Raw genomic sequence first — 144,179 nt, 5'->3', positions numbered from 1 at the left:
ACAATTGTCTTCCTTTTGAGATACAAATTTAGTAAACATGTTTAATACATCATTCTCTTCATCACAATACTCTTTGTCAGATTTAATCAATATATCTGTATACGATAGGGCTTTCATCACAAGTTCTAAGTCAATGGTACATATTTCATCCATTTGTGGTCTCATGCTATAAACCCTGGGCTCAACTGTAAGGTGTAGTATTTCATTTTTTTTATAATCCATAACCATTAATTTAATCCTGGGTTTAGATTTGATTCTTATCTAATTTGGAACTCCTTTCCATGGTAACCACATGTGAGAAAAGTTTGTGTGCATATATCAATTTAACATTCTCAACCAATCTCTACTCAACAATATACCATATTGATCTAGTATGTCTACTACTTGAATGTTCATAAAACCTTGTATCCTAGGATATGATGCCAATTGCATATGTATATTTGTCAACTCTCTCGTTACATTTACTTCCATTTGATCTAACTAGGTTACCTTATGATTTGACCTAGATAGGGTCAGTCCTAACTCTCTACAAACAGCTAGGGGCATGACATTTGTAGATGCTCATGAATCAATTAGACAATTATGTAAAAAAAATTCAAACACTCTCAAGGTCAATAAGAAAGGAAAAACTTCTTATTTCTCTTTATATATAGCTAGATGTGCTTCGATGGCTGGCAAGGTTTCCTTTACTTTTACCTTATGTCTTTTCTCTTTCAGCTCACCCATTTCTTTTTTAATTTGATCTTCCAATCCTTTGAGAAAATCATTTCTTATAGAAGGCATCCTCAATAACTCTATTAATGACAAACTAACTTTTACTTTCTTAATTTCCTCTACAAGGTAGCCCATGAGTTGTTCAACATTAGGGTCATTAACCTTAGTTTCTACTTTAACAATCTTCACTACCCCAAGGGTTTTGTAAACTTGGTTATCTTTAGATGTGTAGGCACATTCCTTGGATGTGTTAGGAGGCGTGTTCCTTGGATTCACTATAGGTTTCACTCCACAAACTACTCCCACTGAAATGGGATCACATAAGACTCCACTACCAATGCGGGAAAAACTCTGCTATTTGGAACACTTTCAACCAGTGTGCCTTTCTGAACAAACACTTCTTTTGGTGTTTTGTAACTTTGTAAGAAAAGTGAAACATTATAATTGGTGGGGAAAATGTCCCTACATGCATTTTTCTCACTAAACTCCTCGATATGGGACAACACCGTTACTTTAGACTAGAAAATATATATTGAAATCTTAAATTGTGGACAATCTTTCTCTACATGATTTCTAGTATTATGAATTCTACACCAATTATTCAGTGCATATTCAACTAAATTGATCCTTGTAGGTTGTTTGTTCTCTCCAGCTAGAGGATTATCTAAAGGTGAGACTACCCCTCCATTATTTGCTCAGGTAGTCCATGGTCTAGGGGGTCAGTTTGAGTTGAAGGTTTGTTGCAAAGTGAAGTTTGTTCATTACTTCTATTATTGTAGTTTTGACTCCTCAAGTAAGAAACTTCAGTAGTTAACTTCCTTAACATATCAGTGATTTCTTTTATTTCTTCCTTATTATTACCAGTGTCTTGACTAGTAGGTTTGGGAGCTTGTGAGAATAATGATGCTCCATTTGCGAGGGACTTCAGTAATAGATGGTCCTCAATATAAAACTATAACTTTATTGTTATCCAGAATTATTTGATTCAGGAATGTGTTTGGGGGAAAGGTATCAGGCATCAATCCTTGTTTTGGCATGGTTGAGGTTGCATTACTACCCATAGGCATCATCATATTGTTATTATTGAGTCTATAAACCAGGTTGTACCTGACTTGTCTCATTTCTTTATTCACATTTATAGCTTCAACATAAGCTCTGGATAAATTTACTATTGCTGGAAGTTTTATTTTCACAAAGATTGAAGTCAATGGATCTATAGCTGCATAATACACTAATAAGACAATTGGTTCAGCCAACGTGTAGGGGACTTTGATCTTTTAGTAAGCTCTATGAAAGCTATCATTAAAACTACTAATAGGTTCATGTTGCTCTAGACAAATCATGGCAAACTAATGGTATAGAGTGGCAAGATCTATTGGAGTTTTAATCTACAAAGAAATGCACTTTCTAAGAAATCCTAAGTCATTATTGATCTAGTAGGTAGGTTAACGTACCACGCGTGAGCATCTTCACTCAATGTATATGGAAACAATCTATAAACTACATATTCATGTTGGATTCGGGCCCTCCCACACATATCTTTAAAGACCTTAAGATGTACTTCCGCGTCACCATGAATTTGAAACTTTAGACACAACATATCCTGATTTTTAGGTAAGTCATGATAAATAGAAAATATTGTAGGTGAATTAACATTAAAGAAAGCCATCAGAGGAGGTAGAGGGGTTGCTTGAAATTGATTTTAAATATTTATGATTTTGTAATGAAGCTCTATTATTAGCTACTGGATTTGGTCCAGCTGAACTAGCCCTAGGCCTCTTGTAATTACTCATATTAGGTAGTTCATCGAATTGAAACCTAGGATCACAAGACGTAGACCTTGTTACTCTCCTATACTCCAACATAAGCTAATTGTGTTATCTAGAGATACTAAATTTTAGGCCCTCCATCTAGCGCCAGAATATGTTAATGTGGATTTTGAGTTCACTCAACACTTATAAACTCTTGCCTTCAAACGTGAATTTATTTTCTTGAAAGGTGTGCGAAATCTAAACGTCAAGGCTCAAAAATCTTTTTTAGACCCCGTGGTTTCACTTAGTAGTATGCATCATCTATTTTTATGAGGGGATTCCAACTAGTTCCTCTAGGGTTCATATATCTTTATAACTCAGGAGTACTTATCATAGTTCACATTGTTAGACACAATGCACCACTGAGAGGGGGGTGAATCAGTGGTTCTCAAACTTTTCCCTTTAACTATCCCTATGAAAGTATATCGATTAATGGATCTAGCTGAATGTAGACTTACCAGTTAGTGAGGAGACAAAACACAAATGCATTCACACAAAGGAACATCACATAACACCTGTATGTACGAGGAAAACCCAAGATGGGAAAAACCTCAATGAGCAATGTTGTTGGAGTCTACTGCTCCAATCCTGCCTCACAATCAATCTCTTACAATGTTTAGGGCACCAACCCAAGGAGCACCAACCCCTGGCTGATTTATGGGCTACAACCCAAAGGAGCTACAACCCTAATTTAGGGCACCAACCCAAGGAGCATGAACCCCTAACTGATTTATTGGCTAAAACCTAAAGGAGCTGCAACCCCCACATCGAGATACAACTCAGTGATCTCAATCATATTTTCAAATACAAAATTAATAATGCTGTTACAAGTGAATCTTGGAACCATTTCATATACCTCACTCTATCGATGAGACACCTTCTCCACTGCACCGACTCACACTTTTGCTGCTCATATTGTATTTTCGGTAAACTCTACTAGTTCACATCTACTCCTCTTCTTCTCTGTTGGATCTCCTCCTTACTATTGTGTTCTTCAGTCCTCTCAATTGTCTTCTTGCTGGTACAAGCTCATACCATTTATCTCTTCAAATGCACTCTAGCTATTATACCAGTTGCTCAAACCATACCAGTTAACCCTTTGTTAAACCCTATCACTGGTTTAACCTTCACTCACTCAGTCACTGCTTTCCTGAGCTATTTTCTCTCTAACTAATCTAGCTCTCTTGTGGAGCACTCAAACACTTTGCAACAACTCTATCCTCTTCCATTCAATAGCAACCTTTACTAATTTTGGCTTCCCTATTTATAACCTAGTTTTCCCACCAAAAAACAATTCAAATCTCAGGCGGTTAAGGTTTCCTCGTCAACCTCGAGGCAAACTAAATCCAATTAGATCTTGTCTGATCTGATCACCCAGATAGTTTTTTCCTCATAACCATCATTGTTGTGCCTTCTTGATCACACCTTCTAATCTTAACAACCACAACCTTGCATCTCGGCCTGCCTCTATCAAAACACCATTAATTTTTTTGTTGTTTCCTTCTCGAGGTCATCTCACAATCCAATTTCCTTTCTTTGATCCATCCACCAACAACTCCCTAATTTTTCTCTGTCGTTCATTCTTCCTCGAGCCACACTCCTCTGATCCATTCCATAAATCATAGGATCCATATTAAATGCACACCAGTAGAAACACCTATCTCTACATGACACTCCACCGACCTCTACATCCACATCGACCTCCACCTCTGCTAGATCATCTGTGTCGGGATGAACAAGATCAATGACCAACTACTCAACTATTTCTTCTTTCCTGTCAGTTCACTAACCTTTCCAGTATCTCACATTCTACCAGTTAACTCCTCATGTCTGCTCTTTGCTAAACTATCGGTGGAACTTCTTAACCAGTCACTAGACATGTCTATCCATAGCATTCTCATTCTCATCGGGTAGAGTCACATCTCTTAGCCTCTTTTCTTCCTTACCGGTTCTCATGCTTATCGGTAGCCATCTTGATGACAACATGTCATCACCCTTCAGTGGTTTCCAACTGAGGTATCTGCATGCTGATTTCATTCTCTATTTTTAGCTGCTCCACTTTGCCTCCTTCTTCATCAGCCTGAAAAACATGTTTGCCGGTTTTTCAAGGTGAAAAACCCATCACTCTTCATCTACACCGACATCCCAACATACCTTTTCTTTCGATCCAATACTTAACCCCGATTTCAAGTACTTGAGGCATCCCTTTTGTTTCACCGGTAGATCTAGTATGAGCCTTTAACCACTTGCCTTTACCTCTTCTTCCTTATCTCAGAGAACTATAATGCACATTATGCCTAATAGGAGATAAGCTCCACATACCGGTGGAGTGACACCTTGCCATCTGTATATTGCAATGTACTCATGTGTCTTCCCTTCTTGTGTAGCATGTCTTTAACCAGGCACATGTGATCCATTGAGGGCACATTCATTGTCATTCATCTCTTCTCATGGTGACTGCATCTTCATCCGGTGGGAGTCCTATTGTTCTGCAAACTCACAGCATAACAATGACCTATACATCCTTCTCCTCTAGTGTTGATGTGATTTTAGGTAACATTCTAACTCTTCATCACAAACAACATCCAAGCATCCTAGTCAATGTCAACACTTCACTTAATAGTAGACATACTCTCCTTACTGGTGATACATTGTACCAGTATTGGTAATCTTACCATTCCATCCACACAAGTTAGACACTAACTTGTGTACCGGTGGCACCAATGGTCACTTCTCTTAATGTCATTCTCTTCCTTACCTTATCAGTGCTCTGCAACACAAGTTGATATCAAGGATATCTTATTCTATATTCCTTTATGGCAATGTTGCACAAACATCTCTTCTACAGGTAGCCATCCCATACTATTTGACATCAATGATAACACAATGCCAACACACACTTCTCTGAACAATCAAAATACAAGAATAGAAACAAAAAAACTGCAAACAGAAATAGATTCGTATGTCTAATTAGCTTTTCAAAAAGTTCTCCTCTGAAATGATTAGCAATGGTAAAGAACAATTTTATAAGTAACCAGAAATATTTTCTCAATCAACTATAAAATTATGCAAGCTACAAAAGGAATATCTCATTGAATAAAGAAATTGATATAACACACTTGAAATTCGTGCAGAGTCATATATTTCCTTATCAAAACAATGAATTACAGCCAGATTTCACCAAATATTGGCTCTCAAAACTTTATCATAAAAATCATTTGCAAAGAAAAAACACTATTGGAATATCTACTGTGTAAGAGAATCAAGGATAAAGCTTAGAGATGTCAAAGCTCTCCCAAGTCTACAACTCTCAACTTGAAAACAAATGAGAACCCTTACTGCTTTTATAATAGAATTACAAGAAAAAGATAAAATATTGTCAGCTCAGCATTAACCCTTCTATTGGTCAACGTCGGACTTTTGAACATTCACTACCGAGGTTTCCTGTTGTTGCGCTAAATAATGTTGAAGATTTACTAAAAACCAAGCCATTTATTCATTTTTTGATTCTCTCACTGCGAACAAATTGTGCTCTTATACTCGACATTCCATCTGCAAGGGCTCAATAATTTTCTCTTCTTTTGAGATTTTATCATTATACCGCCTTACCAAACTTTGAACTTTCCTAAAAGTAGCAAAGTATCATACTGGCTTGGCTCCAACATCCTTTTATCCCACATATCTTCGAATTCCAACATCCTTTTGTCCCATATATCTTCAAATTCTTCTAGCATTTTTTCCTCACCCAGATTGACCACACCTGCAATTAACCTTTCCATCAATACTTGGATAAGCATTGTATTATCAACCTTATTCTATTTTTCTTTGCACTTTAGTTTTTGTAATTTATCTTTACCTTCCCGCAATCTCCTAATTTTCCAAGTATTCACCGCTATCCATGTTCTTACCTCCAACAACTACTATGTAGTCATTATTTTCCACTCTAGTAACTCCTCCATAGTCATATCTCCTATGGCCTCAAAATAAGTCTCCTCCACTTCAATATTCTCTAATAGATCCTCATTTGATCAGTTTATCTCAGGTGATATAATTGGTCATTGCCACTCCTAATGAAGATTTGGAATGCGCCAACATTTCTCTAAATCCATTAATCCACCATCTATGCTTTGCATTTCAAAATATCCACTACTTGTGCTTCTTCCTATGAAACTAATACTAGATGAACCGGGACTTTCCATTGAGTATCTCACTTTTGAGAGATCCCTTATATAAATTACAATAACTTTGTACTTGCATATTCAATTGTTTCACCTTCTTTTGATCCTTCTGGATTATATCCTCCATAATTGTGATGCCCTCCTTGGTAATCCTCGCACCTTAAAATCTATATGGTTTTCCCAATTGTATCATAGTTATTTGGTACTTTTGAGCAGTTGTTCCTTCTTCATCTCTCTTTGTTATGGGTTCTGCTATATGAAATTATTTCTCTCCCTCAACAATAAATTGTGTGGTGTATCTAAGTTTAGTAGTCTTCCACTTCTTGGTGTTGGGTGCACCAGTAAACAAGTTGTTAAAGTCCACCGGGATCACCTCTATCTGTTTGTTGGGAATATTTTGTTGCTTTAACGAGTCGGGAATATTTTTGATTTCAACACTTGTGGTGAACTTTCTCTTGTAAGAATTCTCACTCCTTTCATCTTCTTGCAGGCTTACCTCGAGCTCCTTTTGGGCTATTTGGGTTACTTTGGGACAAATCCCTTTCTGGATTTTCTCTTCCACTTTCTTGCTTCATGTCACCACTCATGGAACTTGATGAATCCCTTACCATCATAACCTCATCTTTATTTCCCTTCACTATATTTTCATCTTGCAGCAATTGTTGGGTTTCCTTCTACGTGACTTTCTATACTTTTGGTTGTGACAACCCTAGAATCTCCTATCGCAGACTTTCCTTGCTCATTTGAATTTTATCTTCACTCTATTTCCCTTTTTCCTTTGCAACCCATGTTTCCTCATTACTGCTAGTTTTCTCTCCTTAGTTATTTTGGCTAAGTGTCACGTTTTCACTCTCCCCTTCTTGTTCCTTTGTGGGAGGATCATTACTTATGGATTGTGTATTTTTCTATTAAGGTTTGCATCCGGTGTCGCTACTTTGACCCCTTCTTGATTCATATCTTCTATCCTTAGAGTTTGAAGCTCTATTATCTTAGTCATATCTATGTTCCTCTTATGCACCAGGAAATCTGCATTCTCCTCTGTATCCTTTCTCTTTCTCTTTATTTTCACTATAGGTTCAGTTCCCTGTTGAGTAATCTTTACCTTATATGCTTCTAACCATCTCTTGGTTGAATCTAGGATTGGTTGATTTACCTGATCTAGTAATACCAACTCAGGCTCATGGGGTGCAGGTTCATTTACAGGATTTTGTCCTATGTTCTCTATTATATAATCCGACCATAAAATTTCCTCATCATCTTCATCTGTTAAATCATCAGGCACTTCTATCCCTATTTTATCTGGACTCAACTACCTTACTTGACTCAACAGTAGCCTCTGATAATACTTCCTTTTCATCTTTGTAGTCAATCCAGTAGTCCTCCATATCAGAAATGTGCTTAACCCTTCTGGCAATATAATATTCTATCTTATTTAGGGGATCATAGTATTTTCTTGTATACTAAAAATACTGCAAGTGTCTATCTAACAAATCTTCCTTCACTTTCTTAGCATCTTTCAATGATCCACATCCAAAGTCCCCCATTTTCATAGGGAACTTAAACCCTAACTTTCTATGAGAGCTCAAATAACTATCATGAAACTCTACCATTTGCCTACAAAATTCTGTTAATCATGCCCAAGTAGAGGGGTATCTTGGAAATTTGAAAGGTTTTCTTGAGAATCCCTATGAACTTAGGTATGACCAAGTGGGAAAATAGATGTACCATCCACCATAGTACTAGATCACTCTTTGTAACTCTTCTGGTACTCTTTCTCCAAGTCTACCTTCCAATTCGTGGGTGATATTCATGATAAATTATTCATTAACTTCTTTGTAATGAAACATGGACACGTTCCTTTCTTATTGAGGGTAATAAACATATATAGGGTTTTTGCTTACTTCTGTCCCTAGAATACCTATAGTATTGAAACCCTATATCCCAACCTTAACAAAAAATGCATATACCAAGTAAGAGGACACATAAAATTTTCCTGAGGTTTCTTGTATGTAATGATATATAGAATCACTAATAAACTTGGCCCAATCATAAGTCCCTTGATTCTTCCTCAAGGTTTGTAAGTACGTGAACATCCATTCATTGAATTGGCCACTAATTTCCAAACCTACCATTCTATTGAGAAATATAATGGCCACATACACCTTGGGGTGAATTTCTCTTCTTAGTTCCAGAGTGCGTAGCTTGGGTAATATTTTCCCCTATTTCTTAACATACCACTCTTCTCTCATCATCCTTTTGCATGCTTGCTTTGATTCTTGGAAATCCTTTTCTGCTTGATCTCTACTTCTGTCTACCCAAGCCACAGGTGTAGGAATCCCTAATTGCTCTTTCAACTCCTCAGGCATCAAATCGGAATAAAGCATGTGATTGTAGATGACCTGCCTCTAATTGGTGTCATAATGTTGAATACACTATCTAACTAGGTCATGGACATGGTAGCAATTAGGAAATTGCAAGCTGTATTAAGCCACTCTTTTCCATATTCTTCATTTCATCTATGATGATTGGCTCTCCCATTCTATCAATGATGTCTATGAGATAGCATTCGCCTAAGTGGGTATCTATGTAGAGTCTCGTATTAGGTACTATTTGTGGAAATTCGTATCCAAAAATCCCTAAATTATTGCTATGCATGCAATAACCTAAGAATTCTAGTTGCTTAATTTCTACTTTTAAAAATTATACTTTTCAAGCCTATTCAATTTTGTTGCCATTCATATAAATTCACTAAGACAAGTTGAGGTACTTATTAGTTTCTCTATAAGAATCACTTGCGGAATTTGAATACAATACCAGTTGGGGTGCCTTCTATTCACTCATGTAGTCGTTCCAGTTTTTCTATTACTTTTAGCATTTCAAATCCTATCATTGCACAATCTTTGTTACAAGATTTACCCATTAATTACACTTTTACAATATTATGTTTAACTCAGAGGGAAAGTTGAAATAAAAATTGAAAAGGAGGGGGAAAATTTCAAAAAAACCGATATCCAATGGCTAACAATTCTTGTGGAAAGATACAATAGAGGAATTGCAAACCTGAAGCTAACTTTAATAGTGCAAGATACAAAAATGATATGAAAAGAAGGATCTCCTGATCACGAAGATGTCCTTGAACTCTACATCAAGCGACCAATATCAACACACACAACTCAAAACTCAACTGCCAACACTCTATCTCCTATCTCTATCACAATCTCAACACAACTTGAATATCATTCAAACACAACTCTTATTCTCTACTCTTCACTGAACCTCATTGACTATCTTGACATCACATATTTACACTCCACACCTCATCTCTCACTAAACTCAATCACATTAATCCTTATATACAAGATATATCATCAAAGCTTGAACCTGTTGATATGTGGTGACTAATTAGCAAAGTACTCTACACTCAGCACGTATCCTCGCTGGGGTCCGGGGCTAGGCCAGGCTAGGCCTCGGGAAAGCGGGCGAAGCCTGCTACAGGGGTGGGAGTTCCCAAGAAAAAAAAAATTTGCCATTTTTTTGTTGATGAAAACCGACATTGTAATAAAACCCTAAAAAGGCCGACTTTGTTTGTTGCCCTAAAATGCATGTTATAAGCGGCTTGGGATGCTTAAGGCATTGTAAGGTTGATGTACTATTTTTGCTGGATAATAAGAAAGATTGGACGACTGTGTATGGTGGACGTAACCCATTACGGGTGAACCACATTAAATCTCTATGTTATCTGTGTCCTATTTTGTTTCTTTATCTTTTGCATTTAAATTGGCATATAATTGTTAGTTCATATTTGCTTCGGATCTGCTTGAAACCCTAAAAATTGGTATCAGAGCGAGGTTTTCTATAAATTGGCAGGAATTTCATATTTGAGTGGGAGCAATGGAGGATTCCAAATTCAAGGTCGAAAATTTTAATGGCCAGAATTATCAGTTATGGAAAATGTAGATGGAGTATTACCTATATCAAAAGGATTTGTGGCAGTCGTTGGAAGGAAAGGCAAAGAAAGCAACCACAATGTTAGATAAAGAGTGGGACATTTTAGATTGAAAGGCACTGGGATCCATTTGATTGTGCCTTGCACCCTTTGTAGCATTCAATTTAATAGAAGCAAAAATGACTGTAGATTTGATGGCGATATTGGCTAAGTTGTATGAGAAACCCTTGGCTTCGAATAAGGTATTTCTTATGAAGCATTTGTTTAATTTGAAAATGAGTGAGGGAGGATCTATAGCAGAGCACTTAAATTAATTTAATACAATTACCAATCAATTGTCTTTGGAAAAAATTACCTTTGCAGAAGAGGTTAGGGCTCTCTTGATTTTATGTTCTTTGCCAGAAAGCTGGAATACCTTGGTTATGGATGTAAGTAACTTTGTCTCTGGTAAAAATACTTTGGTATTTGATGATATTGTTGGTGTTATCCTAAGCGAGGAAATGCAAAGGAAAAGCACAGGTGAGACTCCAACATCATCAAGTAGTGTTTTGAACATGGAGAACAGAGGAAGATCAAAGGAAAGAGGAAAAGGCCCTTGGAATGAGAAGTCACGAGGGAAGCCAAAGAAAGGACGCTCTCAATCTAGAGGAAAGAAAGATTACTAGTACTCTGGAAAGCCTGGTCATCTAAAGAAAGACTATTGGTCCCGAAAAAACAAAGAAGGAGACAAAAATGAAAATTGATAGTAAGGAATCTAATATTGCAAGTAATACTTTACAAGATGCTTTAATCTTATGTTTGGATAATGTTAATGATTCCTGGGTTATAGATTCAGGGGCTTCATTTCATGCTACACCCCATAGAAAATATTTTCTAGATTATGCTCAAGGTGATTTTGGATAGGTATATTTGGGTGATGATGAGCCCTATCAAATTGTTAGAAAAGGAAAGATAAAGATCAAGTTGCAGAATGGAAATGACTAGTTTCTGCAGGAGGTAAGACATGTTCCTAATTTAAGAAGAAATTTAATTTCTACAAGGCAACTAGGTAGTGAAGGTTGCATAGTTACCTTCTCAAACAGTATGTGGAAGGTCAGTAAAGGATCATTAGTACTAGCTAAAGGTGCGAAGGTAGGCACATTATATCTGTATACTGGTAACACTTACTCTACCCTAGCTACTACAGATAAAGTTACTGCAAGGACATCAACAATAGATGTTGCAAGAATAGATTCGATAATGTGGCACCATAGGCTTGGGCACATGAATGAGAAAGGGATGAAAATCCTTCACTCCAAAAATCTATTGCCAAGACTAAAGAAGATTGATTTAGAGTTATGTGAAAATTGTGTTTATGGTAAACAGAAAAGAGTCAGATTTCTCAAGGTTGGGAAAGAGAAGAAGAGTGAGAAGTTAGAGCTTGTGCATTCAGATGTATGGGGACCGGCTTAGGTATCATCTCTTGGTGGCTCTTGTTATTATGTTATTTTTATTAATGAATCAACCAGAAAAACATGGGTATATTTCCTCAAACAAAAATTAGATGTTTTTGAAACTTTTAAGAAATGGAAAGCTTTGGTTGAGAATGAGACAAAAAAAGTTGAAGTGTCTCAGATCGGATAATGGAGGTGAGTATTTCAACAAAGCATTTGAATATTACTTCTCCTTAAATGGGATTCGAAATCAGAAGATAGTTCCAGGAACTCCACGGGAAAATGGTGTGTCAGAGAGAATGAATAGGACTATCATGGAACGCACAAGGAGCATGAGATTGCATGTTGGATTGCCCTTACATTTTTGGGCAGATGTTGTACATACTACTATCTATTTGATAAATAGAGGACCTTCAACCCCTTTGGATGGTGGTATTCCAGAGGAGGCATGGACTGGTAAAAAGGTAAATTATTCTTTTCTGAAAACCTTTGGTTGTGAAGCTTTTGTCCATATTGATAAAGAAAATAGAACCAAGCTTGATGCTAAATCTTAGAAATGTACCTTCATTGGATATGGGATAGATGAATATGGCTATCGGTTATGAAATTTTGAAAATAAGAAAATAATTAGAAGTAGAGATGTTATATTTAATGAGAAGGTTATGTATAAAAAAAAGATGCAAAAAAAGAAGCATGAACAGGACAAACAAGAATATGTGGTGTTGGATGAGATTCCTAAAAATAAAATGCCATAGGTACCTGATGCTCAGCAACAATAGATTGTCCCACAAACTCCTGCAAGTGTTAGACGTTCTAAAAGGTCAAGTAGACCCCCTAAAATATTTTCTCCTTCTTTTTATTCTATTTTATTAATTGATTCTGGTGAACCAGAAGAATATGAAGAAGCAATGCAGGTGGATGCCAAACTATGGTGGGAGCTAGGCATGAAAGAGGAGATGGACTCCTTGATGAAAAATAAGACTTGGGACTTAGTCCCTTTACCTGCAGAAAAAAGAGCCTGCCTAACTAATAGGTTTATCGGCTAAAGGAGGAAGAAGGAGGTCAGAAAAGATATAAGGCTAGACTTGTGGTAAAAGGTTTTGCACAGAAAAAGGGTATATATTATGATGAAATATTTTCTCCTGTCATAAAAATGACTTCAATTAGAATTGTACTTAGTCTTGTGGTTGCAGATGATTTACATCTTAAACAATTAGATGTCAAAACAAATTTTCTCCATGGAGATTTGGAGGAGGAAATTTGCATGCTACAATCATAGGGATATGAGGTCAAAGGTAAGGAGAACTTGGTGTGCAGGTTGAAGAAAAGTTTGTATGGCCTAAAGCAAGAACCCTGACAATGGTATTTAAAATTTGATAGTTTCATGGTTGAACACAGTTATCATGGATGTCATTCTGATCATTGTGTATATTTTAAGAGATTGGATAATGGTAGTTATATTATCTTGTTGTTTTATGTTGATGACATGCTTGTTGTTGGGTCTAACATGCAACATATAAATGATCTTAAACAAAAATTAGCTAGGTCATTTGCTATGAAGGATTTGGGTGTAGCTAAGCAAATTCTCGGTATGAGGATTACACAGGACAGGAAAAATAGAACCTTGAATTTGTCCCAAAGCGAGTACATAAAGAAGGTGTTGAAAAGATTTAACATGCAGGACGCAAAAGTAGTTAGTACACCTTTGGCTAGTCATTTCAAATTGACTAAGGAGATGTGCCCAAAGGCATAGGAAGAGGTAAACAAAATGTCTAACATCTCGTATTCATCAGTTGTTGGCAGTTTGATGTATGCAATGGTTTGCACAAGGCCAGATATTGCACATGCAGTGGGAGTTGTGAGCAGGTTTATGAGTAATCCGGGTATGGAACATTGGAATGCTGTGAAATGGATTCTTTGGTATTTGAAAGGAACTACTATGAAGGCCTTATGTTTCAAAGGATCTAATGGTGCTCTAAGTGGATTCGTTGACTCTGATCTGGCAAGTGATATTGATTCATGGAGGAGTACTACAGGGTATGTTTTTACTATAGGGGGAACTGCACTTAGTTGGATTTCTAGGCTGCAAAAGGTTGTTGCACTTTCAACCACTGAAGCTTAGTATGTTGCTGCTACATAAGTCAGCAAGGAGATGATTTGGTTACAATGTTTTCTGGAGGAATTGGGTCAGACATAGGAGGATCACCCATTGTATACTGATAGCCAGAGTGCCATTCATCTTGCGAAGAACTCTACTTTTCATTCATGTACAAAGCACATTCAGCTTAGGTACTACTTCATCCGGACTGTTTTGGAGGAGGGTCAGTTATAGCTTGAGAAGATTCACACAATTGAAAATCCTGTCGATATGTTCATGAAGGTAGTTCCACAAGAGAAGCTGATTTCTTCATTAGTTTATGTTGGTCTTCTTGATTGGTAATTGTGGAATTTATACCAGTCAAGTCCAAGTGTTTTATCTAGCGGATGCAGCAAGTATAGTGGTGTCGTCTAGTATCAGTCTCCAAGTGGGAGATTGTTTGGTGTGGAGCCTGATCAGTCTCCAAGTGGGAGATTGTTGATATGTGGCGACTAATTAGAAAATTATTGTACATAGCATGTATTCTCATTAGGGTTCGGGGCCAAGTCGGGCCCTGGGAAAGCGGGCAAAGCTCGTTGTGGGGGTTCAAGGGCGGCAGCCCCCAAGAAAAAAAAAATGGTCATTTTTGTTGTTGATAAAAACCGACATTGTAATGAAACCCTAAAAAGGCTGACTTTGTTTGTTGCCCTAAAAATGCATGTTATAAGCGGCTTGGGATGCTTAAGACATTGTAAGGTTGATGTACTATTTTTGCTAGATAATAAGAAAGATTGAACGGTTGTGTATGGTGGACGTAACCCATTCTGGGTGAACCACATTAAATCTTTGTGTTATTGGTGTCATGTTTTATTTCTTTTTCTTTTGTATTTAAATTTGCATATAATTGTTAGTTCATATTTGCTTCGGATCTGCTTGAAACCCTAACAGAACCAAGTTGACATAAACCAAAATAAACATTCTAGACTAAAAAAACACATGCTGATCCACTCTAGGAGAAAGATGGGATCAAAACACATCTTCCAAAGATCAATTAATCGATCCACAATTACTGAAACATAACAAATGACATATCAACATTATACACATCCATATAAGCAATTAACGGTCAAAACGTATCCTCCAATTTAAATAACTCTAATTCGGGTGTCCACACTCTACGATGAGACCCATAACACATCAAACAATATTCCACAACTCATATCTAGACCTTAGGATAGGTCTAAAATAGAATATCAAAACAAACTATGAATAATGCCACAAAAACCTAGAGAACACAATGATGTTTTCGGACCACAGAACTATCATATCCAGGATACCAAAACTATATCCAAAGAAGATAACAATAACAAACAACAATAGCAACACTTTTCGGTCCCAAACACTTTTGGAATAACCAATAGAGCAACTGCATCACAACACAATAAGATATATCTCTCCACCATAGACATTCTAAACCAACACCAATCCAAAATAACAAGTTTGATATCAATGACAACCACAACAACACATACTTCCAGTAGAGTGTTGGGTCCCTATAGTATATAGATGATAGTATAGAGAACATTTAGAGCTGCACACCACAAATATTAAAAATATCATCTTTATTACATCCCATTGTAACCATCTAGGATTATCCTTAAGCCAACTAAGGACTCCCACTACTTTGGTAGTGGGAATGTCTAGTCTTGTACAAAATATAGAATATATTAAACTATTGGCATATGATGTGATGAATACTAAGAGGGGGGTGAATTAGTATACCAAAAAATACTAAAATTAAACTCTTAAACAATTTAGCAGTTAACCGATATAACAGATTTACTAACAAACTAGTTAAGACAAATGCAAACCAAACATCATATTCAACATTCACCCACAAGAGAAAAATCACCATAACACAAGATGTTTTGATGTGGAAACCCAAATGGGAAAAACCAAGATGAGCAAAAACTCACAAGTAACTATCTGTAGAATAGAAACCAGACCGGTTAAGGTCATACAATGTTCTTCACCAGAATAGATCCTATTAGGAATCTAGATCTCTGTTAGGAGATAAGTCCTATTAAAGACTACCTTGTGAGAGGATTTTAGATTCACAGTTGTGAACCACCTTGTTAGAGGATTTACAAAGGCTTTGTTGGGCCTACCTAGTTAAGGGTTTTGGACTTGTCGAAGATATGAGTAATCAACAAGTAGATGATCTAGATACTAGCACAGTATGTTTGGTTAGATCCATGATAGCTCATTGTTAATGCATTTCAGCATCACTTCAGTCTTCAATATTTCTACACTCTGTTTCTTCACACACACCTAATCTTCTCTTCTATGATCCCACATGTAAAACCCTCATCTTATCCTAAAACCCTAGGTATGATGTCCTTATAAGGAGTCTGATTTCATGTCGGTCCAATAGGATTACATTACAAGTTCCTAGGTTCAGTGCACCTAGACACATTTGGTAACATGACACAAAATCACCACCAAAGTGTCGGTGGATGATAACTCATCACAGAAATACCAGTTGGTAACTCATCACAGAGTAATATCGGTTCATTACCAATTACCGGTTCATACATTTTACCAATTACCGGTTGTCACAATGAAGACTATTAACTACCACTTTGTTCCTTCGTACCGCTTTGGGATCCTCGAATCACTTGAGGTCTTCATACCGCTTTGGGTCTTCAGTCAGTTTGTGACCAGTAAACACCTTCTGCAAAACACTGATAGTCTAAAGACTATAATACATAATACTGGTTGGAACATTTACCAGTTGAGCATAACTCATACATAAGGAAGTGATCATAAAACAAGTGTGTGTCCATCAATGAAAATCACAACATCGTCAAAATTTCAACAATCTCCCCCTTTGGCATTGATGGCAACACTTAGGAAATTTTTGACATCTAAGTGTTTTACAACAAAAATATGCCATAATAAAAATTACTCCCCCTAAGCATATACACTATCCCTTTTGCAGAAAATACAATGTATACTACTCCCTTAAAGAAATAACATAAAAGTATACATAGCATTCACTAAATTTTTAGATACTACTCCCCCTTTGCCAACAATGAGAAAGTACTACAGAATAACCATTGTTTCTCATTATCATTAAAATAAATAAGTGTTTATGACAATAATGAGTGAAACTTATCAAAAACTGATTTAAAATCCTGCATAAAAGTCTTCATGGATAATGACCATGACTCAAGTAATGAGGTAGCCACCTCACTTTCTGTCTGCATCTATGATACATGTTCTTCCATGGCATCAATTGTACTCATCTCTTTAGTTAGCGTTAAAGCATCTAGATTGAGAAAGCAATTTTGAAGAATTTGCAGTCTAGGTAATAAAACCAGTTGCAGTTCCTGCAAATCTCTTGTCCAGTTGCTAATCTCCAATTCTATCCTGGCAGACTGAAGTTGATACCTGTGAATATTTTTTCCATATGTAGTGAAAGAATCATACGAGGTCTTAAAGTTGCTTATGTATGCCTACAAATCAAATTGCAGTTTATCCTTTTGTGCAAGCACATCATCATAAAATAGATGGGGTTGGCTTATTTTTCTCAGCAGTAGTTTTCCCTCATCCATAGCATCTCTTATATCCTTCTGCTCTTTCTGAAGTTGAGACTGGAGCTCATTCAGTTTCTTTACTAAGACAGTGTTAAGTGCCTTTTGATGCTTCTTCTGTGCATTAGCTTCAACAACTTCTTCCAGACATTGTACCTAGTCCTCTACAACTGTACATAGAAGTTTTAATTTGGCCAGAGAGGAATCGGTACCGGGAAGATTGGTACCTGGAATCAAACTAGTAAGGGTGTCAATCACAGTGTGAATGACATCCTGCTCCTTTTTCCTTCTCAATGTGTCCAGTCTTTCCTATGCTAGCTTTATGCCTTGCAGCAGCTTTGATTCATCTGCAGATTAGAGGTCAAGAGGATTGGTGATGTCGGCCAATTTGTCTTGACCACCGGTTTCCTTTGGAGTCTCCAGTTGTTTTCTCTTTTCTGCTTCCTTCTTCTCTTCCACTCTTTTCTTTTCCTCTTCTTTCTCCCTTTGTTCTGCTTCATGCTTTTTCTTCTCTTCCTCCTTCTTTCTTTCTTCTTCTTTTCGCTTCTCCTCTTCTTGTTTCTTCTTTTCCTCATCTTTCCACTTCTCCTCTTCTTTCTTTTCCTCATCTTCTTTCCTCTTGTCCTCTTCTTTCCTCTTCTCTTCCTCTTGTTTCTTCTTCTCCTCCTCTTTCCTTTTCTCTTCCTCTTTCTCATCTTTCTCTTTGTCAGCCTTTGCCTTGTCTAGATTCTCCTTGTCTACTTTTTCTTTGTCTTGTTTCGCCTTGTCTGCTTTTTTCTTCTCAGCCTTTTCCTTTTCTGTGTCTGGAGTGACATCTTCAACATCCAAGGCATCAACATCAATAATGTCCACCTATTCTGCAACTGGTTCTCCTTTGCCATCAAATACCTCATCTGGTTTGGCTGAAGATAGGTCAAGGTCTTGTTTGGCCTTCTTGTTGGCCTCAGACACTTGATGCAACTAGACAACAACTTTGGCATGCAGATGAGTGTCCTTCTCTACTTCAGAGGTTTTGCCTTCTAGCAACCAGAGTCTTCTTCTTCTCATGAAGAAGAGACCTTTATGCATGTCCATAATCTCAAATAATTCAAAATTAGAGGCTTCAGGAAAGTACTGAGCAAATACTTTCTTCCTTATTTCCTGTTCTTTTTCTATGGAAATGTGCCATTTGTTGTCCAAAGAATTGTATAAAGAATCAAGTGCCTCAGATCTAATTTTTGATGGCGACCGGTCATTCATACATAAATAATTAATGACTTCCTGCTCTATTTCCTCTTTCTCACTATCGATAAAATCATCAAAACACTCCTTCAGATCACTAAGCAATTTTCTTCTTATATTCTTGATAGTCCTTTGACAATGTGTCATTGGTTTATAAGAAGAGACGTCAATATTTACTCGTGCTAATGATGTAGGTGTATTGCCGATAGATTTTTTCTTCTTCCTTGTTTGCCTGGTCTTTTTAGGCAGCACATTTGATTCTGTATCTTCAGATTTTGGTGAGTTTCTCTTGGTCTTCCACTTCCTTTCAAATACTTTAGTGGGTGCAACTTTCGGTTTCTTCTTGGTAGGTGACCACTTGGTCACTTTTGGTCTAGCTGAGGTAACCAATGCCAATGCCACTGGCACTGCCTTTCCCTTTTTCACAGAAGGCTCTTCAACCAGTGTTACCCTTTCCAAATAGGTTCCCGTTCCCTTTTTCTTTGCATTTAAAGGAGAGGCAATCAGGGTAGAGGCATACCCATCTAATATGTCATACATTACCTCATATCCCATAGGTTCTACTTCTTCCTGTCTAGGCTCTACCACTTCCATTACACACTCATCTACTCTAATGGTAAAGCATATGTCCTCTTCATATTTCTTAACAATGTCTCCAGATATCCTCATCCTTTGACTCATCTTCTGCTTGAATTCATCAAAGTATTTATTCAAGACTTGAAGATCTCTAGTTCCCATTGCTTGGAGACTTTCCCTAATTTGTTTGGTGACCGGTTGGTTAGTAGACCATTGAATATCACCAACTCCCAGGAAATAGCCTTGAAAGTAGAAAAATAGACCCACCAAAAGTTGTCCAAATTTGAATCTTAGGGCACTGTCCTGTTTGATGGACTTTAAGTTTAATAGAAGTTGCTTCTGCAAATAGGTGCATAGATCAAATGAGGCATCCTCCATGATCATTCTGTAGGTGGCATTAACCGCAACAGCAAAGACAGAGTTTAATCTATTGGCATAAAACGTCCGATATCCAATCACCATGCAAGCATACTTGACCAACTCATCTTTGATGGTGTTGATGGTCATTCCATATTGATCGCTCAGAGAACCAGTGAGCTTAGTCATTTCTATCTTGATGACCTTTCTTAGGGTTGGCACCTCACCAATGTTGCAGAAACTAGTGACGACATGAATTGCTTCAGGCATAATGTCATGCGTCCTCTCGAGATACATCTTGTCGCCATGCACTCTACTCAGGATGATGCAGATGTGGTCTTTTGTGAACTTTTTAAGAAAGTAAACCGCATTGTGAAGTTTCTTCCTCTCCAGAATGCTATATTCCGGTTTGATCTTCTTGTCATCCCCAAAAAATAGACTTAGCTAGGAATGAATTGCTAAGGATCCCAGGTCTTCTAATTTGCAGTTGATGTACCCTGAAATATCTCCTTCGACAATGACTCCGGCAAGTATTTGGGATAGGGCATTGTATTTCATTTTTCTTTGAATGAATTCAGCTGAGTCCATGGGTACAATAGAGCTGGAGTGTGATGCAGAAGCCATGATTTAACTGATAAACAATTTTTTTGATAAATACCTTCACAATTTAAAAATTTAGGGTTTGACAAATGCAGCTCACACCACACCACTTCGGTTTCTTGATTACCGCTTGGTGTTCTTCACTTGATTGATTTTAAATATCTTTGAATACTTATGCAAGATTGGAAATCTCTCTAAATCGCAAGTCGAATTGCCTTTTGTTGCTCTACACTTGGAAAAATTCTTCACTCAAAAACTGATAAGTGAAAATGACTTTGAAAATTTCTTTTAAACGAATTCCTCACCTACCATAATAAATGCTCCAACGCTAGGGCATAAACCCTAATTTTGCCTTTTACCACTTCACAATCTTCTACCAATTGACAGGTAACGTATACTGGTTAAGGTCCTTTATTGGTATAAACTGGGGGTTTGAAACATTTCACCAATTTGTTCCCCCTAAGCTTTTCTAAAGCTCAGTTTGTTGGTTCAGAGACTTCCACACTAGGTGCAGAAACCAGTTCATCTTGTGATACTTCTTTGGGTTTCTTTTTCCATATTTTATTCATTCCTGCTTGAATGGTTTCAACATCAATCTTATCTTCTGGAGTGAGCGGTATATCATCTGATAGGTTCTTTCTCATTCTGCAGGTTCTGGCAGGGTTTCCTGGTTTGTTGCAATGATAGCATACCCTTCTAGGTGTTCTCCATGGTCCATTATTCATTCTACCATTCTTCCTCTTGAATGTTGCAATAGTGTGACTGCTACCATGGCAGATCAAATAGGTTTCTCTCCAACTGGTTTTTGCTTGATAGCCACCACCACCTGACTGATTGTCATAGGCATTATACCGGTTTGGATTCTCGTTCATAGATGATTCAGGAAAAATGCCTTGAGTCCTTTGAGGATATCTCCCAGTGTTGTGCATAATAGACCTACATTCAAATGCTCTATGCCCAAACTTGTTGCATGCATAACAGTTTCCATTGAATCTGTTGGATCTAGGCTTATTGGTTAGAAAATAAGGAAAAGTATTTTAGGCCTTATTTCTACACACATTAGTAGTATGTCCTTCCTTGAGACAATTAAAGAAAACAGGTTTAAACTTTTTCTTACCTTTATCCTTTGATGTCGGTTGCTTCTTTGATGCTCCATCTTTTGTTCCAGAGGTCTCACCTTCCTCATAACTAGAAAGACCAAGTTTAGTGGTATTCTTTACTGGTTTTTCTGATTCAATCTTTTGTTCTAGCTTAACAGTACTCTTATTGAATTTCGCAATTATTTCCTTTGACTCAGTGAGTTCCTTGGAAATAGCAGCATTGGATTCCTTCAAGGTTGCATTCTCAAAATAGCCATGTTTAGTTCACCTTACACTTCTTTTTTTTCCACTTTACTCTCTTGGAGATGAGCGGTAAGGACATTGATTTCTTGCTTCAGCTTGGAGATCTCATTATCTTTGTCTTTTACCAGGTCTTCAGCTTTCTTCCAATTCCCAAGCTCTTGACACATTCTGATAGTCAGTCCTTCCAATTCCCTTCTCAGGTTGGCATTAGATTCATTCATTTTTTCAACTTCTTCAACTAGGGCTTCCATGTCTGATTCATCAGAAGAACTATTTTCAATAAGCTCCATCAGTTTTTCAGTATGCTCTCTTCTTTTTACCAAACAGGCCTTATATTTGACTTTGAGTTCATCAAAGGCAATTCCCTCAAAATGTATTCCCCCATATCTCCTTCCAAGTGGTTAAACTTATAGAAAGGTTGGCTCTGATACCAATTGATGAATACTAAGAGGGGGGGTGAATTATTATACCAAAAAATATTGAACTTAAACTCTTAAACAGTTTAGTAGTTAATCGATATAATAGATTTACTAACAAACCGGTTAAGACAAATGCAAACCAAACAACAAATACAACATTCACCCACAAGAGAACAATCACCATAACACAAGAGATTTTGACATGGAACCCCAAATGGGAAAAACCACGGTGAGCAAAAACTCACAAGTAACTATTTGCAGAATAGAAACCAAATCGGTTAAGGTCAAACCGGTTAAGGTCATACAATGTTCTTCACCAGAACAGATCCTGTTAGGAATCTACATCTCTATTAGGAGATAAGTCATGTTAAAGACTACCTTGTGAGAGGATTTTAGATTCACAGTTGTGAACCACCTTGTTAGAGGATTTACAAAGGTTTTGTTGGGCCTACTCGGTTAAGGGTTTCAGACTTGTCGAAGATATGAGTAATGAACAAGTAGATGATCTAGATACTAGCACAGCATGCTTGGTTAGATCCATGATAGCTCATTGTTAATTCATTTCAGCATCACTTCAATCTTTAATATTTCCACACTTTGTTTCTTCACACAGACCTAATCTTCTCTTCTATGATCAACATGCAAAACCCTCATCTTATCCTAAAACCCTAGACATGATGTCCTTATAAGGAGTCTGATTTCATGTCGGTCCAATAGGATTACATTACAAGTTCCTAGGTTCAGTTCATCTAGACACATTTGGTAACACGACACAAAATCACCGCCAAAGTGTCGATGGATGATAACTCATCATAGAAATATCGGTTGGTAACTCATCACAGAGTAATACCAGTTCATTACCGATTACCGGTTCATACATTTTACCAATTACCAGTTGTCACAATGAAGACTAGAAAAATGTTAACTACCACTGTGTTCCTTTGTACCGCTTTGGGATCCTCAAGCCACTTGAGGTCTTGATACCACTTTGGGCCTTTAGTCAGTTTGTGACCGGTAAACACCTTCTACAAAACACTGATAGTCTAAAGACTATAATACATAATACCGGTTGGAACAATTACCGATTGAGCATAATTCATACATAAGGAAGTGATCATAAAACAAGTGTGTGTCCATCAATGACAATCACAACATCATCAAAATGCCAACATGATGAAGCGGTGATAATGTATGTTGTCATTGATGTCAATAAGTGAACCGGTATGCACTGGTATGAAGATAGAAAGTGGTTATGGTCAACCGGATGAGTGGACAAGTATCGGGGTTCACTAAGTGTGACTACCGGTTGGTAGTCTCAGTTCAGCTCTAGGGTTTCCTGTTTGGCTTGTGCGGTGCAACCGATGATGTTTTGTGATGAGTTATTTAAGAACAAGGATAAGGATCAAGATGCCACATCAGCTCTATGCATGTGAAGAATTTCTTTGAGGATGTTGCGTGTGAAGATTGAATGCATTGAATGTCTACCTTGAGAATGTGCGTTTTTCTTAGCGGTATGTGAAAAGTGTGTGATGGGTTACTATTTTCCAGATGTGGTGAAGATTGGATGATGCAGAATGACTTGAGATCTATTTTAGATAATTTCATTCTATGTAATGTATTTGATGGTCAGGATTGGACCTCTTGTAATTGTAAACCTAAAATATTTAGGGTTTATGCTACCGACCTAGTTGTTGTCTATAAGGTCGATGAGTTTAGTTATTGTAGTGCTTGGCAAAAGTTGTGTTTGTGTCCACATGTTGGAGATTTGATACTTTCCAAACTAGAGTGAGGAATCTATAGAGTGTGATTGTAGAAGAGAGGAACTGAAAAGGATTTTCCTTAGCAAGAAGTGTTGTTATTAGATCAGAGTGTTTTACCTGTTGTCTTCTAACCATTTCAACAGAAGGTAAATCCCTTGACCGGGTAGCTTTAACAGGATTTGTTGTAAATCCTCTAACTGGGTGGCTCAATTTCATTGAGTTATTTAAATCCTCTTGCGAGATAACCTTTAATAGGGTTTCAACCTTTAACAGGGCATATAATGATCCCTTAACTAGGTGATCCCTAACAGGATCGGTTCCTAATGGAACCTTTATTGTAAAGCCTTTAACCGGACTAAGCTCCTAACAGAGTGGACTTTAAAAGAGTTCACAAAAAATCTTGTGGGTATTCATCCCCACCGTGGTTTTTCCAATTTGGGTTTCCACGTGAAAAATCTAATTGTTATGGGTTGTGATTTTTTCATGTAATGATTGTGTGATTCGGATTAAGTTAGATATGCATGCAGTGTTAAATGGTTGTGGTATTATTGATACAACTCAAGCATTATTATATCAGTGAAGTAGTCATCAAGACTTGAGATCCATTGAATGATGTCTGAAGTATTTTTGTTTAACCATTTTAGCTATCTGAAGTATTTATATTTAATCAGTATTGCTATGGTTAAGTACAATGGTGAAGACAATCGGCTATCTATGTTTTGATTTGTCATAGTGTCCGAGCAAGTTTTTGTGTGTACTGATTCACCCCCCCCTCTCTCAGTATCAGTTAAGACCTTAGTAGCTCATCATTATTCATCAATTGGTACCAGAGCTCATCCAGGTCCACGGTGATATAAGCTTAACCACTTGAAGCAAAAGATCCTGTTGTAATGATAAAGAGGGAAGGTCCTAAGTTCAACAAGAACAACTTTAAAATATGGAAGGATAGGATGAAGATGTATATCAAGAGTTTGGGTGCACAACACTGGAACTATGTTGATAATGCCTATGTAATCCACTTTGGCATTCTAACCGATGATCAGAAAAGAGAGATACAAGAAAATGGGAAATTCATGGAAGCCCTTATTAGCAGCTTGTCCGATGTAGAGTTCATTGATGTACAAGATAAGGACAATCCGAAAGAATTATGGGACAAACTAGAATCCATTTATGGCGGTGATGAACATGTCAAGAAGGCTAAGGAAGAAAGCCTTAGAGGAAAGTTTGAAGATATGAGGATGGTTGAAGGAGAGACCATTCAGCAATATGGCATAAGAATCAAGATAGTGGTTGGAGAGATCAAGAGCACTAGTGGAATAATTGATGATGCAATTTTTGTTGGTAAAGTTTTGAGATCACTTTTACTGGTCTATGCAATCAAGGTTGCCACAATTCAGGAGCTAAGGTCTATCGACAAAACCAAGGTATCTTTAGACTCTATTATTGCAAAGTTAACTCCATATGAATTGAATGGCTATGATGGTAGTGTTCAGAAGACCGAGTCATCCTTTAGAGAATCTGCTTCCTCCGCATCGGTCAGGAAAGGAAATGAGGTTAGTACCAGTTATGAATCCAAGCCAAGAAGAGATATGGACGATGAGGAGATTTTGATGGAGTTTGAAGCTCTTCTTGCCAAGAGACTTCTAAAAGGCACTGGAAAATATAGAGGTAAGCTTCCTCTGAAGTATTTTTCTTGCAATAAGATAGGACATATAGTTGTTAACTGTCCTAACAATGACAATAAGGATAAACCAGAGAGGTTTAGGAAGTATAAAGGAGTAGGTAGGAGAAATTGTCTTGTTGTAGTGGATGAAGGTGTTACCGATGAGGAATCTGAGGATAGAGAGAATGAGGAAATAGTGTTTGTGGTTGTCAAGGAAGAGTTGTCTGACTAGAAAGCCCTTGTCTCACATATTGACAACTCTAACAAGTGGATCATTGATAGCGAGTGTTCTCACCACATGACCGGTGATCGGAGAAATTTTCTATCTCTTGAAGAATATGATGGTGGTGCTATCCGGTTTGGCAACGATGCACCTTGCATGGTGAAAGGAAAAGGATCCATCTCACTACATGGAAAGAGAAGTGCAGATGATGTCTACTAGGTGGAAGGCCTTAAGCATAATCTTTTGAGTTTTGCTCAACTGAACGACAAAGGACTCATACTAGAGTTCAAAGGTGGAGTCTGCAGAATAATTGGAAATAGTAGTGAACTTATTACCACTGGTAAGCAGACCAGAGGAAACCTGTTTCAGCTGAATGCCAAGATTAGTCAGTGCCTAATGGAAAAATTTGATGATAGTTGGATATGGCATATGATACTTTGTCATATAAATTTTGATAATATTGTAACGGCTAGTAAGATCAAGGCAGTAAGAGGATTGCCTTTGCTGAAAACTGGAGAATGCCTTGTGCAGAGAATGCCAACTTGGGAAGATGTCTTCCTCAACATTAGAAGGTAAGTCCTTTCCAATAGAGAACTTACTTGATCTAGTGTACATCGATCTATGTGGTCTGATGAAAACTAGAAGTATTCAGGGAGATCAATACTTCATGATTCTTATCAATCATTGTTCAAGAATGATGGTCACATTATTAAAAGACAAATATAAGGCATTTGGAAATTTTAAAGCCTTTAGGGTATTGGTGGAGAAGGAGAGTGGTATAAGGATAAAATTCCTAAGGAGCAATCAGGGAGGTGAATTCACTTTTGATGAATTCAATAAGTACTGCAAGGAGAATGGGATTAAGAGGCAATTGTTTGCCTCAAGGACACCACAGTAGAATGGCATAGCAAAAAGAAACAACAGGACTGTGGTTGAAGCGGCCAGAACTATGTTGATCCAAGGAAATGTTGCTCACACATTTTGGAGAGAAGTGGCGAGCACTGCAGTCTATACCATGAACTGAGTACTCATTAAGAAAGGTAAAATCAAAACCCCCTATGAGTAATAGAATGGAAGAACTCCCAATGTGAGTTATTTCAAAGTGTTTGGGAGTAAATGCTATATCAGGAGAGGTGAGCACCTGAGTAAGTTTGATGCTAAGTGTGATGAAGGAATATTTCTGGGATATCCCACTAAAAGTGAAGCTCTCAAGTGCTACAACAACAGGACTCAGAATATTATTGAGAGTATCAATCTCAAGGTTGATGAATCCCCTAAGAAGCCTGGGGAAACTGACAGCAAGCAAACAGAAGATGAACTGGGTTTAGCCTTCTGGGAACAAGTTAAGAAAGAAACTTGTGACAAACACTGCAAAGACCTTAGTGTTTCTATATTGGTAGAAGCTTCAGTGGGTGATGAAGAAGAAGCAAAAAAAGAAGAGGAAAAGCAAGTTGAACCAGCTACGGTCATTCCTAAGTATGTAAGACTACATCATGATCCAAAGAAATCATAGGAGACAAAGATGTAGGAATGCTTACAAGGAGAAAGGTGAAATAAAATTCTTGCATGATTTTTGAATTTGAGCCTAAGACCACTAGAGAGGCACTTACCAATGAAGACTCAATAAAGGCAATGGAAGAGGAGTTGGACCAGATAGAGAAGAATGCAACATGGTCCTTGGTACCGAGACCGGAACACAAGAATGTCATTGGTACCAAATGGGTCTTCAAGAATAAGCTAAATGAAGAAGGCACAGTGGTAAGGAACAAGGCAAGACTTGTATGCAAGGGATATGCTCAGGAAGAAGGAGAAGACTATGGAGAAACCATTTCCCCAGTGGCTAGACTAAAAGGTGTCCAAATGCTACTTGCATTTGCAGCATCAAGGGAATTAAGGTATACCAGATGGATGTGAAGTCGACCTTCTTGAATGGAATCCTAGAGGAAGAACTGTATATTGAGCAACCAGATGGGTTGGCTTTGTTGGAAAATAGTGACATGGTGTGAAGATTACACAAGGCCCTGTATTGATTGAAACAGGCACCAAGGGCATGGTACGAATGGTTACACTCTCATCTTATGAAGATAGGATTTATGAGATCAAGTGAGGACAACAACATCTACCTAAAATTTGAAGGTGGCTAGATTCTGATATGTGAAGTATTTGTAGATGATATAATCTTCGGTGGAGATGATGATATGAGTCATGCATTTACAGATGATATGAAAAAGGAGTTTGATATGTCTCTAATTGGAGAGATAAATTTTTTCATTGGTCTACAGATTCAGCAAATGAAAGAGGGTATCTTGATTACTGAATCCAAGTATATCAAAGAGGTATTGAAGACCTTTGGCATAGAGGAGAGAAAACCAGTTGGAATGCCAATGGTGACCATCTGCAAACTAACAAAGGAGGATGATACAACATTGGTGGATGAGCAGGAGTATCGGTTAATGATTGGTAAGTTGCACTATGTGGTGCACAGCAGACCGGATATTGCTCATGCAGTGGGCATAGTGGCCCATTTTTAGAAGAGTGCAAGAGAATCCCACTTGGTAGTGATAAACAAGATTCTTAGATACCTGAAAAGGACAATTGATTATGGATTGTGGTATCCAGTAACTAAGCATAGAGCTTTGGGTTAGGGGGAGTTTGTTCTGAAAGTAAAATCTTCTATCCTCCCCATTTGAGTATATCATGTCATTGATCTGGCATGACAGAATTTTAAGTGGTGTTCAACATTCAAAGGGATTTTACTAACATCATCAACAAGACAACTCTTGGCAGCAAAACCCTAGGAAGTATTTTTGGTAAGATAAGTATCAGATTTTTGAATTCATTCATAGTAGTTATTTGTGTTTGATATTATTGTGAGTAGTAGAGGAGTAGCAAGTGAGCAGTGCAAGAAATCATGGAAGGAAAATTGATCATTGGAGAATCTAGTAGTGAGGAATTTCAGATTTGGATAAGGTACTCTTGGATTAATTTAATCCGGATAAAATCAGAGATGTTGAAGCTTGTCTAAACGATGATGAGTTACAAAGGGTCAAAGAATTGGAAATAAGAGGTTTGAATCTATGGATAGATTTCCCTTGGTTTTATAATATGGAGGTTATCAAGATGATCCTTAGCCATGTGCAGGATGATAGCATCATGTTGGATAAATCCTATCCAATCACGAAGGAAGTTATTTATGTTATCACTAGCTTGTGTGACAGTGGTGTTATGACAAAGAAGTAGAAGCCCTAACTGATGTAAAAGATGATCAATAAGCTTTAATCACTAACACAATCAACAATCCTATTGTGAGGCATGTTGCCTATGACATGTCTTATAAAATCTATTTTAGGTATAGGGAAGGTGCCACCTCGACAATCGCATTATGTATGGAACATATACTTGTGATGGAGAACAAATCATTTGACTTGTGTTAACTATTGAAAGAATTGTTGTGAGAGAATATTAAGATGACAAAAGAGAATAATTATGCTTTCCAGTTTGGGTCATTTCTTGTGTGTTTGGTTATGTACTATTTAGGATCCCTTCTGACAAAAGATAATGTCATATGGGAATCTAGTGTTCTGATTGCAAGACATAAATTTAGATATTTGAATAGTTTGGTTAACAAAGAGGAAGCTTGTGATGCCTAGTTTAAATCGTTGCTAGAAATGTGGAGTGTTGGCTCAGTATCTATATCTTTCATTTTTGGTTATGGAGGCTCTTCCTTTGGAAAGATGAAAAGGAGACAATTTGTTCAAGTTATTGTTTCAAAGCCCAAGAGAAGCAAGGTAGAAGATGTTTGTTGTTATTGATGATTCAGAATCCATGTAGCTAAAGGAGATTCGGTTGTTGCAGAGCAAGAAGCTGGAGAATTGGATGATGAATCTAATTTGTTGAAACTGGTTGACAGTATGGATGGAATCAAGAAGATTGGTATAATAAAGTTGACTTCAACTTCGAGTCAGACATAATTGAAATCATTCTATTGAAGCATTTGATCTGGAATGACATAAGTCTTGAGGATATTAGAAATATTCTTTTGGAATCTCTGAATGAAGCTATAAAAGAGAGGATCTCTGAGTAGTTAGTAAAAGAAAAAGTCTTGGATATGCAAAATCTGTTGAATAAATGTGTTAATATGCAAAAGCTCTTATCAACATGTATTGAGGAATTGAAGAATTGGATCTGCAATGCTAGAAGAGTCTATATGTATTGTATCTCTTGGATGGTGGCTTCTCTGAAGCACAAAAGAAATATTGATGCTATTGAATATGAGCTGACAACTCTAGGAAAATATTTTGATTTGTTGAATGATAAGGATGGTGAGCAGAGGAAAAGAATTAACTCTCTTCAAGTTGAGCTCTTATTCCTACAGAAGTAGAAAGAAGACTTTGTAAACATGTTTTGGAAGCCAAAAGAGATTTTTGAGGCTAAATTGGAGCATTTTTTAGCGTTGCTTGGGAGTGCAGTGGAGTATGAGCAGAATCCATCTGCTCTAGATAGTCTATCCCATGCAGTTGATCTATGAGCAAAATCCATTTGCTCTGGATAGCCATACATTCTTGGGAAGTTCTTCTTTCGGATCTGAAGGAGAAATACAAGTTCATCTTTCTGAAGAAGAGCAACTAAAGGTTCTTGTACAGTGTTTAAGTTTGGAATTTTTGTAGTTGTATATATATTATGTTTTTCTTCCTTTTAATTTTCATTCTTTTTTCATCAAAGGCGTCCTTTATCCTTGATGTCAAAAGGGGGAGAAAGGAATGAGGGGTCAAAGGAATGTGGTTTCTTGGATTTGAAGAGTTGCATGAGTAAGGGGGAGTTGTACGCAATTACATTTTGGATATGTTTTGCCATCAATGATAAAGGAGGAGATTCTTAGACTTGTGTGAATATTGTTGATATTATTGTCACTGGTGTCAAATCAAATATCTAGTTTAGACTGGACAATATATGAAGCCCAGATTGGTTTGGATATCCGTCTGGATGTTGTATGTAGTCAGTATGTGTCTTTTATTATGAATAGATGTTTTAGTTTTTTGGACAGTTGTTATGATGCAGTGTGATGGAGGGAATACAATGTGGTGATCTTTGGAAGATCCTTGTTTCATAATTTTGAGATCTCATTGATCCCGATATCAATAATGTGTCTCGGTATTATATGTTTTCAGTAGTATCTCTTTGAGTTTTGTGTTGCAGTATTCTTGGTATGTGTGGGATCTATGGTTTAGAGATGTTGCACTTAATTTTGTTATAATGGGTCACTATTCTTGGGTCTGGATGATCTTGCCCCATTCTAGTAATCTCGGCAAATGCATTGGCAAATGAAGTATGTGAAGGAAGCACGCAAAAGTATTACAGAGGCCAACATAAGCATATTCATTATGTGTTGGGCTTGATCGACACACTATTTTGTATTTGTGCTCTCCGATATATATACATATACATATGTAGTAGTATGATATGGAAGATGGAATTATATGAAGATGTGTTATATGCAAAAGAAATTTAGCAGTGAAAATAGAAGTGTGTGAAGTGGGAGTTGTGAACAACTAAGACAGTAAGTATTGTAGTGGTGTAGTAGTCCTTCACCAGAGCCTGCTGCAGGAGAGTTATACAGAGATCTCTAACTGAATCTAGTATAGAGTTTGTGAATTGTAATTTGAGCTTAATCAAAGAAGTGATCCCATACATTTGCAGATGCAATCCCTTTCAATTCAACCTTTTCTGTTGTAGTGAGCATTCTAATAGTAATTTTTCCCTTGTATCTTTGTAGTGAGCAGTCTGGTAGTGGGTTGGTTTTGTAATCTGGCAGTGAGCCACCCCTTTCGTAAACACCATATAACTAGTTATATTCTCTTGAGAGTTAACACTCTCTGTGGTTTTTCCCATTTTGGTTTTCCACGTATAAAATCTAGTGTTTATCTTGTGGTTGTGTTCTTAATGTTTATTCTACATTTGTTGTTTCATATTTGTTAAGTTTGTTGGTGTTAGAATCAAGGAACACTGAGAGGGAGGTGAATCAGTATTCTACTAGAAATCAAATTCACAAACTTATTCTTTATCCACCAATTAGCAATGTATAACAGTAAAGAACATAAGCAAGCAGTAAATAAACCACATATCCACAACACCGGAATTTTTACAGGGAAACCCGAAAAGATAAAAACCACGGTGGGGCTGAAACCCATAATATTCATATACTATTGTCAAGAGTATGTAAATATTACATAGATGGGGAATTCACTTGCATTCAAGCTCACTTCCTAGAGCTCACTACTCAATTATAACAAGGGGAACAACCCGGATGAAGGCTCACTGCCTTACAAAGATTTACAATGAGAAAATACAATAAAAGAATTCTAGAATAGCATCTAATAATGCAAGAATGAGTTCCAATTAAGTGCAAATTCTCTTACTGTAATCTCTCTACAACATGCTCTATTTTTGTCTCAATCAGCTACTGGATCAAATGTGCACGTGAAACTATGCTAAATCACATCAAAACAAATCACTACACCTATTTGTATTAAAAACCAATCACCAATTCAATCTTATTTATCCGATCATATTAAAAAGAATCTCTTACAAGTCGACTTCCAGAAACAATATCCCAAAAAGCTTCAACAATGTCGACCTTCATCATTTCCACCTTTAACTTAGTCACCACAAATCACTGCAATCACCAGAAATCTTCTGGACCAAAACTCTACAGAAATAACCCTGAGTTACCAGTTAATTGGCTACCAGTTAACACTTGCTTCTGGATAAGAAGAATTATGACCACCAGATCAAATCTCCAAGAAGAGTTTCCATCAATGACAACCCTAAATCATAAATCAAGCATCGAAAATCATCAAATCATTGTCAATTGGCAACAGTTGGATGAATTTTGATATCTCTATGGAAGATTAAAGTTAAGGAAAAAAAATTTGTATATCTATGGGAATACTGATTCACCCCCCTCAGTGTTTCAATGCTTTCAACCTAATCAACATAAAGCCTCTTTTTAAATTTACTATCTGCATATTTCGCTATCACTATAGTCTATGAGTATTTATTTTAGGTAACCCTATTTTGGTGCTCCCACTTTGGTGTTGGCCGAGAGGGTGTTGGCAAGGATTGTAGAATATAGCTTCACACTTGCCCACTTAGGCATCGAGAAAATACATCCACCCAAGCACAAAATCTTCTCTTCCATATTATCATAGGTTGGGATAATGCTGGCAAATATTGTGGAATTTAGCTTTACTGGTTAATTGTACTAGCTTGAAAGTTTCTCAAGCTTTCTCAACATATTCATTTATTTCTTTGAGGAACTTTTTCAATTGTTCAAACATCATGTCTATGCTTTGAGATATTTTGCCAAAACAATTTATGCATTATACCCATTTTCCATGTTCCTCGTGCCTATCTTCCAAAGTGTTTCCAACTATAATCTCTAGAAAAACACCTGACATTCCTTTTGCTTTAATGGATATCTAATCACCCCTACAATTCTCCAATTTTGGCACAAGCAAGGAGGATACTGGGAAAGATTGTGAAATTTGGCATTTACACCTACTATGTGAATTTACTTGAGAGTTTCCATCAAATATTTTTTATGCAAATCCTACCATCATTGCAATCCAGGCAACGCAATCTCCTTGAAGTGCTATCAAATAGTATGTGTTCTTTGTTCAAATGTTCCCATATACAACGTACAAGAAGAAGATTGATAAAGGTTGAATTCACCATCATTTGTTTGGAAAATCATGAATCCTATCCATCAAATCCATTTTGTTCATATCAAGCAATTCCATGAAATATTGTTTCTAGTCTTCCTAGCTTCCATTATGGCCAAGCTAGAAGTGCTAGTAAGAATTGTGGTGTTTGGTTTTACATCTATCACTAGTATTTATGAGAAATTCTTTGAATCCTTCTTTGAACAACTCCATGCCTACAAATCTTAAACTCATTCTATTCAATGAAACCACATCTCATTGTAGGCTTACTGCACACCTGCAATATTTCTAGGGTTTCCTCAATATCCCTTTGTGGGATGGCAATATATTTCTCACGTTATCACAACACTCTTATAACAATCACCAAATGTTCTTGTGAGATGGTGATGAAAACTATTTATGATGTATAATTTATTGGAGGACCCACCAATTTTAACCATTTGTTCCTTTACTACTGCAATATTGCAATATGGCCAAATGGGCAACACTTCCCTTGTGTGGGTTTTCTAAAAATTATAACATTTTCTATTGTTTCCACTTCCTATTGCAAATTCACAAGCAGCCTTTCCAAAAACCTCTAGCCTCCTGTGAGATGGTGATGAGCTTCCCGCTCTATCACAACCATCCTTATGATCAAACCCTAATCCTTTGCAGGGGAGCGATTAATATCATGTGCTCTCGCATTATTACTGTGAATGGCCCCACCGTTTTTTTATTTTTTCACTTCTAATACTAGAAACTATATATATTTTAAATCATTCCAAAGTGATTTAAAAATAACTTTGGTTTATTGTATGTATATATACATTCAAATCATTTCAAGATGATTAAATAATTTTCATCTCTTGCCCTTTTAGCAAAAAATTAACTTGAACTATGTTGGGATGCATATTAAGAGTTCTGGCATTGCACTTAATTAGATTAAATAATACCAATCTTAACATTAAATCTTGAAATAATTTCAGATGTCATAATGAACGTCAGTCCCCTTGTAGGCCCGACTTTAAAAAAAAATCATTTTCCAATAACTGAACTTGAAATGTTCTAAAATTGTAACCATGCTTTTTCTGAATGTGTCTAGGGCCAAAATGATGAAGTGGATTACCAAAAACCACTTACTGTTATTTTTTCAAACTCTCCATAACTAAATAAGTTGCATCTGAAATCACTTTGGAAAATTGATCAAACGCCTAACCAAAGAATGCACAACAACAAATGGGTCTAAAAAAATCATCCTTGGGTGCAAGATATTATCTATCAAAGTTGACCACCAAAGCTATTTTGACAAAACATTGTTTTGCAAACAACTTAAAACATGAAAAGTTGAGGGTCTTAAGAAGTATCAGATGAAGTCCAATGCCCATGAAAACTTGCAGGAGTGTACATGAAGGTGGTATGAGTATATTTGCAGAATGGTTTCTCATGTCAATAAACTAGTGCCAAGAAATAAATTCTCAAAGATGGCATTCTGAAAAAATCTTACAAACTACAATGTGTGAAACTAAACAAATTGCATTTAGTTTTGGTTTTGAAAAAATATCAAATGGATAGTTGGGGCTCTTAAAACTTGCATAGGAGTTCGTTGTGATACAGAAAATTGCATTTATCAATTAGTTTGGCATCAAAGTTATCTGGATATGAAATATTAATCTATGCAGGAGGCCACTTTAACAAACTTTGCAATGTGTAAGAAACAAACTGAGTAAATCGCAAATGGATTGGATTTTGGAAAATACTAAACTAGGTCCTAGGACTTTGTGGATGGACATGGTGGATCATTATTATATGGAAAATTTCAAGGAGTAATTAGTTCAAGAGAAAACACAATAGGTACATAAATTTTGACCTCCAAAGTTGGCTACCTAAAAGAGATGATATTCAAACTGCACACCTGTTTGGAGACCCTAAAATTTTATATTTGTCGTACTTGACTTTGGCTGGCAGAATATAAACACACGTACATATTTCTGAGAGGTGAAAATGATGGAAGGGTGAATTTTCATGTTTATCATCATATTTAAGGAGGTATTTTTTAGGGTTATGACTGATTTTCTTAGTATATGGAACTCTAAATTTTGCAAAAAATCAGGGTTCCAGCAAGATCAAGATTCATCAAATATTATTAATTTGATAACCCCTAATCTTATAATTTTACCATACAATTTTTTAAGAAACTCTCATACCCTCTTAGGTGTTTTACATGATTCAATATGAAAGTACAAAATAAATGATACTAATGAACATATGCATCCAAGTGTCTTCTCCCTTTCAATCTCCCATCTTGTTAATGCCCTAGGATTAGTTGGTTGAGAAATTATTTCCTTTTGATAGTCAAGATAACCCTTTCCCATGAGATAAGTCCATATTGATTTCTTCCATGATGCATAATTATGTAATGTTAGGAGTTCAATTTGATTATTTCCCACCATTTGAACACAAGAACATGCAAAAAATGCAATCAACCACTACAAGATTATCCACCAAATTCACTTACTCAAAGAACCCCCTAAAAACAATGATTGGGAACTTAGTGTGATTACAATGGCTACTAGAAAAATAAAGGCAAAGTGGACTTTTGATTTTAGTGATTACAGTTGTCACAATCGGGCTATATTAAACTCAAATCAATATGCAAAAGACCAAATTGTGATCTATGCATTGTTTTTGCAAAAATAAGCCAACTAAGGCCATGTTTTTGAAAGTGAAAATTTTTATCATAACGAATACAAACTAATAGAAACCCTCTGAAATTTAGGAAAAATTATGCAATTTCAAAAATAATTGCACCTAATAAGGAGCTCATATGAACACAAACGAGGCCCTCAAAGTTGCAAAAATGGGTATTACGCAAGTTTTTGAAAAATCCAAATACGAAAAAAATCAAAAAACACCTACACCACTACAAAGAGCCTGAAATTCAATCAAAAATAATAAAAAATTGCTCATAAAAAAGAGTTTGAATAACAAATATATCATTGTTTGAAAATTGTCAATGCAATTATGATGCTTGCATTGTTGCGACACCTCCAAACTTCAAATGCTTGTATATTTGTTCTATGGTGTTCTATTTGGATGAAACAAAAGACAAAACTAAATTTCTCAAATCTTTTCGATTCAATGATGACCTTAGATTTGACCTGTAAATCTCTAACTTTTACCTGCAATACAAAGACACAAAAATAAAAATCCTAAAATACACAAAATTTATTTCAAAATGACTAACCAAAGACACTCTAAAGCTTTGATATTATATAAGATTTGGCTATGAAGGTAGCCACCCAATATCAAGAGGCCTAATGTAAATCACAATGACAAGAGAGAATCAATATGACAAGAATAAATTGTATTCCTATCGATAATTCAATAAAATGTGATGAATGTAGATAGGAGACCCCTTTGTTAAATAATTTGTTGGGACTCATTAAATTTGAGTCAAGTTCTGAGCCCCATTTCAAAATTTTGATATTGAATTTTCAGAAAGGCACCTAATCTCATTCAGGTGGCCTAGTTAGAGAGAGGGTAAAATGGAGCTAGTTGATTTTCAAAGGGTAAGGCTTTGGAAACTTGTTCTACACCTTTCATTTGGCCTATGTAGTGATGTGAAACTTTTAGATTTCAGTTTGGATAAGTTTACCAGGTACCCATTTCGAGGGGTGAGCTGAAAGTGCATTTTAGGCACAAATACAAATTTTATTGAGTAGCCTAATTTGAGTGCTTATATCTTTTTCCCTATTGATCCTCATGAATAATTTTTAAATGGACTGAATTTTATGCATAAATTTGAGTCAGAATGTCAAATTTCAAGTCTTCATGAATCCATTTGCTCAGTTTTCAAAGCTCGATCTGTTTGTAGTTTGTATGGTTTGACAAGTCCCTGTTTCAGCACCTAGTCGGAGCCCTATTTTTACATAGGTATAAAAGTTGCCTCAATGAGTGTCATGTTAGAATGTTTGTTCTAGGATATTTTTGGTATAAATGAAAAGTTATGTTTCCAGTTTCAAGCTCCTGCCAATCCGTTTGATCGGTTTTCAAAACAGTTTTTTGAGCCATCTATTTCAGTGATCCATACTTTCATTGTCGTATCAGTTAAAGTAGCTATTTTCATTAGCACACCATTTGCACCCAGTCAGACTTTTGGTCAAACTAAGTACTCTAAGTTTTAATATTTACTTCAATGTACCTATGTCTCAGATTTGAGGGTCTACGGAGATCGTCTGATATTTTTAAGAAAGGCATCATGAGTTGCCTACGCATTGACTTCATCAGGTCCGCAATGCTGACAAAGCTAGTTGGTCATTTTTGACAATTAATATCTCTTCACTTGGGATTCATCTTGAAAAATAGTTTGGTAGAGTTCATTCCTGTATATCAGAGTACATGCCTATCAAATGGTGAGGTCCAAAAAGGTGTTTTGACTGGTTTGAAAATTACGTCTTCGCGATTAAATAGAGAAAATGTGGCATAAGTGCCTAAAAGTTGCAAAACTCAGTTTGATGATCCGAAAATGGTGCCAATCGATTCCAAAAGTTTTTTTAAGTTTCATGAGGCATTTCGAAGGTTAGTTGCATGAAAATGAAATTTTTTTTAGTCGGACCCATTTTGGGGCCCAACCTAGCTCATGCCCGTGCATTAATTTTTTATGGTGAAAATGTTCTTAGTGCACGACTTCATGATGCATAAAGATACGGAAGTGCATAGTAATGTTATTATAAATTCTTGTTGAATATTCTAGTCCTGGTATGGAAGAGGAAGATTGACATGGTCAATCAGACAATTCCCAATAAGGAAAAGAGTATAATTTTAGAGAATAGAGAAGTCCTTTTATACTCTGGCAATAGACAATTTACAAAAGTTTTCAAGCAATGCAATTGGCAGGCATTAAACCAAATTTAGCAGCCAATAAATGAAGTGGAGTGTGGGAAGTGATTAAAGTTTTCAGCAAATACAAATATTCAATCTTCCTCTCACATGCCTCCCCATCTCTCTACTGGTGGTGGCATTTTAACAGCAACAATGAAGCCCAGCTCCAAGTGACTTTGCCAGCAATCATAGAAACTCTTAGGCTCAATGCAATAACAAATCTTTGAAACTTGGAGTAGTGTTTGGAGGGTAGCGTTGAAGTCTCAGACCAAATCTAGAACAACAGTATCAGCCCCCCTGTATTTGGAAGGTGATTGAAGAAGCTTAGAAACAACCAAGCAAATCTTTTGGCATGGTGAGTAGATCACATGAAATGCCTTGATCTGTGACTTCCTCCTTTCTACGTGGAGTGGTGTAGGTTGCATAATTTTTTAAAACAAGTGCAAATTAGCATCAGCAAATCCCAAATATCTCCCCTGCGTGATGGCTGAAAGGTTATTAAATTCCAAGCAAGTGCCAAATCCTCACGTGGAAGCCACATTGAAAAGGTTGCAGAAAGCTTTCAGCAAGTGCATTGGTAGCATAAGGTTCACGTGGATACCAATGAAGGCAGTGTGGCATGGTTTTATGTCAATGAAACTTTCAAATTTATGCAATGTGGCATGTGCAGAGCCTAGCCTCCACCCCTGTGCATGAAATCTGGTAGTGTAGAGCATGTTGAAAAGGTTATTAAATGTCAAGTTCAATGCAAGTACCAGCATCCTCTCCTCCTTTCTTCTGCGTGGTATGGTGGAGGAGTGTCAAATTCTGGTGTTTGGAGAAGGCAATCAGCCCCTACGTGGAGTGGTGATCATAGAGGCAACAAAAAACCTTTCAGCAAATGGAAATTGGCAGTGTGGGGGGTTTTCAAACTCAATCCAATGTAGACAGTAGTCCTTTAAGGTGAAAGACATATAATAGGCATTGAAGTTGAAGAAAGCATTTGAAAATTTCAAACAAATCCATTGGCGCCATTAAAACTCAGAAAAACTTGCAGTTCCAGGCATGAGGCATTATCCCACATTGGCTAGGCATTGTAATTTTCTTGTATTTATAAGTAAAACTCCACACAAATAATATGTCAAAGCCTCAAGAGGCTTTTGACAAATGGTGTCGGTTGGGCGACCAAGCGGACCCCACGCGTGCGGGCACAGATCCTAAGGCGATCGAGGAGGCTGACAAGTGGCGACCAGGTGGACCCACGCAGGCACGGATCTTGAGATAGGCAAGTTTTGCAAAGAAATGGTGAGTTAAAGATCGAACATGTTCCAAGGAGATTGACGGTGCATGTGGATTCACAAGCCAAAGATGCTTGCCAGTTAAGCTCTGTGAAACAGCGAAAAGCTCAAGAAAATCGAAGGTTAAAGAGTGAGCAAGTTTGAAAGATCCTACGGCTTGCGTGACTTCATGACCCGAAGATGCAAGCTTGTTAGCCATTGCAAAATGGCGAAAGACAGGTGGCAGGTCCAGGTGGAGGTCTCGTCTAGTGGCACTGAGGTGGTGATGATGTGGTGTTCAGATGGCAATCCAGTGGTGCATAGATGGTGGTGACGAGGCAGACCAGGTGGCAAATCAGTGAGGTGTCATCCCAGTGGATCCACAAGCGAATCAGAGGCCACCATGTGGCAGGGCGTCAGGGCAAAATCAGGCCAAAAATCAAAGTTAAAATCAAATTTAATATATAGTTGAAACTATATAAAAAATTCAAAAATTTAAATGATGGGGGCATATGAAGGATTTAATTCGCCCAGAGGTCCATTTTTGCCCAAAATACCAAGTATTATATATCGCCGGAAAGCTCTCAAAATGAGGAATGTAGTAATGAAGTTTTTTTCAACAGATGTGGGATATTTCAAGAGTAGTTTCCATGGGAAGGAGGAAGGGAATGAAATTCAGTTAGAAGAAAAGACACTTGGCAATTTCGGTTGCAGACCTAATATTTTTCCCTCTCCTTCTTATTCTCATTTTCTTCTCATTGTAAGGGTTTCAGAATTTTGGAGGAACTGCTCCAGTTTTCATGGCTTCCAACTCTGAACTTCTTGACCCAAATTTGTAAAATTCTTTGGTTTGTTTCAAGGTACAGAGATTACATTGCAGTCTTGGAGATGTTTTCTAGTTGCAGATCTTACTTGTATCAAGCATGAGTAAATTTCCCACAGTATTATCTATATGTATATATTTCAATTATTATGAATTGAATCCTTGAGGATATAATTTGTCAATTTCAAGGAGATTGTGTGATTGTCTATAGGTATCCTTCAATGAAGGTTTTAAACTCTATAATCAGTCATGAATAATGGAATGTGTCCCAGATTTGATAATTCTATGAATGGAATTGAGTAATGCATTAATATAAGGTGTTAATGCAGGAATATTGTTTAAGGAAAACTAATTTGTGACTAGGATACAATTTTGCAATTCTTTGTGTGACTTTGTTGCCCAATGAACAAGGCACTGGTCTTGCAGATTTGGGGATAGTTTTAGATTTATACAAATCAAAGAGTCTATTTCCCTTCATGTTCAGGGGTTTGTGTTCTATCCTTCCCAAGCTCTGTTTCACCCATTATTTGTACAAGATCTAGCCAATCTGTATGTGTTATCTAATTTGTTGAGTTTGTGGAATGGTTTATCTGCTTCATTGATGTTATCATGGTGAGTAAACGAGTTTGATTCAGTGCATCAAAAGGGTGTCCCCCCTAGGTCTAGCAGAACCTGAAGTGTAGGAGGATCATTTAGGATCCTATGTTATGTTGTCCAAGCTCTGAAGTGTTTCATTGATTGAGATTGGCTTTCTCATAGATTTATTTGCAGGTGATCTTGGGTTAATCACTTTTGGTGAACAACAAAAGCCAAGGTGAAATTTACAAAGGGATAAGAGGACAAGTATAATATTATTAAATGAGACATAAAGTGATTACTTATCACCTACCTAAGGTGGAAAAGTGATATATGATACGTCCACTAAAGGTGGATCACCCACCTAAGGTAAAAAAGAGATAATTGTTGGCATTGCATGAAGATTGCATTAATGAAGTATAAGTGTTGTCATTGATGTCAATTGTAACTGGTAATAGAGTTGTATTGCAACTAGTAGTTGAGCAATGAAGGAAACCGGTATTACTATTGAAGCAGTGTGATCAATCGGTAACCCTGCCTGCTGATATGCCAAACTCTAACTGATGGAGCTTGGTGAATCGGTTGTGTTGATATATGATCGAATGGTGATTGGAGATGATTATACCACATATGCATGATGCACATGATGAGTTTCAAGTGGTTTTTGGTCCATAGAGATAATTGTTTTATCTTGGGAATGAGAGAATTGCATGAAGTGGAAACTGCATGATGAGATACATGATTCAATGAGCGGTGATCAAGGAGCGGTCGAGGTTGCCTTCAATAATGTGTTGATGATTGCTATGTAATCATACAGTCATGTTTGAAATGATTTGTGTGTAATCTCTATGAGATCTTAGGTTTTGTGATGTGTTACTGACCTATTGTTTTGCTTATAAGGTCGATGAGTTATTTTGTAGTATTGTTGGCAATTTTGGTTAAGTGTCAGTGTGATTGATTGTAGAACTAGAAGGAGTATCTGCAAAATGTTTGAAGGCAAATAGGAGTATAAAAAGGATCTAATCAAGCAGATTAGTGCTATTTGATAACTCAATGATGAAAGAATAGTACCAAACTGGTACTGAGAGGGGGGGGTGAATCAGTACAAACAAAAACACACTCTTAAACCAGTTTGTCAGCAGACACTGTGCATTGACAGACAAACAATAACATCGGTCTTAAAATAGAGTACAACTGGCAAAACCTAGAATAACTGAGACAAGCATAAATTGGTTGATACCTATCTTCTCATATACTCTAACACTTCATTTCCATTTCACCCCAATACATGAAAAAGTAATCTACCATCAATGATATACATATGAGCAACCAGATCAATAAGATTTACCGCTTGACAGAAAACAACAAAGCTTCACATGAGGAAGACATCACACATAACACACATATTTTTCACATGGAAACCCAACTGGGAAAAACCACGGTGGGGATGAATACCCACAAGCTTGTTTTTGAACTCTTTAGAAGTTCGCTCTGTTAGGATCCTTCTCCGGTTAACGACAAATACAATACATTCTATTAGGAACTGATCCTGTTAGGGATCATTCGATTAAGGGATGGCAAGAATACCCGGTTAAGGGTTAAACCTTGTTAAAGGTTACCTTGTTAGAGGATTTCAATAACTCAATTGTTTTGAGTCACCCTGTTAAAGGATTTATAGCAAGCCGGTTAAAGCTACCTTGTTAAGGGATTTTCCAACTGTTGAGGTGGTTAGAGATCAACAGGGATTACAATGATCTAGTAACATCACTCAATGCCAATGCACATCCGCTTAAGCTCCTCTTCACCTTCTACACTTACACTCTGCAGGTATCACTTATCTCCTTTGGTCTGGCAAGAATCATGTATCCCTTCTCTTGGATACACACACACAACTTTTGCCAACAACCTCAAAAAGAGTCACAACATCGACCTTATAGGAAAAGAGATAGGTCGGTAGCATAAACCCTAAACCCTAAAACCTGTTAGGTTAAGGAATTCAAACGGTTCAATCCTAACCGTTGAGCACACTACATTAAATGCAACAGTCTTGATCCAATCCCCATCATCCATTTTCCATCGATTTCATAGCGGCTGATAACCCATCACACGTTATCATTGTTTACAAACTTCGCATATTCCTAAGGTAGATAGGAACAATCTCCTTCATGTAAGATCCTTCATGCACACAAGGCTTATGTGGCAACATGATCTATTCTTCATTACCATGCTAACTCATCACACAAAGTCACCGGTTGAGCCACACAGGATTGAAGCACTTCAACTAGAAACCCTGAAGTTGAGACTACCAATCGATAGTCATACAATGCTTCCATGTGCCGGTTCCCATAACCATATGCCAGTTCACCTTGAACAAACACACTGTTTCACTTTGGCACAAATGTCAGTTCACAGTGTTACACTAGTTCTCACATATGTCAGTTCTCACCTCTTCAGCATATTGACATCAATGACAGCATACAATGTCATTATGTCCTCATACCGGTTCACATAATGCCAACAATCTCCCCCTTTGGAATTGATGGTAATATACAAAGATATCTCTCTGCTTCACATCTTCTCCCCCAATTTCTGCAGATATCTTCTCCACTTCACATCTTCTCCCCCTTTGACAACAATGTCAAAGTGGGGGCACAAGCTTCCCTATTCCATTTTACTGCTCCCCCTGAGGAGTAGCATCCTTCAACACATCAATCCTGAACAAAAATTTGACTATGCAATACCTGACTGATGTGGAGCATATAGCTTTAGTTTACCTCCTGAAGGGGCAACACCCCTAATTCACCTCTTAAGTACATAAATGTATCCTTTGGGAGAGGCTTGGTGAATATGTTTGCTAATTGCTCCTGACTGGAAACATGTTCTAGTGCAATCTCTGTGTTCTGAACCTTTTCCCTCAAGAAATGATACTTAAGCTCAAAGTGCTTGGTTCTAGAATGTAAAACCAGATTCTTGGAGATATTAATTGCACTATTATTGTCACAAAATATACTTACCGATTCAAATACAGGAACTTTGAATCCATTTAATACATGCTTCATCCAAATTGTCTGAGTGCAGTTCATGAAAGCTACAACATACTCTGCTTCCACTGTAGACTGAGAGATACAACACTACTTCTTACTCATCCATGAGACCAATCTACCACCGAGAAAGAATGCACCATCGGTTGTGCTTTTCCGGTCATCTATATTGCCTGCCCAATCAGCATCTATGTATACTTTCAAGTTGAAATCCTTGCTATATGGATACCACAATCCATAGTCAATAGTTCCCTTCAGATACCTAAGAATCCGCTTGACTACAACCAAGTGGGATTCTCTTGGGCTTTTCTGGAATCTTGCAATAATGCCAACTACATGTGCAATATCCAATCTTCTATGCACTACATAATGCAACTTACGAATCATTGATCGGTATTCCTTCTCATCAACCAATGCCGAGTCATCTTCTTTGGATAGTTTACAACCGGTCACCATCGGAGTACCAACCAGTTTGCTATCTTCCATGCCAAAGGTCTTCAACACCTCTTTGACATACTTAGACTAAGTGATAAAGATTCCATCTTTCATCTGCTAGATCTGTAGTCCAATGAATAATTTAGTCTCCCCTATGAGTGACATTTCAAACTCTTTCTTCATCTCATCTGCAAACTCATGACTCATCTTGTCATCTCCACCAAAGATAATGTCATCAACAAATATCTCACAGATCAAGATCTGATCTCCTTCAGACTTTAGGTAGATATTGCTATCTTCACTTGTTCTCTCAAATCCAATCTTCACAAGATGGGAATGCAAACGTTCATACCATGCTCTAGGTGCCTGCTTTAGACCATATAAGGCTTTATGTAGCCTACATACCATGTCACTGTCTTCAAATAGGGCAAACCCATCTAGTTGCTCAATATACACCTCCTCCTCAAGTACACCATTTAGAAATGCAGATTTTACATCCATTTGATATACTTTGAAACCTTTAAAAGCTGCATATGCAAGAAGCATTCAGACTCCTTCCAATCTGACTACAGGAGCAAAGGTTTCTCCATAGTCTTCTCCTTCTTCTTGAGCATATCCTTTGCACACCAATCTAGCTTTGTTCCTAATCACTATGCCATCCTCATTCAGCTTATTTCTGAAAACCCATTTGGTACCAATGACATTTTTATGCTCCGGTCTGGGTACCAAAGACCATGTACCATTTTTCTCTATCTAGTCTAGTTCCTCTTCCATTGCCTTGATCCATTATTCATCTTTATGGGCCTCTTTGAATGATTTAGGCTCAAATTTAGAGATCATACATGAGTTTTCTCTAACCTTTCTTCTTGTAAGGATTCATGCATCCTTATCTCCTATGATCTGCTTAGGATCATGATTCATCTTGACATACCGAGGAATGGTCTTAATGGATTCCTCTTTCTTTTCTTCTTCATCCTCATCTCCATTAGTATCAACATCTACATCTATCGGTGTAGGAACACTGTTACTGGTACTTGGTTGACTGACAACCAGATCCCAAAAGGTTACAATCGGTTCATTTACCACTTGCTCACTATCGGTTTCCTCAGTTTTCTCAGAGGTTTCATCGACTCTTACATTGATGCTTTCCATAATTCTCTGAGTCCTATTGTTGAAACACTTGAGAGATTTGCTCTTGGTGGAATATCCTAGGAATATTCCCTCATCACATTTCATATCAAATTTGCTCTGGTGTTCACTCCTCTTGATGTAACATTTGCTACCAAACACTCTAAAGTAGCTAACCACAGGTGTCTTACCGGTCCAATACTCATAAGGAGTTTTATCCTTACCTTTCTTGATGAGTACCTGGTTCATTGTGTAGACTGCAGTTCTCACCGCTTCTCTCCAAAAGGTGTGAGCTACCTTTCCTTGAATCAACATGGTTCTAGCTACTTCAACCACAGTCCAATTATTCCTCTCTACTAGGCCATTCTGCTGTGGAGTCCGAGGGGAAGACAGTTGCCTCTTGATGCCATGTTCTTCACAGTACTTGTTGAATTCCCTAGAAGTGAATTCCCCTCCTTGATCAGTTCTTAGGCACTTGATCCTTTTACCACTTTCCTTCTCCACTAATGCTCTGAAAGCTTTGAACTTTACAAAGGCTTTAGACTTGTCTTTTAAGAATGTGACCCACATCATTCTTGAGAAGTCATTAGTGAGAATCATGAAGTACCTATCACCCTGCACACTTCTAGTTTTCATAGGACCACACAAATCAGTATGCACAAGATCAAGCAAGTTGTCAGCAGTGAAAGATTTACCTTTAAAGGTTGAGGAAGACATTTTCCCCAATTGACACTCTCTGCACAAGGTATTATCTAGTTTGCTTAGCACCGACAACCCTCTAACTGCCTTGATCTTACTAGCCTTCACAATGTTATCAAAGTTTACATGGCAGAGTCTCTTATGCCATATCCAGCTATCATCAAATTTAGCCATAAGACATGTACTTATATTTGCATTCAGCTGAAATAGGTTACCTTTGGTTTGCATGCTGGTGGCCACCAATTCACCATTCTTTCCTTTGATTCTGCAAACTCCATTCATGAATTCCAGAGTGAGGCCACTGTCATCCAGCTCGGTAACACTTCAAAGATTGTGTCTGAGACCATCAACCTAGTACACATTGTCAGCACTACTCTTTCCATTCAGAGAGATGGACCCTCTACCTTTGACCATGCATGGTGCATCATTGCCAAAGCGAACCACACCACCACCATACTCTTCCAAGGATAGAAACTTGCTCTGGTCACCAGTCATATGGTGAGAAAAGCCATTGTCAATGATCCACTCATTGGAATTATTAAATCGGGAGACAAGAGCCTTCTTGTCTGACACATCTTCCTTGACAGCAACAAACACAATATCTTCATTTTCTTCATCCTCTGACTCCTCATCTATGACACCTTCATCAACTACCACAAAACAGTTTCTCTGGTTTCCTCCTTTGAATTTCTTGAACCTTTCCAGTTTGTCCTTGTTGTCGCCATTAGGATAGTTTCTAGCAATATGTCCTATCCAGTTACAAGAAAAGCATTTCAAAGGTAGCTTACCTCTGTATTTGTCAGTTCCTTTAGGAAGTTTCCTGGCAAGGAGAGCTTCAAATGCCATCACAATCTCCTCATCATCCATTTATCTTCTTTGTCTTGGTTCACCACTAGTGCTAGCTTCCTTTCCTTTTCTGGATGGTCTAGCAGAAGCTTTAAAAGTTGATTCAGTCTTTTGAACACTACCATCAAAACTATTTATCTCATAGGTTGTTAGCTTTGCAATAATGGAGTCTAGGGATACCTTAGTCTTGTCTATTGATCTCAGCTCCTGAATAGTAGCAACCCTTATTGCATAGACCGGCAATAGGGATCTCAAGATTTTTCTTACCACAGTGGAATCTTCTATTTTACCACCTGCACTCTTGATATCTCCAACAATGGTTTTGATTATTATTCCATACTATTGAATGGTCTCACTTTCAACCATCTGCATGTCTTCAAACTTCCCTCTAAGGCTTTCTGATGATGACATATTGATTATTGAAGTCTTTATTGATGATATCATTTTTGGAGGTGAAGATAAGTTGTGTATGGAATTCTCTAACAATATGAAGAATGAATTTGAGATGTCTATGATTGGGGAGATATTTTTCTTAGTTTTGTGATTACTCAGACTGATAAAGGTATTTTCATCTGTAAAACTCAGTATGCTAGAGAGTTGTTGAAGAAATCCGGGTTGGAAAATTGTAAACCGGTTAGTACTTTGATGGTTACAAGTGAGAAATTGGCAAAGAAAGATGCATTTGCACTAGTAAATCCTACAAGGTACGAGTCTATGATTGGAGGTTTTTTATATCTGACTCAGATTAGACTAGATATAATGAATGTAGTTTGTATTGTATCAAGATATCAGAGTGATCCTAGAGAAATTCATGAGAGTGCGGTGAAAAGGATTTTCAGGTGTTTGCAGGGAACAACTTAATATGGTTTGTGGTATCCTAAAAATGATGACTTTACATTATGTGCATATACTTATGCAGATTGGGTTGGAGATTTTGATGACCATAAGAGCACATCTGGTGGAGCTTTCTTTCTTGGAAAGAAACTTCTTTCATGGATCAGAAAAAAGCAGCCATGCACCTCTTTATCTAATGTTGAAGTTAAGTATGTTGTTGCTGCTACTAACTGTACACAAGTTCTATGGATGAAGCAAATATTGAAGGATATAAAGGTGGATTGTAATGAACCGGTAGTTATTCACTATGATAACTCTATTTCTATTGATATATCAAAGAATCTGGTATTTCATTTTAAGACAAATGACATATCTATCAAGTATAACTTTTTGAAGGAGAAGGTGGAAGCAAATGAAGTTAGACAGGTTTATGTGAACACTAAAGAGAAAATTGCAGACATCTTCACTAAACCTTTTCCTAAAGAATCATTTGAGTACTTCAGAGAGAGATTGGGGGTTTCTGCCCCACTGGTAGAGACCTGAGTGATGTTGATTGACATCAGTCTAGTATGCATTAATAGAGCCTACTCAGGGGGAGTAGTCAGCTCTAAGAATCAGAGGATTTATGACTTCTCTTTGATATCTATGTCAGATCTTTGGCATGGATGTCAAAGGGGGAGAGTTATTCTATTGAAAAACATAAGGGAGAGATATATTCATTAGGGTAGTTTGATTCAAAGATTCATTGCTATATCATTTTGTGAGAGATTGATGGTTGTCTTCCATAGGGGGAGACTTGTTTGGCATTTCTTAGCACTTGGATGTTTTTCATATCTAATGTTGCCATCAATGCCAAAGGGGGAGATTGTAGGAATTTGGAGGAATTTATTATGTGTTACATTGATGTTTTGTCATTGATGGCAACACCGATAGTTTTGGTTGTTTATCGGTTTCCAATTGGTTCTGGTAGAGTGGTTGGATTATGATATTGATTCGGTATGCTCTAGTATGCTTTGGTTTGTGGAGTTGATTTCGATCTGTCATTCATGTTATTCAAATGTGTATCATGATCAGTTGGTTTGGTCTTTGCTGATTTAGGGGCTATCATTTGTTTTAGTAAGCCTTTTGGTCACCGGTGAGGGTTTTACCGACAGATCTTTGTTGAAGATCTTTTGATGCACATGATAAGTGGTGTTGGTGCAGCTTCTAGATGGTTCTCAAAATGTTTTTGGTTATCTTTTTTGTGTTCCTATTGATCGATTATGTTGGATTTGGTTTATGGTGACCTATTTTGGGTCTGATGTTATCTAGGTTATGGACCGGTTTATGTAACGTATTGGAGGATGTTCCTGATGCGTTACCAACGGCATTTAATGATTGGTTTAGATTGTTTTTGGCCTAAGACAACTTGGTTGATCATTGGATTGTGGGTTTATGTTATGAAATTATTGTATTATATTTTAGGTGGCCAACCTAATTCTTTAGGTCCCGAGTTGTTATAAATATGATGTAAGATCTCTTTGTAGATCATAGGTCAAGGTTATGGGATGATCTATGTGCGAATAATGTTGTAATCATATGCAGAAGTTTTGGTCGATCATAAGTGATCGAATTGAGTTTGTGTAAAAGTTTTAAGACCTCTAGTACTAAGATTAACCGAAACTGTACTCAAGCATAGGAGATGCTATACTTGCAGTTCACTCTTCTGTCCGGATTGTAGTCTAGATTTATTTTGTAGCCAGTGAGGATCCTTTAGTGATGAGCAATGCGCTCTAGGTTGTTTCCCTTCCTACATGTGCAGGCCCCTCATATTGTAATCACATACTTACTGCAGAAGTATTATCTGACTATGGGTAGGCTTCCCACCGTGGTTTTTCCCTTTACCGGGTTTTCCACTTATAAATCTTGGTGTCATGTGTTCTAGATGGATGGTAACTATTCTGTGATTTATGTTTATGTTTAATTTCTATATCAGTCATTCTCGTATTTGGTTTATACATTTCAAGATTGATTTTATGTGTTCCATTAATAAGGATTTGAATACTTAAAGTTCTATAATCCAGTGACAACTGATTCACCCCCCCTCTTAGTTGTCCTCTAGTTATTTGATTTATCTAACAGACTCTCCTCACATTTTCCAACTTCCTTGGAAAGGATGTGAGATATCATAGGTTGGTCTTCCCATCCTTATTACAAGGTTTCTAAAAGTGGAAACTGAAAAGCTAGGTGTAAGGTGGGGAAGTGCATCCAAACACTAGAAGAGAAGGTTGCTTTACCAAGGGTCAATCTTCCAAAATCTGAATTTCGTCCATCTAGAAAAACTCACTTTTGAAGTGACTTGACAATCACATGTGGGTGGTTCTATGGCCAAGAATGTCCCTTACCCATAGGTATATCAAGTGGGCCATCAAAAATGACTTAACTACAACTATAGGAGTTAGTTTGACCCCTCCAAAACCCACCTAAAGTTTACCTACGGGTCAACCTTGAATTGACCAATTCAAAGGCTCTCTAACCAAGGGGTCTTTTGAGAAAACTACATGAGATTTGAAAAACGCAAAGGTTTTCACAATTACCTCCCAAGGACATGTCATATGCCAACTCACAACACATCACAAGTGTCAAGTGACACCATAAAATACAACACATCATAATTTACACTTGGACATGTCTTTTTTAAGGAGAGATAAATTAACAATAACAAATTGAACATACATTCAAGCATTCACATATACAAAAATAAACACATTACAAAAGAGGTATTATCTCTCCAAATAGACAAACCTTGAATTTACTATTGTGCATAGGTTTGGTCCTAGTTCTCCCATATAATTCCATGGTCACATGGATTAATATCCTGCACAACTCAATTCACACATCACTTGGTCCAAAACACTATGCATATGTATACACATAAGGAATTACACGTCAAACACATAGCATCAAAATATGCACTGCAAGGTAAAATGATTTCATAACATGGTTCAAATAATTTTCCCAACAATTATCATGCGACCATATACTCATTTGTAACACCAATGAAATCATATTAAACAATCACCAATTAGGCATGCATAAATGAATCACAACATCACCAATCTAAGTACTGAAATCAATCATAATGTGGAATACATATTATCCACTTATCTCATGAAGATCATATTTTAAAAAGGGTCTCATGACCATGATGTATCAAGGTTCTATCTCGAAAGATAAGTCCATAAAAAAAATGACAAATACTCTTATGATGGGTTTAGGATAGGACCCCAAACCCCTAACCGATATATGATGCATAGGAAAATTACGTCTAATTATTCACAAGGGGTCAACATTCACTAATTTAGGCATATAACATAGTTCGTTATATTGAATCAAAGCATCTTTACATAATGCTCCAACCAGCTATGCAAGTTGTTCATAAGGTCAAAAATGGTCAACTAGGTTAACCAGAGTTTGATCGGGGAGGGGTACTACATGCAATTTTTTGGTGGTTTCTATCAACTGGTGATTATTTGCATGTTATGCGGTATTTCTGATGATGTAGCGTGTTGCGGTTGATCTTGGTGTGATTTCCGATGGATGTGATCATTTGAGAATTTGATTTATGACCATGCTATGCTATGCAAATCATTATATTGGTCTGGCGGTCGATCTTTATATCGTGTGATGTAATTTTGTAATTGATGGTTGAGGGTTTAGCCAACCTTGTTGTCAAGGTTGATGAATTATATATCTAGGTGATATAGTCATGTACTTTTGGTGTCGCTATTATGTCTATTGGCATTTTACTGAACTGGTAAAGATTGTTGTTGTTATGCAAATGGTATATGATTAGTTAGTGATTGTGATGAAGAGATTGAGATTAATGTTTGATGAATAACTTTTGTGTTTTCATTGATGGAAACAATGTTTTTGTATTCATCTAAGTCTTAGAAGCCAATCAGTAAGGATTAACTAGTACAAAAGACAATTTTATAGAGAACCGGTAATTAGGATCTCAACTGGTAAACTAAGACAGAGTTGCATTCTGACAATGGGTACAAGTGATTCATGAAGAGTTGGATGATGCGGTTTCACAATGATGATGGTGATAGGTATTTGGAGATATGTTCACAACCGTATTGGTAGATTCAACTCAATGAGTGCGATTTGATTTACAGAACAGACAAACTGATAGAACACTTAACCGGTAGTGATTTAGTCACTTAAATCGATAACGCAACACAAGTTTTAATTTATTATGTCGATGGCCGACATATGTAAAGCATATGATGTAAGTTTATCGAGATTCATTGAACCTAGTAAATTGTTCCAAATTTGTAGCCGACTAAATGTAAATGTTTATAAAAAGTGTGATGAGGTATAAAGTCGGTATGTGTGTGAACAAAGATTTTATGAGCAAATATTGTGAATGTGATCGTGCGGTGATTAGGGAAGTTCTGTAATGAAGTGTTGATGATTTTTTAAGGATCAGAAGTGGATCTTATCAGACACAAAAGGTGTTACTTAAATATCTTATCACTGTTGTTTTCCTAACAATTTGCAGCAGCAAAATCCCCTAACTGGGTAGGTCCTAATAGGCCTTAAATATGTAAATCCCCTAATAGGGTACCTTTGAATCAGAGTCTTAAATCCTCTTGCGTGGTTGATCCTAACATGTCATTGCTCCTAACAAGTCTTATCATTCAAATCCCCTAACCGACTGACTCTTAATTGGGTCTGCTCCTAATAGGGCATAGTTGTAAGACCTTAACCAATCAAGATTTCTATTATGTAGATAGTGAATCTTGTGGGTACTGACTCCCACCATGGTTTTTCCCTTTTGGGATTTCCACGTATAATCTTTTGTGTTATGTGAAATTTATTTTATTGGGCATTTGATTATGTTGTAATATTTCTGATGAATACTAAGAGGGGGGTGAATTAGTATGCCAAAAAATATTGTAAACAAACTTTTAAACAGTTTAGCAGATAACTGGTACAACAGATTCACTAATAAACTGGTTAAGATAAGTGCAAACCAAATAGAAAACAAAGCATTCACCCACAAGAGTACAATCACCATAACAGAAGATATTTGATGTGGAAACCCAAATGGGAAAAACCACAGTGAGCAGAAACTCACAAGTAATTATCTGCACAATAGAAACCAAACTGGTTAAGGTCAGACCGGTTAAGGTCATACAATGTTCTTCACCAAAATAGATCCTATTAGGAATCTAGATCTCTATTAGGAGATAAGTCTTGTTAAAGACTATCTTGTTAAAGGATTTCAGATCCATAGTTGTGAACCACCTTGTTAGAGGATTTACAAAGGCTTTGTTGGACCTACCCGGTTAAGGGTTTCAGACTTGTCAAAGATATTAGTAATCAACAAGTGAATGATCTAGATACTAGCACAGTATGCTTGGTTAGATCCTTGACAGCTCATTGTCAATGCATTTTAGCATTACTTCAGTCTTCAATATCTCCACACTTTGTCTCTTCACACAAACCTAATCTTCTCTATGATGATCGCACATAACCTTTTCTATTCTATATCTCATACATCACACATCTCACATGCAAACCCTAGACATGATGTCCTTATAAAGGAAACCGATTTCATGTCGGTCCAATAGGATTGGACTACAAGTTCCTAGGTTCAGTGTATCTAGACACATTTGGTAACACAACACAAAAACACCACCAAAGTGTTGGTGGATGATAACTCATCACACATTATAGTAATACCAGTTGGTAACTCATCACAAAGTAATACTAGTTAATACAATATACCAATTACCGGTTGTCAAAAATGAAGACTGGTAGATTGTAGTGTCCCAATCAAAAGTTAACTACCGCTTGGGTCCTTCATACCGCTTGAGATCCTTGAACCGCTTGGGGTCTTCATACCGCTTGGGATCTTCAGTCTATCTGTGACCAGTAAACCATTTTCTACAAAATACCGATAGTCTAAAGACTATACATTCAATAGTACACAATACTGGTTGGATCAATTATCAGTTGAGCATAACTCATACATCAAGAAAGTGTGTGTCCATCAATGACAATCAAAACATCATCAAAATGCCAGCAATCTCCCCCTTTGGCATTGATGGCAACACTTAGGAAAATTTTGACATCTAAGTGTTTTACAACAATAACAAGAAGATCCTACAATCAAAATTACTCCTCCTAAGCATATACACTACTCCCTTTCCAAAAATTACAAGAAGTGCATGAAATGGTAACATTCACTAAAATTTTAATGTACACTACTCCCCCTTTGCCAACAATGACAAAGTAATGCAAAGTAACCCCTTTTTCCTTATACAATAAAAATAGAGTAAATGTTCATGACAATAAGGAATGAAATTTCTCAAAAATAGATTTAAAGTCCTGCACAAAAGTTTTCATGTCCAATGTCCATGACTCAAGTAATGAGGTAGCAACCTCACTTTCACTCTTCATCTGGAATGCCAGTTCTTCCATTGCATCGATGGTACTCGGCTCTTGAGTTACTGTGATGGCTTCCAAGTTGAGAAAACATTTCTGAACAATCTATAGTCTTGGTAATAGGAGCAATTGAAGCTCCTGCAAATCTTGAGTCTGGTTCCTAATCTCTAAGTCCATCTTGGTAGTCTGACACTGAAAATGATGAACCGTTTGTCCATATGTAGTGAATAAGTCATATGGCATCTTGAAATTGTTGATATATGCCTGTAACTCCGACTGGAGTTGAGCTTTCTATTTAAGCACATCGTCACAAAATAGATGGGGTTGGCAGATTTTACTCAAAAGTAATTTGCCCTCATCCATAGAGACACTAATATCATTCTGTTGTTTCAATAGTTATGTTCAGAGCTCATTCATTTTCTTGACTAAGGTAGTATTGAGTGCCTTTTCATGGTTTTTTCATGCAGTTGCTTCAACAACATCTTCCAAGCATTGTACTTGGTCATCTACTATGATACAAAGAAGTTTGAGCTTGGTTAGAGAGGAATCAGTACTAGGGAGGTTGGTACCGGGAATTAGACTGGTAAGGGTGTCAACTGCAATTTGTATGACATCTTGTTCTTTCTTCTTCCTCAATTCTTCCAGTCTCTCCTATGCAAGTTTGATGCCTCGAAGTAGCTCAGACTCATCTGTTGATTGAGTTAGACTTGCAAGAGTTAGATCAATAGGACTGGTGGTATCAACCTATTTGGTTTGATCATCGGTTGCCTTAGGAGTCTTCCCTCCTTCTTTTGTTTTGATCTCCACTTGTTTGTTCTTCTTTGCTTCCTTCTCCTCTTCTGCTCTTTTCTTATCCTCTTCTTTCTTCTTTTGCTCCTCTTCTTGTTTTTTCTTCTCTTCCTCCTTCTTCCTTTTCTTCTTCTCTTCTTATTTTCTCTTATCTTCTTCTCTTCCTCTTTCTTCTTCTCTTCCTCTTTCTTCTTTTCTTCCTCTTTCTTCTTCTCTACCTCTTTTCTCTTAGCTTCCTCTTTCTTTTTCTCTTCCTCTTTTCTCTTGTCTTCCTCTTTCTTTTTCTCTGACTTTCCTCTTGATTTCTTCTTGCCTTTCTTTTTCCTCTTGCTCTTTCTCTGCTTTCTCTCTGTCATGTTTCTCTTTCTCAGCTTGTTCTTTTTCAGGAGTGACATCCTCAATATCTAATACATCAACATCAATAGGATCAATTTATTTTGTCACTCTTTCTCCTTGACTATCAAATACATCATTTGATTTTCCTGATGATAGGTCAGGTTCTTGTTCAGTCTTCTTAGTGGCTTCAGCTACCCGGTGTATTTTGATAGTAGCTTTAACATGTATATGTGTGTCCTTTTCCACTTTAGAAGCTTTACCTTCTAGTAGCCTGAGTCTTCTCCTTCTCATGAAGAAGATTCCTTTGTTCTTATCCATTATTTCAAATAATTCATAATTTGAAGCATCAGGAAAGTATTGTGCAAAAAATTTCTCCCTGATCTCCTATTCTCTTTCAATGGCAATGCACCATTTATTATCTAAAGAATTATACAAAGAATCTGGTGTAACCGATCTAATCTCAGATGGCGACCGATCATTAATACATAAGTATTTAATGACTTCCCGTTCTACCTCTTCGTTCTCATTATCATTAAAATCATCAAAATGTTCTTTTAAATCATCAAGCAATTTCCTCCTAATATTCTTAATTGTCCTATGATAATGTGTCATTGGCTTATAAGAAGAAATGTCTATATTTACTGGTGCAGAAGTTACTGGTACATTACCAGTAGACTTTGTATTTTTGCTTGATTATTTTGACTTCTTTATTTCAGCCTTCAGTTTTGTGTCCTCTGACTCCGGTGAGTGATTCCTGGATTTTCGCTTCCTCTCAAATACCTTTGCTAGAATAATCTCAAGTTTCTTCTTAGTTGGTGATCACTTGGTCACTTTCGAACTGGCAGAGGTAACTGGTGCAGATACCGATGGCACTGCTTTGCCCTTTTTTTTGTTTTGATTCTTCAATCGATGTGACCCTCTCCAACTAGGTACCGGTTCTCTTTTTCTTTGCATCCAGTGGTGAGGCAAGTAGGGTAGAGGCATACTCGATCAACATGTCATTCACCACTTCATACCCCATAGGTTCAACTACTTCCTTTCTGGGTTCCATCGCATCCATTATGCATTCATCTATCCTTATTGTGAAGCATATGTCATCTTCATACTTCTTCACAATATCATCATATATCCTCATTCTCTGGCTCATTTTTCGCTTGAATTCATCAAAATACTTATTTAGAACCTCAGGATATCAAGTTCCTACTGCTTGTAGACTTTCCTTAATTTTTCTAGAAACTGGTAGGTCAGCAAACCATTGAACATCACCTACTCCTGGGAAATAACCTTGAAAGTAGAAGAATAAACCAACCAGAAGTTGGCCAAACCTGAACCTTAGAGAATTGTCTTGTTTGATGGACTTCACATTCAACAACAATTGCTTATGTAGACAGGTACATAGGTTAAACGTAGTGTCTTCCTTGATCATCTTGTAAGTAGCATTCACTACAACAGCAAGGACATAATTCATTTTGCTGGCATAAAATATCTGGTAACCAATCACCATGCTAGCATATTTTACCAAGTCATCAAAGATGTTGTTGATGGTCATCGCCCATTGGTCACTCATAGAACTAGTGAGCTTTGTCATTTCAGTTTTGGTGGCCTTCCGTAGAGCTGGTATCTCTCCAATATTGTAGAAACCGGTGACAGCATAAATTGCTTCCGGTGTGATGTCATGGGTCTGCTCAAGATACATCTTGTCACCATACACTCTGCTAAGGGTGATGCGAATATGTTCTTCTGTGAACTCTTCCAGAAAATATATTGCATTGTGCAGTTTCATCTTCTCCAGGACACTATACTCAGGTTTGATCTTCTTGTCATCCCCACATAATAGACTTAGTTGGGAATGAATCACTAGGGATCCTAAGTCTTCCAATTTATAGTCTATATACCCTGAAATATCTCCCTCAACAATAAGTCCGGCGGGTATTTCAGATAGGGCATTTTATTTCATTTTCTTTTGAAAAAATTTGGCTGAATCTATAGGTGCACTAGAACTAGAGTGCGATGCAGAAGCCATGATCAAATGATAAGTAATAATTTCAGAAAATACCTTCACAAACTAGATTTTAGATTTTTGAATGTCGTGCACAAAACACCACTTTGGTTAAAAGTTTGCCGCTTAGAGTTCTTCACTGATTGCTTGAAGATGGTTGCAAGATTTCTCACAAGATTTCATCAACTGATAAACAAATCGCTCTGGTTGCTCTGCTCTTGAAAAATTCTTCTTTTGAAAATAGATAAGTGATAATGACAACAAAAATCCCTTTTAAACAACTCTCACCAATCGTAATAAATGCATCATTGCTAGGGTTAAAATCCTAATTTTTCCTTTTATAGCTTCAAATCTTTTGTCATCTGATAGGTAACATATACCGATAAGGGTGTTTACCAATATAAACCAGGGGTTTGAAAAATTTCATTGATATGTTCCCCCTAAGTTTTTATGAAGCTCAGTTTGTTAGTTCAGAGACTTCCACACTAGGTGCAAAAGCAAGTTCATCCTGTGACTCTCTTTCAGATTTCTTTTTCCAAGTTTTATTCATTTCCACTTGAACAGTTTCAACATCAATCTTCCCTTCTGGAGTGATCGGTATATCATCCGATAGGTTCTTTCTCAGTCTGCAATTTCTCACAGTATGTCCCGGTTTGTTGCAATGATAGCATACCATTCCAAGTGTTCTCCATGGGCCATTATTCATACTTCCATTCTTCCTTTTGCATGTTGCAGCAGTGTGACCGCTACCACAACAGATCAAACAAGTTGCTCTCCAACTAGTTGCCACTTGATAACCAACTAACCGATGGTCATAGGTATTATACCAGTTGGGATTCTGGCTCATAGGAAATTCCAAAATAACTCCTTGAGTCCTTAGAGGATATCTCCCAGTGTTGTGCAAAACTGACCTGCATTCGAATGATCTATACCCAAACTTGTTACATGCATAATAGTTTCCATTGAATCTATTGGATCTAGGCATATTGTTTTGAAAATAAGGAAATTTTGTATAGGCCTTGCTTCTACACACGTTGGCAGTATGTCCTTCTTTGAGACAATTAAAGCAAATAGGTTTAAATTTTTTCTTACCTTTATCCTTGGATGTCGGTTGCTTCTTTGATGTTTCTAATTTTGTTCCAGAGGTCTCACCTTCCTCATATCTAGAGAAACCAAGTCCAATGGTACTCTTTATTGCCGATTCTAGCTTTTGCTCTAGCTTAGCCGTACTTTGATTGAATTTGGCAAGTATTTCCTTTGACTCAGTAAGTTCCTTGGAAATAGCAACATTGGATTCCATCAAGGTTGTATTCTCAAAAATAGCCATGTTTAGTTCACCTTGCACTTCTTCTTTTTCCACTTTACTCTACTAGAGATGAGTGGTAAGGGTACTGATTTCTTGCTTCAGCTTGGAGATCTTATGATCTTTGTCTTTTACTAGATCTTTAGCTTTCCTTCTGTTCTCAAGCTCTTGACACATTCTGATAGTCATTCCTTCCAACTCCCTTCTCAAGTTGGCATTAGATTCATTCAGTTTTTCAACTTCTTCAACTAGGGCATCCATGTCTACTTAATCAGAAGAGCTATTTTTAGTGAGTTCCATCAATTTCTTAGCATGCTCTCTTCTTTTGGCCAAAGAGGCTTATATACTTGACTTTGAGTTCATCATAGGCTCTCTCAGTCTGAGTGAGATGATGAGTAAGTTCCCTCACACTATATTCACCCATATCTCCTTCCAAGTGGTTAGACTTATAGAAAGGTTGGCTCTGATACCAATTGATGAATACTCAGAGGGGGGGTTGAATTAGTATGCCAAAAAATACTATAAACAAACTTTCAAACAGTTTAGCAGATAACTAGTACAACATATTCACTAATAAACTGGTTAAGATAAATGAAAACCAAACATCAAACAAAGCATTCACCCACAAGAGCACAATCACCATAACACAAGATATTTGACGTGGAAACCCAAATGGGAAAAACCACGGTGAGCAAAAACTCACAAGTAACTATCTGTACAATAGAAACCAGACCGGTTAAGGTCATACAATGTTCTTCACCAAAACAGATCCTGTTAGGAATCTAGATCTTTGTTAGGAGATAAGTCCTGTTAAAGACTACCTTGTTAAAGGATTTTAGATCCATAGTTGTGAACCACCTTGTTAGAGGATTTACAAAGGCTTTGTTGGACCTACCTAGTTAAGGGTTTCAGACTTGTCGAAGATATTAGTAATCAACAAGTGAATGATCTAGATACTAGCACAGTATGCTTGGTTATATCCTTGACAGCTCATTGTTAATGCATTTTAGCATTACTTCAGTCTTCAATATCTCCACACTCTGTCTCTTCACATAGACCTAATCTTCTCTATGATGATCGCACATAACCTTTTCTATTCTATATCTCATACATCACACATCTCACATGCAAACCCTAGACATGATGTCCTTATAAAGGAAACTGATTTCATGTCGGTCCAATAGGATTGGACTACAAGTTCCTAAGTATAGTGTATCTAGATACATTTGGTAACATGGCACAAAAACGCTGCCAAAGTGTCGGTGGATGATAACTCATCACACATTACAGTAACACCGGTTGGTAACTCATCACAGACTAATACTGGTTAATACAATATACCGATTACCTGTTGTCAAAAATAAAGACTGGTAGATCATAGTGTCTTGATCAAAAGTTAACTACCACTTGGGTCCTTCGTACCGCTTGAGATCCTCGAACTTCTTGGGGTCTTCATACCGCTTGGGATCTTCAGTCTATCTATGACCGGTAAACCATTTTCTACAAAATACTAATAGTCTAAAGACTATACATTCAATAGTAGACAATATTGGTTGGATCAATTACAGGTTGAGCATAACTCATATATCAAGAAAGTGTGTCCATCAATGACAATCAAAACATCACCAAAATCCCAACAATTTCTCATATGCTTCATAAGTTTTAAGTTATTGAGGTTGATGATCAGATTTATATTGTTTTTGCTTGTACTGATTCACCCCCCCTCTTAGTGCCTTTTAAGCTCATCAATTGGTATCAGAGCCAACCTTCTCTAAGGCATAACTACTTGAGAAGGATTCCTAAGGTAGTCATGGGGAACATGAATTATAGAGAGATGGCTCTTAAACTTGTTGAAATTGAGGATGCCCTAGAAACTTTGAGAGGCAAATATAAAACTTCACTTGCTAAAAGGAAAGAGCTTACTGAACAATAGTTGGAAGTCAATGAAAGAATCTCTTCTGATGGAGCAAACATAGATGCATTGGTTGAGGAAGTGGAGAAACTAAATGGTGAGAAAACTAACCCGAGGAGAGATCTTGAAGCCCTTACAATCTGGATGAGTCAATAACTTGAAGTTAGAAGGGTAGCTGAAGATAAGATCAAAGAGAAATGTCATGAGTTCTTTAAGATAAATCAAGAGAATGACACTCTATATGCACACTAGCATGAGGAGAAAGAAGAAAAAGAAGAAATCAAAGTAGATCTTGACATGGCAATGTCTCTTAGGGAGAATCTTATGAATCAGAATGAAGATCTTACTAAAGAGATTGCAAAAGCTAATGAGAAACTTGTAAAATTCAACAAGGGTTCTACCATGCTGGATGAACAGATCCAATCTCAGAGGATGAATGGTGATACATCCAGGTTAGGATACAATACATTTGAGAGACGAGAACCTTTCAGTACTAAGGTCAACATGCATGAAGGTAAACTTGCTCCTAAGACTTGGAAAACCACTGGTAAGAAATATTATAAACCTATTTGTTTCAATTGCCATAAGCCAAGACCAACTACTAATGTCTGTAGAAGGAGATCTGATGTTAATACTAGTTATAGACCTAATACTAATTAGAGATATATGCCTAGAATATTTGAAGGTTATTGTTACACATGCAATATGTATGAACATAGATCTATTGAATGTAGGTATGGAGCTAATAATCCAACACCTCACATGAATCAGGGGTTCGTTGGTGATTGGAGAAGGAATTTTAATGACCAAAGAAGTCCAAATTGGCAAAGACCCTATGCTAATCGATCTAGTCCCTATGAGATGCAGAAAAGAATGAATGTGGTATGCAAAATCTGTAATAACTTTGGTCATGTGGCTATGAACTATAAAAGAAGGGCTGGCAGAGGCAATGCTAGACCTTGGAGAGATTCCAGTATGGTTTTTTATAATTGTCATAAACTGGGACATATGGAAAAATTTTGCAGAGCTAAAGTGAACAAACCGGTGAGTCAATCAAGTGACTGGAAAGGGAAAATGAATGTTAATATGGAGGAGACTAGAGTAGAAATAAATAGAATCTGGAAAAAGAAGGATGATGAGGTAATTGAAGTAAAATAATATGAGGATCCTATTTCTTCACCTAGTGTGGAGAACCCTTATAGGACCTAAAATTATGTCTTGTAAAATTTGGTCATTCTGGTTTTGTTTTGCCCTCTGTCAAGTTTTTAGGGTTTAGGGCTTTAGGAGTTGTGTCCTTTCTTGATTAAGTCTTGGTATAAAAGAAAACCTTCAGGCCTTTTAATATTTTGTCATTACCTTTTTCTCAATTAAGGCTAAGGGTTCCACTTCGTTGGCGGGGCCGTTTTGTTCCCTAAACATTAAGTTGTGTTAGACTGGTTTATGAAACGATTTCCCTAAGTTGCAAAAAATTTCCCTATGACTGGTCTCCCTTTTAAATATTTGTGCCCATGCCCATAATATTCCTAAGTCCAAAAGTCCTAAGTATTTTGGTCGGTTGCTAAATATGGAATGAATCCAATGGTTCACGCTTCCCCATGATCAAAAGTGAAAGGATGATAAAGACCGCAACATCTTGAGATTGTGCCATGTGTTTTCAGCAGAAACCGACAAGGTTGGCAGTATAGCTAGTCGAAGCATTGTGTTACCGGTTCTCGGGCAATAAAAGTCAGTTTACTAAAAGTCCTATCAATTTCCACATGTTCAAAATGAACAAAAATATTTTGTCCTGAGTTAAAATGTTCTTGATCTTTAATTCTGGAGGAGTTAACAGGATCTGTGCGAAGTAGTAAAGTTTGAATAGATCTGACGTAATCCATATCATGTGATGGAAGTTGCAAGGAAGTTATGGACCACGACATCATGAGATGATGCCATGTGTCTCAGGCTGACCAAGAAGACCTACGGTGAAGCCGCTAACAAATTCTGGTCGAAAGATGATATGGCACTGATTGGTCAAGACTTGGTGGGTCCGCAAATACAGATGGAGGGTCAAATGTCACGTCGACAAACAATAATCATTAGATTTTCCACGCTAGGTAAGATTTGTGGCTGAGTTTCAAATGTGAAATTAAGAGGGATATTTGAAGGCATTGGTCGTAGCCCACGTGAGAGAGAAGGGATGAACAGGATACAGACTTGTTGACTCAGGATGATTAGTGACCAGTTGGGAGATTTTGATGTCGACCTAGTCTAGGAGGATTATTTTCAAATTTTCTATTGAGCAAAGGATTGATTCGACAAGGCAAGGATGATATCTCAAAAATGTGAAAGGATTAGGATAAGCTTTTGGTTCAAGGTTGATGGATCACGAGTTCTCTGATGAATTCAGAGATTTTCTTGTTGACAGAGATCCTAAAGTAGAAGAATGTACACCCATGGAAAAATAAAATTAAGATAAAATCACTTGCATCAGATGAACCTTGACAAAAGAATATAGTGGATGTGATATACATGAATTCTAGTGTCCATAGCTGGTAGATTGAATTAGGAGCACTAGAGTGATGTTGTTTCACGAACAGGCACTACTTGATGAAGTATTCTTCAACTATAAATACAACAGGGTGGTGATTAAATTGGTAGGAGAGTATGAAGCCTTTTCATTTTCTAAATGCAGTTTTTCCTTTTGCAAGGAGAATGATGTTTGAGCAAGCTTTTAAATGGAGTTGCAATATACTTTGTGATACTGGATGGATTTTTCTCTTGTATGTGAGTATGTCTATTGCCAGAGGGGATGTGAAAGTGGGGAGGATTTCTAGAGGGGGCATGAAAGCCTTTTCTTATGAAGAAAGGCCATGCATGGCACAGCCTCTACATCTACTCTTTCATTGGATGGAAGGGGGTTCTGAGAGAGAGCCTGCAGAGAAATGAAAAAGGGATATGTCTGGGTAGGGAGTGACAACAATCCATCCATGTAGTTGCATGAAAGTTACAACCCCTCCCCAGCATATTATGTTTCCCCCCTAACTCCTCCTCCCACTGCCTCTGATCCTGGGCATGAAAGTTGAAGCTCCTCCTCTAGTTTAGAGGTAACTTTTCTTCTTGTCGGGACCCTATTTCCATTCCTAGAAGGTAAATGCTCAATAGGACAGAAGTACAACATCTCACACTCCATCTGAAGGTCTTAAGGTGATAATGACATGGCTCAAACGGTTTTTCCCCTACCAATTTTCAGTTAAGAATGATGATTCATAGGTGCCAGCACATGGATATGCAAATATTTTTGTAATAGAATTGCATATGGTCTTTTAGGGCTAATTGTTAAGGATGAATTTGATGTTGACATGTGTCTTCTGGTTGGAAGCTTGTTGCTTCCTTTATTCTATAAAAAGGGAAATCATGACTAGAAGAATGGTTCAGATTTTTCAGAATGTTTGGTAGGTTCAATTCTCTTGTTCCTTGGGTTTTTCCTAGTCTATTTCCATTATTGAGTCTATGTGAAGCAAACACACTTTAAAGTCTTTTACAGAGCAAATAAAGAAATGTTTTAGTGTCAACTTTTGTACAAGTTCTTGAAGGAGTTATATATAAATTTTATCTTATGATAGAGATAACATTTTGTTTAAAGAAAAATAAACTTCTGACTCTCTTCTCTCCATTGCATGATTCTATCATTTTTTAAATGAAATAAATCAAGGGTTTGTTTCATTTAGTGCATTGTTGTGATGTATGTAGCTTTATGTTTTTTCTTTGGCTCAAGGGGTCAATTTGTTAGGTCCCAAAGACAACTGAGAGAGGGGGGTGAATCAGTTGTCTAATAAATTTAAACCAAAACCATTTAACCAACTTAATGCTTAATACCGGTAAACTAGTTAAGTATGTTGGTAGACAGTGTTAACAGTAAATTGCTATACTGATAAAGATTAATGCATGAAAAATAAACATAAAGTCATCCACAACACATAACACCAATATTTGTATGTGGAAACCCTGTAAGGGGAAAAACCACGATGGGAAACCTTACCCACAATCAGATGATACTACTACAGATAGTAAGTGTATGTAAATGGGGTCTGCACATGTAGAAACGCCAACAGCCTAGAGCTCATTGCTCAATCAAAAAATGGGAGTCACACTGACTACAGTTGGATGGTTAAATCCAATAAGAATGTACTGCACAAAATAGCATCTTCATATATTGGATTCAGTACCGGTGTAATGCTGATATGCTTCTACAAAAACCTAGCTTCACCTTCAAATGATGTCTTCATGTACACCTCTACTTAATCTCGCATATACCTTCTCACAATTCTTCTTCACATTCCACATTCGATCTTACAAATAAGATCTTACATTTATATCATAACCTAAGACCAATTTTAGTAGGTCGGCTCTACAAGATATTACAATAAAAACATTTTACAAATAATATAATATCCGATGCAATAACCAATTGAACATGTTGGCTTAATGCATTTAAAACAATAATAAATCATCTCCATAGTGTGCCATACTGATCTGGAAAAGATAAACCTGTTGGTGTAACCCTAGGTAACCCTGGACCTATTTGTCGGTAAAAGCAAATATGCAAATATGAATATACCAATGATTAATTCTTCAAAACAAAGTGTCCACATGATGTCTTTGACATTACCAAGTGTCTTCCATATCATTCCAAGTGTCGGTGAACATTATATCATGTCGGTGAACCATATACCAGTAACTGTGCAATAGTTACTTGCTTGTCGGTGAATGTTGTTGGATCTCCAAAGTGCTAGTGTTTCAGTAGGTGTTGACATCAATGACAAAACCATACCAAAATACCAACAATCTCCCCCTTTGGCATTGATGGCAACACAAGATGGAAAAACCATCAAAGTACCAAAACAGAAATGCCAAATACCAAAAACAAACAATCTCTCCTAAACAACAATCTCTCCCCCTGGGAGCAACATGTGTTTATCCAAAGTTTTATTTTCAATACCAATCTCTCTATCAATCTCTCCTCAAAAGCTAATGTGTTTTTCCATAGATATCTCTCCCCCTTTGACATCAAATGCCAAAGTTCATATACAAAATACCAATCAATTCAATATACCAACTACTCACCCTGAGAAGTAGCTTCCTCATCAAAGACTGGAGTAGAAGATTTGTCTTTCAATTTTGTTGGTTGATGACAATCATTAACTGTCTAAGTCTCTACTGGTGGTGGTATGACTCCAACCTGATCTCTGAGATATCCAAAAGTCTCCTTAGGCAAAGGTTTTGTGAAAATATCTGCAAGCTATTCTTTAGTATTCACATAAACCAGTTTTATCTCTTTTTCTTCAACTTTTTCCCTTAGAAAATTCAGTTTGATAGAAACATGTTTTGTTTTAGAATGTAATACCGGATTCTTAGATATATCAATTGCTGCAGTGTTATCATAATATATAGTAATAGGTTCCTTGCATTTTACCTTTATGTCTTTCAACATTTTCTTAAGCCATGGTACCTATGTATAGTTAGTTGTTGCTGCAACATATTCTGATTCTGCTATTGATAAAGATGTACAACTCTGTTTCTTACTCAACCAAGAAACTAATCTCTTTCCAAGAAAGAATGCTCCGCCGGTGGTGCTTTTTCTATCATCCACATCTCCTACCCAATTTGCATTTGTGTATGCACATAGATCAAAATTTTCATCTCTAGGATACCATAATCCAAGATTTGTAGTGCCTTGTAAGTACCGGAAAATCCTTTTTACTGCTCATTCATGATTTTCCTTAGGATTACTTTGAAATCTAGGAACAATACATACTACATTCATAATATCAGGCCCGATTTGTGTCAAATACAGTAAACCTCCTATCATAGACTTGTATCTAGTTGGATTAACAGGTGTAGATTCATCCCTTTGAGATAATTTGTCATTTGTAGTCATAGGTGTGCTTACTTGTTTAGAGTTCTCCATCCCAAATTTATTTAGCAATTCTTTCAAGTACTTGGATTGACTCAAAAATATACCTTTATCAGTCTGTGAAATCTGCAATCCTAAAAAGAATTTTATTTCTCCAATCATAGACATTTCAAATTCTTGTTGCATTTTAATAGAAAATTCTTTACATAATCCATCTTCTCCTCCAAAGATTATATCATCAACAAATACTTCTATAATCAAGATGACATCATTAGTTGTTTTGTAATATAAATTGTTGTCTGCATTTCCTTTAGTAAAACCAATCTTTAAAAGATATTTATCCAACCTTGCATACCAAGCTCTTAGGGCTTGTTTCAATCCATACAGAGCTTTTCTTAACCTGCAAACCATATCATTGTCATATGTCAAAGAAAATCCATCAGGTTGTTCAATATATACTTACTCTTCAAGATTTCCATTCAAAAATGCACATTTAATATCCATTTGATAAACTTTGTAGTTCTTGTGAGCTGCAAAAACCAAGAATAATTTGACTACCTCAATTCTAGCTACCGGTGCAAAGGTTTCATTGTAATCAACTCCTTCTTTCTGAGAATGTCCCTTACACACTAGTCTTGCTTTACTTCTGACAACCTTACCATCTTCATTAAGTTTGTTTCTAAATACCAATTTGGTTCCAATTACATTTTTATCTTTAGGTCGGGGAACTAATGTCCAAGTATTATTTTTCTCAATTTGTCCTAATTCTTCTTCCATAGCTTTAATCCAAAATTTATCTTCGCATGCCTCATTGATAGATAATGGTTCAATTTGAGAAATAAGACATACCTCTTCATTTTCCAATCTTCCTCTTTTCATAACTCCTTTAAATTTGTTTCCAATTATCTAATCTTCAAAATGATTCAATCTTACATACCGGGGTGTCTTAGTTTGCTGTTGTTCTTCAATTACTATGGAATCCTCTGATGGTACCGGGGTAACTGGATCTTCATTTTGTACTAGTGGATTTAGTGTAGGTTCATTTGTCACTATATCTATTTCCTGTTTAGAGTCTATATACCTTGAAGTTCCTCTGAATTGTTCATCAATCTTTACATTTGTACTCTCAACAATTTTCTGCAATCTCTTATTAAAACATCTATATGCCTTGCTCTTAGATGAATAACCAAGAAATATTCCTTCATCACTTCTAGGATCAAATTTTCCAATATACTCATCTCTTCTAATATAACATTTACTTCCAAAAATTCTAAAATACTTAAGAGTAGGAGTATTACCAAACCATAGTTCATGAGGGGTCTTACCAGTTTCACCTTTGATGTGAACTTTGTTGAATGTATAGATAGCAGTGCTAACTACTTCTCTCCAATATACATGTGGTAAATTTGCTTCAGATAACATACTTCTTGCTGCATCCAAGATAGTTTTGTTTTTCCTTTCAACAACTCCATTCTACTATGGTGTCCGAGGTGCTAATAACTGTCTTCTGATTCCATTCACTTCATAGAATGTATTAAAGTCCTTAGATGTGAATTCTCCTCCTTGATCTAATCTTAAACATTTGATTTTCTTACCAATTTCATTTTCAACCATTGCTTTGAACAGTTTGAACTTTCCAAGTGCTTTTGATTTTTCTTTGAGAAAAGTAACCCAACACATTCTAGAATAATCATCAATAATTAGCATGAAATATCTATCACCTTGTAAGCTTTTAGTTCTAGTCGGACCACATAAATCAATGTGAATCAAATCAAGAGCATTATTGGATTTTTCTGGAATACTTTTGAAACTAGCTCTAACTTGTTTTCCAAATTGACATTCCTTACAAATTGGACTCTGAGGTTTCACAATTTTAGGTAGATCTCTAACTGCCTTAGAAGTACTGATTTTTACCATGCAATCAAAGTTTACATGACATAGTCTCTTATGCCATAACCAACTTTTATCTATATGTGCAATCAAGCATACCTTTTCACTGTTGTTCAAATGAAAGATATTACCTCTAGTCTAATTACCGGTTGCAATTTCCAAACCAATTCTATTCATGATTTTGCATTATCCATTTTTAAATTGTAACTAAAATCCCTTCTCAACTAATTGACCAACACTTAAAAGATTATGCTTTAATCCTTCAACATAATAGACATTGTCAGTGTTATTCTTACCATCAAGAGATATTGAACCCTTACCTTTGATTGAATAGGCTTTGTCATCTCCAAATCTTACTAAACCTCCATTGTATTCTTGAAAGTTCAATAATTTACCTTTGTCTCTTGTCATATGATGTGAGCATCCTGAGTCAATGATCCATTCATCCTTTACTTCAAATTTATCTGCTAGGGCTTGTTCTACCGGTTGAGCAGCAGGTGTTGGTTGATCTTCTGTTATAGCAACAAAAACCCATCCATTGTCTATCGGATCCTCATCAGAATCATCAGTCACACCTTCATCAACAATGTAGCAAGATTTGTCTTTGTTCTTCTTAAATCTGTATCTCTGATATTCAGGATTAGGCTTGTATGTTCTTCTCACTTCTTCTCTTAGTCTAGCATGTCTATCAGGGCATCTCAAAGCCATATGACCAATCTTATTGCAGTTGAAACATTTAAAGGGTTATTTACCTTCATACTTACTTCCAACTAGACCTTTTGGCATTTTCCTTGCAAATAGTGCTTCAAGTTCTTCAAGCTCTTCATTCTCCTTCCTAGTTTCTTCAAGTTCTCTTGCATAAAAGGCTTTCCAGTCTGATTTGTCAAATGATGGAGCAGATGATGTTGATGCTTTAAAGGCCAAATCTATCTTTATAGTAGCAACATGACCAAATTCCTCAATTTCAAAAGCTAAAAGTTTTCCAATCAATGTATCCCTAGTTACTGATGTATTAGGCATTGTTCTCAACTCATTTATAGCAGTAACCTTCATTTTATATGCCGGTGGCAATCCTCTTAAGATTTTTGAAACAATTTCATCCTCACGCAAGGTTCCTCCACAACATTTAATACCCAAAACAATTTCATTTACTCTTTCCATAAAAGCAGAAATCCTTTCATCTTCTTCCATTTTTAGATGTTCAAACCTGACTCGGAAGCTTTCAAGTTTTGCAATCTTGACTTTGGAATCTCCTTCATTCAGTGTTTCCAAATGATCCCAAATAGCTTTAGCAGTAGACCTATCTGATAATCCCATGATTTGTTGATCTAATAATGCTCTCAAAAGTGCTTCTCTTGCTTTGCAATCATTCTCTTCATCTTTAGCTAAGGTAGTTGGAGCAGTCTAACCAGCTATAGCAGCAATATAACCATTCTTTGTAACTTCCCAGATATATTTACCAATGCAATTCAAATTTGTCTCCATCCTGATCTTCCATATCCCATAGTTGGTTCCATCAAGTTTAGGACTGTCCTTCCTGAAATAATTAGTAGACATTAGATCTCCTTAAGTTGTTAAACTTCTACAAAAGAGGGCTAGGCTCTGATAACAATTGTTAGGTCCTGGAGACAACTGAGAGGGGGGGTGAATCAGTTGTCTAATAAATTTAAACCAAAACCATTTAACCAACTTAATGCTTAATACCGGTAAACCAGTTAAGTATGCTGGTAGACAGTGTTAACAGTAAATTGCTATACCAGTAAAGATTAATGCATGAAACATAAACATAAAGTCATCCACAACACATAACACCAATATTTGTATGTGGAAACCCTGTAAGGGGAAAAACAACAGTGGGAAACCTTACCCACAATCAGATGATACTATTGTAGATAGAAAATGTACATAAATGGGGTTTGCACATGCAGAAAGGCCAACAACCTAGAGCTCACTGCTCAATCACAAAATGGGAGTCACATTGACTACAGTTGGATGGTTAAATCCAATAAGAATGTACTGCACAAAATAGCATCTTCATATGTCGGATTCAGTACTAGTGTAATGTTGATATGCTTCTACAAAAACCTAGCGTCACCTTCAAATGATTTCTTCATGTATACCTCTCCTTAATCTCACATATACCTTCTCACAATTCTTCTTTGCATTCCACATTCGATCTTACAAATAAGATCTTGCATTTATATCATAACCTAAGACCAATTTTAGTAGGTCGGCTCTACAAGATATTACAATAAAAATAGTTTACAACTAATATAATATCCGATGTAATAACTGATTGAACATGTCGGCTTAATACATTTACAACAATAATAAATCATCTCCATAGTGTGCCATACTGATCTGGAAAAGATAAACCTGTTGGTGTAACCCTAGGTAACCCTGGACCTATTTGTTGGTAAAAGCAAATATTCAAATATGAATATACCAATGATTAATTCTTCAAAACAAAGTGTCCACATGATGTCTTTGACATTACCAAGTGTCTTCCATATCATTCCAAGTACCGGTGAACCGTATACCAGTAACTGTGCAATAGTTACTTGCTTGTCGGCGAATGTTGTTGGATCTCCAAAGTGCTAGTGTTTCAGTAGGTGTTGACATCAATGACAAAACCATACCAAAATACCATCACAATTAAATTGCTTAAATGGAGTTGCATAATGATAGGGCTTGTGCAAGGATTTTAGATAAGTAGTTTTGGGTTAGGGTTATAAGTGGGATTTATTGTAAGGGAGTATCATCTCAGATTTTATGTTGTCATATCAAATTATGTCACATTTTCAGGTTTATGTTTTATATCTTTCTAGTGCCTAATGGAGTAAGGCACTAATCAATGCTTGTAACCAGTTTTGTTTATCAGCCTTGTTTTTCTTTTAACTGATGAATCTGTATAAATCTCTTAAATATCATAATATCATCTGTTAAGTTCTATGTATTTTTTGAAAGTTGTCTCACCCATCTCATACTCTAGCTTAAGCTTGAGGATCACTGAAGGACTTGCCATCCTTGAGCATTCTCCCTTTCTGTTGAGTCCTTTTATGAGATAATCTTCTTTGTTTTTAGTAAATTCATGAGTATCATTGCAGAGAGCAGGAAGTTCACTGAAGGGATCACCCTCCTGGGTCCTATAGAGCCTGAAGTGTAGAAGGATTTTGTGTCCTTGTTAAATTTGGTCCAATCTTGATGGATATTGATAGTTGGAGGTGGCTCTCCATAGATATTTGGAGGAATCAACTTGGTCTCTTCTCTGTGGCAGTGTAAACCCGTTCATTTTTGGGAACCAACAGACCCTTCACCAGCAAGTTAAGTTGCTTATACAACTTAGAAAGAACTTAATGTTAGATCTATTTCCGAACCCCCTGAAAGACCATGAGGTATGTGAAATCTACATACTTTGATGTTTCATGATGTTAAGAAGTGATTTTGTGATCAAACAGGTAGGTTTGATGCGTTATGTGAACCAGTATATTGTTATAAGACATTTTAGGGTTTTACCAGTAAAGGCATTTAATGTGGTAGATAATGGGTAAATAAAAGGAACTTTTTGAATTTTATTTGACATGTTGCATTTGAATGACAACTTGGAGAGCGAATAGAGAACAACAAAACTTGTGTTTACAGCATCTAACCTATTTGACAAAGATTGAAGTGTTTGGTGTGATCTGTGATCGACAATAGGTTAAGAGAACTTCGTTGGTGTCTAAAACCCTAGTGCAGAAGCGTGAAAAGGTATTTTCCAAAGATCTTGATATCTATTTCTATACAAATTTGTTGGAAATAGATACACCACATCTAGTCAATGTTACTGATAGACCACAACCTGAATTCAAATGACATCCATTTAAGTTTGAAGAAACTGATCTCATCAGAGCCCTATCCAGAGTACCTATGTTTTATTACATGTTGAAGATGTCAGATCATTTTATCATTGCAAAGTAGAATATTTGGGTATGGTTGCTATTTTTGATCAATATAGAGCACTATGTGATGATAATGGTATCTTGAAGGTACAATACAAGAAGGTTACAGACAAAGGGTTTCATTATGCACTTAACTTAATTGATAATTTTGTGGATGAACATGTTAGATATGTGCTTAGCAGGATACATGATTAGTTTATGTGGCTTGACCAACCACATAAAATATTTAAGGAAGTTATTCATGTAGTCATTGGACTCTGTGCAACTGGTGAGCAGGGATAACTTTAAGAAACCACCCCCCAGGCAAAAGTGTAAAATCCTGGAGAATCAAACATTATTTTTGGGGCAAAATTTTCAAATTGATGGCGAATATTTTTTCAAATTTGGAAAAAAAATTAATTTGTATTGGCGATTTTATTTTTAGGGTTTGAAAATTCCATAAAATCCTGGCGAATAATTCATTATTTTGTGGGGAAAATATATAATGGAGGAGGTGAATTTTTTTCATTTAAAGGAAAAAATATATGTGTATGGGCGAAAAATTATACTCCGAAGGAAAAATTATTTAAGTGTAGGTGATTTTCGTTATCTATTAATAACAATTTTTGTTATCTAATTAATGCAACATCATGTCGAGTCCATAATCTACATGATGTATTGATAAGCGTGACTTCATCAACACATCACACATACCTAAAATCCCTCAATGATTTAAAACCATTCAATGATCGCATATCAATGGCTGAAGTTTTATTTCGGCCCAAATTTTTGAAGAGAACTTAGTTCTCTAAAAAATCCCTGGAATGGAATTGGAGACAGTAGGCACGAATCAAATCTTATCCTAATCAAGTATTGACATTTATTAACGCCTTGTCACTGACATTCTCTAACTGCGATCCACTCCGCACGCACAACTTCCAATCTGGTAATTGGTAGTGGTTTATGATTGTTTCCAATTTCGCACACTCGTGCATTTATGAGAAAGATTTACTAAGAGATACACTTCTGCAAAATAGCAGGTGAATTGATTCCTCCTAGCCAATAAATATTTATATGGATATTGGCGAATTATGTTCATCTATTAAGACAACCTCAGAAAGTGTAGATGAAAATATTGAATTTACTGCGTGGGAAATGTAGATTCTATTGGTGAAATCTTGATAGAGATACAATTAAATACATAAAACAATGGGCGATTGGGCCATGCATTTTATGAATATTTATAAAGTTTGGGCGATATGGCCACCCCTGACTGATGCAATATATTCGCCATTTTCTAGGTCGCCGACGTGAAATATTCACCACTAAAGTAAACCCTGCTGGTGAGGTACCTTTACTGAGATCTGTTCCAAAGATGATATGGAAAACCTGACAGGATGCAAATGGGATGGCATAGCTATGACAGTGAACAATATTAGTGATCTGGTAGTGATATATGCATCAATGGTGTTTGGATACAAAGTATACTACTCTAGCATGATGAAAAGCATACCGGTAGCTGCTATTCATACTCCTTACCGGATGATCAAAGAAGATGTTGATTATGATCTATCTAAAGCATTGCAGAGTCAATTGATGCTGAACCTTGAGGCATTAAGAAGGACAAAAGATTGAGGTTCAAATTTGGTCAACTCATTCTTGGTTTATTCTTTTATTTTCAAAATTATTTTCCTGGTATTGGAGATATCTAATGGATTGGAGGAACACTTGCTTTAATGCAAATGAAGAATAGCATTAGGATGCTAGGTAATGATTTTAATAAGATTGCATGGGGATACTTCAAATATTTTCATAAGAAAATGCATGCAAGAGAATGGATATCGACAGAGGTAGTTAATCAGTATGAGAAAACAATTTGTTTCGTGGTAGATAAATATACTTGTATGATGGAAGTAGTTGAACCCCAAACTACTTGGGTTATGCCCATGGGGTATGAAGTTGATAAAGATTTATTGATTGCATATGCTAACCATCTACTTGTATAACCAGTTGATACCACAACAAAAAGGTTTGGCACTTACAAGGAAAATTCCCTTCAAGTGCATTCAAAACTTAACCAACTAGTGATAGCCAAGAAAGTTAGGAAGTTGAAGTCTTTTCTAAGCAAGTTGGATTTACAAAGGAAGGTATTGTTGAAGCTAGAGAAAAACATGCTTCTCAACAAGCTAGAACATCAAGTACTCCAACTGGAACCCCCACTGATATGCAAACAAGAGATGGAAAAGGGAAAGCTCCAGAAAAACCAGCAACTATAAAGAAAGAGAAACTGACAACAAAATCTTTAAAGATCCAGTTCAAGAAAGGAGGAAAGGTTGTTGACCCTCCAAATGAATCGGTTAAAACTAGTAAAAGAAAGAAGCAACAAGCTCAAAAACCAGCACCAATAGATGCAGATGAGGAAGAAACTGAATCAAAAAAAGAGAAGAAAGTCCTAAGGACTAGCCGTGAGAAATCAATGGTTGTTGGAACCTCCACTGTCAAGTCTATGGAGAAACTAGTAAATAAACCTACTACTCTTGATAAACTATTAAAAAGTATTATGGAATATGGTGTTCTTAAGGGTTTGAATAAATTGTATGAAAATCTTGGTGAGAATGAACAAATATTAATAGAAGGTGCAATAGTGTATATGATGAATAAATATAGTAAATCCCTTATTCAGCTACAAGGGCAAATTTCAAACTCATTCTACAACAACATTTATGCAAGGTGGCAGGCTGCAATGAAGCAGGACAAAGAATTTTTTTGAGTATACACCGAAATGTCTTCAACCAGAAGCCACATAGGAAGAATTAGATGATATTTTATTGAAAACAAAATCTTCCTTCAGATCTAAGAAAAAATTAACTAAATGACATATACTACCCCTTAACAATTGCATTCTATAACAAAATAAATACAATTACATGCAAAATTTTGACAAGGATGCTAATCGGTGAGACTCAAACAATCTAGCAAGAGACTAAAATTTTGCTAAAGAAGGCTTTGGGTCTAATTCCTACTGAAGAGGAATATGATAAGGATGCAAAACTTATAAATCTTATGGCTGAAGATTTTCCAGAGGGTATGAAATTGTGTTAGATGACCAATCGATGAGCACACAAATAGAACCGATGTTTATTCCCGATGATGATACTGGTGATAATGTTGATAATACTACTAACAACATAGATTTTATGATGTATATATTCATATGTTTGAACAACATAAGCAAAATCAGGAACAAGAAGGACAAAAAGACGAAGGAGAAAAGAAGGATGAGGAGCCACCAGTAGAAAATCAGACTGTAGGTACTCAACCGCCACTAGTAAAGGACAATAATGAAGAAAAGAAAGTAGAAGAGAAGAATGAAGAAACTGATAAGGAAAAGCAAGAAGAGAAAACTGACAACAAAGAGGGAACAAAGGAGAATAAGGCAAAAAAGACTAAACCCATAGTGACACCTTTGTCACTTGATTCCAAAAAGAAAGTTGTTGATGAAGAAGATGATGATGATGCATTAAGAATCCAAGGACCTCTTGACATGGATAAACTAAGTTCTACTGAGCTAATGAATATTGCAACAGCCATGCAATCCCGAGCTAAAAAGAAGTGGATGAAAAAACAACAGAAGGAGGCAGAGACCATTAGGAATGCAGTAGATATTTTGTCTAGTCTCCTACCAGAGACTAGTACAAGAAATTTTGCCACACCTATTGATAAGATTGGACAAATTGTTTTTGATGTTGGAGAGCAAATGAAATCATTAGAGGATGCAACTTATGTCAATGTGGAGAAAAACTACAAGAAGAAGAGGACAAAGGACTTGATGTTTGAAATTGATAAAGGTAAAGTGGCTCTTACTATTAATAAGGATTATATGAAGGAAGCATTAGAAACCGGAGGTAAAATCCTCTTTACTGTTTCAACATTTTCCTTATTTTGCGCTGATTTGAAGAAGAAAAGAGCAAAAGCAAAGCATGAACTTGAGGTTGTAAGTGAGTTATTTAAACCCCTTATTGACTCTGCTATTCATTTTGGAAGATTAGTTGTAGAACTTTAGCACAAGCTGAAAGTATATGAGCAGGAACAGGTAAAGAGAGTCAGATCCCTGCAAGAACTTCAAACATAGCTTATATCGAAGGTCGAAGTTTTGCAGAGAGCATACAAAGAATGTGAAGCCATTATTGCTACACTAGAAATGAGTACTGTTGATGCTATGAAGGAACTATCTAGACAAATCAAGACTCATATGGAGATCACTGGCATAATTTTAGATACATAGCATAATGACTTTAAAAATTTGGAGTCTCATTTTAGTGATGTTTTTTTCTAGAATTCTTGTGTAAAGACTTTATGACTCTTATATATATATATATATATATGATCTGATGCAAAATTTGATATCACATGTATTTTTCTTTCATTTGGGATTGTTGTCAAAGGGGGAGCAAGAACTGAGTCAAAGTTTTGTATGTAATTGTATTTATTTTGTTATAGCATGCAATTGCTAAGGGGGAGTATATGTCATTTAGTCAATTTTTATTTTGCACACTTAGTTGACAATTTTTTTCCTAAGTGTTGCCCTCAATGCTAAAGGGGGAGATTGTTGGCATTTGACTAAACCAGTAAAGATTGTTGTTATTATGCAACTAGTATATGATTAGTTAGTGATTGTGATGAAGAGATTGAGATTCATGTTTGATGACTAATTTTTGTGTTGTCATTGATGGCAACAATTTTGTTGTAGTCATCTAAGTCTTAGAAGACAACTGGTAAGGATTAACCGGTACAAAAGATAGTTTTACAAAGAACCACTAATTAGGATCTCAATCGGTAAACTGAGAAAAAAGTTGTATTCCGACAACCGGTACAAGCGATTCATGAAGATTTGGATGACATAGTTTCACAGCGATGATGGTGATAGGTATTTAGAGATATGTTCACAACCGCATTGGTAGATTCAACAGGATGAGCAAGATTTGATTTACAAAACAAGCAAATTGATAGAACACTTAACCGGTAGTGATTTAGTCACTAAAATCGGTAACATGACACAATTTTTAATTTGTTATGTTGGTGGCCGACATATGTAAAGCATACAAATTAAGTTTGTCTAGATTTATTGAACCTAGGAAACTGTTCCAAGGTTGTAGCCGACTAAATGTAAATGTTTATAAAAAGTGTGATGAGATATAAAGTTGGTATGTGTGTGAAGAGAGATTTTATGATCGAATATTGTGAATGTGATCATGCGGTGATTAGGGAAGTTCTATAATGAAGTGTTGTTGATTTTTTAAGGATCATAAGTGGATCTTATCAGACACAAAAGGTGTTACTTGAAGATATTATCACTGTTATTTTCCTAACAATTTGTAGCAGCAAAATCCCCTAACTGGGTAGGTCCTAACAGACCTTAAATATGTAAATCCCCTAACAAGGTAGCTCTGAATCGGAGTCTTAAATCCTCTTGTGAGGTTGATCCTAACAAGGCTTATCATTCAAATCCCCTAACTAGGTGACTCTTAATCAGGTCTAGTCCTAATAGGCCATAGTTGTAAGACCTTAACCAGTCAAGATTTCTATTCTACAGATAGTGAATCTTGTGGGTACTAACTCTCACCATGGTTTTTCCCTTTTGAGTTTTCCACGTATAATCTCTTGTGTTATGTGAAAATTATTTTATTGGGAATCTTATTATGTTGTGATATTTCTCATAAGCTTGATAAGTTTTAAGTTATTGAGGTTGGTGATCAGATTTATAGTGTTTTTGTTTGCACCGATTCATCCCCCCACACCCTCTCAATGCCTTTTAAGTTCATCGGTGTTTGCATTATCAGAGAGAGGTTTATCTATGAATAAGTGATTTATCCTTCGGTGTTGAGTTTGTGGTGAGATTGGTGTTGCAGAGTAGACATTTGTGCTTATCCGGAACTGTGATCAGGCATTTGGAGATGCTATTCTTACAATTCATTTATTTTGAATTGTAGTCTGAATCTTATTGTAAGTCAGTGAGACTTCCTTGAGGGTTGTAGCCTTCCGAGTCATTATTATTTGAGAAGTGAGCTCTAGGCAGTGTGTCTGAAGTCATGTGCATTCTCCATTGTAATATTTTCACATACTACTATAGAATATCATCTTACTGTGGGTAGGTTCCCACCATGGTTTTTCCCTTAACCGGGTTTTCCACACCAAAATCTTGGTGTTGTTTGTTGTGTTGTTAATTTTCTTATCTGTCTTATTACTGTAGTTTATCATATCTATATTTTGTTTGGTGTTCTAGTTAAGACTGATTCACCCCCCCCCCCCCCCCCTCTCAGTCTTCCTTCTTCTTTACTGCTAACAATTGGTATCATAGATAGATCCTCTGATAGAGGCTTAATCACTTGAGGAGATCCGAGATGGTAGCTCAAGGTGTAATCTTTAAGAAGGACAATCCAAGATTTGATGGAAGTAACTATGCTATATGGAAGGACCGGATGGAAATGCACTTGAAATGTCTTGGTGAAGATTATTGGAAGATTACAAAGAATGTCTATGTTGTTCCTTAGAATGGACCATCTACTCTTGATGAGGTTAAGGAAGAAAAACATAATATTAGAGTGAAGGAAGCATTTCTTAGTACCTTGACTAATTCTAAGATGACTAATGTGATGGGACTTCAGACTACACATGAGATCTGGGTGAAGCTTGAGGTGTTGTATGAAGGTGATAAACAAGTGAATATTTCTAAGTTGCAAAGTTTGAAAGGAAATTATGAGACATTGAAGATGGGAGATGATGGGAACATACACTCTTTTATGGCTAAGGTGAATGACCTTGTCTTAGGTATCAGATGTGTCGATGGAACTATTGAGGAAGATGAAATTGTTGCTAAGGTGCTGAGATCTTTGCCTCCTTCCTATAAACATAAGGTTGTTGCTATTGATGAATCTGAAGTGTGACTAATGTGATAAGAGATATGCTGGTTGGAAAGCTTGTTGCATTTGATCTGAGTGAATTTGGAGAATCACATGGAAAGTCTGAGACAACAATCAAATCATCTACATCATCTAAAAAGCTGAAATATGATCTTGATAAGTGCAGAATATCTAGATATGAAAGAGAGAGAAGAGATATGTAAGAGCAAGAAAGGGAGTTGGATGAACTTGAAGCTTTGATTGCTCGGAGATTGCCTAAAAGTGCTGGTAAGTATGATAGAAAGTTGCCTTTGAAATGTTTCTCTTGCAATAAGATAGGACATTTTGCTTCTAGATGCCCAAAGAGAATGGCTAAGTATGAAAGGCATGATAGGAATGATAGATATGACAAGCATGAGAAGTATGACAAGCCTTACCAGCCTAACTAGAAGTTTAGAAATCAGAAGAACTATTGTTATTATGTTGATGAAGGTATAACAGATGAAGAATCTGAAGGAGATGAAGTTGTATTCCTTGCCATTAAGGAATATGGACCTATACCTCTTTATTACACTAGCTGTACTATTGAGGAGAAAGCTTTAACTACTAAAGTTGAGAAGAAAGATGAATGGGTAATTGATAGTGGTTGTTCACATCATATGACTAGTGATAAAAGAAAATTTGTGAGTATGGAAATATATGATGTTGGAATAGTTAGATTTGGACATGACAAAGTCTGTGTAATCCATGGGAGAGGTTCTATTTCTTTTGATGGTAAGAATAACATTGATGATGTCTTGTATGTTGAAGGTTTGAATCATAATCACCTCAGTGTTGGACAAATGGTTGATAAGGGTTATCATCTACAATTCAAGGATGGTAAATGGGAGATCTTGAATGCCTCTGGTATAGAGATTGCATCTGGAACTAAGATTGAAGGTAACATTTTTCATTTGAATGATGGTGAGAAAAGTTGTTTGATTGCTCTGATTGATGAGAGTTGGTTGTGGAATAGGAGAATGTGTCATGTGAATTTTGATTCAATGATTAAGATTTGTTCTATACATGTTAGAGATCTACCTAAGATTGTTAAGCCTGCTAATCCGGTATGTAAGGAATGTAAGTTGGGTAAGAAAATAAGAATTTATTTTAAAAGAAAAAAGTATACATTAGAAGGATTGCTAGATCTTGTACAACCTGGCCTATGTAGACCTACTAATGTTAGAAGTGTGTAGGATGATAGATACTTTATGCTGCTAATTGATGATTGTTCAAGGATGATGTGGGTTGTCTTTTGAAGGAAAAATCAAAAGCATTTGACAAATTCAAGATATTCAAAGATAAGGTTGAGACCGAGTCTGGATTGAAGTTGAAGTATCTATGATCTGATAGAGGTGGAGAATTTTGTTCTGGTGATTTCAATTCATTTTGTGAGAAGCATGGGATTAGAAGACAATTATTTGCTCCTAGAACCCCTCAACAAAATGGAGTTGTTGAGAGGAAGAACAAAATTTTCTTGGATGCTACAAGGACTATGTTGATTAGAGGAAATATTCTAAATATTTACTAGAGAGAAGCCATTAGTACTACTATCTACACATTCAACAAAGTTCACATCAAAGGTGAAATTGGTAAGACCCTTTATGAGCTTTGGTTTGGTCATGTTCCTACTATAAGATATTTCAGAGTATTTGGCAGCAAATGCTATATCAAAATAAATGAAGAGATAGGAAATTTTGATGCTAGAATTGATGAAGGTATTTTCTTGGAATATTCAATAAAGAGAAAGGTCTACTGGTACTACAATAAGAGACTAAGAAAGATTGTAGAAAGTGCAAATGTGAAGGTGGATGAGAACCTTTGGAAAGAGATAAAAGCATGTGGTTATGATGACAGTCAACATATTGTTTTAATGCCTATTCAATCTGAATAGCCTAAGCAGAATGATCTGCTAGAGACTATGAGTCTGGATGTTGTTGGTGAAGGAGTACAGGAACCTAAAAACCAGAACAATTCGAAGACTCTGAGGTTTTTAAATTGAATCATTCTAAAAATTAGATTATTGGTGATAAGTGTTGGCATTTGCATGAAGATTGCATTAATGAAATGTTATGTTGTCATTGGTGTCAATTGAACCGATAATGGTATTTATGATATTGTTGATATTGTTATTATTTTTTATATTGTCTTGTAACTGGTAGGAAGATCTTTGAGGAAGATGTTGTAAACCGGTATGTTATTTTGTGAGTTGAATCGATAAACCGGTGTATAAGGTTAAACCCTTTCTATGCAATGTAACCGATAAACCCTATCAGTTGTTTTTTGTTAAACCCTAACTGATCAAGTTTGTTGGTTTAAGATCTAATGATGAGTGGTAATGATGGAAACATGTGTGATCATTGTATGAGGATAAGTTCGGATTGTTTTGGTGTGTTTGTTCATTTTGTTTGATTGGTCTAGGGAATGAGCAAAGTGGATTGCACCTAATGCACTGCGTGATAAGTTACAAAGTCCGATGAAGTGGTGATCATGGAGTGGTTGGAATTTTCTTGAAGAATGTGTATAGATTGCTATGTAAATCCAATGGCGACACTTAAACCGATTGTTTGTAATCTCTATGAGAGAATTGGGTTTTTGTTGTGTTACTGACCTAATTGATTTGCATTTAAGGTCGATGAAGTTGTTTGTAAGAGTGTTGGAAAAGTGTTGGCTGAAACCAGTTGAGTGTATGGTTGCCTAACCAAAGAATGGATCTATAGTTTGAGTAAAGGCAAATTGAAGCTTAAAAGGATCTGATCAAGCAAATGTAGTGCTATTCAGACATATCAAGAAAATCTGTTGTTTTCTAAAAATTACAGCAAAATTGAAATCCCCTAACCGGGTAAACTCTAATAAGCTTGGTTACTTCTTAAATCCTCTAACGAGGTGGTCCATTAGCTTGGATTCTCAAACCCTCTACCAAGGTTACAACTAACAGGGTATTTTCTTTTCATCAAAGCATTTTGTAAATCCCTTAACCGGGTGATTCCTAATAGAATCAGTTCTTAACAAGACTTATTGCAAAAGCTTTAACAGGCTTGGCTCCTAACAGGGTGAACTTCAGAAGAGTTCACATAGCTATCCTTGTGAGTCTCATCTCACCTTGGTTTTTACCTATTTGTGTTTTCCACATATAAACATTTGTGTCAAGTGGTTAATGTTTTTGTGATTATGATCTTATTTTCTTATTTGATTAACTTTTGATAAGGCATGATAACTAGAAGCACTTAGAGATGGAATATGTTGATATATGATTAAGCATTTGGATGTTTACAAGATTGAAGTTGTTTACTGTTAAGTTGTTATAACAGTTAATCGGTTGATGTTGAGTATTCTTATGAGTTTTGATCTTGATAGTGAAAGTTTGTTTTGTGTGATTGAATTTGAGTTTGGGAAGTTTGTATCAATTTTTAGTATACTGATTCACCCCCCCCCCCTCCTCTCAGTATTCTATCGGAATGTTATTCTTTCATCATACCATCAATTGGTATCACAGAATCTCAGGTCCTCTTTAACCTAAAAGCCTAACAGCTTGAGGAAAAGATCTTGTAGATCATGATGAAGAAGGAAGGTTTGAAGTTCAACAAAGATAACTATAGGATATGGAGCGATAGAATGAAGATTTATATTAAGAGTCTAGGAAGTCAGTATTGGGATCATGTAGAAAATAAGTATATTGCACCTACTGGAACTTTGACTGATGATCAGAAGAAAGAATAGCAAGAAAATCATCAAGCATTGGAGGCTATTATCAGTTCCCTATTTGATGTTGAATGTGTAGATGTTCATGGTATTGAAACTGCATATGAATTGTGTAAAAAACATGAAGAGATTTATAGCGGTGATGAACATGTTAATATTGCTAAAGAGGATAGCCTAAGAGGAAAGTTTGATGACATGAGAATGTCTAAAGGTGAGAATATCAAGCAATATGGTCAAAGGATATAAGAGATAGTTGGTGAAATAAAGAGTGTAAGAGGGAAAGTGGAAGATTCCATAGTGATCAGTAAGGTACTAAGAACCCTACTACCGGTCTATGCTATCCGAGTTGCAGCTATTCAGGAGCTGAAGTCCATTGACAAAACTAAGGTAACTCTTGACTCTATCATTAGCAAACTTACAACTTTTGAATTAAACGGTTATGATGGTAGTGAACAGAAATTAGAATTTGCATTCAAAGCTTATGTCTCTAACCTATTTGTAAGAAAAAGTAGAGATACTTGTCATGGTTATGAATCTAGATCCAGTAGAGATGCTGATGATGAAGACAGCCTAGTGAACTTGAAGCATTGTTGGCAAAACGACTGCCTAGAGACACTGGGAAATACAGAGGTAAACTACCTTTAAAATGTTTTGCATGCAACAAGATTGGTCATATAGCAGCTAACTATCTTAATGGTGAAAATGAACACAAGAGAGACAAATTCAATAAGTATAAGGGCAAAGGCAAGAGAGATTGTCTTATAGCGGTTGACAATGGTATTACTGATGAAGAATCTGATGATGATGCTAGTGAAGATATTATGTTTGTAGCTATTAAGGAAGAGATATCAAATCAGAAGGCACTAGTGTCTAGGATGGATAACTCTGATGGTTGGATCATTGATAGTGGTTGTTCACATCACATGACTGGTGATCAGAGAAAATTTCTTTCCTTGAAGGAATTTGATGGTGGTGTTGTCAAATTTGGCAATGAATCAACCTGTATGGTTAAAGGTAAGGGAGTTATTTCTCTTAATGGGAAGAGTAGTGCTAGCAATGTCTATTGAGTTGAAGGCCTAAAGCACAATCTTTTGAGTGTGTCACAACTTAATGACAGAGGATACCCACTGGATTTTAGAAATGGTATATGCAAAATCTTTGACAATAAAGGAAAATTGATTGTAACCAGGAAACAAACCATAGGTAATCTATTTCATCTTAATCCTAAATTTAGTAACTATTTGATTGCAAATATAGATGATAGATGGATTTGGCATAGGAGATTTTGTCATATAAACTTTGATAATATTCTTAAAGTGAGCAAGTCCAAGACAGTAAGAGGTCTACCTCAACTAGACAAACCGGTTAATGCTCTTTGTAAATAATGTTAGTTAGGAAAGATGACTTCTTCAAATTTCAAGAGCAAGTCCTTCTCAGTAGACCACTTGTTATATTTGGTTCATATAGATCTATGTGGACCAATAAGAACAAGAAGCATTCAAGGTGATAGATATTTCATGATCTTCATTGATTATTGTTCAAGGATGATGTGGGTTACATTCTTGGAGGATAAGAATGAAGACTTTGGTAATTTCAAGGCATTCAGGGCCTTAGCTGAGAAAGAGAGTGGCAAAAAGATAAAATGTCTGAGAATACATCAAGGTGGTGAATTTACAAATGAGGAATTCACTAACAACTATGATGAGAATAATATCAAATGGCATCTTTCTGCACCAAGGACACCACAGCAGAATGGTATAGCAGAGAGGAACAACTGCTTAGTGGTTGAAGCTGCTAGGGCAATGTTGATACAAGGAGGTGTTGCGAATTTTTTTTGGAAAGAAGTTGTAAGTACAGTTGTCTACACAATGAACTGAGTTTTGGTGAAAAGAGGTAAGGACAAGACCCCTTATGAATATTGGTATGGGAGATCACCTAATGTTAGCTATTTTAAGATATTTTGTAGCAAATATTTTATTAAAAGAGGTGATTACATTAGCAAGTTTGAAGCTAAGAGTGATGAAGGCATATTTCTTGGCTATTCCACCAAGAGGAAGGCCTATAAATGCTTCAACAACTGAACACAAAGAATTGTTGAGAGTGTTGATGTTTGAGTAGATGAATGTCCTAAAGTCTCAGATGGAACCAGTTCAGAGAAAAAGGATGAAGATCCTTACATTTTTCTTTTGGAACTTGAAACTGTTAAATCAAAAACCGGTAAAGCAAATTCTGATATACTTGTTCAATCAGAACAAATAAATTTAGAAGAAGATGATAATGAAGTTGAACCTAAAGAGAATGGTCATGTTATTCCTAGGTATGTAAGACTAAACCATAGTCCTGAGAAGATTATTGGGGATAAGGATGTTGGAGTACTAACTAGAAGAAGAATAAGAGAGAACTCTTGCATGATCTCAACCATTGAACCTAGAAGTGCTAAGGAGGCATTTGGTGATGATTATTGGGTTAAAGCTATGGAGGGGGAATTGGATCAAATTGAGAAGAACAACACTTGGACCCTGGTACCCCAACCGGTAAATAACAATGTTATAGGTACTAAATGGGTGTTCAAAAACAATTTAAATGAAGATGGTGTTGTAGTTCACAACAAGGCAAGACTAGTCTGCAAAGGTTATGCTTAAGAAGAAGGAGAAGATTATGGAGAAACTTTTGCACCAGTAGCAAGACTAGAAGGTGTCAGAACTTTACTTGCATTTGCAGCCCATAACAAGTTCCAAATATACCAGATGGATGTTAAGTCTTCATTTTTTAATGGGATATTGGAAGAAGAGGTTTACATAGAGCATCTTGATGGTTATGCTTTGACATATGAGAAAGACATGGTATGCAAATTGCATAAAGCTTTGTATGGATTAAAGCAGGCACCCAGAGCATAGTATGAACAGCTTCATACACATCTGATGAAGATAGGCTTTGTAATAACCAGTGATGATAGTATAATTTATCTCAAGTCTGAAGGAGATGAAATACTGGTCAGTGAAGTATTTGTTGATGATATTATTTTTGGAGGAAATGATGTCATGAGAAATAGTTTTGTAAATGAAATGAAAAATGAGTTTGAAATGACTTTAGTAGGGGAAATAAAAAATTCCATAGGCTTTCAGATACAAGAAATGAAAAATGGTATTTTCATTACACAATCTAAGTATGTGAAAGAGGTTTTGAAGAATTTTGGCATGAGTGACTGTAAACCAGTTGGAACACAAATGGTTACAAGTTGTAAGTTAAGCAAGGAAGATGCATCTAAGTCTGTTGATGAAAAGGAATACAGGTCAATGATTGGTAAATTACACTATGTTGTTCACAGTAGACCTGACATTGCCCATGTAGTTGGTATAGTTGCAAGATTTTAGAAGAATCCAGAGGAAGCACATCTAATAGCAACCAAGATAATTTTTAGGTATCTGAAAGGTACAGTTGACTATGGATTATGGTATCCAGATGGAGGAAACTTTGATTTGAAGGCATACACAGATGTTGATTGGGTAGGAAATATTGATGACTAGAAAAGTACTACCGGTGGAGCATTCTTTCTAGGAGGAAGGCTAGTTTCATGAAGTAGTAAGAAGCAGAGTTGTACTTCACAATCTATTGCTAAAGCTGAGTATGTTGGAGCTTATATGAATTGCACATAGGTTGTTTGGATGAGGCACATTTTGGAAGGTTTTAAGATGAAGATCTCAGATCCTATAAAGATTTTATGTGATAATACAAGAGCCATTAATATTTCTAAGAATCTTGTTTTCCACGCTCGCACCAAGCACATTGAATTGAAGTATCACTTTTTGAGGGAAAAAGTTCAAAGTAAAGATGTTATCTTAGAGCATGTTTCTACCACGAAGCAACTTGCAGATATCTTTACCAAACCTATGCCTAAGACCACTTTTGAGTATCTTAGAATTTAGTTGGGGGTTGTCCCTCTTCATGAAGTTAGTTGATCACGATGTTGATTGCATCAGTCCCTAGATCACTTGTAGAATTTTACATGGATTGATGAAGAAGTGGATGTATTCCATAGGGGGAGCATCAAGTTGCAGTGTGTTGTTGATGCACATGTTTTACTTTCAATTTGGCATTATTGTCAAAGGGGGAGAAGAATTATGTGATTGAGGAGAAGAATTATGTGACTAGGAGAAGAATTATATGATTGAGAAGAAGAATTATGTGACTAGAAAAAGGAAACCAGCGACAGGTTGAAGATAGACAAAGCATGGTGAATACTTGGAAATGTAAACCAGGATTCCTATTCACCAATCACAGCAGCAATCAAAGGCATTGATATTTGTATTGCCATCAATGTCAAAGGGGGAGATTGTAGGCATTTGCATGAAGATTGCATTAATGATATGTTATGTTATCATTGATGTCAATTGAACTGGTAATGGTATTTATGATATTGCTGATATTGTTGTTATTATTGATATTGTCTTGTAACCGATAGGAAGAGCTTTGAGGAAGATGTTGTAAACCGGTATGTTAGTTTGTGAGTTGAATTGGTAAACCGATGTATAAGGTTAAACCCTTTCTATGCAATGTAACCGGTAAACCCTACCAGTTGTTTTTTGTTAAACCTTAACCGATCAAGTTTGTTGGTTTAAGATCTAATGATGAGCAGTAATGATGGCACCACATGTGATCATTGTATGAGGATAAGTTCTTATTGTTTTGGCATGTTTATTTATTTGATTGATTGTCTACGGAATGAGCAAAGTGGATTGCATCTAATGCATAGCACGTTATGAGTTACAAAGTCCGATGAAGTAGTGATCATGGAGTGGTTGGAATTTTCTTAAAGAATGTGTATAGATTGCTATGTAAATCCAATGGTCACACTTGAACCGATTTGTTTGTAATCTCTATGAGAGAATTAGGTTTTTTTTGTGTTACCAACCTAATTGATTTGTATTTAAGGTCGATGAAGTTGTTTGTAAGAGTGTTGGCAAAGTGTTGGCTAAAACCAGTTGAGTGTGTGGTTGCCTAACCAAAGAATGAATCTGCAATTTGAGTAAAGGCATATTGCAGCTTAAAAGGATCTGATCAAGCAAATGTAGTGCTATTCAGACAGATCAAGAAAACCTATTGTTTTCTAACAATTACAACATAATTGAAATCCCCTAACCGGGTAAGCTCTAACAAGCTTGTTTACTTCTTAAATCCTCTAAAAAGGTGGTCCATTAGCTTGGATTCTCAAACCCTCTACCAAGGTTACTCCTAATAGGGTATTTTCTTTTCATCAAGGCATTTTGTAAATCCCTTAACCAGGTGATTCCTAACAAAATCTATTCTTAACATGAATTATTGTAAAAGCTTTAACAGACTTGGCTCCTGTCAGGGTGAACTTCTGAAGAGTTCATATAGCTATCCTTGTGAGTCTCATCTCACCGTGGTTTTTACCTATTCAGGTTTTCCACATATAAACATTTGTGTCAAGTGGTGAATGTTTTTTTGGTTATGATCTTATTTGCTTATTTGATTAACTTTTGATAAGGCATCATAACTAGAAGCATTGAGAGATGGAACATGTTGATATATGATTAAGCATTTGGATGTTTACAATATTGAAGTTGTTTATTGTTAAGTTGTTATAACAGTTAACCGATTGATGTTGAGTATTCTTATGAGTTTTGATCTTGATAGTGAAAGTTTACTTTGTGTGATTGAATTTGAGTTTGGGAAGTTTATATTAGTTTTTCAGTATACTGATTCACCCCCCCCCCCCTCTCAGTATTCTACTGCCTACTTATTCTTTCATCATACCATCAATAAGAATAAAGGTGTGATGACTAGAAGAAGGTTAGTTGTTGAAAAAGTATGCTTTATTTCTAAAGTTGAACCTAAAGATGTTGCTGAAGCCTATAAAGATGAGAGTTGGATGAGAGTTATAAAGAATAACATTTGGGAATGTGTGCCTAGACCTAAGGATAAGAATATTATTGGTACAAAATGGGTATTTAGAAACAAACTAAATGAAGTTGATGAAGTTGTCAAAAATAAAGCTAGACTGGTCTACAAAGGATACTCACATCAAGAAGGGATTGATTATGAGGAGACTTTTGCTTTGGTTGCCAGACTTGAAGTTGTTATACTATTGCTTTCTTATGCTTCTTATAAATATTTCAAGGTATATCAGATGGATGTCAAATCTTTCTTTTTGAATGGTGATCTTGAGGAAGAAGTTTACATTGTACAACCTAATGGATTTTCACTATCAGATGATGGAGACATGGTATGTAAGTTGAAGAAATCTCTTTATGGACTAAAAAAAGCTCCTAGAGCTTGGTATGCTAGACTAGATAAATACTTGTTAAAATTGGGATTTAGTAAAGTTGTTGTTGATAGCAATTTGTACTTTAAGATAGAAAATGATAACATCTTGATTGTTGAAGTCTTTGTTGATGATATAATCTTTGTTGGTGATGATAACTTGAGCATGAAGTTTGCTAGTGATATACAGAAAGAATTTGAGATGTCTATGATTGGTGAGATGAAATTCTTCTTAAGTTTGCAGATTGCACATACTGGAAAATGTATATTCATATCTCAATCTAAGTATGTGAAGGAATTGTTGAAGAAATTTGGGTTAGATGATTCCAAACCAGTTGGAACTCCTATGGTGATTGGTTGTAAATTGTCCAAGAATGATGAATCTCCTAAAGCTAATCAAAGTTTGTACAGATCTATGGTTGGTGAACTATTGTATCTTACTCAGACTAGGCCGGACATTATGCATGCTATGTGCATGGTTGTTAGATATCAATGTTAGGGGTCCCACAAATACTAAGAGGGGGGGTGTGAATTAGTATCTAACCAGTAATTAGAATTTCTTAACTTAAAACATGTAGAACATAATATAACAGTGTACCGGTATGCAAGAAATAATGCAATAAACAGAATCAAGAACATCCACATGAAAAACACACCATAACACAAGATGTTTTGATTGAATGAAAAATAGGTTTTAAGGACCCGAAACCATTACAACATAGTTAAAATAAAAAGATAAGAAAATAGAGTCCTCATACAAAGCGATTGGTCAAAAAAACCAGCGAACAGAAAAAACAGCTAAACAACAAAAAAGAGCAAAGAACCCAAGGAGACACTACATAGTAATTTTCTTCAGCAGATCCTCTGCCTTAGTCACCAGCTTGTCATAGGTCACCCCAACTACTTTTAGCTCCTCCAGGTCCTTATTCACTTTCTTTTCCTTCCTCTTTCCATGGGTGCAAGTTCTGGGACCTTGGGCTTCCCCGGTTCCTTCTGCATCCAGGTCAATTTCCTGGGTTTCCTTTTCATCATCGAGCTTGCTGAAGAGGGTATGGGTGTTGTTGGCTGAGATTTTCAGAATGTTGAGACTCTGCTCCACAATTTTCTTGAGGCACTCCTCTATCTTGTCCACTTTGGCAACTGTATCCAAGAGCGTTTTTTCATTAGTTTCCTCCAGGGTTTTTCTATCTTGTATCTCCTTTTCAATTTTCTCAAACCAGGGATTAAAGGCATCTCTGATGTCTTCCGCTTTGGCAATTGTGTTCTTCAAATCTTCAATATAATTGGCCATAGTGTTCCCCTCTCCAATGTTAATGGTCTCCAGGATCATGACTCTATTGCAGAGTTTTTTGTATTCATCCACAGTATTCTTATTCCCGTCAATAAGCCATTCAATGGTTTTCATAATACCCTTCAAGGCCTCGAGGTGAGGACCAGGATAAGGAGTAACTTTACTAGGGGTTATCTGTTCATCTTTACCAATATGGAGGGTACAAATAGTGTCAGCGGCCCTGAGGGTCTCCTCCATAGTCTCCATCTCCAGGCTTTGTTCAGCTTCCAGGGTTCTTGTTTGCTTGTCCTCTTCCGGTTCCTTTCCTATGTCCTCCAGATATTTGCCAGTCTCCTCTATTTTCTTTTGCTTCTTCCTGGGTTGGGCTTGGATTTTACTTTTTTCCTTCAGCACTCCCTTAGAGTTCTTCTTCTCCTCAGGGAAATCAGAGTCCTCTTCTTCTGAAGAAATACTAATCAAGGGTTTTCTTTGGGGTTTTTTACTCTTAGAAGAAGAGGGTCTTGATTTCCTCTTCTTGCTCCTCTCATACTCTAAGTCATCAGAGCTTTCCTCATTTTCAGTCAAGGAATCATTATCTGAATCCTCCTCCTCCGAGAAATCAAAATCAGACATTTCTTCTTCTGAATCCACAGAGAGCTGCATTCGATTGATTTTACTGGCCTTTAGATGATCATAAATGAGGACCATAAGTCCCTGGTGCATTGCAGTGTCACCTCAAGGATTTTCTTTATATGCTTTTAGGGATGCATTCATTGAACAGAGCAAGAAATAAGGGAAATTCACCTTATCGTTATGCCTAAAATGATTTAAGAGGACAAAGTGATATCCATATACTTTTGTAAACCTGCCATCTAGAGTTATATACCTCATTAAAACAAAGGGAATTTCCCACCAGGGCTTTGCAAAAGCCGTAGGTGGGTAATAGGTTTTGCTCAACTTTACCAGTCTTTTCTTCTCTTTCTCTATGATCGGGTACCTTTCAATGGCTTCCGTATTGACCTTCCTATCTCTGTAGAAATTGCAACCCTCCCTTTTGAGTCCCGTAGCTTTAGCTATTAACTCTTCATCAATTTCCACCAGTTGGTCGCCCATTTTAAGCTTGCCCTTCTTCCAATTTTTGTAGAAGAAGCTGGTTATCTTTCCATCACGGCCATGGAGTCTCTCAAGGAAGCTCGAAAGACCACCCTTCTACAAAATTTCTCACACCTCTTCTTTCTATTTCCACTCCTTGCAACTTCCTGGCTCATATCTTCTCCTATTTCCGCCCATGGTGTCATTTCTCACAGTCAAGTTCAAGTTACAGAGCTGGTGAAATAGAAAGCTTTTCGAAGCTAAAACAAAAGCCCAAAAAGCATGCATAGCATTATTGATTTGACAAGTTATAATGTACATTCTGCTAACTTTGATGTTATAATGAGTAATTCCCTCATTATCGAAGTAACTCAAAGTGCTTACTTCAGTACATATCATAATTGCCTTGTCAATCAAGATTCTTTGGGGTACTTCGATATCTTTCATTTATTATGATTTGTCTTACATCTCTGGGAAGACCGCTCTCACCTGTCCACGTGGTTATTGTATCATTCTTCACCACCACGTTTGCAACCCAATCAGTAGAACACAAGATGTTAACGAGGAAACCCGGTGTGGGAAAAACCTCGGTGGGATTTGTGACCCACAATATTCACTCACTGGCCAATAAGAGAATATTACTTACAATAGGGGCCTACACATGCAGGAAGGCTAATTGCCTAGAGCTCACTGCTCAATGGGAATTCTCACTGACTTACAATAAGGATTATACAAATCCAATATCTTGTACTGCTTTACAATAGCATCTTCAATGCCTGATTCAATACCGGTTCCTGCTCTGTTCTTTACATATATCCCTTGACCTATATTTCACACATTAGGTCTGCCTAATATTTTTCTTAATTCTTCTACATCACATCTATAAATGTCTACAATGACCTCTTTTATATATAAGAGTCATTTTACAATTTGCCAAGTCGGCTTACACATTTTTACAATAATAAACAAAATGTAATATAACAAAATCCTATCGGCCCCTATGCTGGTATACTTCCTTTCTTCTGTGCCAGTGCCAGTGTCCTGAGTGCCGGTGTGGAGTGTGATCAGCTGATGTCGATATAATGTCTTTGCCAGTGCCATAGGATTGCAAGGTTGCCATCAATGACAAAACCTTCAATCACATACAATGTCTCATTGGAGTGTGCATATGCCAACAATCTCCCCCTTTGGCATTGATGGCAACACTCATGAGAAATTTCAAAAAGTATCCAAAAATGTGTAGTCCAAAAATGTTACCAAAAAATGTGTGTGCTCCCCCTGAGCATATGATTCCTATGATTTGAATTTTCTCATCCCACTACTCCCCCTTTGGCATCAATGACAAAGGTTGTCAAGATGTCAGTAGAGTTTGTGGTTTCAACCTTGTAGCTGGGTAGTTATAATTTGAAAAAGATCTCCCAAAATCAAGTTTATACTGTCCATAAACTTTTTGCTATCCTTTATTGATGTCTCTGTTCTCTTCACTGTACCGGTGAGATGCTGCAAATGCTCTGCCGGTGTTTTGCTTCCCTATGTTAATGCCTCAGAAATTTCCTTCCGCAGAGATGCTAGATAGTCCAATCTTGGACTTATTTTAGATCTCAAATGTTTTGCCCTATTTATTATTCTTTCTTTCTCTCTTTCCAATTTGAGTAGTTCTTCCTCAAAATTTGTTATCTTCTCCTCAAAAACTGATAGTGTATCAGGTGAGTTGACAAAGCTATCTGCAAGTTTATTTATCTCATCCTGTACCTTGCTCATTTTCTTGTCAATATCTACAGTCAAAAATTGTGTTTTACAGGTATCTTTATACATATTTTTGTATTCTTTCAACAAATTACATAGTTCCGGTAGAAGTGTGTCAAAATCTCTATTACACTTCTTTATTTGCTCATCAAAGAATTTCTATTTTTCAATTTCTACCTTATCCTTCACTGAATCTTCCTTTATTTTCTCAATGTTTTTTGAGATGTATTTACACAGTGTATCCAATAGTCCTAAAGAATCTTTGTTATCTATATTACAGTTAGGTGCAATTACCTTCAAAATTGGTATGGTATCATCAATTACTTTGTAAGCCTACGAGCTGCAGTCAATTATTTTCTTGATAGAATCAAGTAGTACCTCAGTCACATTTGTTGATTTGTATCCTGATGATGATCCAACAATCTGAGTACCGATGGAAGTAACCAAGCTTGTATTGACCTCTGGTAGGTCAGTTTGTGTCTGCATTTCTTTAAGCACTAGTTTTCCTAGTTCACTAGTTACCGGTGGCACTGTTTCCTTATGTACCTGTTCCGATTGTTGTTGTTCTAGAGCCTTTTTCTCTGTTTGTTTCTCTATAGGTTTCATTTCCTCAGTCTGTGTCTCAGTCTCTACCTTTTTCTCTTTATCATCTTCTGATTTATCAGTTTCCTCAGTCACTGGAGGCTCACTAGCCATATCTGACTCTTTTATTGTATCTTTGTCTACTACTATGTTGATCTTCTAAGTATCAACATTCACAGTATATAGGACTTCAGGATTAGGATTATTATCCTCTACATCCATACTCTTGGTTGCCAGTTGATCTTCATTAGTTGTTGATTTTACCAGTGGGGTATTTAAAGAAGGTGGGGGTAACTTGTCTCTAACCTTGATACTTGGTGGTCCACCAACTTTATCTTTCCCCTTGTCTCTATCTTTCTGATATACCTTTATGGGTTTAGGGTTCCTCTACTCTTCTTGTTTTGCTTTCTCAACCAGGAATATATCCCATCCATCTTATGTTTCCTCTATCACTTCATTAACTCTTCCTACCATTAGTGAAATATGTCGGTGTGCAGTAGAGAATACTGACCGGTTGGCCTTTGCAATCAGATCATCAATTTCTTATGGAGAGTTTACCGGATATACAGCAAGTAGCTTCTCAATTTTTATTTTCTTATCCAATTCTATCACTGCCTGTCTTCTTGCCTCTAGTCTTTTGAATAATTCATCTGGTATTTCATTGACTACTTCCATCAGAAATTTCTTGTACATATCCATGTGCAATATAACACTATTTTCAACTTGTTCTTTCTCATCAGCTGTTAGAGTGTCATATATTTTCTCTATGTTCATCAGTTTACCTTCCTCTGTGATTTCATTCAGCAGTATATCAAGAGGGGCCAAGTCTCTATTTGTCCTTTTCTTCTTCTTGGGTGTCAGTTTCTTCTTTGGTGTGGCTTTTCTAACTGGATATCTCACAGCTTGTTGCTTTTGCCTTGTCCTCCTAGGTGAAGGTGTGGTTGCCGGTGAGGGATCTCTTTTTCTTACAACTCTTTTAAAAGTTGCAGGCATGTCACTTCCTGAAGAAGTACCTACCGGTGATAGGTGAGTTTCATGCTATGGAGCTGCTAACTCATCCTCTGTTATGTCGGTTTTCTTCAATACATCTTCCTTAATGGCTTTTGCTTGTCTGGACCCTTTCCTTACAACTGCCTCAACTTTTTCACCCTTTTCTTAGATTGAATTTCTCTTTCAATATTCTCTACACTACCAAATACTTCTTCCTTTGGTTCTCTGGGGGCTTCCAGAAGTGCTTTAGCATATGTTTCAACTATGTGATCATCTGTTTCATATCCCATCTCGGTTACCCAAACTGTCCTTGGGATGACTGCTTCCATCCAGATTTCATCTTTCTTGATGACAAAGCATATATCATCTTTGTATTTGTCTACAATCTTCTTTGATAACCTTACTCTTTTCTTCATTTTGGTCTTTAATGCTTGGAAAAAGTCATGAATATTGTTTTCCTTGTTCTCACCCATGTTATTGAATAGTTCAGTCAATTGTTTGCCTACCGGTATGTCATATCCAAGTTCTTTGTAACCTATACCGGGAACCTGTTTTGTTATATGTAGCATTAGGCATACTAACAGATTTCCAAATCTGAAAGTTCCTTTCTTGTCCTTCTTGATCTTTCCAAGATTTTCAATTAATTCAACCTTTAACCACTCACATATGTCAATTTTTGCATTGTCTGTGACCATGTCATGAGCACTCTTAATGCATAAACTTGAAACTAAATTAAGTCTATTAGCATGAGTAGCTTTATACCCTATATCATACTGATGAATCTTACATTGATATCTTTTACATCATTAACCCTTAGGGACCTCTTGTCAAATGTTGCACCAGTTAGGTTTATAACTAGGTTATTGGAAACTTTCTTGGTTTTATCTGGTCTTTACCGGTGGTCGGTAACCTATGACAGCTTTCACAGCTTCCTTGGTGATCTTATGGATTGCATCTAACTGGAAAAATTCTCCATGTACCCTGCTCAAAACTATCCTAATCACATCCTTTGGAAATTCAGGAATGCTAAGGATTTCTGTAAATCCTAGGGACTCAATGATCTTGTGTTCATCCTTTTAATTGTCAATATTATCACATATCACGGTTTTATACATGGTTTTAATTTCCTCATCTCCTAACTCTTCAATGTTGCAATGGATGTACATTCTGGGGTCTTTAGCATATACAACTCCCTTGGGAATTTGAGAAAAAGCACCTAGGGTATCATCCTTCTTTGCTATCTCGGGAACTAACTGAAATGCGGGCCTAGGTCTTTTTATTACTTCAACAACAGTAGGGTTTACTATGTATTCAATTACAGAGGTGGATGTCATGATTAAATACCTTTTACTACCTTGGATGGATGATTGCTTGGAGTGTTCTTGCTTCTTGCTCAAAATGTCTTAGCTCGAAGTCTTTGCACTCTTCAAAAATTGAAATCACGGTGAAATGAAATGGAGCCAAAACCTTAACTTTATAATGTCTCTTCGCCATCTACCACATTAATTGCATGTCGGTTAAGTATTCACTTAACATTGTTTGTCGGTAATAAGTAATTTCCAACTTCTTATCTCTAACTGAGGGAATAATAGCACATGTATCAATAGATTGCCAAACCCTCAAGGAAATTTTCTTCAATTAGATGAAGAAATTCCTGCCGATGTAGCACTACTCTGTCCTTCCGATGAAGCATCACTCTGTCCTATCGGTGAAGTATTGATTAGTTCTACTGGTGGAGGAGTATTCCCAATATTTAGATCACCTTTTCTAATCCATTGTTTTGAGAATTCTTGCTTAACCTCTTCAACTTTTTCTTTACCTTTCAAGCTAGAACTTTTGTTGTCTACCGGTGTTCCTTTACTTCTACAAAATTTAGCAATATGCCCAATCTTGTTACATGCATAACAAGTTACATTATTTTTCTAAATAGCTTTCCCATAACTTATGTCAATTTGTGTTCTGCATTGATTAGATAAATGTCCAAATCTTCCACAAACATAACATCTCACATTCATTCTACAATTTTCAGAGTTGTGACCAACTTTGTTGCATTTACAACATTGACTCATGGGTGTGTTGATATTCTGATAATTTCTAGATCTACATTCATTTGCTCTATGACCATACTTATTATAGTTAAAGCATTTACCATTGAATTTATAAGCATTAGGTTGTCTTACCGGTTTGCTATGATCCTGAGTATTTGTAGTATCGGAGCTTTCGCCAACTTCAAAGCCAATTCTAGAAGTGTCACCTTTAGGTTTTTGATTCTTCAGCAAGGTGCCAAGTTCCTCTGAGCTTTTCTTGAATTTTTCTTTGTGTTGATTTACAGTTTCTAGTTCTCTTTCTAGGACTTCTTTTTGTATCATCAGTTCATTTGAGTCATTCTGAGTATGCATCAGATCTGTCTTCAACATGTCATTTTCATAGCTAAGTCTTGTGTTCTCATTTGCTGCATCACTTAGTCTTCTGGTCAATTCTTCTTCATTCTTCTTCCTATCCTCAATCTCTTTGTAAAATCTCATAGTCATATCCTGCATCTCATTCTTTGTTGTCATGATCTCTTGTTTCAACTTGCTTATCATATCATTAAGTGATTCCTTTTCATCATTCTCATTTTGCAATTTTTCACAAAGTTCTCTTCTCTTATTTCTTGCAATGGTAAAATTTTCTTGAAGTGCCTGAATGATGTCCTGAGCTGCTCTTAAATCATCTTCTAATTTGATATTTTCCAACTTTTCTGCATCATAGTCTGTAAGAGCTCCTTCCAGTTGCTTCATCAGATTTTCCATCTTTACCGGTGTCAAGATCTTCCTCAAGCTGTTAGGCTTTTGAAAATAGAGGACCAAGCTCTGATACCAATTGTTAGGGGTCCCACAGATACTAAGAGGGGGGTGTGAATCAATATCTAATCGGTAATTAGAATTTCTTAACTTAAAACATGTAGAGCATAATATAACAGTGTACCGGTATGCAAGAAATAATGCAATAAATAGAATCAAGAACATCCACATGAAAACCACACCATAACACAAGATGTTAATGAGGAAACCCAGTGTGGGAAAAACCTCGGTGGGATTTGTGGCCTACAATATTCACTCACAGGCCAATAAGAGAATATTACTTACAATAGGGGTCTGCACATGCAGGAAGGCCAATTGCCTAGAGCTCACTGCTAAATGGGAAGTCTCACTGACTTACAATAAAGATTATACAAATCTAATATCTTGTACTTCTTTACAATAGCATCTTCAATGCCTGATTCAGTACTAGTTCCTGCTCCATTCTTTACATATATCCCTTGACCTATGTTTTGCACATTAGATACCTGAAGGGAACTATGGACTATGGATTATGGTATCCTAGGAATGATGATTTCATGATTAGTACCTATACTAATGCTAATTAGGTTGGTGATGTTGATGATCGGAAGAGCACTACCGGTGGAGCATTCTTTTTGGGTATGAAATTGGTTTCATGGGCTAGCAAGAAATAAGATTAAGTGTCTTTATCTACTATTGAAGCTGAATACATTGCACTCAAGTAGTTTGGATGAAGCAAATGTTGAAGGATACCAGAGTTATTTATGATGAGCCTACTATTATATACTATGATCATTCCAGTGCTATTAACATGTCAAATAATCTGGTGCAACATTCAAAGACTAAACATGTGTCAATCAAATATCAGTTTTTGAGAGAGCAAGTTAGTGAAGAGAAGGTGAAGCTAGAGTATGTATCTACAAAGGAACAAATTGCTGATATTTTCACTATACCTTTGCCTACAGATACATTTGTCTATTTGAGAGACAAGTTAGGGGTATCCACCCCTCCTGATGAGAACTAGATGCATTGAGTTGCATCAATCCGGTGGATTTTAGAGCTTTATCTATTTATCTGGATTAGTGAGTTGGTTCTACTCCTTTGCTGGAGTAGTCTGTCTGGGGAAAGAGATTCATGTTTCTATTTTGGAGAGTTTGGTTTTTTGTTTTGTAAGCTTTGGTATTGTTGTCAAAGGGGGAGAGATATCATGTGAAAAAAAAATTCTAAGTCTTGATCTTAGGGGGAGTTTGTTGGAAATATCTTCTTTTATTTGCATTGATTGTTTTTCACATTCATATCTAGCCATCAATGCCAAAGGGGGAGAGTTTTGGATATTGTCATTCATTGATGCTGCTAGGATATGTTGTTGTCATTGATGTCAATATATTCCTATGTATTGTTCCGGTGATTGCCAATTGGGAAGATTTTCTAATCCGGTTTGTAGTGTTGGTTTACTTATCACTGTTTTGCAGAGTTTGATAAATACTCCAGTATACTCTGGTGTGATCAGATCTAGTACTGATATGTTGGGATATTGCTTATGATGGTCTTGTGTATTTTCATTTTAGATGGATCATGATTTGGTACTCTACAAGTTATCTTTATTCGTGATAGTTTCTGATTGGTTGTATTCTTAAGCTCTTTCAGATGTTAACCAAAAAGTGGTGTTGGTGCAGTTGTTCCTAGTGATTCTAACATGCTGGTTGATTATTCCTAGTCATGTCTTATTTGTTTTGGTGATCTGCATTGATCATTGTGCGATTTTTTGGTCGTTTCTATCAACTGGTGATGATTTGCGTGCTATGCGATATTTTGGTGATGTAGCGTGTTGCGGTTGATCTTGGCATGATTTTTGGTGGATGTGATCACTTGGGAATTTGATTTAGGACCATGCTATGCTATGAAAATAATTATATTGGTTTGGTGGTCAATCTTTGTATCGTGTGATGTAATTTTGTAATTGAGGGTTGAGGGTTTAGCTGACCTTGTTGTCAAGGTTGATGAATTGTATATATAGATGATATAGTCATATAATTTTGGTGTCTATGTTGTGTCTACATTATCAGAGAGATGTTTGTGTGTGAACAAGTGATTTATCCTCTGGTGTTGAGTTTGTGGTGAGATTGGTGTTGCAGAGTAGACATTTGTGCTTAATCGGAACTATGATCAGGCATTTGGAGATGTTATTCTTTCAGTTCATTTCTTCCAGATTGTAATCTGAATCTTATTGTAAGTCAGTGAGACTTCCTTGAGGGTTGTAGCCTTCCAAGCCATTATTATTTGAGCAATGAGCTCTAGGCAGTGTGCCTGAATGCATGTGCATTCCCCATTGTAATATTTTCACATGCTACTGCAAAGTATCATCTTATTGTGGGTAGGTTCTCACCGTGGTTTTTCCCTTAATTGGGTTGTCCACATCAAAATCTTAGTGTTGTGTGTTGTGTTGTTAATTTGCTTATTTGTCTTATTACTGCATTTTATCATATTTGTGTTTTGTTTGGTATTCCGGCAAAGACTGATTCATACCTCCCTCTTAGTCTTCCTTCTTGTTTGTTGCTAACAGGGTTTACCTAGAACTCATGTATTTTAGATAACTATGGTAAAAAATAGTTTCATGATGTTGCCTAATTACTTTCCATGAGAACACATCCATCGGACATAACATCACATGATAAAAAATATTACAAGTCCCTTCTTTTTACTTTAATTGAAGAATATTTATACAAGAAATAGGGATGTGACATCCTCTAGAGGGTAGTGTATGAACACAAACAAATTATAAAATTCTAAGGGAGACACATGAAGATATTGTCAGAGGACACAATTGTGAAGACTCTACATCTTAAAAGAATATTGCTATTAGGACCATGGTGGCCTAGTATATAAAATGATGCTAAGAACTATGACATTTTCCAAATAACATGACAACCTACTACTTAGGATGATATGCCCTTATAACAAATTATAGCACAAGCCCCATTTGAAAAGTGGGCTATTGATTTCATATGACCTATAGATCCTCCAATGAAACTCTCCAAAGATAGATTCATTATCACTGGAATCAACTACCTATCTAAATGGGCTGAGGATGAACCCACCAAGGACTATACCACATATATTGTAGTAAATTTTCTCTACCACAATATTATTACAAACTTTGGATGTTTTATAAGCATAACCAGTGATTAATGAAAACACTTTATTAACAAAATAATAAAGTTATTAGCTAATTTCATGATTATTCATAATTATAGTATATAATACTACCCACAACCAAATGGGTCTAGTGAAGCACTCAATAAAAATATTGGAGCTACTTTGACCAAGATGTGTGATACTAATAGAACAGATTGGGACATTAAAATTCTTATGGCACTTTGGGCTTATCGCACAACATACAAATGATCCCACAAGCACATTCCTTTTGACCTTGTTTATGAAATGGAGGTCAATTTACCTTTAGATTTCATAGTCCATAACTGCCATAACCTTTGCACCACAATGACATTAAGACTCAATGATGGAGATTTTTTTAAGTAGTACCTAGATGAAATAGATAAACTAGATGAAGCAAGGAAATTGACAAATTCCATTTTTTGATAGTGTAATAGGAAAAAAGCATGACCAGAATATCAGGTCTACATAATTCCAAGTCAATGAAATGGTCCTCCTATATGATAGAAAATTCAAGAAGCAATTCAAATTCAAATTTTGGGACCCTATCAAATTAGTGACATTCTTGAATCATGAGAAATACAACTAAGTACATTAGATGGAATAATATGACAATATTATGTCAATGGTGCTCAACTTAAATATTATCATAAGAATCTTGAATATAATTGACTTAAGGACAAGTCAATATTTTGAAAGGGGGTTGATGTTGATAGGAAAGTGTACACAAACAAACAAATCCTACCACATCTTGTTGCAAGGAGTTTGTAGAGCGTGAGATTTAAAATATACCATCTAGGATAAGGATAGGATAGATGGGTCATGTCCCATCATCTAGATATAAACATATCAAATAATATAAATTACAAAAGATGTTGATAAAATGGATGTATAATATAGGAATATATATGATGTATGGGAAATATATAGAGGAATCTAAATGACATATAAGGATATACAAGAATGTATGAATGTACTAAACTAATACAACTGATACAAATATTTTGGATCTCTATATATGATATGTTATTTGATCTTCTTTATGTTCTAGTCTGTAGTTAGTCTTATATCTAAATCTAATCCTTGTTCCCTTTGTATGATTGAGTCTGAGTATAAACTACAACACTAATAAACTACTTGGGGCTCAAAACTATAGCCTATGTTCCTCAAATTTCTTTTTAACACTTGGCATAATCAAAACTCAAAGGACATCTTGTTCTTTGATGGAGGGAGTTACAAAGAGAAAAAGTTGTAAATGGAGAGATCGGGACTACTCGATGACTCAAATGGTGGCTAGAATAAAGGAAAGTATCATTCTTGGAGATAATAAATTGGAGTTATTCAAAAGACTTAAAAACATGAAATGGGAAGGCATGAGTGTAAAAGACTATAGAGAAGAATTATATCAACTAAGCATTAGATTTAAATGCCATAAAATTGATTGAGAAAAGGTAGCCAAGTATATAAATGGATTGAGATTTAATATTCAAGATGAAATGAGTATGTTGATGGTTTCTATAACTGAAGAGGCCTATCAGTATGCCCTGAATGCTAAAGAGATGCATTGTGATAATAAACTAGTTCAAGAGGTAGAGGAAGATCATCAACAAGAAGAGCACTAGTTAGTAACAACAAGGAAAAAGTCAGTGAAGAAGTACTAAATGGGAAAATGGGCCAAGTTGATAAATAAGATAAAGAGAAAAATAAATGAGAGGATGAGGTAATAATTTTAGACGATTATTTGGGAAGTGTTTTTAATATGGAAAAGATGGCCATAAATCCTTTAAGTGCCCACAATTGTAGCAATAAAGTAGTAGGAGGAGAAAAACTAGAAATAATCTAGCCCAAGAAGATGAAGAGACTGTAGCATCACTAAAACATGTAGAATAATTAGAGGATGAAGATTTTTTTTTTCATTTGTTGTTGTCCAGGTCAAATTGCTACTTGTGTGTTGTTATTGATGATATGTCCAATATGTTGATTTTTCATAATATAGAGAGATTGTTGATAGTTGTTGTCACTAATTGTTAAAGTACAAAAGGTATAATGATGATATCATATTCAGATGAGGATTAGAAGTATTAAGATGAGGAATTAGAAGCATGACAATAAAGTAGATGTAATTATGATGATCTCATGTATACTACAGGATGGTGGTTTATCTCTCTTATTTTATTCTAAGAACATGATATTTCCAAGGCATTCTGGTCTTTGGAAGATAGACGGAGTAAGTAATTGCAGGAATGAGTTTTGAAGCTCTAAATTTAATGACATGGTCTAGTACATGTGAACATAATATAAATTCATTGTGGATGTTGCACTCTTATCTTATCTGGTCCCTGGTGTTACATTTGATGTGGTTAGTAATTGTAATTTGTTAGTAGTTTAGTTTCTTGTCAGGATTGGTTTGGAAAATTCTCAATATTTTTCCACATCAATGCTTCTATTGTTGCAACTTTGTGGACATGATTAAAATATGTTTGTTGCGTCTCAATTCAATTTTCAAGTGCTGAAGTATTTTGCAAGTGTAGTTAATGATGTTTTGTTCATGACTATGTCTTCTAGGTTTCTAGAATGAAGTGTTCTGGATTTGTTTGTGTTGCACCAAAATATTTTTGATACAATAGTGAGAAATAAGTATTTGGTAAAATGATTGGAGGTTAAATGAATGTACTTATGTTCTTTGCATGATGCTTAATGATTTGTTTGGTGTCGCATTGTGTCTAATATTAGTATTTAAATTTAATTATTGTGGTTTGGCCAAAAATGTTTGTTCTCTGTCTTGTTATATGTATTTGGGGGTTCACACTAGCATTGGAGATTATGTTAAGTTGTATTTGGGTCCTACTTTGGCTTGTGGGGATCTATTTTGAGATAATTCTTTTAGAAGATATGCTTTTGGGTTGACTGGTTATGTGCTACTTAGTTCATCTACACATTACCGTGTGCTAGTGTGTGTGATGTTTAGGACCACTTATAATGTTATAATATGATATTTTAAGTCATTTATATCTCTTGGATCGGTCTTCTTTCACTCCAATTGTGTTTGGTGGTTGACTTGATAGGACTTATTCTTGTCCCTTATTTTGGCCAATCTAATTGATGTTTTATGATGAAGATGATATATATAGAGAGAGAGAGAGAGAAGATCAAATCAATATGGATGTGTGTGAGTGTGTAAGTCATAGTGAATAGTGGAATATACAAAGTGGAGGTTATAGGAGTGTGTGGTGAAAATATTGGTGCCAAATTGCATAATGGTTTCTTGTGTGAGCAACTACATTCAGAGGAGATTGCTAGAATCCTTGTTATTGAAGGCTTATTCATCTTGATTCATGTATTTATGTACCTCTCTCAAAGATAGTGAGTCTCTAACAATTTCTTTGTATTTTTCCCTAAGGAAGTGATTCTTAGCCTAGAATTCCCTTGTATCTTGTCTTGGGGTAGTGTACCTCAGCCCGCAAGTTCTTCTAGGAGGAATGATATTCCTTGCCAATGTGCCTAAAATAAATATTATATCTTGATCATATATTGTGAGTTAACTCTCATCAAGTATTTTTCATGTTTTGGGTTTTCCATATAAATATGGTGTTTTCTCATGTATGGTGTTCACTATTTTATATTTCATAATTACTAATCAAACTAAGGATCAATTGAATATGAAGTTGTGGATAAAAGGTATAAGTGATTGTCCAAGATTGATTCACCCCCACTCTCAGTCTTGGGGTGTGTTCAACAATTGGTATTAGAGCCAAGTTCCTTCAAAGAATCTTAACCTCTCGAGGGAGATTCAAGATGGCATAATATGGATCTTTCAAGATACCTAAGTTTGATGTACAAACTATACCTATTGGAAGATAAGGGTAGAATCATATTTGAATTTAATGAGGTTTTGAATCTATAACTTTGTCATATATGGTTATACTACTCCTTCTTCTCCTTCAACTACTCTAGATAAGATCAAATTACATGAGCATAATGGAAAAACAAGGAATACAATCATAAGTGCTTTAGTTGATTCAAAACTTATGAAGGTAATGCACTAGAAGTTTGCTAAAGATGTTTTGAGAAGCTTAGCAATATTTATGAAGGAGATGATAAATAAAGATAAATCAAGATGTAGACCTTCAAATGTAAATGTGAGAATCTAAGAATGTCAAAAGAGGAAAATGTTGACAATTATATACATTCGGTAAATAAGCAGTATATGAAATTGGTGGAAAATTGAATGAAGTAAAAAAGGTACTTAGATCTATTCCGAAATATTATAGTTCTAATGTATTTGCTATTGAGGAAAATAGGGATTTGGATAAATATACAATAGAACAACTCTATGGTAGATTTACATGAGGAAACGGAGGTGCATTGTGATGTGGAGGAGGAAAAGGGGAAGGATATTGAAACTGAAATGGAGTACGAAAAGGATGAGAACATTGGTGAAGAGGATGATGGGGATAACTCTAAAAACCCTCGCTCTAATCCTATGGGCTCGGACAGTAAGAATGTTGCTCTGAATTCTAAGGAGGATGACAATCCTAACTCTGTGGGCACTGAACAAGGTAGGGATTCTGTGAACACTATCTTGAATACCACCCATAACTATACTCTAGAGTCCTTCAACTTCCAGAAATGGGTTGTCAACAACATAACTAGCATGCAAAGTAAACAGAGGGATCTGGAAAACAAGATTAATAAGTTGATTAAGGACACAATCTTTGGGAAAAAGAATGATGAGATGGAAATCAGTGAAGCTAAGGAGGAAATAGAGATGGAGGATTGGCTAGAAAAAGACCTGATCAAAGGGGATTTGAAACACCTAGAGGATGTTATCAAAATTTTGAAAGAACAGGCTGAGGAGGATAAAGACAACATCAACACCTAGGTTGCCCCCACTGAGAAGGCTCTGAAAAGCTTTATGAACCATAGTCTCCAAGTCCTTAAAGTGTCTTCACAGAACATGAGTGCTTTGGTGGATCATTTGGAAAGGAAAAACCAGGATAAGAATCTAGTAATCATTGAAGATATACCAACCTCTAGCTCCACCCACCAGATTCCCAAGTGTAGAACAAGGTAGAACACTACTGGGATGGATACCAAAATGAAAGATAGCCAACTGAGATAGGAAAGCAACGACCTAAGGGAAGCGGCCAAGGCGATGATGCTCTTGGTTCAGAATGTTGAGGAATCTATTAAAGTTTTCAAATAGTTTATAATGTTCGGTTTGGGGCCAACTTCTTGTTGGCTTCTTGTTGTCTTTTTCTTAGCTGCTGGTTTTTGTGCTGGTCTTTTGCAGCTATTTTGTTTCATCTCTTATATGCTTATCTTTCATTATGTAATCGGGTTTCGGGTCCCTTAAAACCTATTTTTACTTAATCAAAAACTCTATGGTGTGCTCATTGCCTTTGAGATGAGAGAGTTTAAGTCTAATAATCACAAGAAGGAATCTCCATTCAAAGCTCGTAAGAAAGAGGAAGATGATGATGATCTCGATGATGTAGAAGAAAACTTTGTGAGAAGATTTAAGAAAGTCACCGATACATACAAAAGTAAGTTACCTTTCAATTTTTTTAATTGTGGAAGAATTGATCATTTTGCATCTATATGTGCTTTCAAAGAAGATAACAACAAAATAGGATATGATAGGAACAAAATAGGAGAAGACAGAAACAACATAGATAATTCTAAAAGAGGTTTTTATTCCAAATAAATTTTCCACTAATATGAAGATAAGGATTATAGTGATTCAAATGATGAAACATTATTTATAGCTATGAAATTTGATAGTGTTGAAAAATGAAAGGAGTCAAGTACCCTGCAAACTGATCAAAATAATGAAAGATGATTGATTGTGTGGATTTCTCTTCATGCAAATGAAGAACTAAATGCTTCGGTGATTGACAATGGGTGCTCCAATCACATGAATAGTGATAGAAGAAAGTTCATCAATCTTAAAAACTGGAATGGTGGATTGGTTAAGTTTAGTGGCAAAGAGTCTACTTAGATTTGTGTTAGGGGAACCATAACCATTTATCAAAAGAACAAGATAGAGGATGTTCTCTATGTTAAGGGATTGAAAATTAATCTTCTCAGTTTCAGTCAGATGTGTAGAAAAAGATACAAACTTACATTTCATGAAAAAGGACACGAAATCAAAAAAGGTAGCTCAGGAAGACTGATTGTACAAGGAACAAGGACTGATGGAAATATTTATCATCTAAAGAAAGCTAAAGGAAGTAGTTGTTTGATGGCTCAGAGGAGTGAATATTGGTTTTGACATAAAAGTATGGGACACATCAACTTTGACAACATGGTGAAGATCAGTTATACACATGTAGTAAGAGACATGCCAAAGATTAAAAATCCTACAAACACATTGTGCAAAAAATATCATATGGGAAACCAGACAATGACAAGATTGAAGAACAAGGAGTATTCTACTACAAAACCTTTGAAGTTGATACATACTAATCTATGCAAATGTACCTGGACAAGAGGATGAAATGGTGAAAGGTACTTTATGTTACTTGTTGATGACTATTCTAGAACGACATGGGTTACTTTTTTAAAACAAAAATAATAAGCCCTAGATAAGTTTAAAGCTTTCAAATCTATGATTGAGAATTAAATATATTCCAAGATCAAATGATTAAGATTTGATAGAGGAGGTGAATTTACATCAAATTAGTTTGCAAAGTATTGTGAAGATCATGGTATTATGAGACATCTATTAGTTCCTAGGGCCTCTCAATAGAATGGGGTTGTTGATAAGAAAAATAGGACATTTCAAGAGATGGCTAGGACAATATTGAAGGATGATAATTTGCTTAATGTGTATTGGAAATAAATTGTGCATACTTTTGTCTTTATTCTTAAAAGAGTGCAAGTAAGGGTCAATAATTCTAAGACCCCTTATGAGCTATGATATGGAAAACATGCTACTATCAATTTTTTTAGAACATTTGGAATAAAATGTTACTATTACTGTTACTGTTACTGTTACTGTTACTATTACTGTTACTGTTACTGTTACTATTCCTGTTACTGTTACTATTACTGTTACTGTTACTGTTACTGTTACTGTTACTGTTACTGTTACTGTTACTGTTACTGTTACTGTTACTGTTACTATTACTGTTACTGTTACTGGCCTTATACCTTGCATTTGGAAGAAAGGTACACAATTTTTTTTCAACTTTGATTATATTTATAAATAAACATGTATGCCATACAAATTTCATTTTCAAATGTGCAATTGTTTAAATAAAAAGAGATATACATGAATAAAACATTTGCATGAAACACATTTTTATTTATAAAGATCAAACTATTCATGAAATCCCACACAAGTCATGGGAATAGCCAAGAGATATCTTTCTGATCATAGAAAGGTAAACACATAAGAAATTAGAAGAATATATGAATGAGAGAGAGAAGGAACCCATCTTTTCCTAGATAGGTTGATGAGTTCTTTCAAAAGTCTTCTAAATAGTTTGGTTCATTCAAGTGCTTTGTTGTCCACTCCAAGAGATGACCAGAGAGAGAGAGAGAGAGAGAGAATTGTTAGAGCTCAGGGTTACTTATCTCACTCCTACATACATAATGCTATTCCTAATGTGCTTACAATGCTACATTAGACTCAGAGAAAAAAGCAAGATCAATGCAAAGAAAGTGCCATAAGATAGCAACAACTATCATGTTTTATCTAACTTGTTTGTTTCATGTCTAGATATTGATTTCATTATTCATGTATGTGGGTTAAAACTGGGCTCCCACAAGGGTTGAGCTCAGCATACATTTCATCACTCACAGGGTGACACCAATTAGTTATTGAGCATGGAATACAACAATCTCCATAGTCCCATATATTATCATTCAATAATAGTATAAACTGTCATTCAATGGCAGTACATACAACAATGAACATGGTTGCACTCAATAGTAAACAACTAACTAGAGCCATCATATGAATGAAAGATCATGTATAAGGAGCATTCATAGCAATCAATGGTACAGTGAAAAGACATATAAAAAAACTTTTAGCAGCCTATACTCAGTGATATATTTGCCCATAATAAGGGTCAACACAAAGCAATTATTGCAACTCATGTACCAAGGAGTAGATTTAGATTATAAGAGAAACCATAATGATAATATTCACTCTCAAGTACATAAACTTGTTATTCACTTTCAATAAGAGTCAAAATGGTGAGATTCAAAAGATTTTATGAAGCCAAACATAATGAAATGACAACAAAATCTTATAGCAATACCATTTGAAAAGACACATTCACAGTTAGTTATATTCTAGAGTAGTCCATTCATTTTGAAGACCCCACAAAGAAGCAAGGATATCAAAGGCGTATGCATCATACAAGAGATTCCACCATGCAAAATCAAAAATAGAGGTAAGAGAACTATTCAAGTGACAACTGAGAAACCATCTAAGACTGAACTAATAGATATGCAACTCTATGACAGTAAATAGGGAAACCATTAGCATGATTGATCATTTGAAGATAGGCTTACAAGTGTATAAAATAAAGGACAGTCTCGCGCCTTCTATTCATAGGGAAAAGTATAAAACAGTAAATAAGCATGAAAACAATCCAAAGACAGTCATAATAAGTAACAGTCTTAAAAAAAGAAGACAACGATTCAAGATGATTTTTGACAACTCGAAAGAGACATTGATCAAGGCATTGTGATTTTGACAGATATATAATATGGTCTTTTAATGAAAAATTCACTATGAAGACAATCAATGATTAAATTCATAATTTTAGTAGTTGTTACCAGTCATGAGACATAATAAAGCTAAATAGTTCAAAGAACAATATAGAATGGTGAAAGTGAATCATGTAAAGTACAAAAATACAAAATCACAGGGACAACATACCATACTAAAAGAAAGTGTATGAGAATAAATATAGTCCCAGTCAATAACTGCAAACTCAGTCAATCACAGAAATTATCCAAGGTACAATAATGAAATCCTAGGGTTAACAATACCAGAGAAATCACACATCAATGAAGTTTCTTAGAAGACCCAGCGATAGAGATTTCCAACCATAACAATCCAAGCAATATACATAAATCATTGTATGATAATAAAAGGGTAAAAGAGAAAAAATGCAGGGTCTCATAGTAGAGAGAAAGATACATCTCAAACAAGATACACTACCTTAAAAGTGTCAAAAGAAGAAAATATAATAGATGTATTGAAGAGGAATCTCAAAGCATGATTACACATTCTTTGTTCAGTACACACACATATCATAGTGATCAAATAGTGTATTCAATCCTCCTAGTCAAAGAAGGGTATTAAGACAAGCAATGAGTGAACCACAGTCTTTCCTACATCAAAGATAGAGATCTTAGATCAAGGTTTTAGACCAAGAAGATATTCATGAATATAACAGATACATAGGTGTATAAGATCGACGACAGTCCCAAAAGAACAGTCCATATAATGGAGCAGAATATGAGTTCATAACCCCTATGACATCTAAAACAACATCACATAGCCTCCAACATGTTGACAATATACAATGGCATCTTTTCACACTCAAAAGATACTCATAGTTAATCCTCAAAGAACAACAAACTTTAACAGCCAATCATGGCAGAAGAAACAATTTAGCAGAGTATATTAATGATATGATCAACAAATCCAATACAATCATAGTTAAAGGCATCATTTACAAGCCTTTGGTCATTAAGACAGTAAGCATCGAAACTTTTGAAAAGTTTAAAGAGAAGAAACATATCACAGGCATATGCATGAAGACCAAAATACAATGAACATATTTAACAATCTTTTAAAGAATTCAAGGATAAAATACAATGATTTTGGACTCAGAGTTTTTACAAAAAGCAGTCAAAGGGAATAAACACACGATACAAGGTAATCATCAAGCATGGTGTCTAAGGCATATTCATTTCATGAAAGTTTGCAGTCTTAGAGAAGTTTAGGGTGTGGTGATTAAGGCAATGCATCTATGCATATAAGAGTGCTCAAACTCAATGGAGAAACCATTAGAAGAAAGATAGTGAAAGCAATGAGTAAAGCTTATCAATACAGTCACAAAGAAAAGTTGCAGTCCTTAGCATGTTGTAGGGATAGCCTTCTTTCATTCAACAGATACATATTACATTGTGTTCATGAGGGATTCATTGATATCCATATAATAGTCACAACTTCCATCAAAAGTCTTCATGACATTGGACTAGAGTGTTAAATAGCTGAGATATAGTAAATATAGAAATTACTATTACAAAGCCTACAGTTCCAAGCCAAGCTACTGTCAAAATGCAGTCATAGAAGATGTTGGTACAGTCATAACCAACAATAGAAATTACAATGCTAACAATGGTACAAATAGCCATACAATATACTGTGAGAAACAAGGAGACAAAAACAATGCAAAGTGACCACATATAACAGTAACTTGAGTCATCACGGTGATCAAATTTATTAATAATGTATCCTCCAAGGTGAACCTTCCATACAAAGATTAAAATAACAGTAGAATAATCTCAAAAAAGTAATTGATAGTGCATTAATGAGAGATCAGTGATGCCTCAGCTCACAAGTGGCAAAAGTAAGAACACGTCATGGTAGATATAGAGTTGCAGTAGCTTTTCAAGATAATGATATACATTCAAATACAACATCAATATGATCAATGATCACAAATGACTATAAAATACCATCAAAGGGTAAAAGATCTTTGATGGTAAGAGCAGTCTTAAAAGAGACATTGGCAGTCATACCCAATAAAGTGCAACATACACGAATGCATGACATTATAGGCATATTAGGTATAACAGTTGTCATGATAGTGAATATAGTAACCAAGGACAATAAGCATAGATGAGTTCATAAGTAAGCAATGACTCATGAAGTTATCAGCATGTACAGAAAATGATAGTGATAATCGCTGTTAAAATATTATGAAGAATGTAAAACAGTCATAAAGACTATTCCTAGCCTTTCAAAATAGTAAATTATAGCCCCTACTCATTAAGGATAGCAAAACCTTGGGATAGTGAAGGTTGCAGCAATAAAGAATAGTCCCAAAACAAAGAGATCAAAGAACAGTGGTTAAAGCTTCCAAGACAAAGATGCTTTCCAAATAATCAGCCATTATTCAAATTTTGATAGTCAAGCTTATATTCATAGAAGTCTATCCAACTCAAATAACAAAAATACAACTCCATATAGCTATATAGAAATAAGGGTATGCATTCACTATAGCAGTCAAATGCATAATGGTATTAACATAATTAACAGTGAATGAGGATCACATAATCATGATCTTGAAAGCCCAACCAAATGACAAAAAGAGCAGCCCATAAATGACAATGATTTTGGCTGAGTTATTACAATCTTGGCATCATATGAAAAACATTATTATAATACAGGAAATGATACAGTGCAAAGATCTAACAGCATCAAATCATTTCAAAAATAGTGAAAATATTTGTTTTTTAATAGTCATTAATCACAATGGAGCTGAGCATAGATCATTTTCAAGCAGCATTATCAGGTATCATGATAGGAGGCACCCAAATATCATAATATTGTTATTCGTCACAGTAGCCACAGTGAATAGCTAAGGCATCAAAATCCATTCACGAGTCAAGAACAAAAAGGAACATTTTGCAACTATAACAGTCCCAGCACAAGGATATTTCAATCAAACCAAAAACCCCATGCGTATCTAGGGTTTCATCCTAAAACCCTAAGTATGCATAGGAGTTTTTTTGAAAGAAACCGTTATTCAAAGAGTAAAAAAATTTATAGTAAAGCAAAGTGTTAGGATACAATGTTTTAGAACAGTCTCAAATGTACGCCAAGAAAAAATTAAGTGGAAAGGTCTCATAACGAACAAAGCATATATATTGTTACTTAGAAGTTTCATACCAGCACTAAGAAGCAGTCATCAAACAACACAGATAAAGTATGAATACAAGGTGCATACAAAGGTTTTGATAGAAACCCTAATAAATACACAATGAAAAACAAATTGTATGTCATTCTTTTCCTTTCAATAAGATAATAGCAGAGATCGGGAAAAATAATGACATGAAATACATACCGTGAAGAGCCAGAGAAAACCCAGTAATCATCTTCAAGCCCCAAGTCACAACTTTAGTTTGAATATATGCAGAGATGATTCATGCAAAAGATCCTATTTCAATCCCTAGCTTGAGCCAAACAAGAGTGCAAGTAGCCGCCAATAGGGAGTCTTCCCAGTAAGACAGAAGCAAAATGAAATTTTTTTTAGCGTCTGGAGTTCTTTTATTCCTCATGCCCTAAATCGGGCTTTCTTTTTCTTTTCATTTGTTTTTAATAAAACAAATCACTGCATGTAATTGAACACATGGTCATGAATTTTAAGTCATAAGACCTAATACATTCTCTAAAGCCCGCATTTATAAGGGCATACCCTTTATTTTTCTTTTCTATCATATATATTATTATTAATATATATTAATTAAGGTTTAAGTCATTTCAAAAAAATCCTTAATTAATATATATTAAATTATATTAATAAAATCTCCATTGAATTAAAATATAAAAAGCAATTCATATAAAAAGGAAATAAAAATAATTTATCTTAACATCTAAAATAAAATGAATTGTTTTATTTTAAATGTTAAAATAAAGTTATTTTTAAAATAGAAATAAAATAAAATAAGGGGGACATGCATATTTTACAGAGGAACTCGAACTATATTTGGCAGATCACAATAGTATGATGCACATATATTATGCAGAGATTACAAAGGGGGTTGTTTTTTCTAGCTATATTTAGCATCATGCACCTTGCAGTTTGGACAGGGAGGGTTTTGTTTTTTTCCAGCTATATATGGTAGTGTACATCATGCAGATTTTTAAACAAGGAATTTTCTTTTCTCATATGGGCTATTTGAGCAGAGGTGACAGTTCTATTTTAAGCAGGGGATGTCTTTTTCATGCAGTTTGAGTTGGAGGCCTATTTTTAGCAGCAAAGGCTATTTTTGGCAGGGTTACGCAAGAGTTTTTAATACTATTTTGGGCAAATCCGCCCAAGGCTTTTTCACATGTAGATTTTCATATTAGGGTTTTTGAAGGAGAAACTTCTATATATTATTTTCTCCTCCTTTTTTCCCTCTGGTTCTTTCTTTTTTTCTTAAACATTTTAGCTAAAAAGCATTGTATCTCAGCACTTATCAATTTTTTTAGTTATTGTAATAGAGTTATTTCATTGGGTTTGCAATACAGAGTTATTTTCCTTATCAATATTTCTTGCTTTTTCATTGTCAGGTGAGCAATTTTATAGAGTTATTGTGATTCTTGCAATCCTTTGCTCCATCCTATTTTTGCTTTGTAGAAGTAGGATAATTTCATTATGGATTCAGGTTGTGGGTTGTGTTCACCTGGTTTCCAATTCCTTGCATGTTGTGAAAAATTACTTTTCCTACATACAAAAGTTGGATAAATTTGAACCTTTTCATGAATTGTTTATTAACCTAGTGATCTAGTTGATTTGTGAAGCATTTTCATTCTTTATTACAATTGTCATAGTTTTAGTGCAGTAGTTAAAAACTCCATAATCTTGATGTATCACCTCCGTTAGGATAAGTTTTATTTTGCATGCAAGCCTTTTAACCCTTTTCTCACAAAAAAGCAATTTGTAGGAGATTCATCAAGACAGGAAGCTAACCTGGTCTCCAGAGGTCTACTTTCAATATAGGCAACCCATAGGCCTGAAATTATTCCCATGTTTCATAGGATTGTTGGGTTTTACACTTAGCCTCATGGCGCAATCCTTCGTGACAATAGTTACATCAAAATAGATGAGGTAGATCTTGGAAAGTTTGACTCAAGAAATTATGAATGAGTATTCTTTGGATACTCGACAAGAAGAAAGGCTTACAAATGTTATAGCATGAGGTTCAAGAAAATGGTTGAAAGCACTAATGTCAGAGTAGATAAATATCAGAATTAGACTACACAAGAACATGAGGATTTCTAACCAAAAGGGTTCTCCCTTCTTTGTAGAAGAAGAAGATAAATAGAAGGAAGAAAGGAAACAAAGGAGAAGGAAATAGAGAATGTCCCTAAGACTCCAAAAAATTATGTCCAAAAGAATAGATTATTAGTGATAAGAATAAATGTGTACAGACTAGAAGAAGACTTTCCAAGGCAAGTGAGCAGGTGAATCATTGTCTTTTATCAAAGGTAGAGCCCAAGGACTTTTCTTACGCTAGCAAGGATGAAGGATGGTTGAAAGCAATGAAATAAGATCTTGATTAGATTGAGAAGAATTGGACATGGGAACTATTCCCTAGACCAGTAGATAAGAATGTTATATAAAAAAAGTGGGTGTTCCAGAACAAACTGAATAAAGAAGGAAAAGTGACAAGGAACAAACCTAGGTTGGTTTGTAAAAGATATTCTCAAGTGGAAGGTATTGATTTTGAGGAAATATTTTCTTTGATGGCTAGGATGGAGGCAATTAGAATGTTTATTGCATTTTCATCTCACAATAACTTCAAGGTTTATTAGATGGTTGTCAAGTTTGCCTTCTTGAATGAATATTTATAGGAATAAGTATAAATACAGAAGCTTGGTCGATTTTAGTTAATAGAGGACCCGAACATGGTGTGCAAACTCAAAAAGGCATTGTATGGTATCAAGTAAGCCCTTAGGGTTTGGTATGTAAGGCTGGACATATACTTATGTCAACATGGATTCAAGGAAGGTACAACAGTTAGCAATCTTTACTTTAAGGTAGACAAAGACAAGCTTTTGATAGTTGTTGTATATGTTGATGACATTATCTTTGGTGGAGATAATGGTGCATGTAAGAAATTTGTAGTAGAAATGAAATAATAATTTGAGATGTTAAATATTCATGAGGTCTTTATTTTTTAGACTTCAAGTTTCTTAGCTAGTGTAGACACTTAAATTTGACTGATTAATTTAATCAAATCGAATCTCCCATGCCACTAGTATAGGTTAAATAATTAATATTATTTGATCAATATCAAGCATCCCTTTTGGATAAATTATTTAATGAAGTCATATCCCATAGCCAAATTTAATTAATTAATTATCCCACCCCTTTTCTTCTAATTCTTAAATTAATTTATTCCCCTTTTCCATAAACTTATTTTAATTTAATTAATTCAAATAGTCCATTTGAGTCACATGCCTCCTAACTTTAACCACCATCTCACTAACCCTCCATCTAACCTCCTCCCTCCTAACTAACCCTCCATCTAACCAACCCTCCATCTAACTAACCCTCTCCATATAATGAACCCTATCTCCTTCTAACCTCCTTGTTGTCTATACATATCTATCTACTCATAAACATAATCATATACATAGCTACTCATTCCCTCTTTGACATCAATGGCAAAGGGTACAAAAGAAAGAAAGAAAATTCTATACACCAACTCCTCCTAAGAAAAATCTTGTACTAACTGGAGTATTGTTTAATTTTCTGAATATGCACAGTCCATCCACCTTTATTATTGTCCCAATGATGAATGGCATCAGTTAGAATCTCTACCTGCACCTGGAGGGATACAAGTATATTCTTTGCTTCCTCTACTAAGTTTGGTTCTGAGAAAGTAAACTATTGTGCCTTGGATAGGGAAGGGAACAATTCATCAATGCAATGTTGTCATTTCTCATATCTCTTAAATATCCTAAAGAAAGGATGATATTATCTCTATGTTGCTGAAGTTTGAAATATTTTTTAAGCAGTTCTTCAATTGTTGATCTTTCAGAGCTAGTGAGATCCCGAGAGAGCTGAAAAACTATGATGAACCTGTTTGATTTTTGACTCAATCTAGAGTCAATTCCATCCATGATACTCTTTGTGACCTATGGTCATTGTAGGATAAATAGATAAAATGCATTTTCATCAATAAGACAATCCTATCCTTGAGCTACAAGTTGAGAGAGATGTTTGTGTGTATTTGCACACTTGCCTTTCAAATCTTGTAGGATCTTTACTTTATCTGCTCCCTTATCTTTTATGAATTTCTCTTCCAAAGAAATTGAATAATTATACAATGAATTTATTAATTTTTTACATTTTTCCAGACTAGAGGTAGATACATTAATTGAGATATTTAGAATGGCACTTTGTAGTGCAGCTATTGCCTCTTCAATTAGCTTATTCTTTTCATGTGGATCCTCTAAGAGATGTTTCTTTGTTGAAGACTAAATGGCTTCTCCAATATGAAACTTATGAACCACATCAACTTTGGCAAAATCAACAATCAACTGAGAGGAAGTAATTGGTTGGAAACTTAGAGGGGCAACAAGTAAAATCTTCAGTGAATCATCAAAGGTACCAGAGTTGGTACCCACATCTCCTTTTACCTTGTGTCATCCACTATGACACACTTCTGAGATGATATCTTCTTCTCTTCTTTCTTTTCTTCCTTTTTTTATCTTTCTCCACTATAGGGTTGTCTAGAGAGACATCAATAACTTTAGGTGCATCTGCTACAGGACCTTCATTGATTACAACATCATCTATAACAAGATTATTTGTGATAGCTTCTGATGAAACAATCTCAAGTGAATCTATACATGGACCAATATCGTTAACTCACAACATTCCAAGTTTGCTAGCCATGGTCTTGAGCATATCTATAGTTTTTATTTTCAATTTTTCTACAACTTGCTTATCTTGCATAAGGATATCAAATCTCTTCTTAGTCCAGAGTTTAATTTTACAAATCTATCTAAGGGAGGCTTGGTTTTCCTCAGAAAGTGAGTTACCAACAATTTCCAAATCACATTTATTAATTTCTTGATCTTCTCTTATGGCATTCTGCCTAAGCTCATCCAATGTTATCCAAAGATCTTATGGAATATCATTTTTAAAATCTTCTAAAACTACATCTAATTTAACACAATATCATATACAAGCTTTTATTATAGTTTCCTTGTCTTCATCATCAACATTAACATATAGGTTACCTACCTCTTTTAAATTTCCTTCTTGTACCACAGAGTTGAACAATGTGTCCACATATAAAGGTTCTTTGATCACTTTCTTGCCCTTACTCTTTCTGACATGAATTATGTACTTTTTGGTTCTGATTTCTTTGTCTCTTCTTCTTCCCCTGACTCTACATCAATAATATTCCTCTTAACATCTATTTGATTTATCCTTTTTGATGGTGTAAATGAGGGGATCCCCTTATTTCTTTTTGCCAGATTCTTCTTTGATTCTTCCAAAGATGTCTTCTCTTTAATAGGGGTTATAGATGAGGTAGTAATCCTACTAGATCTCTTGATATTCTCAACATCTTCAGCTGCAATACCAACTTCCTTCAAATATTTATTGATAATCTTTTGTACCTTCTTTCTTTGTTTCTTATTTTGTTCCAGGTGGGCTTCCATGGACTTCTCTTGTGCACTTCTGAACCTTTTCTGAGTTTCATCAATTGGACTTTCCAATAGAAATTTTGTCAGATCATTCAAAATATCCTCCAAGACTTCATAACCCAACGCATGAATCCACTTGGTTCTTGGTACAATAGCCTCAATGATACACTTATTTGTGGTGATCATAAAAGTGATGTCAATTTTGCATTTTTCCACAATTGACTTAGGTATCCTTTCCCTATTATGCATTTGGTATGGAAGAACTAACAAAAAGGAGGTGAATGCAATATCTTGTGCAATATTATCTGGAAAACTCCTTAAATGTTCTACAATCTGATGCATAATTGGTCTCTCAGGTGTCCAAAATACCTTACCACATATGGGAATCTCTTTCATAAAGTAGAACATAATACACAACACTAGGGTTCTATACTTGAATGTGTGCTTCTTTTCCTTACATTGACTCAAATTCTCAAGGAATTGTAATCTCAGCAATCACACAGATCATAGCCAACATTCTTCACCACCATCTCATAAGCCATGTTAACCACTATGGCCGAAATTAGGTTATCTTGATCAGTAAGTAAATATTGTTACCGATCATCGGAGATGAATATTGCACGATAGGGCTTTCAACCATACTCATGGATAGAGAATGCCCATCAAAGGTTGTCTTGGTCATCTTTTCAACATCTTTGTTCTTTGTAGACTTAGGTGTCGAAAGTGCCCTATATTCATTCAATCTTGTAATGACCTTAATTACATTCTTGGTGATTTGCCATGATTGTTAAAGCCACAAAAAATCATCATGAACCTTCTCATCGCCATTCTGGCCCACTTATCATCAAAACTGAAATTGGGGAAATCGTTTCACACATTTAGCTTATTTTCAACTAGGGCTTAAAATTTTGGTTTTACCTTGAAAACATATCTTGTCAGCTTATCCATCCATAAACTTACCAACTTACCATGGTCGATTTCTTCAAGCTTTACATGTATGTAAGCCCTGATATCTTCTATCAGCAAAACTCCAAAGGAGATGCTAGAGAGAGCACCCATCGCATCATTCTCAATTGATTTATTTGGATATCTCTTAAAATTTGGTCAGGACTGAGTGCTTAAGTCAACAACTATAGGAGTGGTCATTGGTGCACATGCTGAAATAACAAATTTGCAAGAAAATTACCTTTCACAGTTCACCAAGAAACCCTAACCCTTGAATTGCCTTTTCACTCCTTTAGTTCTCTTTTGCTTTGAGTGAGAAAATGACTTAACAAATTCTCCTTTGAACATTTTTTGGCCCACTTTCTTGTAATAGATCTGGAGAGAGAAAATAGTACTTTTTATACTACCTACAGGCTTTGTCTATGTCCATGGTGACCTATTTTATTACAATTAGAACAATAGCCATTGAAAGAAGTGTTTCTTTTACTTACCGGTTGCTCGACCAGTGACTTACATTTGTCATCCTTAGCAAACTTATTGGGTTTTGCTTCTTCTGCCATAGGTGGTCCTTCTTTTCTTTCTATCTCCCATTGTGAACTTTCACCAATTCCAAATCATAAGCCATTTTTATTTTTCGGAGACCTTTTCTCTGTCAACATCTTATCAATCTTATCTAAACACATTTTAAGTTTGTGCTCTTATTTCTTTGATTTGTCTAGATCTAATCTCAGAGTTGTGACTTCTTGTTCAAGCTTCTTACATTCCTTTGATTTGTACTTAACCAAGTTGTTTAAATACTCCTTGGTTCCTTTATCTTCTTCACTCTTGGTCTTTAGATCTAAAATAGTGTTGTTTTCTTGATTAAGCTCTTCACTAACTTCCTTATGTCTTTCTCTGAAATTTTTTATTTGTTCTAATTTTCTGATGTATTCATTTGCCAATTGGACATTTTCCTTCAGATCTTTGTTTTCACTTTCAACATTCTCAAGGTCTTCAAGAGTAGTTATAAGTTCTCCATTTACATTGAAGTATCTTTCCTGATCCAAGGTAGATATAGGTGCCACGTGCTAAAATTTTCGAATCTCCTTCGAGCTATTAGACTCTTCTAAAGGACCTTGCACTGATACTAATTGTTGAACATCCAAAATGCTAAGAGGGGAGGGGTGAATCAGTATTCCCTTGAATCTATTAAAACTTTTAATCAACCATCCACATAACATAACTTAATTGGAGAATTAAAATGGACAACAAGCAAAACACAATACAACACATAAAACTAAAATTTATACATGGAAAACCCAAGACGAGGAAAACCACAGAGAGGATCAGCTCTCAATATTATGTAATCGATTACATAATATAGGGGTAGATCACTTTTGAAAGGCTTTCTATCCAATATATAATGACTAACTATTGAAGGATGGCTTAGAGTCAATATTACAAAAAATTGAACTGTAAAGATTGCATCTATCATATGCATGAGATATAGTTCCACTAAGGTACATAATCACTTTCATATTCACTTTACATAATCACTTTCACATTCACTATACATAATCACTTTCATATTCATTGTAGTTTGCATACAAATATCATATGATCAAAAATATCATACCTATCCTTTGCTAAGCAAATATATATATACCAAATTGAGTCTACTTCAAGTTGGCTCAACTAGAGGAAGGGTTAGCCCAAATATATTTACATACTACTACTCAATTTTTATTATTATACTGAAGAAGTCAGCGAAAATAGAAAAGAAATTCTCCACGATCCAAGGAATTGAAGGAATCACTGAAACCAACATATTGTTGTCGATTCTGGAGAAGAACAAGCCAAAACCTTCACATTGCACATGCTGGTAAACATGGCATACAATTATCAAACCCTAACTATGTTGCAACAACACATTATCTTCTAAAATATCAAATATGAATGTTAGACGAAAATCAAAACCTGTTTTCAAAACCTTACGGGAATATCTAGTAGTATGGAGCAATGCAGACCAAAATAATGTATGTCAAACCCAAATATATATCAGAGTTGATTAGACTCATACTAGAGTATAGTAGACTCATATTACTAGATCACAAATACATCAATGACAACATTGTGACATAGACTAGAAAAGGATTTGTAAAAGAAAATGAGCAAGTGAACCTTTGTCTACTTTCAAATGTGGAACCCAAGACCTTTGTAATGCTAGCAAAGATGAAGGATGGATGAAAGAAATGAAAGAAGAGTTGGATTAGATTGAGAAGAATCAAACATGGGAATTAATCGCTATACCTATAAATAAGAAATAAAAAGGAATAAAATGGGTGTTCTAGAACAAGCTGAAAGATCAAGGAGAAGTAACAAAGAATAAAACAAGACTAGTTTGTAAGGGTTATTCACAAGTTGAAGGGATTGATTTTGAGGAGACATTTTCTTTGATGACAAGGATGGAGGTAATAAATATGTTTCTTGCCTTTGTAGCACACAAGAATTTCATTCAATATTAGATGGATGTCAGGTCTTCCTTCTTGAATATTTATTTGGAGGAAGAAATTTACATAGAGTATCCTAATGGTTTTCAGTTATTAGAAAATCTAAACATGGTGTGCAAACTCAAAGAGGCTTTGTATAGTCTCAAGAAATCCCCTAAGTCTTGGTATGAAAGGTTATATAAGTACTTACTTAAAAAAGGATTCAAGAAAGGTACCATAGATATAAATATTTACTTTAAGATTGAGGAAAACACTTGTTTTTGATAGTTGTAGTGTATCTTGATGATATTATCTTTGGTGGAGATGGTGGTGTATGTCAGGAATTTGCAAAAGAAATGCAAAAAGAGTTTGAGATGTCTATGATTGGTGAGTTCTCCTTTTTTCTTGGTCTTCAAGTTTCTCAGCTAAATGATAGTATCTTTATTTCTCAAGCTAAGTATGTCTAGGAGATGTTGAGGAAGTTTGATATGGATAACTCTAAATCAGTAATTGCCCCAATGGCTATTGGTTGTCATTTGTGAAGATAAAATGAGTCTTTGGGAGTTAATAAAACTCATTAGAGATTAATAATTGGTGAACTATTGTATCTAACTACTTCTAGACTTGACATTATGCATGCAATATTTCTCGTTACTAGATATCAAGCTAATCCTAAGCAATCTCATGGGAAGGTTGTTAAAAGAATATTCATATATTTGAAGGAGACTCTCAATTATGGTCTATAGTATAAGAAGACTGATTATTTATCCTTGAAGGATTTTATTGATGTAGATTGGGATAGGTGTGTAGATGATAGAAGAAGCACTAGTGGTAGTGCATTTTTCCTAGGAGACAAATTGGTCTCTTGGTTTAGTAAGAAGCATGATTCAATATCCTTATTGCTATAGAATCTTGTTGTACTCAAGTAATGTAGATGAAGAAAAAACTAAATGATATTAAGGTGGTGTTTGATGAGCCTATCCTATCATGTGTGATAATACAAGTGCTATAAACATTTTAAAGAATCTTGTGATGCATTCAAGTACTAAAAATATTTATATTTGGTATCATATCCTAAGAGAGAAGTTTGAAAAGAAGAAAGTCAAATTGGAGTATATTCCCACAAAGGATTAGATTGCAGATATTTTCACTAAGGCACTTTTAAGGGATACATTTGGGTACCTTAGGAAAAATCTAGGGGTTATTGTCCCACCTTCTTCAAGCTAGATGTATATGTTGGTGCATCTATTCATAGGGAGATTTAAAGTATACCTCTTGTCTCCTAGACTAATGTTTTCTACACCTTGAGGGGAGTAGGATGTTGTTTGGTTGTTTCCCTTAGAGGGAGAAGGCAATTATTGGATATATTGATAGTAAGAGAAATATTAAAGTGCAGAATAAATATAGAGTATATAGGTGCAGGGTTTGATGAATAAACTTTGGTCCTTGTCCTTGATGTCAAAGAGGGTGTATTGTGTTGTGTGAGTGTTTCTATCAATGAAAAAGGGGGAGATTATTGGAAGTGGTTGTCATTGTTGGCAGTGGTGTTGTTGTCTACACTCAATATGTTGATGGATGAAGATCATATGCATTAAGGTGAGGATTAGAAGCATGAGGTTAAAGTGGTGGTTTACAGATGGTCTTGTGCATATTGTAGGCTACTGCAGTATCTTCTTTGTTTCTCCAAATTGAGAAAGAAGTGTCCTTGTATCCGAAAGTTGATGAAGAGTGATATTTTCATAAAGGTGTGTTAAATGCAGTCTGGAAGAATGTTTCACATTCCTATACTTTCGTAGATATGATCTTATAGTTTTGGGTATAATGTTTATGCTTTCTAGACGTTGCACTTTTATCTTTCCCGGTCCCTCATATTGCAATTTGATGTCTCTACTTATGGAAGTATGTTTACCAATTAGGATTGATTTGAAGAATGCTCTATATTTCTCCATAATAAGGTTTCTATATTTGTGACTTGAGGGGTATGTACATAAAATCTATGCAGTGTATTACCTAAGAGGATGTGTGATAACATGTGTGATATTTGGGACTTCATTAGATGATTATACATCATGTTTATCTCCTAGATAGGACCAGTTTTACAAGAATTATGTTTTATGGCCAACCTTGTGGGATTACCTCTTGTCCCTTGTTATGGTCAACCTAACCGATGTCTTGAGATCAAATGTAGATGGTATATAAAGAAGATTAATGATGCAGATCCCTTCTCACACCTAGGGATAGGTCCAAAAGGTTTGGTATATACCCTTCAAAAGATAGCAAGGATCCTACAAAAAGGACTCCACACCTTAAGGGTTTGAACTACTCTCAACTCCACAAGACTAGCACCTACTCAAAATGAGTAAATGGCTTCAACATCTCCAACACGCCTCTGCGGGACTCTTTCTTTTGGGGGCCTTGTATTTGGTCAATTAAATACACCTAGGAACTATTCCAAACATTGGTTTTAGGCTTTGGCACCAATGCCCTATACTTCCTTTGGAAATCTACTCCCTTGGCTAGTAGCCCTCCTAAACAGGTATTTTGACCTTAACTCAAAAATATGGAACTCAACCTAGAAAACTATTTACCATTCTAGGTACCCTTTATGAAGTTGCACTTATCCCCAAAAGGGATTGGCAAGATCTAAAATCTAAGGGTCTGAACCCTTTAGAAGCCTAGAGGCCTAATTAGGGCTAATAGGCTTCAAATTACAAAGAAACTCCAATTTCTAGACTCTCAAACACCAAACCAACTTCACGAGCATGTGGAGAATCACAAATAACCTCTAATTTTAGGGTTGCATTCTTGGAATCCACTGCTATGAGATTTTACGGTGACTGTCCTAATTTTGTCCAAGATAGTCACATGCAGATGCCTACCTAGGTTTGCTTAATGCTCTTCATAGAAAAGCCTCCCCTACAAAGACCCATGGAAATCTTAAAATAAACTAGCCAATCTTGCATTCCACAAAAGGAAAGAACTTCTAGATGGGTGAGATGCAAGATATGGCCATTATTTGGCAAAACCCTAGTCAAACCCTAGTTTTCCGGGTTACAGTCAGGAAACCATGGGGTTCTCACTAGTCACAGAGGACCAAAACCTCAAACCACCGCCAAAAAAAAGGTAACTCAATCCTTTATCTACTCCATGAACAAATTTGTCAGAATCAATCCATACAATGACATACAACAATAGCAAGATCAGATTTTTCAAGGAAAAACTCTGATTTATGTCTTATTATGCTTCCAAACTTCAATCATCAACAACCCCTCCCTTGGTAATTGTATCCACAAGGTATATAGGCCTTATCCAAATGGTTTTCAACCTAATTTTGAAGATGTTGGAGCCATTGAGATGCTTACATCAATCGAAATTCAATATGTTGTACTTTTGCTTACCAAAGTTGCATTTTCCAAATGTTGCACTTTTGGCAAAATTTGTCAACCAAAACAAGTTTGGGACCCACACAATCAACCAAACACCACCTACACACCCTAAAATCCTTCAAAACATCAAAACAAACATCATTCTACCCCTGTTTACCAAATTGTCCAAATTGGCATATCAGGATGCCTAATTTGGGACATTGGTTTACAAGGTGGGGTCATTATTCAAAACATGAAAATTCATCAACAAAAGACATTCAAAATGATCCTACGATCCTAATTCTCATCCTCTGATCCATGACTGGCTTGTTGAAGAGGTTCCCCTACACCATACTCTCTGGGAGAAGAGATCTCAATCCCACTAGAGATCAGGGTTTGGAGGTCTGCACCATGGATGGAGATTTGGTTTTTTTGTCATGCAAACTGCTTTAGAGTTTGGTTTTCCCTGCCAAGCCACCAAATAATCTTTGTAATCCTTGTTCCTTGTTCTCTTTGTGATTGTAGTGTCCATAACTTTACTCAGTTTTGGTGGATCATGCTTTGGAATGTCATTACCTGTTGCAACCTACATTGGTTCCTCCTCTTCATTACCATTGCCTTTGTAAGGTGTTAGATCACATTAATTGAAAATGGGTGACAATCCAAGATTAGGAGGAAGTTGGATTTCATAATCATTCTGCCCATACTTCTTCACAATCTAACATGGTCCAATCTTACTCTGCATGAGCTTTGTGTGTTTGCCTTTTGGGAGTCTCTCCTTCTTCAAATGCACCCATACTAAGTCCCCAACACCAAACCACACATCCCACTTTTTCTTGTCAACATGAGCCTTGTACTTCTCTGTAGATTGTTGGATATGAGACTTCACTTGATCATGTACCTCCTTGATGGTTGAGGCAAAAGCTTCACCACCTACACTAATGGACTCTTCTTTAGGTAAATCCCTCAACTCTAACACAACCCTTGGGTAGATGTGATACACAATTTGGAAAGGATATTTCCCAGTGCTTCTATTTATGGTGTCATTGTCTGAGAACTCTATCTGTGACAGTATGTTGTCCCATTTTTCTCCATGTTGTATTGTCAAGCATCTTAATAGGTTCCTCAATGACCTATTGACAACTTTATTTTTTTCATCTGTTTTGGGATGGTAGGCTGATGAGAAAGCTAGGTTGGTTCCCAGCTTCTTCCAAAGGGTCCTTCAAAAATGCCCTATGAACTTCACATCCCTGTCTGAGACTATGTTTTGGGGCAACCCATGTATCCTGACTATCTCTTTGAAAAACAAGTGTGCAACATATGAGGCATCAAAAGAGGTTTTACATGGTAAGAAATAAGCCATTTTGCTAAATTTATCCACCACTACAAAAACATTGTCATACCCCTTCCTTGTCCTAGGCAGACCCAACACAAAATCCATGCTTATGCTTTCCCATGGCCTACAAGGAATGGGTAAAGGTTTGTACAAACCTGCATTGGTGGATTTCCCTTTGGCTTTTTGAAAGATCACACATGTTTCTACAAACCTCCTAACATCTGCCAACAACTTAGGCCAGTAGTAGTGTCTTTTCAAAAGGTCAAGTGTCTTGTCAAGGCCAAAATGACCTAGCATTGCTCCACAATGCTTCTCCATAATAATATTCAGTCTCGTTGAACACTTAGGTATGCATAAATGTCCACTCTTGAATAGAAATCCCTCTTGGATCATAAACTTAGAAAATTCAACATGATACCTCTCACCAAAACACTCACATACCTTGTAGATCTCTCCAAAATCTTCATCAGCATCATACATGTTCTTCAAGGAGTCAATGCCATCACTTTCCATCTTAATTTGGTTGATGGTTAAGACCCTTCTTCTTAAGACATCTGTAGCTTTGTTCCTGACCCCCTTTTTGTGTTTGAGGGTGAAGGTGAAGGCTTGTAGGGTCTCTACCCACTTGATGTGCCTATGATTTAACTTCTCTTGACTGTTTATGAAACTTAGAGCCTGATTATCAATGAAAACTATGAACTCCTTTGGCAATAAGTAGTGCCTCCACTTCTTCAATGACTGAACTAAAGTATACATCTCCAAATCATAGGGTGAATATCTCCTCTTTGCATCATTTAGTTTTTCACTAAAAAAGGCAATTGGCCTTCCCTCCTGACTGAGTATTGCCCCAATAGCCATGTGGCTTGCATCACATTCCACCTAAAATATCTTGTTGAAGTCTGGTAGGGCAAGGACTGGTTGTTCTACAACATTCTTTTTCAAAGTCTCAAATGAGCCATCTACCTCCTTGGTCCAGCTGAACCTGCACTTTTGTCCTCCTTTTATGGTGTCAAGCATTGGTGCACAAACATGACTAAATCCCCTTATAAACTTCCTATTGCTAAGCCATCGAAACTTCAGACATCATTCATGGTTTTAGGTGTTGGCCAAGATAGAATAGTACTAACCTTCTACATGAACAAATACTTATCCAAGTTTATCATTAGCTACTCTTCATGTAACCTTTTGAGGACCATATCTACATGTTTTAGGTGTTCTTCCCTTATGTGGCTAAAGATCAAGATATCATCTAGATATACTATTACTAACTTGCCTATGAACTCCACCAAGACCTCATGAAGGTAATAGAGGCATTGGACAACCCAAATGGCATGACTTTCCACTCATACAACCCCTCATTGGTCTTAAAAGTTGTTTTCCATTCATCCCCTGGCCTTATTCTAACCTAATGGTATCCACTTTTTAGATCAATTTTGGTGAAATATTTTGCACCCCCCAAGCAATCAAGTAAATCCTCTATCCTAGGGATTGGAAACCTATACCTTATGGTTATCTTGTTGATGGCCCTTGAGTCTGTGCAAAGCCTCCAAGTGCCTTCTTTCTTGGGTGCAAGGATGGTAGGTACTGCGCATGGGCTTAGAATTTTGCCAATTAGCCCTGATTCTAGCAACTCCTCAATTTGTTTTGCCATCTCTACATTCTAGTCTGGAGTAAGCTTGTATGCTACTTTATTTGGTAGGGTAGATCCAGGGATCAGATCTATGCAATGACTTATGTCTCTTACCGGTGGCAGGGACCTTGGAATTCCATCTAAGATGATGCCTTTGTTCTTTTCAAGTAACTTTTTGACTACATGATCTACTTTCCTCTCTGCAAACTGCTCCTTCTTTGTCACCTTGGAACTGGGAATGAGGGCATAGCAAACTACATCCTTTTCTGCAATCTCCTTCATGAATTGTTTTCCTTCTATCAACAATAATTTGGCATCCTTCCCCTTTTGTTCCATCTCATTCTCCATCAGAGGTAAAAGTTATATCACATTACCATCTTTGGTGACTAAATAGGTGTTTCTAACCCCATCATGATGACCCTTCAAATCAAATTGCCATGGTCTCCCAAACAAGAGATGACATGCATCCATCTTTCCTACATCAAATAGCAACCCATCCTTGTAGGATCCAATCTGAAACTCTACCCAAGCATGCTCTTTTACCACTACTTTTTGACCTTGGGTGAGCCATGAGACCTTGTAGGGGTAAGGATGTGGCAACCTTCTCAACTTAAGCTTCTCTACCATTTCAAGTGACACAAAATTCTCAGTAGACCCGGAGTCTATCAGGTACCTGCATACCTTTCCTCCTGCCCGAAAGGTAGTTTTGAAAAGAGACTTTCTTTGTGTGGGCTCCTTATCAGGTACCTTCATGGTGGTCACTACTCTCCTCATCATAAGAGCCTCTCCCCTTTCAGGATAGCCATAGCTATCAGGAGTATTGACACTTTGATAGGTGTTTGCACTCGCCAAACTTTGGCAATTAGATTCCTTGACCAAGTTGCTCCTCCTTTCTCCCATAGAGCTTGTAGCCTTCTCCGGACACCTATTGGCCATGTGCCCCTCTTGGTTGCAGTTTTAACATCTAGGAGGTCCTCTGCCTTGGGATCTTCCTCTAGAGGATGGTCTTCTACCCCTAAAGTTCCCTCTTTGATTGTAGCCTCCTCCTTGGTTGTAACTGCTCTCTCCTCTAGTGCCTTCTTGACTAGACTCACCTTAGTATCCAAAACCATTTCCTTTTCCTCTGAAAGGGCTTCTTCCCCCTCTTTGATGTCTCCCTTTGCCTTTGTTATTTTGCCCATGCCTTCTCTTTAGCTTCTCCTCCACCTTAAGTGCCAACTGAAAACATTTTTGGACTGTCTCCAAGGTGTGGAGATTCAAATCTTCTTGGATGGAAAACCTCAGTCCATTGAGATATCTTGCCACTTTTTCATCCTCACTCTCCTTTACCTTGGTCTTCACACATAACTTCATGAATTCCTCTATGTAGGAATTAACATCCATCTCCTTCTACTTCAAGTTTTGTCTCCTCTTGTGCAATTGGACATTATAATCCACTAGAACATAGGCTTCCTTCACCAAAGCAATTATCTTCTTCCAAGTAGCAACTCTTCTCTTCCCTTCTTTCACCCTCTCATCTTGGATGAAATTCCACCAAGTCAGTGTAGCCCCTTTCATTTTGGATTGGGCCATTTTCACCCTTTGGTGCTCTGGTATGTCTTCACTCTCAAATAAATTGCCCAAGGAGTCTATCCACTCCATCACTATATCAGTTTCCATCTTACCTCCAAACACTGGCAGATCCAGCTTCACATCCATTTTTCTCCTTTCCATGGACTTGAGGACACTCATCAGGGGTCTCTAGTCTGCAGGAACCTCTGGTTCTTTTTGCCTAGGGATCTCCTCTTCATCCCCTTCTTGAACTCCTCTAGAGTCTCTCTCTCCCCTCTCCACTTTGTCCTTCGAATGGTTCATTTCATCTCTCAAGGCCTGATTCTTAGCCCTGACTGCTCTTCTCTCTACCATCTACTTCTTCACTAGGACAACCAATTCAACATTGGTCATCCTTGATGGGAGATCTTGGGATCCCTCTTCCTCTGACATCTTGTCTTCTTCTTTGGTCCAAAGGACACTCCTAAGCTCTGATACCACTTGATGAAGAGCCCTTCTCACACCTAGGGACAAGTCCAAAATTTTTGGTTTAGACCCTTCAAAATATATCAAGGATCCTACAAAAAGGACTCCACACGTTAAGGGTTTGAACTACTCTCAACTCCACAAGACTAGCACCTACTCAAAATGAGTAAATGGATTCAACATATCCAGCATGCCTCTCCATGACTCTTTCTCTTGGGGGCCTTGGATTTGGTCAATTAAAGACACCTAGTAACTATTCCAAACATTGGTTTTGGGATTTGGCACCAATGTCCTATACTTCCTTTGGAAACCTACCCCCTTGGCTAGTAGCCCTCCTAAAAAGGTATTTTGCCCTTAACTCCAAAATATTGAACTCAACCTAGAAATTTTTTTAGCATTCTAGGTACCCTTTATGAAGTTACACTTATCCCCAAAAGGGATTGGCAAGATCTAAAATCTAAGGGTTTGAACCCTTTAGAAGCCTAGAGGCCTAATTAAGGCTAATATGCTTCAAATTACAAAGAAACTCCAATTTCTAGACTCTCAACCACCAAACCAACTTTGGGAGAATTTGGGGAATCACAAATAACCTCTAATTCCATGGTTGCATGCCTAGAATCCACCGCTGTGATATTTTAGGGTGACTGTCCTAATTTTGTTCAAGGTAGTCACATGGAGATGTCTACCTAGGTTTGCTTCATGCTCTTCACATCAAATCCTCCCCTACAAAGACCCATGGAAATCTTAAAATACACTGGCCAATATTTCATTCCACCAAAGGAAAGAACTTCTAGATGGGTGAGATGCAATATATGGCCATTATTTGGTGAAACCCTAGCCAAACCCTAGTTTTCTGGGTTACAGTCAAGAAACCAAGGGGTTCTCACTACTCATAGAGGACCAAAACCTCAAACCACCACCAAAACAAAGGTAACAAAATCCTCTATCTATTCCATGAACAAATTTTTCAGAATCAATCCATACAATGATGTACAACAATAGCAAGATCACATTTTCAGGGAAAAACTCATATTTATGTCTTATGCTTCCAAACTTCAATCATCAACAACCCCTCCCTTGGTAATCATGTCCACAAGGTATCTGTTGGGTCTCAAATCAATAGATTGGATAGGTTTTAAGGAAATGCCAACTCCTATGCTCAAACCTTCCAATTGACTTGGCCAACTTATAGAGTGAACCTATTTGGTTACTAACTCTCTCACTTTAGGCTCTGCAGGACCTAGGCGGGTATACCTATTCACTGAATGTCTCCAATAAACAGTGCTTTTTATAGCAGATATGTTATCCTAATCTGATATCTCCTGATCTTGAAATGGCATGAGTTCCTTGAATGGAGATATAGCAGACGAGTTCAAGATTGTTGTTGTGATAATTGTTTGTGTTGTGTTTCTTAATTACTTCTATAGCTGTCAAAATAACTAATTATGAAAGAAATGATGAGTATAACTTGAGATTTTAGCCAGTGCCTTCTTCACTGTTTGGGTTACAGAGTCATCACAATTTTCTTCAGGACTTATAGTGCGAATCTGTGAGACAGTTTTTTAATTCATCCCTTATGAACCTGTCAGTTACTATTTCTTTTAAAACCAAATGAATGCTTATATTATGTGTTGATTGAGTGAATTTAACCCTACCCTTAAGGGACCAGTCAATTAAGCTTTGCAAGGAACGATTACAATCCGCAAGTAGAACTTTTGTTGCAACATTATAACATAAAGCATAGATCTGATCTTAAGAACATGAATAACCTTATCTTTATCAGACAATATCACAGACGATTGCCAAAAGAAAATGAAATAATCCACAACACATATGCAAGGAAACAGTAGATCAAGATTTGTATTCCATTATAGTTTGTACACAGAAGACTTACAGGCTGTTGCTGTTTCGCTCCTAATCCTATCTAATTATATCATCTCTCTACATTACAAAAATCATTCTCATATATATATGAGGACGAAAGTTTTTCACGAAGAGACACGACTTTTCAAAATATTAGTCGTTAACTTGAGTGTTTCTAAACTTAAGCAAAAAGAGATTCAAAAGCCCCAAATGATGAATGTAATCATCGTCTTTGAATGTTCTGATTCGAGGCGTTTGCTTTTTTAATTCATCCCCTAGCGTCAGGTACTTGAATATTATCTGGTTGACGGTAGGGGCCATATCCTTACTCCGATCAATTTCTGACAAGGCCCAATCCTTGACGCTGACAAGTTCCTTTCGCAAATCCTCCAAGGTTATTACCTCTCCTTCCTTGTAGACGGAAGGCATTTCAACGGGTTTTTCATCATCTAATTCTTTTAAATCTCTTCTCAGCATATCCTCGAGTTTGACATGATTATCCATATACGTGTTACCCTCAGCCTTTTCTTCTGGCGTCATGGTATCATCATTGCTTAGCACCCCCTACAATCGTGCTCTTAACCGTTCATGCTCTGTTAGCGCTTTTATTGTTCCATTGTAAACTATCCAATATGGTTCAACCTGTAAGAGCATGGTGTTAAACCGATGTCCTATGATGTCGTTGACCAATTTGTCCATCTTTTGCTGGATATTGTCTGCGCGTTTATTGGCCTTCTCTGCCTGATATTTCCAGTACAGGGCATCAGAGACGTCATCCAAGCTGCGTCCTGCGGGGTATGAGGTGTATTCGTTGATAGGAGTCCCCGTTTCTAATTGCAATACCTTTGCTTGCAGCTTCTGATTTTCCTCCTTGGATTTTTCATATAATCCCTTGTATGTAATGTTCTCTCTGACCAAAAACTCTGTCTGGTCCAAGTTCAATCTTGCAACATCCAGGTTGAGCTTTGCAGTGACCCTAGGATCAGTCTTTCCAACCTGATGAACCATGAGATGCCCAAAGGTTTCTTCTATATCCACAATGATTGGCCTCTTCCCTTTTGGATATAGTGCCCAGTGTAGGAGAGCCTTTTTGTCTGGATCATATCCAGAGCCTAGGAACAGTTTATCTACCTCCTGGGGCAATACCTGCTGATTCAAATCTTGTTTTTTCAAAAAGCCATCAAATAAGAGTGCTGAGTTGATATCCCAACCAGAGAAGATGATCACACCGGCCTCTTTTAATAATTTCCTCCCCTTTTCAGGAGTCATGTCTTTCATGAGGACATCAATTTCATCCTGTAATCTCTTCATCTGTTCCTCCTCTGGTTTTCCAGCCATGCTTTGTTTGACATGAGCCCCTTTGTATTGATATAGAAATGAAAGGAATTCCCTAGAGGAGGTGAATCCATCATCAGCAACGAAGTCCTCATGCTCAGTCATTCTTATGTCAACAACATCTTTGATGTTGATTTCTCCTGTGTCCATGTTCATTTCTGTTTCGAAACCAGGAGGATAATCCTCTCTAGGAGAATCAGGTGGGATACTACTGGCGGTTGATTTCGGTGACATGTGAGCTAGGGGTTGACTGTCCTTCTTAGTATTAATGAAGCAAAGGAATTGTGAAGGAACTCTGTGCATAATTTCAGCTTCATGTTGAAGCAGCCTTTTAGCTACCTCCAGAGGATCTTGGAGATTTCCAATTAGGTCTCCATCTATCATTCCCCTTGCCCTTTTCCATTTGTAGGCCTCCCAGAATAACTCACTCTTTCCTTTTAAAGCTTTGGCCTCCTCTCGCTCAAGGTTCTTAATTAGGTCGTCTGGCATTTTGGCCATATGTATCCCAGCTTTGAGTTTCTATGAGGCTCTGGCAGCTCTTATATATCCTTCGGGATCAAAATTCTCCCTAGGCTCACCCAGAGTCATGCCATAGTAATTTAATTTATTCTGTAATAAATGATAACTCTTTGAACTTTTGACAATGAAATCAGAGAAAACTAATAAACCTGGAACAATAGATTGTTTACCAAAATCAGTTAAATGTTTAGCACTGGCAATAGACAATTGCCTTATAATCTCCAAGCTAGCCACTCTGTCTAGCACCGTAATTGGAAGCATGTGTGGTTGCCCTTCATATCCAAATACCCTTATCTCTGTGTGATTATCATGGCAATACCAATCACCCCAATTATGTTCAATCTGTGACTCTGGAGAGAAATCCTTTGGCCTGAGGAACCTCTTAATTTCAGGGGACAAAGTATAATCCCTGTGTTGTCCAAAAGCTGCACTGAGAGGTTTCACAAAGTATTCTTGAAAATGCCAATATTGGTTGTTCATAAACCTCTGGTCCCATGCTGATACCCACAACTGAACCGGCTTCTTCAGACCATTCTTATCATAAGACCTGATGCTGAACTCATCTGGCCAGAAGTTAATTTCTTGTCCATAATAAAGAAGAATATGCATTAGCATGGAGTATAATGAAAAGTGAACATTCACAAGGTCTCCTTTCAATTTTTCCAGCCCATGATTCAAGGCATCCGCAACATAAGTAGCAAAATCAAATGACCTAGGGTCTTTTGATTGAATATCAGCACACAGAACCATAATCCCAATATCCATGAGTGGATGAGCCTCTAGGCCTAGTACTTGGGCTGCAGTATAATACGTATATTTGAAATATGGATGGAAGTGGTTGACATCAAATGGCACCTTGTCATTTTTGCCAAACTAAACAAATGACCCACCCACTTTTGGCCTGTGAACAGGTAGCCTCCAAGTCCTGTAGATATTTTCCAAACTAAAGAATTCCTGTGAAAGTTTCTTCATATCAATGCTCTCCTCGACTTCCCAGTCTAGATCAAAAACCATATCAATAGTCTGCTTGTTGATTACTACTAATGTATTCCCTCTGTAATCACATATGGTTTTAGTTCTCGGGTTGTAGCAATCTACCAGAGCTTTCATTAATTCTACGTCTACAAACACATTTGGAACTACTAATTTGCCTAAGTTCCTCTTCCATAGATTACTAATGGGTTTGGGTGCATCCCTTCTTTTGTAACCAAACAAAAATAACTCATGCCCTCTTATCTCAGTCCAAATGTCTCCTAGATTTTCAAATTTGTCCTCTAATCCTTCCTCTTCACTTTTAATCTTTTTGGACCTTACACTAGACGATGGACACTGGTCTAATAAGTCCTGAGTCAAAGCTCTCCCTTCTTTCTTCTGTCTCTTGGGCTTCTCTTCAGGGTTTAACTCTTTTCCTTTCCTACTCTTTTTAGAAGAAGAAGACGAAGGTTCCATAGTTACAGTAAATAAGAGAGACAACACTTACTTGGTGGAATGCTCAACTCTTCTGGTTATCATTTGCAAATCTCTGCAAGTTCTTCACAGCTTCCAATCTCTTAGCATCGATCTGATTCTTACGAAAATTCACTCAGTTCAACTGCAATTGAATGGGCAACTTGTGTACGGTTAATGTTTCTGCATCTGTAACGGCTACTCAAGTGTTTTAAACTTAATTGCAGATGTGACACTTTTCAACTGGGCCTTTAACTCCTTCGCGGGAAGTACAGTCCGCTCAAAGTGCGCGCGTTTCAAGTTATCGATGAAACCCTTGTCTTCAACCGAGTGTTTGAATCTTCCATCGAAGGCTCATTCTCTTCGATAATATTGTTTTGGTGAAAATCTTACGTCGAGAAGCCGCTTTTAAGACTCATCGAAATCACTTTTTCATCGATAGTCCCCTTTTTCGACAAGTTGCTCGTGAGTTTCATCGATGCCATACTTTCGATGAGTTTCTTTCTTCGGTGAAGGCTTATGAGTGTTCATCGATATCCCCTTTTCATCGATATCCTTTTTTATCGATGAAAAAGCTTTTCTTTTGTTCGACACCACGTTCATCGATGAAACTTGCATTTCGATGAATGTATCTTGAGTTTCTTCGGTAACGACATTCCTTCGAAATCACCTTTTGCCTTTTTCGCTTTTTGCTTTTACCTTTTCGATGAAACTTGGAGTATCGATGAGCGGTTTCTTGCGTTCATCGAAGGTAAATTTTTGCTGAAATGCCTTTGCTTAATGCTTTATATGCCCTGTGTCGATGAAAACGCTCTTTCGATGAAACTTCTCCTGCAGTGCTCGATACAGTTTACTGGCCGAAATATCCATTAGTCTTCATGCTTATGGAAACATATATTATTATTTTTTTATTTTTTTTAAAAATAGTGTTCAACAGTATCTAGGCCTTCTCCAAATGTTTTCCAACAAAATTTTGAAGAGGTTTGAGCCATTGAGAGGCTTACATCAACCAAAATTCAAAATGTTGCACTTTTGCTTACAAAAGTTGCATTTTCCAAATGTTGCACTTTTGACAAAAGTTGTCAACCAAAACAAGTTTGGCACCCACAAAACTTGGATCAACAAAACACCACCTACACACCCTAAAATCCTTCAAAACATCAAAACAAACATCATTCTACCCCTATTTATCAAATTGTTCAAATTGGCTTATCAGGATGCCTAATGTGGGACATTGGTTTACAAGGTGGGGTCCTTATTCAAAACATGAAAATGCATAAACAACAGACATTCAAAATGATCCTACAATCCTAGTCCTCGTCCTCTGATCCATAAATGGCTTGTTAAAGAGGTGCCCCTGCACCAATCAAGTCAATTGAAAAGTGAGTGGTTATGTGTATAATGTAAAAGATGCAAACATAATGCATCAAGTATGTGGTGAAAGTATTAAAACCAAATTGCCCAAATGTTTGCTTGAGACTAATTCAAGAGCAACTATATTTCAGGGAGATTACTGGATGTTGTGATGTTGAAGGCATATTCATTATAAGTCAAAAAATATTGTATCTTTCTCAAAGATAGTGAGTCTCTTTAGAAAATGCTTTATATCTTTCCCTAAAGGAAGTGATCCTAAATTTGCAAGTCCCTTCAAAGCAGTGAGCCCTTAAAAAAAATTAATATTATTTATATAGTGTGAATTAACTCTCACTGTAGTTTTTCACTTCTTGTGTTTTTCATGTAAATATGGTCTTCCCTTGATTGTTTATCTTCCTTTTTTGTTGATCATATTAAATTTTAAAGTTGGAATTGAATCAAATTATAAAGTGTTAAGATTTGTAAAAGACAAATTCACCCCCCTCTCAGTCTTGGGGTGTGTAACACATTGTATGGATTCCAGAGGGTATGTATGATCAAAAGTCATAGTCCTACCACCTCTTACTAGATTAAGGATATAGAAGAGAAAATTAACATCAAATAGGGCATCTCTAATATCAAGATACCAAGATACTCTATAGTAGGTGATGTTATGGAGTATATTACATCTATGGACACGACATTCCCATTAGAATTAATAAGAATGGTGGCAATCTAAAATACACTACTATGTAATGTTGTTTGTTGGTGAAACACCCATAATAAAAACATACCAAATTGGCATAATTTTAACATTATTATTGAAGCGTGATACTTATAGCAAGATGGGGAATACCCTACCATCCCTAAATATGAAGGCATCATCTCCCCAAATGACCACCTCTACAATTGTGTTGTAACCTGGAATAAAGATAAGGAGTATGATCATTGCCTATACATACAACTCTTTTATTGGATCTTAATATTGGTGGTACAAAGCTAGTACATCAATCAAGAAAGGAGAGATGAAACTAAGAACTAGGCTATAGTTTTTATGGATTTTAATCAAGCATTTTTGTTCCAGAATAATAATGAATAGATCTAGCAACCCCCTACAAGGATCAAGGACATCAAATTTAAACTAGTTCTGGAAAATATCTCTAAAACCCAAACCACCACCTCAGAGTGAAGGTGTATGGAAATTAGTAGAATGGATAGATAAATACGCACAACTAGTAAAAAACCAAGGTTATACAATTCATACAGATGAAGAAGAAGGGGATCCTAAAATAAAAATTTAAGTAGAAGGGGAAAGAGATCTATAGAGCTCCATAAGGATTCCAAAATAAATTATTGTAACCAACCTATTAAAATTTTGAAGAAGATGAAATAGTCGGAATGACAGATATCATAAAATTATCAATAGTATGATACCATGCATGATTTGGATGGGACAACATGGGTAAACATAGAAACCCTACATGATCAACATCAATAGTAGCAGGACTATATGGATAATGGAAGAAGGATGTTTTGACAACTCAGGCATTTTGTTAGTATGCGGTTAGATCACATTACTTATTTGATAAATGAAGAAATTTTTTTGGGGATAACTTACATATCCTAACATCTCTGTTAGAAGCAAACACACTTCTCCTACACCTCCACATTCATATTAACCAACTGCGGACATTGAATAAGTAGTGGGATGACCAATTTCAAACCCTGCAAGTTCTTTATCAAGATATCCTACCATAAAATAAGGATAGGTGACTTGAGGACAAGTGATGCAAGAGCATCCCCGATTCATAGAAATCTTGCATCAACCAAAAATATTTCCTTTCTATTTATAGTTTCAGCATTTCTTTTTGTGTGTCCCAGATTTAGCTCACCGGATCCTATGGAGTTAGATTTTGGCTTGAAGACTTGATCATCTTCCTTATTACCAAACCGTGGAGCATTTGGATCATTTTCTGCCAAGTTATCGCTACTGGTTTCCGAGACAGTTTCCTGTTACCGGTTGCCTGAACCTATTTGCATTGGTGATCTACCAGATCTCTCTCGTAGCTTGTAGAGCCCTGAGAATTGATTTTAATGTTCCTTGGCATGTGGCTGACCTTTTCCCATGATATACACTTCATCCTTTGGATTTTCCACAGGAATCTCTTAGCAGAGGCCGACCTTATTGGTTTTGCATGTTAGGTCTTGTTCTTCAGATTTTGATCCCTCTTTTGGGCCAACCGGATTCCCTTGGATCATATAAATCATTATAATAGAGAATTAGAATGTAATCAAGAAGTTAGACTAAGCATAGAAGATAGATCTTGAGATTTGAGGTCTTGGTTGTGACCTATTCTATATTTTGAGCATGTGTAGCAGGCATGTGAGTCAGTTTTTATAACCCGGTTGATACCGGTTGGTTGTAATCAATTTTCATGTTATAATTAAATATGTTTTGCATTTCCTCCATAATGTATGTGTGTTTCCATTATGTTTACTCTTGTTGGTTGATCTGGACTGATCTCTTTGAGGTCCCTCCTAACTGGTGACATCTTCAAGTGGTATCAGAGAGTTTTTATTTTGGAGGTTGCGTTGTCCTGAGAATTTTGTTGTAGGGTGGCAGACTGTGGATCCAATGTGTAGTTGTAGAGGATTGGCGTAAAGATGGCGTGAAGAGGAACTCAGAATGGTGGAGCATGTGGGAATGCAGAGCCTATTGTGATGGAAATGTTGCAAGGAATAGAAGCCTATTTGGAAGCCATTGAGACAACCTAGAGAAGAGGTTGACACATTGAAGATGTAAGTGAAGATGAAGGAGAAGAAGCCCCAACAAAACAACTAAACCCACTAGCAGTTGATTCGGATGAGGAAAGGTTTTTGAGTAGGGTGAATACTAAACCTCATTTTGCACCACCAAAATATGATGGAAAGTTGGATTCAGATGAATTGATGGATTGGATCTTAGAGATGGAGAAATATTTTGATTTTGAAAACACTGCAGAAGAAAGGAAGGTGAAATATGCCTATACTCGGTTGAAAGGTCATGCATCTCTTTGGTGGGAGCATTTGTAGGTTGATAGATAGAGAAGAGGTAGAGAGAAGATCAAGACATGGGATTGGATTATTTCTAAGTTGAAATCAAAATGTATGCCAGCTGACTATCAAGTGAATCTATTCCGGAAGTTGCATAATTTGATATAAAAGGAATCTAGTGTGAAGGAGTACATCAAAGCACTTTACAAGTTGAATATCAGATCCAAACATGTTGATGATGAAGTTGAACAAGTTGCAAGATATTTGAATGGATTGCAGGTGTCTATACAAGATGAACTCAATTTGATTAAATTACAAAGTGTTGAAGAGGCTTACTAGTATGCCCTCAAGGCAGAAGAAAAGCTAAGCAAAAGACATGAGAAGAGGCAGAGGTGGAAGGTTTTTTGGAGGAAGATTTCGAGGAAGAGGATATATCGGAGGTTAATGAACCTATATAGATGAAAACAAGGACAAGAAAGTGAACAAAGAAGGTAATTCATACTGCAAAGATGATAGAAATTTCTACCGGAAGAGAGAATCGGATGGCTATCAGAATGAGAATTTTGAAAGACAAGACATGAGAGTGTTTAGAGGAACTTTCTTTAAGTGTGGAGGAGAAGGACATCATTCTTTTGAGTATAAGAAGATAGAGAATACCAGAAGAGAAATAGTGGTGGAAGAAAATCCCACTAGATCAGAAAATAAACTAGAAGATGGAGAACTATTGATGATGAGGAGAGCTTTGCATCATACCGGGAGAGATGCAGAGCCCTTGCTAAGGAAGAATTTGTTCAAGACTAGATGTAAGGTATCCAGTAAGTGTTGTAAAGTTGTTATTGATAGTGGTAGTTCAGATAATCTTGTTTCAAAAGAGATGGTGAATAAGTTGAAATTGGGAAGATTGAAACACCCTAAGCCTTATCAGATAGTATGGATTCAGGATGAACATAAGTTTTAAGTAATTGAGAAATGTTTGGTGAAATTGAAAATTGGGAATTATCATAATGAAGTCTTGTTTGATATTATGCTTATGGATATTTGTCATCTTTTCTTGGGTAGACCTTGGCAGTTTGATAGACAGCTAATACATGATGGGAGGAAGAATACATACACTATTGTGGCCAATGGGATGAAGAAAACCTTGTTGCCCTTGGAGGAACCTTTGAAGAGTGAAGTCTGTACAAATGCTAGAATCTGTTTGGTAGATGGAAGGAAATTCATGGATGGGTTGAGACATGAGAATGTGTGTTTTCCCTTAATTCCTAGGAAGACTGATAATCCAGAGCATGAAGAGGAACAACTGGAAGAGATACAAGATTTGCTAATAGAATATGAAGACATCATTTCAGATAATGTGTCTGATGGATTGCCACCTATGAGAAGTATTAGTCATTGCATGGACCTAGTTCCCGGAGCTAGTTTTCCTAACAAAGTTGCACACTAGATGACACTGACAGAGAATGAAGAACTAAATATACAAGTGCAGGAGATGTTGAAGAAAGGTTTGATCAGAGAAAGTCTGAGCCCTTGTGCAGTACCAATAGTATTAGCACCTACGAAGAATGGAGAGTGGAGAATGTCTATTGATTCCAGAGCAATAAACAAAATCACAGTGAAATACCAGTTTTCATTGCCTAGGATAGATGACATAATGGATTGTTTGAGTGGAGCCAAATACATTACAAATATATATTTGAAGAGTGGATATCATCAGATTAGGATCAGAGAAGGAGATGAGTGAGAGAAAACATTCAAGACAAATGAAGAATTGTATGAATGGTTGGTGATGCCTTTTGGGTTAACTAATGCACCAAGTACTTTCATGAGACTGATGAATGAGGTATTAAAGAAATTCTTGGGTAAGTTTGTTATTGTATATTTGGATGACATTCTGATTTTCAGTAAGACAAAAGAGGGGCATTTGTTGTATTTGAGATAGGTTTTGTAGAGGTTGAGAGAAGAAAAGTTGCTGATAAATATTAAGAAGTGTACTTTCATGAAGGATGAGTTAGTCTATTTGGGATTTGTGATATCTAAGGATGGTTTGAAGATGGAACCTAAGAAATTAAAATAAATTGTTGAGTGGCCTACACCAGAAAGCATTGGAGAGGTAAGATCATTTCATCGATTGGCTAGTTTCTACTAGAACTTCATCAGAAATTTTAGTTATGTTTGTAACCCTATGACTAAGACCATGAGGGGAGATCGGAAGGAATTCAAGTGGACCACTAGAGCAAACAAAAATTTTGAGCTATTTAAAAGGAAAGTGACTGAGCAGCCTGTTTTAGCTTTACCAGATTTTAGTAAAGTATTTCAAGTGGAATAGCACTAGGAGTAGTCTTGAGTCAGGAAGGGAGAGCAGTAGCTTATTTCAGTGAGAAATTGAATGATTCCTGAAGGAGATATTTAGTGTATGATCAAGAGTTGTATGCCATAGTTCAAACCTTGAAGAAGTGGAGAAATTACCTATTGCCTAAGGAGTTTGTGTTGTATACAGATCATCAAGCCTTGTATTATTTGAACAGTCAGAGTAAGTTGAATAAGAGATATATGAGATGGGTAGAATTTTTGTAGAGTTACACCTTTGTGTTGAAGCATAGAAGTGGGAAATCTAACAAATTTTTTGATCCATTGAGTAGGAGAAGTAATTTGTTAATAGAGATGAGAGTGACAGTATTAGGATTTGAGGAATTGAAGACCTTGTATTATGATGACCTAGATTTCGCAGAACCTTGGAGAGCATGTAGAGAGCCGGTTATGGTAGATAGAAGCAAGTGGTTGGATTAATTCATTCAAGATGGGATGTTATTCAGAGGAGTTCAATTGTACATACCTAAGAGTTCTAAGAGGGAGAATCTGATAAAGGAGAAATGCAATGGAGGATTAGCCAAACATTTTGGTATTGACAAAATAGTAGCATTAGTGAGTGAGAAATAATTTTGGCCCCAAATTCATAAAGATGTTATGAAATATTTGCAAAGTTGTAGAGTTTGTCAAGTTGCAAAGGGTAGTAGTCAGAATGTGGGATTTTATAAACCTTTGACTATACTGGTAAGACCTTGCGAGGATATAAGCATGAATTTCATACTTGGATTTCCTAAAACACTGAGAGGGAATGATTCTATATTTGTGGTAGTGGATAGATTCTCGAAGATGGGTCATTTCATACCTTGTAAGAAGACATCAGATGCATTACATGTAGCAGACTTATTTTTCAAGGAAGTAGTGAGATTGCATGGATTACCTAAGAGCATAGTTTTAGACAAAGACACTGAGTTTGCTGGCTATTTTTGGAGAACACTTTGGAAGAAGATGAAGATAGATTTGAAGTTCACTTCTACTTTCAATCCATAGACTAATGGACAGACAGATGTAGTTAACCGGAGCTTGGGAAATTTGTTGAGATGTTTAGTTGGAGATAAAACTGAAAGTTGGGATTTGATTCTTGCACAAGTAGAGTTTGCCTACAATCATTCAGTAAATAGAAGTAACAGAAGGACACCTTTTGATATTGTTACCAGAGTGCATCCTAGAGGTATATCAAAATTAAGAGATATTAGCATTGAAGACAGGAGAAGTTCAGAAGCAGAAGAATTTGTAGATCACATGGACTTACATATTCAAGTTAAGCAACATTTGGAGGACATGAATAGAAAGTATAAGGAGAAGGTAGATCAGAAGAGGAGACATAAGGAATTTGAAGTTGGCAATGAAGTGATGGTGTATCTGAGAAAAGAAATCTTCCCAATTGTGACTTATAACAAATTGCAGATGAGAAAGTTTGGACCTTGTAGGATTTTGAGAAAGTTCAGTTTTGGGAATGCATATGAAATGGAGTTACCGGATAGTCTGAGTATTTCACCTGTGTTTAACATTGCAGATCTTCATGAGTATCATGAACCAGAATTCAGTGAGGACAGTATTGTAGACTTGGAGAAACAGTTTCCCTAGAAGGAACCAGATTAGATTGAACATTTTGGACAGTAGGATTGGGTGTAGTACCCAGAGCAGTCAGTATAAGGAGTATCTTGTGAAGTGGAATGACAGACCAGTTGAAGATTCATCTTGGATTTCTCAAGAAGAGGTAGACTGTATTGGTTTTCCTCTGACCCTAGCATAGTGAGAGACTCACTTTTTCATCAACCTCGAATGTCTAATGTAGGAGCATCCCCGATTCATAGAAATCTTGCATAAACCAAAATTATTTCCTTTTTGTTTTTCTTTTTGTTTACAGTTTCAACAT

Source organism: Cryptomeria japonica, chromosome 6, assembly GCF_030272615.1.
Source record: "Cryptomeria japonica chromosome 6, Sugi_1.0, whole genome shotgun sequence".
Taxonomy (NCBI): domain Eukaryota; kingdom Viridiplantae; phylum Streptophyta; class Pinopsida; order Cupressales; family Cupressaceae; genus Cryptomeria; species Cryptomeria japonica.
This window is presented reverse-complemented; position numbering follows the sequence as displayed.